Genomic DNA, 144,179 nt, shown 5'->3' on the forward strand with positions numbered 1-144,179 from the left:
ATGAAGTTCTTAAAATGCAGAGCTAGGTGCAGCTGAGGTGGTTTAGGCTGTTGACTATTAAAGTAATCTGGTTAGATAGCTGCACTCAAGGTCTATATACAAGCATTTATTAGGTTAGTAACCAGGTCTTAACTAGGTCCGCAATAATTAGTTAGGCATCTAACAAATTATGGCTAGCAGTAAGGTATGCATTGTGTTAATTAGCAACAGGTATACAACAAACTATGGCAAGTGGTACTTAATAACAGGTATACAATGAATTATAGCAAGTGGTACTGTATGCCTTGTGTTACTTCTTTTACAAAAGTAGTATGGAAGTGCTTTGTGAAACAAACACCTTAATGTGTTGCGTTGGCAATCAGTGTGTTAAGCTAAGGAAAAATTTCTAGTCATACAGTAAAATAAAATAAAATCAGTAGAAGCTGATTGAAACAAACCTTCCAGAGTTTTTGAAGGGGAGCTTACTGAGAAGAAACAGTAAGAGAAAGACAGAAAAAAAAAAATCATGTTAAAAGGTTTGTTTTCTTTTAAGTGTTTCAAGTTATGTTTCAGCTAAAGCATTATTTTTTAAGATAACCAGACTAATAAGTCAAGTCAGTCTAATGGCATGTTTTTAGACTTTTGCTCTTGAAAGCCTCATAAATCAGTTATTAAAAATCTATTAATAGATAGTCAAGCATTGTGATCTTGGTAAACAACGGATTTATGATTGCTTAAGCAATTGCAAACCACTGCATTTGTTTTATCCAAGTCTACTTGCATGGTCATGTGCTATTTCTGTTATGAGACAAAAGTCCTATTAAGCATTCAGAAAGAACAAAATTAATGTTGACAACTGTAAGTCTAACCTAAATAGGTTATAAGGATTTATAATAGTCGGGGGGGGGGGCTCAAATTGAGAGAGAGTGTATTAAAATTGTTACTGAAAAATGTTTAGGGCTTTAGACAGTAGTATTTTGATGAATGTTCTCACTTTTACTTCTAGAACACTTGTTTTAAAACTACTTTGTTCTCTAGCTTAAATACTTTTATTTTGACATAAGAACTGGCAAGAAATAAATGTATGTTTGAGAGCAGAAAGTTCTTACTGCTGGCAAAATGAGAAGTTGGGACAGCCTTACAGTCAGAATAATCACAGCAAAAGGTTGTTTTAATATGGAATTTGTTTATGCTGAAAAATATGATGGTAGTTACCAGCAATAGATAGGAATCAATTCATCAATCCTGTACCCTATGCTCTGAACAGAAGCAGAGTGCTTGATGTTATTTTAGTGGAGTATTGTGTTGCCCAGTTTATATCAGCCCAATTCTTAGTACATATGCTTGTGCCACATCTCAACAGATACACCAGATAGCACTGCAATACTGACCTCATGTCAGGATGGAGTGAACAGACAGGGATTAGCTGTCTGAGCTAACAATGCAAAAATGCTTAGATAAGGTATGTGATATGGATTTAGTGAGCAATTTCCTCTCGGTCTCTGTCAGTTTGATGTCCTCCATGAGCTTTAAAGATTTATTAAAAAACAGGTTTTGAGCATTTTATTTGTAAACAGGCATCAGACTCAAATCATTGATCGTTAAATGTGTTTCCTTTAGAAAGCATGCTTCCTCCAACGATTCTGAAGTGAGCTGCTGTGAGTTGGTCCTCTGTTTATCTCAGCACAGCTTAGAAAAGTCTGTGCTAGACAAAGGCAACTGCAGTATCCAAAGAGCTATAGACCAAAGAAGAATGAAGGGAGGCAAAAAAAAAAAAGTGCAGCATCAGCACTGCTCTGCTGCCTCATCGCTGGGCTGGAAGGAAAAGCTGAAAGTGATCCATTGTCACTCCCTGCTGCTGAAACTGTAGTTAAGGTGCTACTTGCGTAAAGCTGATGATAAATCTATGACACAAAATCACAGAATGATAGGGATTGGAAGGGACCTCTAGAGATCATCTAGTCCAACCCCCCTGCCAGAGCAGGTTCACCTAGAGCAGGTTGCACAGGAATGTGTCCAGGTGGGTTTTGATTCATCAACTAGAAACCCAAGGAGTGATCAGCAAGACTCACCCTTTAACAGCACTATATGGCTAGTGCGGAAGTGCCAGTAGTACTGGCAGCTAACAGTAGACTATTGTGGCCTGAATGAAGTCACACCACCACTGAGCGCTGCTGTGCCAGACATGCTAGAACTCCAATATGAACTGGAGTCCAAGGCAGACAAGTGGTATGCTACAACTGACATTGCTAATGCATTCTTCTCTATTCCTTTAGCAGCAGATGCAGGCCACAGTTTGCTTTCACCTGGAGAAGCATCCAGTACACCTGGAATGGACTGCCCCAGGGGTGGAAACACAGCCCCACCATTTGCCATGGACTGATCCAGCTTGCACTGGAGAAGGGTGGAGCTCCAGAACACCTGCAGTACATTGATGACATCATTGTGTGAGGTAATACAGCACAAGAAGTTTTCAAGTAAGGTAAGAAAATAAACGAGATTCTTCTGAAAGCAGGTTTTGCTGTAAAAAGAGGTAAGGTCAAGGGACCTGCAGGAGACATCCAGTTCTTGGGAATTAAGTGGCAAGATGGCTGTTGTCAGGTCCCAATGGATGTGATTAACAAAATAACAGCTATGTCCCCACCTACTAACAAAAAGGAACCACAAGCCTTCTCAGGCGTTGTGGGTTTCTGGAGAGTGCTTATTCCAGGTTATAGTCAGATTGTGAAACCTCTCTATGAAGTGACTCAAAAGAAAAATGAGTTTACGTGGGGTCCTGGGCAATAACAGACCTTTGAGCAAATGAAACAAGAGATTGTGCATGCAGTAGCCCTTGGACCAGTCCAAACAGGATGGGACATTAAAAATGTGCTCTACACTGCAGACGGGGACAATGGCCCTACCTGGAGCCTCTGGCAGAAAGCACCAGGGGAGACTCGAGGTCGACCCCTAGGATTCTGGAGTCGGGGATACAAAGGCTCCGAGGCCAACTATACTCCAACTGAGAAAGAAATCTTGGCAGCATATGAAGGAGTTAGAGCTGCTTCAGAGGTAATTGGTACTGAAGCACAGCTCCTCCTGGCACCCCAATTACCAGTGCTGGGCTGGATGTTCAAGGGTAAAGTTCCTTCTGCTCATCGTGCCACCGATGCTACCTGTAGTAAAAGTGGGTTGCCTTAATCACGCAGTGGGCTCAAATAGGAAACCCCAATAGTCCAGGGATCGTAGAAGTGATCACAAACTGGCCTGAAGGCAAAGACTTCACAATGCCACTAGAGGAGGTGGTGACACATGCTGAGGAAGGCCCACCATATAATGAACACTCAATGAGAAACAGTATGCCTTGTTCACTGATGGGTCTTGTCGTATTGTAGGGAAACATCGAAGGTGGAAAGCTGCTGTGTGGAGTCCTACACGATGAGTTGCAGAAGCTGCTGAAGGACAAGGTGAAATGAATGAATTTACAGAGGTAAAAGCCATCCAGCTGGCCTTAGACATTGCTGAACGGGAAAAGTGGCCAATACTCTATCTCTGTACTGACTCATGAATGGTGGCCAGTGCTCTGTGGTGATGGTTAAAGCAGTGGAAGCAGAGCAACTGGCAGTGCAGAGGTAAACTCATAACTCTCTTTATCTCTCTTCTTCCTCTCCTTAGAGCGAGACATGGGGGAGAGCATCTGTCATCTTGTTGTTGGCCAACCTGGCCCAAACTGCGACACTAAGAAATAATAGAAATATGAGAGATTATTTTAAAGCTTTTTAAATTGGAGCTATATTTCTTAGACGTTGTCGTGGTTTAGCCTCAGATGGCAACAAAGAACCACGTGCCGCTCGCTCGGGCCTTCCCAATACAGGAAGAATTAGAAGGAAAAAGGCAACTCTTGGGTTGAGACAAAGGCAGTTTAACAGAACAGCAAAGGGAACAAGAAAACAACAACAATAACACGGGCAGAGGAATATACAAACACGATTATGGAACTGCAGCTCCCTGCCACTCACCTACAGGACCCCAGGACCCCCCAGCCTGCTCCGAGCAGCGACTTCCTGCCCCCTCCCCCGGCAGCTCAGGGTGGGCACGGCTCACATGGCATGGAATACCAGGGAAAATTAACCCTATCCCGCTGGAACCAGGACAGACGCTTTTAGGTATTTTGTTAGTATATCATTTTGCTTGATCAAATATTACTGTTTTCTGATTATTGTTACTAAATGTTTTTTCCAGTTTATATATTCCTATCTTCTTACTTTCTGGAAGATTTTGTTTCCTTACTTTTAAAACAAATTAATTTGAGGAGAATTTAATCTCTCTAAAGACCAAAGTTTAGCCTACTTAAGCTCATTGAGTGCTTTGAGGCTCATTGAGTGCTTTGAGGTTCATTGAACAGGAGCTCTTTTGTTAAGTCCCTGTTTACTAGGAAGAATACATTTGCAGTGGAAAAATAGTTGTTCAAACAGAAATTGAAAACTTAGTCTTCAATATGTGCGTTGTACGTCGAAAAAAGTAAGAAAAATCTTTGTCTTTTATTAGCAGAATCAAATCTGTTAGTTACACCTATTAAATATAATGGATTTATAGTAAGTTTAATCAACTGTTTTAGTAGTCTATGAGAATGGATGAATGATATGATAATAAGATCTAACATGACTGAATTTCTGGACATCTGTGTACTCAAAATCAAGATTTCACACCATAGATCAACCCCTTGAGGTTGATCAACCCCTGATCAAATTGTAGAAATGTTTTCTGTTTATATCATAGTCAGCTCTTGAGATGACTAATGCTGGTCCATCATGTCCTTTCGGTATTTTGGTACTTTAAGCATATTGCACCTCTTTAAGTATCAACAAGTGCTGTTGCAGTCCTTGAATTCTGCTTTAATTTTCTGCACAAGATGCAGTAACAAATTTCTACTTCTTGAATATTATTACTTTTTATTTAACATAAACTTATTATAAATTTTTAGGATATTTGTGCCTTGATATATTTGCCTTATTTTCAATTTTTTAGATAGACTTGGCTGTATTATAAAAAATATCTATTTGAAACAAAAAAATGTGGAAAATTATTTTAATCCACACCATAAGAGACGAGCTAGGTAATTTTACTGCTCCCAAAAGGCTTCTTGGTTTTCTGATCTTTGCTAGGAACTGTGCTAAAATTTCTATATAAGATACCTGTGATACGAGGCAAGAAATTATGCCCCCCCCCTCCACGTGTGGAAGTCCCGGAAATCACATAATCTGGCTGCAAGTGAAGTCAGAATGGAAACTGTAAATGGGATACTAGCTTTATGTCAAAACATAGCAAGGCTGAGTTGTTCCGATAGGTTGATAAGGCTGGAGCTAGAAGATGCTGACTAAATCTATTTCTGTTGATTCTTTAGGCATGGTTTCCTGTCTCTCCCAAAGCATTTCAGGAGCTATTTGAGATTCGCAACTGTGTCAATGGATGCATTATTGTGGCAGGGGAGAACAGCAGATTAATTCTGTCCCACCCATCTTTCTGGTGACAGTCTATCTTATTGGATGTGTGCAATGTGGAAAAGAGGAATTAACCACATACAGTGTAGCTGAAGTAACTTCTTTGCATAACATGGAGGTCACAGGAACCTTGATTCTTGAAATTCTGTATCTGAATGTGTTTAAACTCTCAATCTAAATAGCTTCCTACTAGTGTAATAGTACATTGGATTTTCTTTCTTGGTTTTCTTGTTTTCTTTTTGTTTCTGGCATTTAAAAAACTGCAAAGGAAAATTGAGACAGAGTTGAAAAATCAAATCCAACAAAAACCCATGCTTGACACCCAGTGGACTTTTACACATAATCTTTTTCATATGCCTCTGTGTCTCATGGCATGGACTTCTGGTTTTGACAGCAATTTTATGTTTTATCCAATCCATAGGCAGGCACAAATGTGTGTGGTTTTTTTGTTGTGTTTTTTTTTTTTTTTTTCCACAAAATATCCTTTGGATACTTGACAGTTTGAAATTCAATGGAAAGTTAGACTGGGGGATGTTATCTAAGCAGCATTCAGAGCTGCACATACTAACAGTACCAGCATTGTCCTCTGCCTTAAACTGTGAGAGTCCTGTTTTAGCTCATTAAAGAGCATCTTTTACTGCATGAAAATATTTTTTATCAGCAAATGCACAACTTAAGAGTTTTATGTTTAAAAAGAACCATAATTTTTTTCAGACTTAGCAAAGCGGCTACATCTTGTGAAACATAGAATCATAGAATTGTCTAGGTTGGAAGGGACCTTTCATATCGAGTCCAATCCTCAACCTAACTCTGATAAAACCACCACTAAACCATGTCCCTAAGCACTATGTCTACCTGTCTTTTAAATACCTCCAAGGATGGTGCCTCAACCACTTCCCTGGATAGCCTGTTCCAATGCTTAATAACCCTTTCAGTGAAGAAATTTTTCCTAATATCCATCCTAAACCTCCCCTGGCACAACTTGAGGCCATTTCCTCTTGTCCTATCACTTGTTGCTTGGGAGAAGAGGCTGACCCCCACCTCTCTACAGCCTCCTTTCAGGTAGTTGTAGAGAGCAATAAGGTCTCCCCTCAGCCTTCTTTTCTCCAGGCTAAACAATCCCAGTTCCCTCAGCTGCTCCTCATAAGACTTGTTCTCTAGACCCCTCACCAGCTTTGTTGCCCTTCTCTGGACTTGCTTCAGAATCTCAATGTCTTTCTTGAAGTGAGGGCCCCAAAACTGGACACAGTACTCGAGGTGGGGCCTCACCAGTGCTGAGTACAGTAGGACAATCACTTCCCATGTCTTGCTTGCCACACTGTTCCTGATACAGGCCAGGATGCTATTGGCCTTCTTGGCCATGATGGCCTATGTTTGTGTGTCAAACATTTTGTGTTTGAGATCATGTCTCCTTCCTATGACTGGCCATAAATCCCAACAACTGGCAAAGACATCATATTCCAGGGAGCAACCTCTGTGGTTTAGTTCAGTATTATTTAATTGTCCAGATGCCTGAAATTCATGCAGCCATGGTTTGCTATGTCTCAGTTTCGTTCACACAGTTTGAGGTTTGCCCCAGCACTCAGCTGGTAGCAAATTGTGATCGCTTCCTGGACAAGCCTCAGAACAGATTTCATAGTTCCTCGTTACTGCTCGATACCATATCTTGCTCTCAATATGCATAATATAGTTACCTTACTTGTGGTGCTTATGGTGTCAAAATAGTCCTTGAGTATTGCTTTTAAGTAGGGGAAAAGGCAGATCTTTCTCTTCCCTGGTGATCTCTCAGGTGTACCTTGACGGCAAAGTAGCCCATCAGAATTTAATAACTAGCATATGACTACCTGAAAATACTGAAACTAGTACTAAATTACCTGATACCTTTTTTATTCATAGTCACTTAAGAGAAACAGGAAGATTTTCATGTAACTTTCTGGGAAGGGTTATAGTTCCCAAGCCCTTCCCTGAGGCTTATGAATCTTGGACAGCTGAGATTTTCCTATGTTGTTTCTTTTACAAAGGTTCATACAAACATCAAGTGTTACATTAAAGTTCTACCAGCAGCCTATGAATTTTTAGTTGCTTGAATAAAAGGCCAGAGTTAAATGGATGGCGTTTTATTGTTCGCTTAGCTCAAGTGGAAAATGACTTAACCATATTAATTAAGCATTTCAAACATATTTATCATGAGCCTGAGGTCAAATCTGGACAGTTTTAGCGCAGAAATATTTCTTGGACAAGTTCTGAGACATGATTTTAAAACGGAAACTCTCATACTTAATGGTAGTATTTAACAAGGATCTTAATTTCTGTATTTATTATAAAAATCTATGGCAAACTATATTCACTGAATATTCTAGTTAATTATGTTATCCTTTACTATCATACGAATATTTTCATTACACTATTCAGATACTTTTTCAGATTGAAACTCATTTACTTTAAAAATTAATTTTTTCTGTTTAATAGCAACAACAGACCATCAGGCAGCTTCATTTGAAATGGAAATGTCTCAAGCTGGTTTCAGTGCTCATTATTCTCAGGTAAACAAACTGTTTGAAAATAGAAGTTCTCTTATGAAGTAGATTTTTTTCTTGGTGATGGCATAAATTTGGAATGAGTACTTCAGAATTCTTTACACAGTCCTGTTTGCTGTTGGAGGTTTTGGAGTTTCCTGCAATCCAGTTAGCTTTTTGTAAAATGTATATAAAGAATGATTATAAACAATGAAAGCTTAAGAGAATAAATACCTTCTTCACACAAACTCTAAACTTAATGCTCCCATAGCATAAGAGAATATTCTATAATATTTTAAGAAAGATGGAGAAAGATTTTATATTTTTTAATTTTATTTTTTTTTTACCAGGGTCTGTAGTGACAGGACAAGGGACAATGGTTTTAAACTGAAAGAGGGTAGGTTTAGAATGGATATAAGGAAGAAATTTTTTATGATGAAGGTGATGAGACACTGGAACAGATTGCCCAGAGTAGTTGTGGATGCCCCAGCCCTGGAAGTGTTCAAAGTCAGGTTGGATGGGGCTTTGAGCAATCTGATCTAGTGCAAGATGTCCCTATCCATGGCAGGGGGGTTGGACTAGATGATCTTTGAAGGTCCCTTCCAACTCAAACTGTTCTGTGAACTATAAAACTGTTCTCTATAAATATATAAATTGATATTGTATTGGTGAAATTGAGATAGAAGATATATATAAAGGATATTTCTGTAATGGATATGATCTGCATTATTAGTTACACAACATATTCTTAGTTCTGTTAGTACATTGGATACCTCAGTTCTCAAGGGGTAAATATTTATTAAACTGGGATGCAAAAATCCCTGGGAATTTGTATTAGCAGAAAATCACTCCCCACATATTTTATTTATTTATTGAAAATCAGAAAGTATCCATTGTGATGATCTGCTCAGCATACACAAATAAAATTAAAATTTAACATGAGATCAAAAGAACTGGGAATAGATAAGCTTTAAAGATAAAAAAAAAAAAAAAGTAGTGACAGTGGAAAAGAACAAAATAGGAGAGTAATTGAACCGAGCAAACACTGAGCAATCCAAGACATACATAGGAAAACCTTCAACATGGCTTTGTATACAGCTCAGCATATCACTGGTAAAACCGAGAATAAAAGACCTTCAATATGATTTAATATAAATTCTTTATTACAGAAATATTCTCCATTCTTTTTTACCCTCTTCACTACATTATACACTATGCTTCAGATGGTGTATCATACCTTAGAAATTAGTATTATCCTGATAGGGAGCCTGAGGAATACTTATAAGATTATCTATTTGGTAGAGCATATTCTTGAAGTTCACAAAGAACTGACCTGCTGTCATCAGAACCTCTATTCAGAAGTGGGTCTTCAGTCCTTGATGCATTGACAAAATCTGGTGTCTGTCTTATCTGGAAGACTACGTTCTTGCCTTTAGGCAAGAAAGGTCAGCTGTGGGAAAGTAATGGAAGATCAGCGAGGAGGACTGTAAACACGCTCATGTCAAAAGTATTGCAAAACAGAGTGATATGTCTGTACATATTCTCTTCTTCAGTCTTAAATAACATGACTCAGGAAATATATTTATCTCTACCGATGTTTCTCAAGGAACTATACTTTTAGCAAAGGGTGATTGTTTGCTTTACAGAAGTCAGCTGTAGATAGTGGTTGTTTGAAATAACTAATACATGATTTCCTGTTTTGAGTTTGTGGTCAAAATGTAGTAACTGTGTGAGTTATTTAGTCTTCTGATAGTAACTCTTGTATTTTCTATTCTATGGGCAAAGATACAAAATTCATTGAAATTTTTTACATGTAGTGAACTTTGCCTGCAAACCTGCAGTTGCAATTTTAATGTTATCACTATGATGTTATTGTTATTACTATTATAGTTAAACTACTGTGATGTGCTGTTTTATACTGATTTAATCCCTGTTAATCTCTCTTCCAAAACTGGTTTTGGGACCCGAAAGAGAGTGATACCAACAATGAGCTCTCTCTGACCATCAAAGCTAGAGAAACACTTAGAATTTAAGCTTAGATTTTTAAGATGACAAAGATCAGCACATCTCTCCTTATGATAATCTCTTATAACAGGGATCCTTTAAAGATTGCCACTTTACTATAAAATGACTCATACTAAATAACTGGTGAGGCATATTTTGTGTGTAGAGCAGATAAAACTCATTCTGTCTAGGCACACAGGAAGGGAGGGAAAATGTGAGGGATGTTGTTTAACCCATGAGCAACTCTGGGAACCTCGGGCAGTAACTGCACAGTGCAACCAGGTTGTGATTTCTTCCACTGCTGCCATTTTTGGAGGATTGTCAGTAGCCCTAAGGTGTTTCTTAGCTGGGCTGTAGTTTATTCCTGGGATCACACCGTTGTCTCCATCCTTCCACTTCCAAGCTATGGGAGAAGGAGCTATCTACTCAGTTATTAGGGGTCTCTGGCCCTTTTCCTGCAGCTTCTGTAGTGGACGTTCTCACAGATGTCCACCTACAGCTCTTGATCAGATAGAAATCAGGTCCTTTATGAATGAGGAGTGGGTCCCCATGCCCTGAAAACTCATAATATTTAGGACCTTGTCCCCAGCCCATGCTACTGGATCCCCCCAAAAATGGCATGGATTGGCATACCCTTATTCCTAGGCATGCAAGTGCCCAAGGAAAGAAATTAATACCATAACCACAGCAAAGTGAAGTTTGTGTTGAGTGTCATGATTTATTAATGCAGTAATATCTTGCATGTTTGTATTTCTAAGTTTTCCTGTTTGGACAACTGTTCTGACTGTTTGGACTGAAATGTTTCTGGCATGATAATAAAATGACTCCAAAATTTAGGTTTTCTGATGCAGTAGATAATGTGATTTTTGTTCCAGTGTTTCAAACATTAAGTTGCAGATAGACACTAGAATACAAACAGTATTAGCAATTACAGTCAGTGTAATTTTAATGTACCTCAGCAAGCTGTTGATGTGTTTGCTGTGCCATAAACTTAATTTATGCCTTAAGGTAAAGGAGGATAGTGTACCTCTGAATCATATTTCTTGCCTTCCTTCAGCTAAAACATTCCCATTAGTAATGCTGCAACTTTTAAGCCAAACAGTGAATGAGTCATTAATCTCTGCCCACAATATTATAACACCTGTAAAGAGTGCAAGACAGGCTTTACACGTGTAGATGGGTACTGTAGGGAGACAGCTGGTTTTTTTTCTTGCATGTTACATTGTATTTTCTTCTGTCGAGGGAGTTAGCACAGATGAAGAGCCTTTTTCACTGGGATAAAAATTCTTCTTTAATTGCTTCTGTGATAATATTAATCTTTCTGTTAACAGGTGTTCTTCATAACTGCTGCGAAGCCTACAATGTTGGGGTCCTAGAAGCAAAAGTATTTTCTGGTTCATCAAGAGAACAGTTTGGATATATAGTTCAACAGTTTAAAATGAACAAGGCAAATGGTAAGCAGTTTGAACACTTTCTATATGTCCAGTTAAAAGGTTAAGGAAGAAATGTTGCAACTTGTTTTTATTTTACAATTCGAAATTTCATTTAAATGCATCCAGTTAATTCATTTTTATATTACAGTTATCTTTTTACTAGTAAATAGTGACTTTATTAAAACAGAAGTGAAAATATGCTAAAGATCTATGCATGTGAAGGTTCAGGGTTTTTCCCTTCACACAATGCGGTCTGAGGTCTATCTTTCTGTTAAACTTTTACTTTCATCTCCAATACACCAGTTTCCTCAGATTCACAATTTCTTGTAGAATTTTAATGCCGATTTCAGTCCCTCCTGTAGCAGTAGCATCTCTGTTATGCATTCCATACATGGGGGATATTTTTCCATTTTAACACTGCTGAGATTGAAACAAATGATTAGGGCTGGGAAGTTCTAATTATTAATATTAAAATTAAGTGAACTTAAATTGATATCATTTTGTATATGATATAGTAGGGACAAGGGACGGCATATTTGGATGTATATCATAACACAATTCTTGCAAAGGCTTTGTGTCTGCTGCATTTCTTCAGCCATAGTTTGATGTGAAATCCACTGTTGACACAACACTGGGCTTGATGAGTAATTAGTAAAATATTTTTTCTAGTAATGTTGATTTAAAAAAGAACTTTAAAATATTAACCCACAGTAAGCCCATTTAATGAAAAACACATTGTTTTCTCTTCTGCAGCCTCAGCAATCACAAAACTTAAGGTGTCTTTCATGGCAGGGACTATGTGTCTATAAATAGTTTAGTGATACTCAACTACTTCAGGTGGCTACTTGTGTATATATGGTTTTAAGTCAAGAGCGGAAAGTCACACAAGTTATATATTATCATAAGCTGAGACAATATTTTAGATGCATCATTCTCCATAGATTGAAACAGTGTCAGAACCAAAATAGCCACAAATTGGCATGTTTGTTTAAGTGATGATGGACAGATAGTAAGTAGCTGAATTTTTTCATTAAAAAGAAAGTAAGATGTCAAAATCTGAAATCCATGGAAATGCATATGAAAATGTATTTTACAGTTAAAGTTTGGAAAAGCCCATACAAAAAAATTGAGCTAGCTGAGACATTTATGCATAGCCACTGTGCAGTTGCAATTAGTTGCATATGCAAAGATGTAAGACTACCTAGATGCTGTGACCACCAGTGACCAGGAGGCAAAGTAAGAGGAGAGCACAGCTGTATTGTCTGAACTAAAAGCTCAGCATTTCCTCTCCCTCTGTTGGGTAGGCACTTCCCCCTGCTCCTCACCTGATGCTGTGGCAGCTTCTCACTGTGTTACTGCATGCTTTATATGTTTAGTCACCCATAGATCAGAGCTACCTTTTTTAAAATACTTCTGTGTAAAACTATTGAAGGAGAATAAGTCAATTGGCTGCTTTGGCTCATACATGGTATTGTCTAGAGAAATTGTCATGCATTTTATCCTTCTTGTAATTTTTTTCTGTAAGCTTACAACAGGAGCACTAGGATCTAGACTTATCCAAGCTATTTATGTTTTATATTTCCCTGTTTTATTATTACTTCTGATATTAAAAACTCCTCCACTACCACTTTCTTCAATAATATATGGTGGAGTTTGGGAAAGAAAGAAACTTTGGAACTTCCCATCTTCTCCCAATTATATGAATATTATGAATCTGGGAAACTTTTCTATAGATAAGAACTTCATAATTTGTTCATTCACTGCATGATGTCTGACCACAGCCCCAAAAGTCAGGGGAATTTTATCAACTCTAGTTTGAGTAACCATGACTTGATAGAGACTCTTCAGTGAAAAAAAGCTCTCTTCAGTCTTCCTCTCAAGAAATCATTAGACATGCTTTATAAAAAAAAAAAGGTCACTCATAGTTTACTCTCTTGTTCTCTTAAATTTTAGGCTATTTTCTTTTTCTTGGGACAGTAGCACTTTTTCTTGTGTGCGTTATTTAAAAACAAACACAACAAAAACACTCAAGTGTTCAGTAGAGTTGGTTTCTCCTCTAAGCGATGCAAAGGCTGCAGCCCGTGTGCAGAACACAGGATGACATGGCTGAATTAGGAGTGAGATACACAGGCTGAGCCTTGCATAAGGTCAGGATGCTGCTTTCTGTCAGAAGGGAGCATTTGTCACCGCATGCTTTTATGACGAGACCATCATTGTGCAGAAGTGGCCTTCTATAATGGAGTGACTATATCAGCAGACAAGGGAAGAGCTATGGATGTCCTCTCTCTGGACTTCTGCAAGGCCTTTGACATGGTCCCCCACAACATCCTTCCTTCTGAATTAGAGAGATGGATCTGACGGATGGACTTTTTGGTATATAAGGAATTGGCTGGATGGTCGTATCAAGAGAGTAGTGGTCAATGGCTCGATGTCTGGTTGGAGACCAGTGACAAGTGGTGTCCCTCAGAAGTCCCTATTAGGACCAGTACTGTTCAATATCTTCTTCAGTGACATAGACAGCAGGATCGAGTGCACCCTCATCAAGTTTCCAGATGACACCAAGCTGAGTGGTGCAGTTGACGCACCTGAGAGACGGGATGCCATCCAAAGGGACCTGGACAGGTTCAATTGGGCTCATGTGACCCTCATAAGGTTCAACAAGGCTGTCGTGGTTTGGGCCAGGTTGGCCAATGACAAGACAACAGATGCTCTCCCCCACCTCTCAATGGCAAGGGAGAGGAAGAAGAGAGATAGATTGATGAGTTCAGAAAAAACTAAACTACTTTAATGAAATATTAATAATAAAAAATGAAATAATGTAATAGATACAATATATACAAAACCATATCATGCTCCCAGGGAGATGTCACCAGAAGGCACTGAGGAAAGTTCCAGACTAGACTCAGTGACAAATGGGAACTGGATTCCAGAGCACACAGATGGGGATCAAAGGTAGACAAACTGACAAAGCTCTCCTCAGGCATCAGTCATTGAAGAAAGAGAGCCATTGAAGAACCCTGACATCTTGATCCCTCAGCTTTTATACTGAGTGGGGCAGATGGGATGGAATACCTTAGTGGTCAGTTTTGGATCACCTGACCTGTCTGCTCCTCCCCACAGGTGCAACCCCTCCATGGGGTAAACAACCAAGTCAGCTGACCCTGGTTGCCACAGCAAAAAGTATAAGCAAGAGCCTCTCTCACTGAACAGAAAGTTGGCTCTGCTCTACCCCAAACCAGGACAAAGGCCAAGTGCAGGGTCCTGCACCTGGGTCAGGGCAACCCCCACTATCAGTACAGGCTGGAGGATGAAGGGATTGAGAGCAGCTCTGCTGAGAAGGACTTGGGGGTTACTGGTGGATGAAAAGCTGGACATGAGCTGGCAATGTGCGCTTGTAGCACAGAAAGCCAACTGTATCCTGGGCTGCATTAAAAGAAGCGTGGCCAGCAGGTTGAGGGAGGTGATTCTGCCCCTCTGCTCTCGTGAGACCCCACCTGGAGTACTGCATCCAGCTCTGGAGTCTTCAGTACAGAAAAGATATGGACCTGTTGGAGTGGGTCCAGAGGAAGGCCACGAAGATGATGAGAGGGCTGGAGCACCTCTCCTATGAGGACAGGCTGAGAGAGTTGGGGTTATTCAGCCTGGAGAAGAGAAGGCTCCTGGGAGACCTTATTGCTACCTTTCAGTACTTAAAGGGGGCTTAAAAGAAAGATGACGACAGACTTTTTAGCAGGGCCTGTTGCGATAGGACGAGGGGTAATGGTTTTAAACTAAAAGAGTGTAGATTCAGACTAGATATAAAGATGATGGTGGTGAAACACTGGAACAGGTTGCCCAGAGAGGTGGTAGATGCCCCATCCCTGGAAACGTTCAAGGTCAGGTTGTATGGGGCTCTGAGCAACCTGATCTAGTTGAAGATGTTCCTGCTTACTGCAGGGAGGTTGGACTAGATGACCTTTAAAGGTCCCTTCCAACCCAAAGCATTCCATGATTCTATGACCTACAGTTTGTTTTTTTTTTTTTCCTTCTTGGAGAAGCAGCATTGGGTTCTGTCTTCTAGGCCTTTGAAGTTTGTCAGTCAAAACTCTCTTGCCATAGCTCGCTCTAATTTTTGAACTTTTGAGTCTTTTGTTCAAAGGATCAAAAGTTAGATGGTGAGAACTGTTTTAGAGTGTGCAGAGAAGCATCTATGAGAGTGGAGAGTTTTCTGGTCTTCGTATCTATTCTTTGCTTCCCCTAATATAGGGAAAAGGACTAGATGATTTTAAGAGGTCCTTTCTACTTTTATTTTCCTATTTCCTATTATCTATATTTGTTTAAAAATAAAGAGCAAAGATACACACTAAAGAGGAAATGCATGAAAAGAAAAAGAGAAAAAGAAAAAAAAAATGAAACCAGTAAATATAAAACATGCTGTACTGGTTCCGGTGGGGATAGGGTTAATTTTCCCCAGGCTCTGTCAGGGACACAGGTATTCCATCCCATGTGAGCTATTCCCAGTCTGTAGCCAGGATAGCTCACATGACTGGAATGCTGTCATGGATGACTACGTGCTTTTTAGGAAAAACAGGCCAGTGGGGTGTGGTGGTGGAGTTGCTCTCTACATGAGAGAGCAACTGGAATGTATTGAGCTCTGCCTAGGGGTGGATGAAGAATGTGTTCAGAACTTATGGGTAGGAATTAAGGGGCAGACTAATGTGGGAGACACTGTTGTGGGTTTTTACTACAGACCACCAGATCAGAAAGAAGGAGTCGATGAGGTCTTCTACAGACAGCTGGAAATAGCCTCATGATCACAGGCCCTGGTTCTCATAGGGGACTTCAACTACCCTGACATTTGCTGGAAAGACAACACAGCCAAGCATGCAGGAGAGGTGTGCTGCTGAACCTTGTGCTGACAAAGAAGGACTAGTTGGGGGTGTGAAGGTTGGGGGTAGCCTTGGCTGCAGTGACCATGAGATGGTGGAGTTCAGGATCCTGCATGGGAGAAGCAGGGCAAAATGTAGGATTACAACTGTGGACTTCAGGAGAGCTAAATTTGGCCTCCTCAAAGACCTACTTGGAGGAATCCCATGGGCTAAGGCTCTAGAAGGAAGGGAAAAACTCAGATGGAAGAAGGAAATTTACAGAATGTGGAAAAAGGGACTGGCCATTCAGGAGGAGTATAGGAACATTGTCAGAGTATGCAGAGATGCAATGAGGAAGGCTAGGGCCCGCTTGGAATTAAATCTGGCAAGGAATGTCAAGTACAATAAGAAGGGCTTCTTCAAGTACATCAGCAGTAAAAGGAAGACTAGGGAAAATGTGGGCCTGCTGCTGAATGAGGTGGGTGCCCTGGTGATGGAGGGTGCAGAGAAGGCAGAGTTACTGAATGCCTTCTTTGCTTCAATCTTTACTGCTAAGGCCACTCCTTAGGAATCCCAGACCCTGGAGGTAAGAGAGAGAGCCTGGAGTAAGGAAGACTCTCCTTCAATTGAGGACGATCAGGTTAAAGATCATTTAAGCAGACCTGAAACCCACAAATCCATGGGCCCTGATGGGATGCACCTGTGAGTGTTGAGGGAGCTGGCAGATGTTATTGTGAAACCGCTCTCCATCATCTCTGAAAGGTCCTGGAGAACAGGCGAGGTGCCTGAGGACTGGAGGAAAGCCAATGTCACTCCAGTCTTCAAAAAGGGCAAGAAGGAGGACCTGGGAAAACTGCAGCCCAGTCAGCCTCACCTCCATCCCTGGAAAGATGATGGAACAGCTCGTTCTGGATGTCATCTCTAAGCATGTGGAGGAAAAGAAGGTTATCAGGAGTGGTCAGCATGGATTCACCAAGGGGAAATCATGCTTGACCAATCTGATAGCCTTCTATGATGGAACGACTGGATGGGTGGATGAGGGGAGAGCAGTGGACATTGTCTACCTTGACTTCAGCAAGGCTTTTGAAAAAGTCTCCCACAGCATGCTCATAGGTAAGCTTAGGAAGAGTGGGTTAGATGAATGGACAGTAAGGTGGATAGATAACTGGCTGAATGGCAGACCTCAGAGGGTCATGATCAGTGGCACAGAGTCCAGTTGGAGGCCCGTAACTAGCGGTGTTCCACAGGGGTTAGTGCTCGGTCTGGTCTTGTTCAATATATTCATCAATGACCTGGAGGAAGGGATAGAGTGCACCCTCAGCAAGTTTACTGATGACACAAAACTGGGAGGAGTGGCTGACACACCAGAAGGCTGTGCTTCCACACAGCTAGACCTGGACAGGCTGGAGAGTTGGGCAGAGAGAAACCTTATGAAATTCAACAAGGGCAAGTGTAGGGTGCTGCACCTGGGGAGGAATAACCCCATGCACCAGTACAGGTTGGGGGCTGACCTGCTGGAGAGCAGCCCTGTGGAAAGAGACCTGGGAGTCCTGGTGGACAACAGGAAGACCATGAGGCAGGAATGTGCCCTTGTGGCCAAGAAGGCCAAGGGCATCCTGGGGTGCATCAAGAAGAGTGTGGCCAGCAGGTCAAGGGAGGTCATCCTCCCCCTCTACTCTGCCTTGGTGAGGCTGCATCTGGAGTACTGTGTCCAGTTCTGGGCTCCCCGGTTCAAGAAGGACAGGGAACTGCTGGAGAGGGTACAGCAAAGGGCTACCAAGATGATTAGGGGACTGGAATCTCTCTCTTATGAAGAAAGGCTGAGGGATTTGGGTCTTTTCAGTCTGGAAAAAAGACGGCTGAGGGGGGATCTTATCAATGCTTATAAATACTTAAAGGGTGGGTATCAGGAGGATGGGGCCAGGCTCTTTTCAGTGGTGCCTGGGGACAGGATGAGAGGTAATGGGCACAAACTTGAACAAAGGAAGTTCCACCTAAACATGAACTCCGGGGGGGGGTGGTGATAGCACCCCCGGCGGCAGATTTAAACGGGGCGTAAACACGCCAACGGTCACTCGCCGAGGAGACCAGCTCCAGTGCAGGTAAGTCTGTACTGGGGAAGGGAATCGCAGCAAAAAAGGCCGGCAAAGGGGCTCGTTTTTGAGGCTCTTTCAAACCAGGAAAAGTGGCCAGCCCGAGCCGGTACCCGGCACTTCCGGGGGGGTGGTGACAGCTGAGGAGGAGTGGGGCGGAGCCAGCACCCCCGGCGGCAGGTCTGAATGAGGAGGAGGGTGGGACCACTCCCCCCTCATAAAAGCAGCCCTTCGGGAGCGCAGCGACCAGGTCGTTGGGTACTGAGCAAACGAGCATCGAGTGGGCGTTCCCTGGGTGTTACCCGCGGAACCGCCCGGGAGCACCAGAGGAGGGTGTACGTGGTGAGGCGACATCAGCGGCGGGCAGCTACCGCAGAGTGCGGCGCGGGACGGGTGACTGTGAGGGGAGGAACAAGGGGAGAGCAGGCAGGCAGGCAGGCTAGGTCGACTGCAAAGAAAACATGGTCTCCACTAGGTCTGTAGCCAAAGCCAGAAGGAATAAAGCAACCCAAACGGACGTGACGGAGAGACATGCAGCTGTCCAGGCGACGGGCTGCATGGAATGTCTGTCACTCTGGCAGGAGGACAGCAAAGACAGCGCCTGCGTGCGCTGTGACCAGGTAAATGATCTGCTCAGCCTGGTGGCTGAGCTTAAGGAGGAAGTGGAAAGACTGAGGACCATTTGTGACTGTGAAAGGGAGACTGATTGGTGGAGCCACACCCTGCCATCCTTAGGGAAAAAGCAGCAGGCGGAGGCTCCTCGAGAGGTAGAGGATCCCCTGCCCTCTTGTCACCAGGCAGAAGGAGGGGAACTAGGAGAGGATGGGGGGAAATGAAAGCAGGTACCTGCTCAGGGCAGCAGGAGAGTCCCCTCCAGACCTCCCATGCCTCCCCGGGTGCCCGTACAGAACAGATATGGGCCTCTGGAGATAGATGATGAGAGAATTAAGGATGCTGATAAAGCCCCATCCAGGGAGTTGCCAAAGCAGCCAGCTCCACGCATTAAGACTGCTTCTGTGAAGAGCAGGAGGAGGGCAATAGTTATGGGGGGTTCCAGTCTGAGGGGAACTGAGGGTCCCATATGCAGGCCGGACCCTTCCCACAGGGAGGTCTGCTGCCTCCCTGGGGCCCATGTTAGGGATATAACCAGGAAGCTTCCTGGCCTGATACGGCCCTCAGATTATTACCCTCTTTTGATCTTACAGGCAGACATTGATGAGCTGGAGAAAAGAAGTCTGAGGGCAATGAAGAAAGATTTCAGGGCCTTGGGATGGCTTGTCAAGGGTTCGGGAGCACAAATTGTGTTCTCCTCTGCCCTTCCAGTTTTGGGGACTGATGAATGGGTTAACAAGAAAATCAGACAGATCAATACCTGGCTCCAAAACTGGTGCTACCAGCAGGGCTTTGGGTTCTATGATCATAGTTTGATCTACAGGACACCGGGCCTACTCACTAAGAATGGGAAAACCCTATCTTGAAAGGGGAAAAGGGTACTAGGCCAAGAGTTAGCAAGGCTCATGGACAGGGCTTTAAACTAGAAATGAAGGGGGAAGGGGATAAAACCAGGCCCACTAGTAATGAGCCTAGGGATAAAGGGCCAAGGATGGGGGTAGCCCAGCTCAAGTGCATCTACACGAATGCACGTAGCATGGGCAACAAATGGGATGAGCTGGAAGCCATTGTGCAGCAGGACAGCTATGATGTAGTCGCCATCACGGAGACGTGGTGGGATGACTGTTGTGACTGGAATGCTGCGATGAATGGCTATAAGCTCTTCAGAAGGGATAGGCAAGGAAGGAGAGGTGGGGGTGTGGCTCTGTACATTAGGGAGTGTTTTGATTGGATAGAGCTAGATTCCAGTGATGATAAAGTCGAGTGTTTATGGGTAAGGATGAAGGGGAAGGCAAATAAGGGAGATGATCTTGTGCTGGGAGTATGCTACAGACCACCTGGCCAGGATGAGGAGACAGATGGAGTATTCTATAAGTGGCTGGCTGAAGTCACAGAATCTTCAGAGTTGGAAGGGACCTCTAGAGATCATCTAGTCCAACTCCCCTGCTAAAGCAGGATTGCCTAGAGCACATTACTCAGGACTGCATCCAGGTGAGTCCTGAAAATCTCCAGAGAAGGGGACTCCACAACCTCCCTGGGCAGCCTGTTCCAGTGCTCTGTCACCCTCACTTGCTGAGGACACACTCTGTCCCATCATCCAGGTCATTAATGAATATACTGAACAAAATTGGACTGAGTATTGACCCCTGGGGGACACCACTGGTTACAGGCCTTCAACTAGACTCTATGCCGCTGATCACAACCCTCTGAGTTCTGTCACTCAGCCAGTTCTCGATCCACCTCACCGTCACCTCATCTAGCCCATACTTCCTCAGCTTCCTAATGAGGATGTTATGGGAGGCAGTGTCAAAAGCCTTGCTAAAGTCAAGGTAGATGACATCTACGGCTCTGCCCTCATCCAGCCAACCAGTTATAACATCATAGAAAGCTATCAGATTGGTCAAGCATGATTTACCCTTGGTAAATCCATGCTGACCACTTCCAATGACTTCCTGTTCCTCAACGTGTTTGGAGACGACATCCAGAATGAGTCGCTCCATTACCTTCCCAGGGACAGAGGTGAGACTAACCGGCCTGTAGTTCCCTGGCTCCTCCTCCTTGCCTTTTTTGAAGATTGGAGTGATGGCAGCCTTCCTCCAGTCCTCAGGCACCTCTCCTGTTCCCCATGACCTTTCAAAGACCATGGAGATTGGTCTAGCAATAACACCTGCCAGCTCTCTCAGCACTCGTGGGTGCATCCCGTCAGGGCCCATGGACTTGTGAATGTCCAGCTTGGCCAAGTGGTCTCTGACCTGGTCCTCCTCAACTGAGGGGAAAATCTTCCTCTCTCCAGACCTTTCCCCTTGCCTCCAGGGTATGGGATTCGTGAGGGACAGCTTTAGCAGTGAAGACTGAAGAAAAGAAGGCATTCAGTAACTCTGCCTTCTCTGTGTCTTCCACCACTAGGGCACCCGTCTCTCTCATCAGTGGGCCTACATTTTCCCTAGTCTTCCTTTTTCTATTGATATACTGATAGAAACTCTTCTTGTTGTCTTTAACTGCAGTGGCCAAGCTGAGTTCTGATTGAGCTTTGGCCCTTCTAATTTTCCCCCTACATAGCTTTGTTATATCTTGATAATCCTCATAAATTGCCAATCCCTTTTTCCAGAGAATGTAAGCTTTCCTTTTTTCCCCGAGGTCCAGCCAAAGCTCTCTATTTAGCCAGGCTGGTCTTCTTCCCCGTCGGCTCGTTTTTCAAAACATGGGGATGGCCTTCTCCTGTGTTTCTAAGAGCACCTGCTTGAAGTATGACCAGCCTTCCTGGGCACCTTTGGTCTTCAAAACTGCCTCCCAAGGGACACTCTCGACCATGCTCCTAAACAGGTTAAGGTCTGCCCTTCGGAAATCCAAGGTGTCAGTTCTGCTGACTCCCCGCCTTGCTTCACCAAGAATTGAAAATTCTACCATTTCATGGTCACTGTGCCCAAGACGACCTCCAACCTTTACATCCCCCACAAGACCTTCTCTGTTAACAAACAGTAGGTCCAGTAGGGCACTTCCCCTAGTTGGTTCCTTCACCAGCTGTGTTAGGAAGTTGTCTTCCACACACTCCAGGAACCTCCGGGACTGTTCCCTCTCCGCTGTGTTATATTTCCAGCAGACGTCTGGGAAGTTGAAGTCCCCCACAAGAACAAGGGCAAATGATCGTGAGACCTCTGCCAGCTGCTTATAGAATACTTCACCAGATTCTACATCCTGATTAGGGGATCTATAACAAACTCCCATCACGATGTCTGCCTTGTTGGCCTTCCCCTTAATTCTTATCCATACACACTCAACACTGTTATTCACACTGTAAAGTCTTGCAATCGCCAGCCCTTGTTCTGGTTGGGGACTTCAACCTGCTGGGTATCTGCTGGAAAAACAACACAGCAGAGAGCAGGCAGGCTAGGAGGTTCCTCAAGTGTGTGGAAGATAGATAACTTCCTGACACAACTGGTGGGTGAGCCTACCAGGGGAGGTGCCTCGCTAGACCTACTGTTCACAAACAGAGGACTAAACTAGCAAAACCTCCACCTTGGACTTCCAGAGGGCGGACTTTGGCTTGTTCAGAACATTGGTTGAGAGAGTCCCTTGGGAGACAGTCCTGAAGGGCAAAGGGGTCCAGGAAGGCTGGACGCTCTTCAAGAAGGAAATCTTAAAGGCCCAGGAGCAGGCCGTCCCCAAGTGTTGCAGGTCTAAAGGGCGGGGAAAATGGCCAGTCTGGATGAACAAGGACCATCTGATGGGACTTAGGAATAAAAGGAGGGTTTACCACCTTTGGAAGAAGGGACAGGCAACTCAGGAGGAGTACAGAGATCTCGTTAGGTTATCCAGAGAGAAAATTAGGAAGGCAAAAGCCCAGCTGGAGCTCAACTTGGCCACTAACATAAAGGACAACAAAAAAAGCTTTTATAAATACATCAACAAAAAGAGGGCCAGGGAGAATCTCCATCCCTTACTGGATGCTGGGGGGAAAGTTGCGACCAAGGACGAGGAGAAGGCTGAGATATTTAATGCCTTCTTTGCCTCCGTCTTCAATAGTCAGACCAGCTATCCCCAGGGTGTTCAGCCTCCTCAGCTGGAAGATAAGGATGGAGAGCAGAACAACCCACCCATAATCCAGGAGGAAGTAGTCAGTGATCTGCTTCTGCACCTAGACGCACATAAGTCTATGGGGCCGGATGGGATTCACCCAAGAGTACTCAGGGAGCTGGCGGGAGAGCTCACCAAGCCTCTCTCCATCATTTATCAACAATCCTGGTCAACAGGGGAGGTACCAGATGACTGGAGGGTGGCTAATGTGACGCCCATCTACAAGAAGGGTCGGAAGGAGGATCCGGGAAACTACAGGCCTGTCAGCCTGACCTCGGTACCAGGAAAGATCACGGAGAGGATCATCTTGAGTGAGCTCTCAGGGCAAGTGCAGGGCAGCCAAGGGATCAGGGCCAGCTGTCAACCAGGCTCCTGAAAAGACCAAAATCTGCCCTCTGGAAGTCCAAGGTGGCAGTTCTGCTGACCTCCCTCCTTGCCTCTCCAAGAATTGAAAATTCTACCATTTCATGGTCACTGTGCCCAAGACGACCTCCAACCTTTACATCCCCCACAAGACCTTCTCTGTTAACAAACAGTAGGTCCAGTAGGGCACTTCCCCTAGTTGGTTCCTTCACCAGCTGTGTTAGGAAGTTGTCTTCCACACACTCCAGGAACCTCCGGGACTGTTCCCTCTCCGCTGTGTTATATTTCCAGCAGACGTAAGATTCTGTGATTCTATGGAGCCTCCACCACCTCTCTGGGCAACCTGTTCCAGTGTCTCACCACCCTCATTGTAAAGAACTTCTTCCTAATGTCCAATCTAAACCTACTCTGCTCTAGTTTAAAACCATTGCCCCTTGTCCTATCGCTACATGCCCGAGGGTGCACGCGATCCCCTCATCCAGGTCGTTGATAAAGATATTAAACAGAACTGGCCCCAATACTGAGGCCTGGGGAACACCACTCATGACCAGCCGCCAACTAGATTGAACTCCATTCACCACCACTCTCTGGGCCCGACCCTCCAGAAAGTTTTTTACCCAGCATAGAGTACTCCCATCCAAGCCATGGGCAGTCAGTTTCTCCAGGAGGGTGCTGTGGGAAACCATATCAAAGGCTTTACTAAAATTCAGGTAAACAACATGCACAGCCTTTCCCTCATCCACCAAGAGGGTCGCCTTGTCATAGAAGGAGATCAGGTTAGTCAAGCAGGACCTGCCTTTCATGAACCCATGCTGGCTGGGCCTGATCACCTGGTTGTCCTTCATGTGTTGCATAGTAGCACTCAGGATGATCTGTTTCATGACCTTTCCAGACACTGAGGTCTAGCTGACAGGCCTGTAGTTCCCCAGATCCTCCTTCCAGCTGTTCTTGTGGATGGGCGTCACATTTGCTAGACACCAGTCAACTGGAACCTCCCCGGTTAGCCAGGACTGCTGATAAATGATGGAAAGTTTCTCAGTGAGCACTTCTGACAGCTTCCTCAGTACTCTCTGGTGAATCTCATCTGGCCCCATAGACTTGTGTGTCTCTAGGTGCTGCAGCAGGTCCCTCAAAATCTCCCTTTGGATTACAGGGACTTCATTCCGTTCCCTGCCCCTATCTGCTAGCTCAGGGTTACTCAGGGAACAACCAATTCTACTAAAGACTGAGGCAAAGAAGGCATTAAGTACCTCAGCCTTCACAGAATCACAGAATCACAGAATGGTAGGGGTTGGAAGGGACCTCTGGAGATCATCTAGTCCAACCCCCCTGCCAGAGCAGGGTCACCTAGACAGGTTGCACAGGAATGTGTCCAGGTGGGTTTTGAATGTCTCCAGAGATGGAGACTCCACCACCTCTCTGGGCAGCCTGTTCCACTGCTCTGCCACCCTCAAAGTAAAGACGTTCCTCCTCATGTTTAGCCGGAACTTCCTATGTTCAAGTTTATGCCCATTACCTCTTGTCCTGTCCCCAGGCACCACTGAAAAGAGCCTGGCCCCATCCTCCTGACACCCACCCTTTAAGTATTTATAAGCATTGATAAGATTCCCCCCTCAGTCGTCTTTTTTCCAGACTAAAAAGACCCAAGTCCCTCAGCCTTTCTTCATAAGAGAGAGATTCCAGTCCCCTAATCATCTTGGTAGCCCTTTGCTGTACCCACTCCAGCAGTTCCCTGTCCTTCTTGAACCGGGGAGCCCAGAACTGGACACAGTACTCCAGATGCAGCCTCACCAAGGCAGAGTAGAGGGGGAGGATGACCTCCCTTGACCTGCTGGCCACACTCTTCTCGATGCACCCCAGGATGCCATTGGCCTTCTTGGCCACAAGGGCACATTGCTGGCTCATGGTCATCCTGTTGTCCACCAGGACTCCCAGGTCTCTTTCCACAGGGCTGCTCTCCAGCAGGTCAGCCCCCAACCTGTACTGGTGCATGGGGTTATTCCTCCCCAGGTGCAGCACCCTACACTTGCCCTTATTGAATTTCATAAGGTTCCTCTTTGCCCAACTCTCCAGCCTGTCCAGGTCTCCCTGTATGGTGGCACAGACTTCCAGTGTGTCAGCCACCCCTCCCAGTTTTCTGTCATCAGCAAACTTGCTGAGGGTGCACTCTGTCCCTTCATCCAGGTCATTGATGAATATATTGAAGAGGACTGGACCCAGTACTGACCCCTGGGGAACACCACTCGTCACTGACCTCCAACTAGACTCTGTGCCCCTAATCACGACCCTCTGAGCTCTGTCTTCCAACCAGTTATCTATCCACCTTACTGTCCATTCATCTAGCCCACTCTTCCTAAGCTTCTCTATGAGGATGCAGTGGGAGACAGTGTCAAAAGCCTTTGCTGAAGTCAAGGTAGACCACATCCACTGCCTTCCCCTCATCTATCCGTCCAGTCATGCCATCATAGAAGGCTATCAGATTAGTCAGACATGATTTCCCCTTGGTGAATCCATGTTGAGTACTTCTGATAGCTTTCTTTTTCTCCACATGCCTTGAGATGATGCCCAGAACGAGCTATTCCATCATCTTTCCAGGGATGGAGGTGAGGTTTAGTTTCCTGGGTCTTTCTTCTTGACCTTTTTGAGGACTGGAGTGACATTCTCCTCATCCTTTGTCACCATGTTCCCATCTTCATCTAATAAAGGATGGAGATTCTCCTTAGTCCTCCTTTTATTACTAATACATTTATAGAAACTCTTTTTATTGTTCTTAACATCCAAAGCCAGGTTAAGTTCTAGTTGGGCTTTGGCCCTTCTAATTTTCTCCCTACATAGCCTCACAACATCTTTGTATCCTTCCCAAGTGGCCTGCCCCTTCTTCCAAAATCTGTAAACTCTCCTTTTTACCCTGAGTTGCAACTATATCTCTCTGTTTAGCCAGGCCGGTCTTTTTCCCCGATGGCTTGTTTTTCGGCACATGGGGATGGCCTGCTCCTGTGCCTTTTAAGACTTCCTTCTTGAAAAATGTCCAGCTTTCCTGGACTCCTTTGCCCTTCAGGATTGCCTCCTAAGGGACTCTGTCAACCAGGCTCCTGAAAAGACCAAAATCTGCCCTCTGGAAGTCCAAGGTGGCAGTTCTGCTGACCTCCCTCCTTGCTTCTCTAAGAATTGAAAAATCTATCATTTCATGATCACTAAGCCCAAGATGGCCTCCAACCATCACATCCCCCACAAGTCCTTCTCTGTTTGTGAAGAACAGGTCCAGCAGGGCTCCTTCCCTAGTTGGCTCCCTCACCAGCTGTGTCAGGACGTTATCCTCAACACACTCCAGGAACCTCCTGGACTGTTCCCTCTCAGCTGTACTGTATTCCCAGCAGATATCTGGTAGGTTGAAGTCTCCCACCAGGACAAGGGCTTGAGACTTCTCCCAGCTGCTTGTAGAATATTTCATCTGCCTCTGCATCCTGGTTGGGCGGTCTATAACAGATTCCCACCATGAGATCGGCCTTGTTGGCCCTCCCCCTGATTCTTACCCATAAACACTCAACCCTATTGTCACCATCATTAAGTTCTTGACATTCATAACACTCCCTAACATACAGAGCCACCCCACCTCCTCTCCTTCCTTGCCTGTCACTTCTGAAGAGTTTGTTGCCATCTAATGCAGCACTCCAGTCGTGCGATTCCTGTTGGTACATCCAAAACCACATGTAAGAAAATGAATTTACAAGGTAAGTTGTAATGCATAATGTTTTGCTACAATTTTTCAGTTTTTCCTCAGTTTTTCTTCGGTTTTATACCAGGCCAATATATCTAATAGAATAACAATCAGAAACTAGCAAGACCAATAACAAAAATAGGTGTCAGCAGAGTATGTGTGACTGTTGCTGCACTGGCATGCAGAAGAATTTCATTTTCATTGACAAGCTCAGCATTCCTTGGTCTTAGCCTCCTTGAAGAATAAAATATGGATCTTACTGTATATTATAAAGCTGTTTCTAGAGCAATATCTCTCTCGTCCTTTTCACTTGGTTGTTCCCGAGTTCTAAAATTAACTGTCGGCAAGCACTTACAGGTATTTTTACAGCTTCCCCTGTGATATTGATGTGAACTCTCTTTTTTGCCTCTCTCATTTATTTCACATATTCCTAAGGTGGATTTGATTTCTGACATCAGCTTATTGTACAACTGTATTATTATTATTACTGTTTGCTATATCATAGAATCATAGAATCATAGGGTTGGAAGGGACCTCTGGAGATCATCTAGTCCAACCCCCCTGCCAGAGCAGGGTCACCTAGAGCAGGTTACACAGGAACACGTCCAGGTGGGTTTTGAATGTCTCCAGAGTTGGAGACTCCACCACCTCTCTGGGCAGCCTGTTCCAGTGCTCTGCCACCCTCAGGGTAAAGAAGTTCCTCCTCATGTTTAGGTGGAACTTCCTATGTTCAAGTTTGTGCCCATTACCTCTTGTCCTGTCCCCGGGCACCGCTGAAAAGAGCCTGGCCCCATCCTCCTGACACCCACCCTTTAAGTATTTATAAGTGGTGATAAGGTCACCCCTCAGCCGTCTTTTTTCCAGACTGAAGAGACCCAAATCCCTCAGCCTTTCTTCATAAGAGAGGTGTTCCAGTCCCCTAATCATCTTGGTAGCTCTCTGCTGCACCCTCTCCAGCAGTTCCCTGTCCCTCTTGAACCGGGGAGCCCAGAACTGGACACAGTACTCCAGGTGCGGCCTCACCAAGGGAGAGTAGAGGGGGAGGATGACCTCCCTTGACCTGCTGGCCACACTCTTCTTGATGCACCCCAGGATGCCATTGGCCTTCTTAGCCACAAGGGCACATTGCTGACTCATGGTCATCCTGTTGTCCACCAGGACTCCCAGGTCTCTTTCCACAGAGCTGCTCTCCAGCAGGTCAGCACCCAACCTGTACTGGTGCATGGGGTTGTTCCTCCCCAGGTGCAGCACCCTACACTTGCCCTTGTTGAACTTCATAAGGTTTCTCTCTGCCCAGATCTCCAACCTGTCCAGGTCTCTCTGTATGGTGGCACAGCCTTCTGGTGTGTCAGCCACCCCACCCAGCTTGGTGTCATCAGCAAACTTGCTGAGGGTGCACTCTATCCCTTCATCCAGGTCATTGATGAATATATTGAACAGGACTGGACCCAGTACTGACCCCTGGGGAACACCACTCGTCACTGGTCTCCAACTAGACTCTGTGCCCCTAATCACAACCCTCTGAGCTCTGTCTTCCAACCAGTTTTCTATCCACCCCACTGTCCATTCATCTAACCCACACTTCCTAAGCTTCCCTATGAGGATGCTGTGGGAGACCGTGTCAAACGCCTTGCTTAAGTCAAGGTAGACCACATCCACTGCCCTCCCCTCATCTATCCATCTAGTCATGCCATCGTAGAAGGCTATCAGATTAGTCAGACATGATTTCCCCTTGGTGAATCCATGCTGAGTACTTCTGATAGCTTTCCTTTCCTCCACGTGCCTTGAGATGACACCCAGAACGAGCTGTTCCATCATCTTTCCAGGGATGGAGGTGAGGCTGACCGGCCTGTAGTTCCCCGGCTCTTCCTTTTTGCCTTTCTTGAAGACTGGAGTGACATTGGCTTTCCTCCAGTCCCCAGGCACCTCGCCTGTTCTCCAGGACTTTACAAAGATGATGGAGGACGGCCCAGCAATGACTTCTGCCAGCTCCCTCAGCACTCTCGGGTGCATCCCATCAGGGCCCATGGACTTGTGAATATCTAGATGATCTAATTGGTCCCTCACTCGCTCCTCCTCAACCCAAGGGAAGTCGTCTTCTTTCCCTGTTACTTTATTCAATGCCTGGGACTCCTGAGGGCTGGGCCGAGCAGAAAGGGCCGAGCAGAAAAGACCGAAGCAAAGAAGGCATTCAGTAACTCTGCCTTCTCCACATCCTCCGTCACCATGACTCCTGCCTCATTCAGCAGTGGGCCCACAACTTCTCTGGTCTTCCTTTTGCTTCCAATATACTTGTAGAAGCTCTTTTTGTTGTGCTTGATGTCCCTAGCCAGGTCTAATTCCAAGGCGGCCTTGGCTTTCCTTGTTTCATCCCTGCACGCTCTGGTGGCATTCTTGTAATCCTCCCAAGGGGTCAGTCCCTTCTTCCACTTATTATAAACTTCCTTCTTCCACTTGAGCTTTTTCTGAAGCTCCCTGCTCAACCATGCAGGTCTCCTGCGTCCCTTGGCCGATCTTTGCTATATCTTTTCTGGAAAACTTTTTGTTTTACCTTTATAAATTTTTTTATAGTCTTAGTCATTTGTATCAGCCCTATTAATAACATTATTAGTAGTAATATTTATAACATATTTATACTTGAGGGTTCTTGTAAGGGTATGTAGAAGAGGAGTGTCTGTTCCTTTAAGGGTATCTGGTCAAGGACCTTTTTCAGTGCAACAAGAAAAGGAGGAAGCCATAAATAAGAACATATGGGGACACAAAACTGACCAGCAAGTGATCAGGGAGGCAGTGATGAGAACCAAACCTGGTCAGTCACACTAATTGATGGGCTATCATGAAACTACAGGCACCTCTTCCAGGAAAATAAGCATGGAATATGCAACTGTTAAGACTGTAAACCAGGGGGATCCCGGACTGTGAGGGGTGCAGGAATTGATGGAGCTGTACAAATCCATGGGGGACGTGCAGGGGAAGGGGGAGCAGGGAGTAACAAAGAGAGGGGGATAGGCAGAAAAGGGTATTAAAAGGAGTTGGTTGCATGCAAAATGGGTCTGGTCAGGATGCTCGTTTGGCTGAGCCCTGTGTCTGATCATCACAGTCTGTTCTGTCTTCTTATTAAATCTTTTCTTAAACTATCTCCCTGCATAATTTCAGTCTCTGTCCCATGTGTATGCTGCAAGGACTAGGTGCCAGCTACTGGTGAGACCTCTGTGTGTGTGAGTGAAAATTGGTGCCAGCTACTGGAGTCGGGCTGGGGGTGTGGGTGCCCTAGCCTGTGGTGCTAGCTACTGGAACCGCTGGGGTCTCAGTGTCAGCTACTGGAGCCAGCGGGGTTCTTTATCTTCCAGCCACTGGGGTGGCAATGGTGTGTGTCCCAAAACCAGCTGCTGTGAGGGTAACAGGGTGAGTGAGGCAAGTGAGGGGCTCCACGTTGGTGGCTGGAGAGGGACTGCGTGTTACAGCCCAGGTGCTGGCTTCTGGGGCATGAATGCCTGTACTTCCCCAAACCATGTGTTCTTGTGTGTTTGTTCATTCGTTCATTCACTAGCAAACTTTAAGCTGGACCAGATGGCTTAGGGGGAGCCTTGGATCTGGGCAGAGGGGTCTGTGCTGGTACACCTGGGGGACTTGCAAATGTGGAGTGAATGAGGGACGAGTGTGTGAGTGCTGCCTGTTTGCAGTGAGCACCGAGCTGGACCAGCTGGCAAGTAGGGGACCCATGGGGTGGGTAAGGGGGCCTGGGATCCGGGCAGGGGTGCTGGTGGACAGAGAGGCCATGCCAGTACTCAGGGGATCCATGAATGTGCACATGCTTGTGAACCCAGATTGTCGTGTGTTTATGCCTGCACTAGTAACCTTCAGTCTCTGCCAGCCCAAGAGGAGCACACCCAGTACATGGATGCTGCTGAAGGCAATGCCTTGTCTGTGGCAGTCTGTGTGACTGCCTGTTTGAGTGTCCTCTGTGTGTGTGTGTGCGAGATGTGCGCTCAGCTTCACTACTGGTGCTGCATCCCTCAGTCTGGGCAGAGGCTCTGAGTCCCTGGGCACCAGGCTGGGCTCCAGCATCCGGGCAGAAGGTGGAGCAGCTGGCGGAGGCAGGCATGCTCTTAACATCACTTAATACTTGTTACATTCTCGTTTTGAATTGCATTTACTGAACATATATTATATGAAACCATTTCTGCCTCTGTGTGTTTGCAGACTAAGTATAAAATGGGATTCACTTTTGGATACAGTGAGAATACGGGACCGCAGAGTGTGCTGAGATGCCTACTTTATGTTTATTTGTGGTGCAGCACATTTCTGTCCTCCACCATTTCTTCCACATTTTTTTCTAAAGTGTGATGCTGGATGAGAGAAGTCTGGTGTCTTGAGGAATGTAACAGTAGCTGCTCAGCTGCAGCTACTCAGCCAGACAAAAATACTCAATGGCAAAGAAGACAATTTCTTCCTCTCTTTTGCCTTCACCTCACTTGAGGGAAGGTATTCTAAATGGCCATACTTAATTCATGTCTATAATTAATGGCAAGCAAATTTTTGACAAAGATTAGCTTTCGTTTCTTTTGTCTCAGAATTTTGTACAGCCATTTGGAAGAGACATCTTAGATTCTGAGAAATCAAGCTTTAGAAAAGGAATTCTAACTTACTAAATTGGTTCTACATTTTATTTACTGTTCTGTCATTATTTAATCTCTTTTTATTTCAGCTTTAGTAAATATTCCAAATGTGATCGAGATAAAGGAAGACATGAACCTTGGCTTGACTCTAATACAGAACTCAAAAACAGGAGGATTTTTGATACATATTGAGGACGTATTCAATAGACAGTCGAAGCTGAATGTATTTTATTATGCAGCATAGATTAGTACATATTTTGCATATTTTAAAACATTCCATCTCACTGTCATTACCTAGGGTCCAAAATCAGGAAAATTACAAATTGTGTCCTTCTGCATTTATCTAAAAATCCTATGGAAGAGCATATAATTAAATATTCTGTAATTTAAGTCAGAAAACATAGGCAAGAATATTTCCCACTATGGATATTTGTAAGGTAGTCTTAGATAGTTCTGGTTATGCTTTCAAAAGCTATTATGGGATCTTGCCTCCGCTGTAAGCACTTGCATAGTAACTGTTCTCCTGAGATGTCAAGGTTTCCAGTCCCATGGATCTGCCTTTTCCTTTAGCAATATGATTTATTTAGCTAGTGAGCTGGAGAAGGATGCGTTTTCTATGTGTATATTCTGCAAGCCACTCTCCTTTGAGCCTGCAAAACAGATTTCATCATTGAAAGGAAATTAATGCCCTTTTAATATGCTTTTTTACAATCTTAACCATAAGCATGAAAACTCTTGGAGTGTAGGTGTATTCCAGTTTATGATGCATACATTGTAAACGTGGAATAATTAAACGAAACAATAAACTAAAGGCAAATGAGCTTTGAGATTCACTTTAAGTGATGTATTTATCTGTTGTATCACAAAAGTATTCAAAAATTTATTATCTTCATTACCATATAGCCCAATTATTTGAAGTACTTAATGGGTCTAATTCTAAGCTTTCCAGCAGCTTTCTTGCACTTAGTGTATTAGGTTTCCGTGGCAAGGTTTTGGTAGTGTGAGGGCTACAGGGGTGGCTCCTGTGAGAAGATGCCAGAAGCTTCCCCTATGTCCAATAAAGCCAATACCAGCCGGCTCCAAGACTGAACCGCAGCTGGCCAAGGCTGAGCCAATCAGCGATGGTGCTAGCACCTCTGTGATAACATATTTAAGAAGGGAAAAAAACTGCTGCACAACAGCAGCCAGAAGAGAGGAGTGAGAATATGTGAGAGAAACAACTCTGCAGACACCAAGGTCAGTGAAGAAGGAGGGGGAGGAGGTGCTCCAGGCGCTGGAGCAGAGATTCCCCTGACCATGGTCACCATGGTCACCTGACCATGGTGAGGCAGGCTGTCCCCCTGCAGGCCATGGAGGACCCCATGCTGGAGCAGGTGGATGCACCCAAAGGAGGCTGTGACCCCATGAAGAGCCCATGCTGAAGCAGGCTCCTGGCAGGACCCGTGGACCCGTGGAGAGAGGAGCCCATGGCGGAGCAGGTTTGCTGGCAGGACTTGTGACCCCGTGGGGGACCCACGCTGGAGCAGTCTGTTCCTGAAGGACTGCACCCTGTGGGAAGGGCCCATGCTGGAGCAGTTTGTGAAGAACTGCATCCCGTGGGAAGGACTCACATTGGAGAAGTTCATGGAGGACTGTCTCCCATGGGAGGAACCCCACGCTGGAGCAGGGGAAGAGTGTGAGGAGGAAGGAGTGGCAAAGACAATGTGTGATGAACTGACTGCAACCCCCATTCCCTGTCCCCCTGTGCCACTTGAGGGAAGGAGGTAGAGAAAATCAGGAGTGAAGTTGAGCCTGGGAAGAAGGGAGGGGTGGGGGGAAAGTGTTCTAAGATTTGGTTTTAGTTCTCATTACCCTACTCTGATTTTGATCAGTAATAAATTAAATTAATTTCCCTGAGTTGAGTCTGGTTTGCCCATGACAGTAATTGGTGAGCGATCTCTCCCTGTACTTATCTTGACCCACAAGCCTTTTGTTATATTTTCTCTCCCCTGTCCAGCTGAGGAGGGGCGTGATAGAGCAGCTTTGGTGGGCACCTGGCATCCAGACAGGGTCAACTCGCCAAGATTAATCATAACTTCAAAATACAGCAACAGTGCTCTTCTTTATTGTTTGTTTGAGAAGATACTTATTAAAAAAATCTTATTCTATCTCTTTGATAATACCTTTTAATTACTGTTAATACTGTTCCATGCATACCCAGTTTAATCAGTATCTGTAGTTGCAGTAATTTAAAACATCTCATGCAGAAAAATTTGCATTTTCTAATAATATTTGAACTTCTCTCAAACGTAAATATTTTCCCGATCCATATGGTATTGATTGACTCTACCTAAATTGCATAAAGTAACAAAAAAAAAAGATGAACAGTAAGATGTGAACAGTTAGCCACTTCATTGGTAAAGGGAGTTCTTTTTGACAGAAGGAGAATGGGGTATTGGAGACAGATGCTTATTTGTGACTCGGCCTCAACAAATAGCAAAAGCCCTGTGACTTAGATGTGTCTAGAATTGGATAATGTGGAGATTGCCTTTGCTCATAATTGCAAGCTGCTGCCAGCTAGGAGTTCACTCCAAGACACTGTCTCTGGCAGCTGGCCTCTGTGATGGACTCTTTGGGTTATATTCAGGGCTTCTTTGTCCTGACTCACTGTGGTCCTTCCTCCCGCAGCTGCTTCTCTCTCAGCTTCCATCCACTTGTACCAGTCTTTGGTGCATCCAGGGAGGTGTCCTGGGCTGCTTGGCTGGAATGTGACCCAGCCTAACGTGTCTATGACGTAGCTTGTGGGTCGTGCTGGTTCATCTGTTTGATGCCATATGATTGCTTCCCACAGGTATCCTAAGTACAGGGCAGTCATTTTCACATGCTCATTACATTTTTCTGAGTCATGCTTAGTCCTGTTGGAAAGGTGCTTAAGAATTTCACTGATTGTTAACAACTTTTTTCCAGATTTCTGACATCAGTTTCTATCAGTTTGTTCTTTGCATAGTGCTGTGCCTTTAGCTAAAAGGAACAGCTCCCATCTCCCTACATGTAAAATCTCCCTTCTATATTTAACACCCCACAATCATTCTCCTTTGTCCTTCAGTTTTCTAGACAAACACAGAGTTTTTTGGCTGAAATGTACTTTTTAAAATATACTCCTCTTGAACATGAATGACCAGATCTATGCTGTATTCTACATGAGTCTTTCCAGGGCACTATATATTGTATTTGGTATTTCCCTGTCTCAACTAGAAGTGCTTCTTGTCACATATCTTCAGGCCATATTTGCTTTGCATGTTGGCTGCATGCTTATGGTCACCCTGTAATCAGCCAGTGCCTGATCCATCTGCTCCTCTCTATTCCACTCAGTGAGCTCCCAGTTTATGTCCACATTTCTTAAGATTAGTCCTTAAAGGCAAGTCTGTGCCCTTTTCTAATATTCTACTTTTCAAGTTTATCAGTTTTTAATATGTGATCTCCCAGTTTTCCCCTACATTAATGATGCATCTTAAATTTCTGACTGTAACAAAGCTAGAACATTAAAGAATTTCCTTTTTTTTTACCATTAATACAGAAGAAAACTAGAAAACAGGCAAATGAGATTGATCTAAAAAGAACTTTAAATTAAAACTAACTTTAAATTAAAGATTCTCTTCCAGCTTCATAGTTACTGGTATAGATGATTTCTTTTGTACCTCTCACCTCTGTAAATATCCATCTTTTCCAGTAAAACTAATCATGCCCCATGTGGCAGCTAAAAAGAGCACTTATCTCAAGATCAGATAATGTAGATATACTTCCTTTCTCTTGTCTAGAAAATCTGCCATCTTGTCAAATATGTTAGGATAGTTTGGTGTGGTCTGCCACTGGTAAACCAGTGTGTGATTTATCTCATTTTCCATTTATTTCTGCCTTTAATTACCTTTTTTCAATATTCTTGAGAAAAGGGTAATAATGCTGTTCACTCTCTCTTCTCTTCCTAAATAGAGATGGTGCATTTTCTGTTTTCCAGGCTCTCCTGACTGGATAAGGCAATCAGAAAGTATATGTAATGAAGCTATCATTTCTTTCAGAACTATTGGACAGAGGTTATGTTTTGTCCTTGAATTCCTAACATGATTTTCTTTTAAAAAGAACCCCCCTCCAATATCCTCATGACAAAATATTTTCTCAGTATCTGTATTTTTTATCTAGATAGATACTTTTGTAAAAATCCTTCTAATATCAGAAGTGTGGATGTCATGCAACCAGCTGGTTGATCTATCTGAAAATGTTTATTTTTACAGAGATCATTTTCAGCAAAGAAGCAAGATTATTTTCCCTGGAAGGCAATGAAACATGTAGCCGAGTGGTATGTGAGGCCAGAGACAAACTTGTCCTTTTAGCTGCATGTTTGCAGCGACGTGCATGTTCATGGCTCTGATGCGGCCTCCTGGTTAGTGGAAGTACTTCTCTGCACGTTTATAAACGATGTGCAAATACCAGCCCTAGTTTTAAAACATCCATTTGTAGAGCAGGTGGCTTAAAGCAGCACAGATTCCTTGCAAACCAAGTCACACTCCCTAGAAGTTATAGCTATGCATAGTCTGGAGGTGCCAGCTTGCAGGAGGTGGCACTAAGATGATCACAAATAGAGAATCCTTTTTATGAGAAAGTCTATAAAGGGGTTACCTGACACTGTCACAGTGATAGCAAGAGATTTGGCCTGATAATCCAAGAGGATCCTATATTCCTGCAGTCCCTCTTATTGTGCTTTTGTATATAGATATGGTGAGACAAGTATTTGTTATTTTTATAGTTTCTCTTTTTTGTTGTTTTTAAAGACGTGGTCCCTTGTGGGCACAGCAGTATGGAAGCCAATACTATGCAACAGGAATCTGTTCTGAAATCAGTTCAAGTTTCCAGATACTAAGAAGCTTTTCTCATGCTGTTCAAAGTAAGGCAACATGTGCAAAACAGATTCAATTAAAACAGATCAAACAAAATCAAGATACGTTTTGTCAGGGACATTTAATTTGTGATTTTTTAAAAACATGTATGTGCAAAAAGTAAAGCCCTGTGATTCACATGTAAGGACTGACAGATTCTGATCTAATGCTGATATGAATCTGGACTCACGCCTCTGAATTCAGTGGCATTGCACCAGAGCAGTGAAAATGAAGACAGGCTCAAAACCTGCATGTGCTTCTATTGAGTCTTCATTCAGGCAAAACCTTCCTGATCTGAAATATTGCCTGTGTGAGACCTAACTATGCACTTCTGGATTTAGCCAAAGAGTTGTAAGCACACTGAGACCAAAAGTGCATTTAATGTCCATTTTTGTTTTTGTTTGAGCATGTTCCTCTGTCAGCGTTGCTGTGGTGGTTTGTGATGAGTCAAACAGCATTTATCCCTGGGATGCAGTGTGAGCATTTCTGAAAAAAATTGTACAAGGCTTAGATATAGGCCTTCACAAAATCCAGGTAAGTCAAAGACATCTTTGAGAAAGACAAAAAAATGTTTTATTAGCATAACTACAGTACCTCCCCCAAGGCCAGAGATAATGCAGCTATCCTTTATCTTTCAATACTTGGGATTTTACCTGACAGCTAACCTATTCCAAAAGGGTTAGCAATTTGATTCTGTCACCATTTGGGCTGGGCTGGCCAATGACAAGACAACAGATGCTCTCCCCCATCTCTCGCTCTAAGGAAAGGAAGAAGAGAGATAAAGAGATTTATGAGTTTCAAAAAAAAAATAAACTACTTTAATAAAATATTAACAATAAAATAAAAAAGGATTTAATGAAATAGATATAATATAAATAAATATATACAAAACCAGATCAAGTTCCTGGGAAGATGTCACTGGCAGGCACTGGGAAAGTTCCAGACTGGACTCAGTAACAAATGGGAACTGAAACAGGGCCACCAACAGGGCCACCAACAGGGCCACCAACAGGGCCACCAACAGGGCCACCAACAGGGCCACCAACAGGGCCACCAACAGGGCCACCAACAGGGCCACCAACAGGGCCACCAACAGGGCCACCAACAGGGCCACCAACAGCAAAAGACAGCCACTAAAAAGACAAACCATTAGACAAAAAACCCACCTAATCCTTTTGATCCCTCAGCTTTTATACTGAGCATGGCAGATGGGATGGAATACCCGATTGGTCAGTTTGGGTCACCTGACCTGTCCACAGGTGTAACCCTTCCACAGGGTAAACAACCAAGTCAGCTGACCCTGGTTGCCACAGTAATGAGTATAAGCAAGAGCCTCTCTTACTGAACAGAAAGTTGGTTCTGCTTTGCCCTAAACCAGGTCAGATTCAAAACATAGACCAACTAAAATAGAAGTCTAGGTTATATCTAGTGGAGTCAGATCTCTTTCATGTATTATATGTAAGAATAATTAAAATGCAGTCTGTGGGGATGTGGTAAAAGTAGAACAGTTCCTTTTATGGGCTTTTCATATGGCTCTTACTTTTCAACTGCTGCATCTTTAAAATGCCTTTTTAAAAGAAAATTTCTGTCTTTGCAGTTGTCCATTTTCCATAAACAGTCATGGGAACAAAGACTGGGGCGCTGGCAATCCCTCTCCCTAAGGCTTCCTTCTTTCTTGGGCTACTTTGGAAGCGAGGTGCTTAAAAGCTAGGCTTCCTGCTTAGTCCTTTCTGAACCTAACCTTTAGCATCTTCTCCTCTATTTTTTTTTTTCCTTTCATACTAAATGTACATCTTCGCATATTTCTTTAGCATTCACCTGTATTAAAAATAAATAGGATTTGCAGCGCTGTGAAGTAACTAACCTTTAGGATTTCCTTAGAAGAGATCAGAATGAGGTGCTGTCAGCTTGTAGAATTTTTTGCTATTTCCTCATTTTTTCACAGTGCTCTTCCAAAAGTAACCAAGCAAACATTTAATGCCTACTGTTTCAGATTGTTTGCATTAACACATTGTAGTCCATAATAAATGACATAAGATGCAAGAGCATTTAGCTTTCTTTGCTTTCCAAATGTGTTAATATTAATTGGTTCTATATGCGTTGAAAGAAAATGATAACCCCATATACATCTGCAGATCTTTTACTCCAGCCTCACAAATAATTAAGCATCATGATGCTATGTAACTCATTGCAATGTGTGATAATCTAACATAATTCCTTTATTGCATAGGTGGGTTTAATTCAGTATGCTAATGATCCCCGTGTAGTGTTCAACTCAAATACATATCAAACAAAGGATGAGGTTGTTAAAGCAATGGAGGGAACATATTAGAAGGGAAGAGATTTGACTAATACTTTCAAAGCCATTCACAATGCAAGGTAAAATATATCGATGATTACTGCACTACTGTTGTAACTTATCTGTCGTGGTTTAACCCCAGCCGACAACTAGGACCACGAAGCCGCTCACTCACTCCCCCTAGTTGGGATGGGGGAGAGAATCAGAAGAGTAAAAGTGAGAAAATTCATGGGTTGAGATAAAGACCATTTAATAGGGAAAACAAAAGCTGCATGCACAAGCAAAGCAAAACGAGGAATCCATTCACTACTTCCCATCATCAGGCAGGTGTTCAGCCATCTCCAGGAAAGCAGGGCTCCATCATGTGTAACAGTTACTTGGGAAGACAAACACCATAACGCCAACCGTGTCCCCCCACTTCCTCCTTCTTCTCCCAGCTTTATATGCTGAGCATGACGTCATATGGTATGGAATAACCATTTGGTCAGTTGGGGTCAGCTGTCCTGGCTGTGTCTCCTCCCAATGTTTTGTGCACTTGCAGCCTATTTGCTGGCAGGGTGATATGAGGAGCAGAAAAGGCCTTCACTGCTTAGCAACAACCAAAAAAGAGAAGAGGTGCCATACTGGACCTTGTTCTCACTAACAAGGAGGGGCTGATGGGGAATGTGAAGCTCAAGGGCAGCCATGGCTGTAGTGACCATGAGATGGTGGAGTTCAAGATCCTTAGCGCAGCAAGGAGGGCGCACAGTAAGCTCGCTACCCTGGACTTCAGGAGAGCAGACTTTGGCCTCTTGAGGGATCTGCTTGGCAGAGTACCACGGGATAAAGCCCTGGAGGCAAGAGGGGCCCAAGAAAGCTGGCTAATATTCAAGGATCACCTCCTCCAGGCTCAGGAGCGATGCATCCCAAAAAAGAGGAAGTCAGGCAAAAACGCCAGGAGGCCTGCATGGATGAACAAGGAGCTCCTGGACAATCTCAAACATAAAAAGGAAGCCTACAGAGGGTAGAAGCAAGGACAAGTAGCCTGGGAGGAATACAGAGAAATTGTCCAAGCACCCAGGGATCAGGTTAGGAAAGCTACAGCCCTGATAGACTTAAATCTGTCCAGGGACATCAAGGGCAACAAGAAAAGCTTCTACAAGTATGTCGGTGATAAAAGGAAGACTAGGGAAAACGTGGGTATTCTCCGAAATAGAAACGAGAGACCAGGTCACCGGGACATAGACAGGGCTGAGGTGCTCGATGACTTTTTTTTGCCTTGGTCTTCACCGGTAAGGGCTCTAGCCACACTGCCCAAGTCGCAGAAGGCAAAGGCAGGGACCAAGAAAATGAGGAACTGCTCACTGTAGGAGACGAGCAGGTTCAAGACCATCTAAGGAACCTGAAGGTGCACAAGTCCATGGGACCGGATGAGATACATCTGCGAATCCTGAGGGAACTGGCAGATGAAGTTGCCAAGCCACTATCCCTCATATTTGAGAAGTCGTAGCAGTCCAGTGAAGTTCCCACTGACTGGAAAAGGGGAAACATCACACCCATTTTTCAAAAAGGGAAAAAAGGAAGACCCAGGGAACTACAGGCCAGTCAGTCTCACCTCTGTGCCCAGCAAGATCGTGGAACAGATCCTCCTGGAATCTCTGCTAAGGCACATGGAAAATAAGGAGGTGATTGTTGACAGCCAACATGGCTTCATTAAGGGCAAATCGTGCCTGACAACTGTGGTGGCCTTCTACAATTGCGTTACAGCGTCGGTGCATAAGGGAAGAGCAACTGATGTCATTTACCTGGACTTGTGCAAAGCATTTGACACTGTCCTGCATGACATCCTGGTCTCTAAATTGAGAAGGCATGGACTTAAGGCTCTACAGAGGGACCTGGACAGGCTGGATCGATGGGCCAAGGCCAACTGTATGAGGTTTAATAAGGCCAAGTGCCGGGTCCTGCATTTTGGTCCCAACAACCCCAAGCAACGCTACAGGCTTGGGGAAGAGTGGCTGGAGAGCTGCCCAGCAGAAAAGGACCTGGGGGTGCTGGTGGACGGCCAGCTTAACATGAGCCAGCAGTGTGCCCAGGTGGCCAAGAAGGCCAACAGCATTCTGGCTTGTATCGGGAATAGCGTGGCCAGCAGGAGTAGGGAAGCGATCGTGCCTCTGTACTCGGCACTGGTGAGGCCTCTCCTCGAGTACTGTGTTCAGTTCTGGGCCCCTCTGTACAAGAGGGACATTGAGGTGCTGGAGCGTGTCCAGAGGAGAGCTACCAGGCTGGTGAGGGGTCTGGAGACCAGGTCATATGAGGAGAGGCTGAGGGAGCTGGGCAGGTTTAGCTTGGAGAAGAGGAGGCTGAGGGGAGACCTCATTGCCCTCTACAACTCCCTGAAAGGAGGTTGGAGAGAGGTGGGTGTTGGCCTCTTCTCCCAGGTGAATAATGACAGGACCAGAGGAAATGATCTGAAGCTGCAGCAGGGGAGGTTTAGGTTAGATATTAGGAAGAATTCCTTTACTGAAAGAGTGGTCAGGCACTGGAACAGCCTGCCCAGGGAGGTGGTTGAGTCACCATCCCTAGAGGTATTTAAGAAACGTCTAGATTTGGCACTTCAGGGCATGCTCTAGTGGCAGAGATTGTAGGTTGTTGGTTTGTGGTCATTTGTGGTTTGGGGGTATTTTTTGTTTGTTTTTTTTTTTCTGTGTGTGTGTGTATGATTGGACTTGATGATCTCAAAGGTCCTTTCCAACCATGAAGATTCTATGGTTCTATGATTTGATGGATGGACCACTCGGTGAATAAGGATGGCCGCACTCAAAGAGTTGGGGTCAAAGGCTCGAAGTCCAAGTGGAGACCAGTGACGAGTGGCGTTCCTCAGGGGTCCATAATGGGACCAGCGCTGTTTCACATCTTTGTTTGCGAGATGGACAGTGGGATTGAGTGAACCCTCAGCAAGTTTGACGATGACACCAAGCCGTGTGGTGCAGTCGAAACGCTGGAGGAAAGGGATTCCATACAGAGGGACCTGGGCAGGATTGAGAGGTGGGCCTGTGCAAACCTCAAGAAGTTCAATAAGTCCAAGTGCAAGGTCCTGCATGTGGGTTGGGGAAATCCCAAGCACAAATACAGGCTGGGGGATGAAGGGATTGAGAGCAGCCCTGAGAAGATGGAATTGGGGGTGTTGGTTGAGGAGAAGCTCAACATGACCCAGCAATGCATGCTCGCAGCCCAGAAAGCCAATCACATCCTGGACTCCATCAAAAGAAGCATGGCCAGCAGGTCAAGGGAGGTGATTCTGCCCCTCTACTCTTCTCTGCTCTCATGAGACCCCACCTGGAGTAGTGCGTCCAGGTCTGGAGCCCTCAACAGAACAAGGACATGGACCTGTTGGAACGGGTCCAAAGGAGGGCCACAAGGATGATCAGAGGGCTGGAGCACCTACGCTATGAGGACAGGCTGAGAGAGTTGGGGTTGTTCAGCCTGGAGAAGAGAAGGCTCCGAGGACACCTTATAGCGGCCTTCCAGTACCTAAAGGGGGCCTACAGGAAGGATGGGGAGGGACTCTTTATCAGGGACTGTAGTGATAGGACACGGGGCAGTGATTTCAAGCTGAAAGAGGGTAGATTTAGATTGGATATCAGGAAGAAATTCTTTATTGTAAGGGTGGTGAGACACTGGAACAGGTTTCCCAGAGGTGGTGGATGCCCCATCCCTGGAAGTGTTCAAGGCCAGGTTGTATGGGGCTTTGAGCAGCCTTGTCTAGTGGGAGGTGTCCCTGCCCAGGGCAGGGGGGTTGGAACTAGATGATCTTTAAGGTCCCTTCCAATCCAAACCATTCTATGGTTCTATAACATTTTGGTTAAGAAACCAACCATCTGGTGCTTACTCCCTGTTGCGTGGAAGGAGCAAAGCGGTTTTGGCAGAAAATAAACCCCCTTGCGTTCTAACGCTCCTCACTGAGGTGGGAGGCTAGGTGCAGCTAGGTTTAAATTCTGAGTGATGCCCAATTCACCACTATCAGTCCAATCGCGCTTAATATGTATTAAACTATTACGATTTGGATACACTACTAGTGGACTGCACCTTCAGTCTAGTCATGCTCACGAACTAGCACGGCCACTCTCGAGTCTTTGGTCGTGTTCAGTGAGAAACCGAAACAACTAGCTACTTAAACAGTGCAGTTTATTTAAACAACAGATAGATAGGTTCTTAGGATTGCCGGTGATAAATACACTGTCTGCAAAGCACGTGCAAATAAAAGTACTGTTAAATATACAAAACACGCGACAAAGTTATAAACAATACAGCCTGGTTATAAATGCAGGAAAGAGAGTCTCTAGAGAAATTTCTAAGTTTCCTGAGGAAGCACTCGGTATAATCGAAGTCTTACCCAAAGGCGTCCCTTTGGGGGGGGGGGGGGGGGGAGGGGTAAAGAAAGGCTCAGCCCGTCGACTGATCCCAGAAGTCAGTGATGGAGTTCTCCTCGACTTGTTCGCGATGGTGTCTTCCCTGATATCCGCCCTCTCTCGGGCTATTTTTATACTATTTTTTTTTATCTTCAAGGTGGAGTTTGAGTGACTTTAGTCATACATACTTTTATTATGATTGGTGTACTCAAGGAGGAGTGGTCGCACCTTGGAGGCAGGTAGCCTTCTGGATGGAGGTGTGTTTTGGTACATTATAACGAACAAAGTTCGCACAAAGGACAGCATTTCATCAAAATTTGACAAAATGTTGGCTCAAGGTAACAAGTAGGCAGCTTATCGGTTCCATAGTACCATCTCATTCCCATATCTGCTATTCGTCACGAGGCAAGGCCACAGAATGATCACATTCCGTCCCGTGCCTCATGTAGCTTTGCAAGCAATCTTGTACAGGGAATCGCAGATGTTGCATTCTTCATATGCCAGCTGCGGCTGTATTCTACCTTAGAAGCCTTTTGATTTTATAACTTTCCTTAATGTGTGAACAATACTGTATTTTTGGCCATTTTAGTAATTATTCCACACTCCCACCACTGTAAGCACATAGTGCTTCCCCTGGTGGGTTTGAGGGAGTGTGATATAATCAATTTGCCAGGCCTCCCCATAGTTCTATTGAAATCATCGTCCTCCATACTACAAAGGTTTCAACCATTTGGTTTGCTTGATTTCAGCGCATGTTTCACAATCATGGATAACCTGTGCAATAGCGTCCATAGCTAAATCCACCCCTCGGTCACGGGAACATTTATATGTTGCATCTCTTCCTTGATGACCTGAAGTGTCATGGGCCCACCGAGCTAAAAATAGTTCACCGTTATGTTCCCAGTCCAAATCTGTCTGGAAAATCTTAGCAGCCTTATCCACTTGCTGATTGCTTTGATGTTCCTCAGTGGCTCGACTCACGGGTACGTGGACATCTACATGGCAAACCTTCACGACTAGTTTCCCTATCTGGTCAGCAATATCTTGCCATAATTCAGCAGTCCAGATGGGTTTACCTTTGTGCTGCCAGTTGCTCTGCTTCCACTGCTTTAACCACCCCCACAGAGCATTTGCCACCATCCATGAGTCAGCACAGAGATAGAGTATTGGCCACTTTTCCCATTCAGCAATGTCTAAAGCAGGTGGATGACTTTTACCTCTGCAAATTTACTTGATTCATCTTGTCCCTAAGCAGCTTTCGTGACTCATCATGTAGGACTCCACGCAGCAGCTTTCCACCTTTGATGTTTTCCTACAATATGACAAGATCCATCAGTGAAGAAGGCATACTGTTTCTCGTTATCTGAGAGTTCATTATATGGTGGGGCTTCTTCTGCATGTGTCACCACCTCCTCAGGTGGCATTCTGAAGTCTTTGCCTTCGGGCCAGTTTGTGATCACTTCTACAGTTCCTGGATGATTTGGGTTTCCTATTCGAGCCCGCTGCATGATTAAAGCAACCCACTTAATCCAGGTAGCATCGGTGGCATGATGAGCAGAAGGAACTTCACCCTTGAACATCCAGCCCAGCACTGGTAATCGGGGCGCCAGGAGGAGCTGTGCTTCAGTACCAATTACCTCTGAAGCAGCTCTAACTCCTTCATATGCTGCCAAGATTTCTTTCTCAGTTGGAGTATAGTTGGCCTCGGAGCCTTTGTATCCCTGACTCCAGAATCCTAGGGGTTGACCTCGAGTCTCCCCTGGTGCTTTCTGCCAGAGGCTCCAGGTAGGGCCATTGTCCCCAGCTGAAGTGTAGAGCACATTTTTAAAGTCCCATCCTGTTCGGACTGGTCCAAGTGCTACTGCATGCACAATCTCTTGTTTCATTTGCTCAAAGGCTTGTTGTTGCACAGGGCCCCACGTAAACTCATTTTTCTTTCGAGCCACTTCATAGAGAGGTTTCACAATCTGACTATAACCTGGAATATGCAGTCTCCAGAAACCCACAATGCCTAAGAAGGCTTGTGGTTCCTTTTTGTTAGTAGGTGGGGACATAGCTGTTATTTTGTTAATCACATCCATTGGGACCTGACAACAGCCATCTTGCCATTTAATTCCCAAGAACTGGATGTCTCCTGCAGGTCCCTTGACCTTACCTGTTTTTACAGCAAAACTTGCTTTCAGAAGAATCTTGATTATTTTCTTACCTTTCTTGAAAACTTCTGCTGCTGTATTACCTCACACAATGATGTCATCAATGTATTGCATGTGTTCTGGAGCCCCACCCTTCTCCAGTGCAAGCTGAATCAGTCCATGGCAAATAGTAGGGCTGTGTTTCCACCCCTGGGGCAGTCCATTCCAGGTGTACTGGATGCTTCTCCAGGTGAAAGCAAACTGTGGCCTGCACTCTGCTGCTAAAGGAATAGAGAAAAAGGCATTAGCAATGTCAATTGTAGCATACCATTTGGCTGCTTTTGACTCCAGTTCATATTGGAGTTCTAGCATGTCTGGCACAGTAGCACTCAGTGGTGGTGTGACTTCATTCAGGCAATGGTAGTCTACTGTTAGCCTCCAGTCTCCATCAGACTTTTGCACTGGCCATATAGTGCTGTTAAAGGGTGAGCGAGTCTCGCTGATCACTCCTTGGGTCTCTAGATGACGAATCAGGTTCTGGATGGGAATTAGGGAGTCTCGGTGCAATATTGTTGTCAATGCACTGTGGCAGCAGCCACTGGCACCTGCTGTTCTTTAACCTTCAGCAGTCCCACCACAGAAGGGTCATCTGAAAGACCAGGCAAGGTAGACAGCTGTGTAATGTCCTCAGTCTCTACAGGTGCTATACCAAAAGCTCACCGATACCCTTTCGGGTCTTTGAAATACCCTTTCTTGAGGTATTCTTTGCCAAAGATGCAAGGAGTATCTGGGCCAGTCACAATGGGGTACTTCTCCCATATATTCCCCATTAGGCTCACTTCGTTCTGCAATGCAGACAGTTCTTGAGACTCCCCTGTCACGCCAGAAACAGCGATGGATTCTGCTCTTGTAGGCCTGAGGTAGGTTGTCCGTCCCAGTTACTCACGCCCTCTCCATAGTCACAGCAGCAAATCCACAGTATATCTTGGAGCAGGTTCTGTTTCTCTTGAGTCAGTCTTGTAGGAAGACATCTTCTCCTAATGGCTGCGACGTGGGTCTGTGCAGGGTAAGAGTGGGATCTTTCCTACATCCTTGACAGTTTATCATACAGTTTCTCATTTTTCTCAGTAATTTTCTTGTTTTGCTCAGCCATTTACTTGGTCATTTTCTCGGTTTTCTTAGCCAGTTTTTCCACAGCTGCCACAGTGAGCGGATAAGAAAGACTGTCTTCATATTGTCGTACTCTCTTAGCCACTTCATTTACAGTTGGTGCATCAGCATCAGATCCTCCCCAGACCATTGTTTACAATGTGTGGGCACACATTGATTGTGCACTCTGCACAAACTTCCTCAACATAGGTTGTTTGCATGGCATTTCATCGGGGTCTACATTCACTTGCCAGTCACCATAAATCACCTCTCGCACAACCAGTTGTCTCAGGTACATAATACATTTTTCCATGCTGGTCCATTTGCTCCATTCGCTTGGACGGTATTCAATATCATCCTCAAAGGGATACCTGCCCTTTATGGCTGACACCAATCACCTCCAAAAAGTGAGAGTGTTTGACCTTTTCCCAATTGCTTTATCAATACCTCCATCTCTGGCTAGGTTTCCCTGCTGCCTGGCTTCTTTACTGTCTAAGTCTATGGTATCAGCCCCATTATCCCAACCAGAAGATAAGTGCCTCACCTTCACAACTGCTGAAGTCCTTTCTCATATTTTGCAAGTCCTTCATAGAGAAGGATTTAATGATTATTTCTGCATCTGAGTCCTCCTCCTGCGTTGACGCTGCCTGTGAAGGAACCTCTCCCTGATCTACTTGAGAAAGACCCTCTCCTTGATCTTCATCATAAGAATTCTTTCCCATGCTATATGGCTTCTACTGGTCTTTGTTGTAAGGGGCAGGGGAACGAACTGACCTCCTTTTCTGCTTCCTGGTCGCTGGGGCAACTTGTACCAGTTCTGATGGAGTTTGAGTAGCAGTGGTACTCATTGCCAAAGCAGCTGGAGTACTGACAGTGCTTGCTGTCGAGGCTGGAATAGCTCGTGCAGGTGCAGGCTGCCGAGTGGCTTGTGCCAGTACAGGCACAGGAGCGGCTTGTGGGGTTTCAGTGACAGCAGCATATGTCATATAATACCTACTACTGAACCAATTCTTAATAAGAAACCACCCCTGCAACACATTCAGGGAAGCTGACAACAAAATCATGATTTTAAGAAAGTAACATTCATTTCTGAAACAGTCCAAAAGGTTTCCATCCCCTAGCTCTGATGGTGTCAATTTGGCATAAGCAGGAAAGGGTGTCCTGGTTCCGGCGGGGATAGGGTTAATTTTTCCTGGTATTCCATGCCATGTGAGCCATGCCCACCCTGAGCTGCCGGGGGAGGGGGCAGGAAGTCGCTGCTTGGAGCAGGCTGGGGCGTCTGGGGTCTGTTCAGTGAGCAGGGGGCGGGGGGGAGCATCGGTTCCGTAATCGCGTTTGTATATTCCTCTGTCCGTGTGATTGTTGTTGTTTTTCCTTGTTCCCTTTGCTGTTCTGTTAAACTGCCTTTGTCTCAACCCAAGAGTCTTGCCTTTTTCTTCCTATTCTTCCTGTATTGGGAAGGCCCGAGCGAGCGGCACTTGGTTCTTTGTTGCCGTCTGAGGCTAAACCACGACAAAGGGCGAAGTAAAATTTCCCCAGGTAAAATTGAAAGTGTAATTATTAATAGAATCCATTACGTGATGCCTGAGATATGCAGGTAAAACCATTATCCAAGTAACCATATTATACATCTGAAGCCCAAACCACAGCAGAATATCACGTTGTCATGGTTTGGCATATTTCTTCTCATTTTTCTGGCAGTTTATTATATGGTGGGGCCTCTTCCACACGTATCACCTCCTCCTCTGGTGACATTCCAAAATCCTTGCCCTCTGGCCAGTCCATGATCACTTCCAGAATTCCTGGGCGACTGGGGTTTCCCATTCGAGTTCACTGTGTGATCAGTGCAATCCACTTACTCCATGTGGCATCAGTTGCATGATGTGTGGTGGGGACCCTCCCTTTGAACATCCAGCCCAGCACCAGCAGTCGAGGTGCTAAGAGGAGCTGTGCTTCTGTACCAACCACTTCCGAAGCAGCTCGAACCCCTTCATATGCTGCCAATATCTCTTTTTCTGTTGGAGTGTAGTGGGCTTCGGATCCCCTGTATCCCCGACTCCAAAGCCCTAGGGGTCGACCTCAAGTCTCCCCTGGTGCTTTCTGCCAGAGGCTCCAGGTAGGGCCGTTCTCCCCGGCTGCGGTGTAGAGCACATTCTTAACATCTTGTCCTGCCCGGACTGGCCCCAGGGCCACTGCATGGACTATTTCCTGTTTGATTTGTTCAAAAGCTTGTCGTTGCTCAGGACCCCATTTAAAATCATTCTTCTTCCGGGTTACTTGATACAGAGGGCTCACAATTAGACTGTAATCTGGGATATGCATCCTCCAAAAACCCACAATGCCTAAGAAAGCTTGTGTTTCCTTTTTACTAGTTGGTGGAGACATAGCTGCTATTTTGTTGATCACATCCATTGGGATCTGACGGCATCCATCTTGCCATTTTACTCCTAAAAACTGGATCTCCTGCGCAGGTCCCTTGACCTTGCTTCGTATTATGGCAAAACCAGCATTCAGAAGGATTCGGACTATTTTACTCCCTTTCTCAAAAACAATTTCTGCTGTGTTTCCCCATACAATGATGTCATCAATGTATTGCAGATGTTCTGGAGCTTCACCCTGTTCCAGTGCAGTCTGGATCGGTCCATGGCAAATGGTGGGGCTGTGTTTCCACCCCTGGGGCAGTCGATTCCAGGTGTACTGGACGCCCCTCCAAGTGAAAGCAAACTGTGGCCTGCACTCTGCTGCCAAAGGGATTGAGAAGAATGCATTCGCTATATCAATCGTGGCATACCACTTGGCTGCCTTGGACTCCAGTTCGTACTGGAGTTCTAGCATGTCCGGCACGGCAGCACTCAGTGGTGGCGTGACTTCATTGAGGCCACGATAGTCCACTGTTAGCCTCCACTCTCCATTAGATTTTCGCACCGGCCATATGGGACTGTTAAAGGGTGAGTGAGTCTTGCTCATTACTCCTTGAACCTCTAGTTGACAAATCAGCTTATGGATGGGAATCAGAGAGTCTCGGTTAGTGCGATATTACTGCCGATGCACCGTTGTGGTAGCAACTGGCACCTGTTGTTCTTCGATCCTCAACAACCCCACAACAGAAGAATCCTCTGAGAGACCAGGCAAGGTAGACAACTGTTTAACTTCCTCCGTCTCCAAAGCAGCTCTGCTAAAGGCCCAACAGTACCCTTTTGGGTCCTTAAAATACCCTCTCCTGAGGTAATCTATGCCAAGGATGCATGGAGCCTCTGGGCCAGTGTAATGGGTTCTTTTTTAAAGAGATTCCAATGTACAAACCAGAGCCCACACAAAGAGAAAAAAGGTTAACTCTGCTTTATTGTGAAGCCTTGCTAGAAAGAAAGAAAAAGGAGTGAATTCAGCTTTATTGCTAAGCCTTGCTAAGCGGTTCCCAAATGTCCCGAAAGTTACTTCAGAGAGTCTTACCAACCCATAGATCATAGTAGCACCGACGAGCAGCAGTATAACGAGGAGCCAGCTCGGTATGGCAGAGCAAAGGCAGGCACAGTGCTTCTTCAGGGCATCCCCTGTATCTTCAAAGTGTGCTCATGTCTCTCTCCCTCTCCCCGGCCCGAGACAGCCCACTTATATCCTGCACCAGATTGAGTGGAAAAGTACAGGCTAACGTCGCTGCATGCATGGCCAGCGCATGCAGCAAGCCTCACCAGACTCATGATCCAGCTTTGCTAACAGCGGCTGTCTGATACGCGACCACATCATTGCACTCCCTTCTTGTTATTTTCTTCTTTGAAGGTCAGATTCTCATGGATACGTACATAGTTTTTGCAGCAACAGTATTGAGGTCCTTTTTCTCGGCACGTATACTGGGTTTGGTTCAACTAGTAATTTTCCATCGTGTCTCACTCAGGCCATTATCCCTAACACAGACAGTCACAATGGGATGCTTCTGCCACTCATCCCCAGTTAGGCTCACTTCCGCCTCCAGTACAGTCAACTCTTGGGATCCCCCTGTCACCCCAGAAATACAAATGGGTTCTGACGCTCTATAGCTTGATGGTATTAGGGTACACTGTGCACCCATGTCCACTAGAGCCTTATACTCCTGTGGGTCTGATGTGCCAGGCCATCAAATCCACACCGTCCAATAAACCCGGTTGTCCCTTTCCTCCACCTGGCCGGAGGCAGGGCCCCTCTAATCCTGGTCATAGTATCCGTTACTCACTTCTTGCAGAAATGACTTGGAAGTTCCTTCAAGAGGATCAGAAGCAAGATCAGGCCTTCTGCTCTGTCTGGGGAACTGCCCGCTGGAAACTGGGGCAGCACTTTTCCTGGAGGGATACCCTTTTGTGGTTGTCCTTCCTTGCAGCTCCTGTACCCGTGTCTTCAGGATCCAAGTAGGTTGTCCATCCCACTTCCTCATGTCCTCCCCATGGTCACACAGGTAGAACCACAGGGTGCCTCGTGGTGTGTACCCTCTGTGTACTCTCTCTTTTGAGTGGGGAAATGGCTGCTCCTAATAGCTGAGATGCTGGCCTGTACAGATGGGGAGTAGAACATATTCTCTTCAAGTTGCTGGACCTTCCGGGACAGTTTCTCCACAGCTGAGACAAGGGGGGAAGAGAGACTTCCTTCATATCACTGGAGCCAGCCAGCTACCTCATCCACCGTTGGTCCCTCTTCACCTTTCCATTCCATTACTGCCAGTGAGTTGGCATATGACAATGGTGCGCTCCGTACAAACTTCTGCCACATGGGCCTTGTGCATCGCACCTCATCAGGGTCTGTGGGTAAGTCTGCATTGTCAAAGTCATAATAAATCATCTCCCGCACGGCTAATTCTCTCAGGTACTGGATGCCTCTTTCCATGGTGGTCCACTTGCTTGGCTGACATACAACATCCTCACTGAAGGGGTACCTCTCCCTCACGCCTAACAGGAGTCGTTTCCAGAGGCTGAGGGCTTGGGTCTTTTTCCCAATTGCCTTGTCAATGCCGCCTTCCCTAGACAGGGATCCCAGCTGCCTGGCCTCCCTACCCTCTAATTCCAGGCTACTGGCCCCATTATCCCAGCACCGGAGCAGCCAGGTGACAATGTGCTCGCCTGAAAGTCGGCTAAAATCTTTTCGCATATCCCGCAGCTCACTCAAGGATAGGGATCGAGTAATTATCTCTGGTTCTGCCTCTTCCTCCTGGTCTCATGATGGCCCTGGTTCATCATCATCCCTTACTAAGCGAACTGATTTCTTCGTGTACTTCTTCTTCTGTATGGGGGCAACTGATACTGGCACGGGTTGGTTCCCTGGTTCAGCAGCAGTGGCTGCCACCGGGGCTGGAGAACTGCAGCGACTGCCACCGGGGCTGGAGTAGCTGCAGTGACTGTTACAGGAGTTGCAGAAGCTGCAGTGGTGGCTGCTTCAGGGGTTGCAGTAGGCACAGTGTCTGTCGGTCTGGTCTCCATCTCTTCCCCCTGAGGGTGCTGCATAATTCTGAGCAGTGCCTGGTAGATACTGGCCAGGGCCCAGAACAGTGTAGTGAGTTGTGCCTCTCTAGAATAGCCACAGCATTTTCCCTTCAAATATTCTACCATTTTATCAGGGTCCTGTAATTGTTCAGGGGTGAAGTCCCAGACCATTGGAGGTGAGAAGTTCTCTAGGTACCTGCCCATGTTCTCCCACATGCCATGCCACCCATGACTATCCAGCCTCGGGGCAGATCTCTGGGTGGTAGTCTTAAATAGTCATTTAACCCTGAACAGGACCTAGAACATATTCAGGAGACATAACAATAGGACCAGGCTGGTTTGAATATCCCAAGGATATTCAAAATTCTCAAAAGCTGCCATACCTGACCCGAAGGAGAAAAGGGAGGCAAAAGAGCTGGGGAAAGTATCCTCCCCCGTTTCTCCCACAGACTGGGTGTAATTATTAATAAATTCTGAGAGACGGTGCCCAAGGTACGGACAGGACAGCAATACCACATAAACGCCCCAAAGCAACTGTCTGAACAGTGATGTTATCATATCATAAGCCGATATTGCACAGGACAGCAGAATGATAATCGTGATCCCTCTTCCAGAGATGATATACAGCATTGCAGGGAGTACATAAACCATATAGGAATTCACATAACACAGCCATGAGAACAAACCAAGCAACATGGTGAGCAGCGACTATTTACCCAATACAATAAATGCACACAACAAATTCGTTTTAACAACCCCTAGTTGGATTCTGTCGTTATCTCAACCCTTCGAGCCCCACGTTGGGTGCCAAAAGAGGACTGTCGTGGTTTGGCCTCAGACGGCAACAAAGAATCACGTGCCGCTCGCTCGGGCCTTCCCAATATAGGAAGCATTGGAAGAAAAAAAGGCAAAACTCTTGGGTTGAGACAAAGGCAGTTTAACAGCAAAGGGAACAAGAAAACAACGACAAATAACACGGACAGAGGAATATACAAACACGGTTATGGAACCGCTGCTCACCGACCAGACCTGGGACGCCCCAGCCCGCTCCAAGCCGCAACTCCCTGGCAGCTCTGAGTGGGCATGGCTCACATGGGATGGAATACCTGTGTCCCTGCCTGAACCTGCGGAAAACTAACCCTATCCCTGCTGGAACCAGGATACATGTTTAAACCACTGCATACAAACACAAAGAGCAAATAAACCATACAACACATTTGGCAGGTTAAGCAGTGTTGCATCAATTAACTTTAAACAAAACTCTCTAAAGGCATGATAAAATGAGCTGCATAAAAAGAAGTGTGGCCAGCAGGTCGAGGGAGGTGATTCTGCCCCTCTACTCTGCTCTCATGAGACCCCACCTGGAGTACTGTGACCAGCTCCGGAACCCTCAGCACAAGAAGGACATGGACCTGTTGGAATGGGTCCAGAGGAGGGCCACAAAGATGATCAGAGGGCTGGAACACCTCTCCTATGAAGACAGGCTGAGAGAGTTGGGGTTGTTCAGCCTGGAGAAGAGAAGGCTCCGGGGAGACCTTATAGCAGCCTTCCAGTAATTAAAGGGGGCCTACAGGAAGGATGGGGAGGGACTCTTTATCAGCGAGTGTAGTGATAGGATGAGGGGTAACAGTTTTAAACTGAAAGAGGGGAAATTTAGATTGGATGTTAGGAAGAAATTCTTTATTGTAAGGGTGGTGAGACACTGGAACAGGTTGCCCAGGGAAGTTGTCAATGCCCTATCCCTGGAAGTGTTCAAGACCAAGCTGGATGAGGCTTTGAGCAGCCTGGTCTAGTGGGAGGTGGGAGATGATCTTTAAGGTCCCTTCCAATCAAACCATTCTAGGATTCTAGGATTCTAGGATTCTACAATTCTATAACATTTTGCTTAACAACAACATGATGTGAGCTGTCTGTTTTAATTTCCAGCACCTTAAGACTCTCAGAGAAAAAATCCAATACTCTCTCAGCTGAGCAAGCTGGAATTCAAACTATTCCTGCAATCTATCAGAGCCCTGGTTGAGCCCTGGTCATGCCCCAAGTTGGGTGCCAATAAATCTGTCGTGGTTTGGGCCAGACTGGCCACTGAAACAAATGACAGATGCTCTCCCCCACCTCTCTCTCCAAGGAAAGGAAGGAGGGAGAGAAAGAGACTTATGAGTTGTCGTGGTTTAGCCTCAGATAGCAACAAAGAACCACGTGCCGCTCGCACGTGCCTTCCTAATACAGGAAGGATCGTAAGAAAAGGCAAGACTCTTGGGTTGGGACAAAGGCAGTTTAACAGAACAGCAAAGGGAACAGGCAAACGACAACGACAACGACAACGACAACGACAACGACACGGATAGGGGAATATACAAACGCGATTACGGAACCGCCGCTCCCCGCCGCTCGCCGACCGGCCGGACCCGGGACGCCCCAGCTCACTTTTAAGCAGCAACTTCCTGCCCCCTCCCCCGGCAGCTCAGGGTGGGCATGGCTCACATGGCATGGAATACCAGGAAAAGTTAACCCTATCCCCACCGGAACCAGGACATGAGTTTAGAAGGAACTAAACTACTTTAGTGAGAATATTAATAAAATAGTAAAAATAAAATGATGAAATATATACAATATATACAAAACTGCATCAAGCTCCCAGGATGACGATCATGACACCAGCAGGCACTGGTAAAGTTCCAGACTGGATTCAGCGGTGGATGGGAACTGGATTACAGATCTGGATTCAGGAATGTACGGATCAGGTTCATAGGCAGATGAACATACAGGGTCCTCCTTGGACGCCGGACATTGAAGAAAGAGGGCTGACCCTTTGATCTTTATGATCTTTAAGGTCCCTTCCAACCCGAACCATTCTGTGTGATTCTGTGATCTCTCAGCTTTTATACTGATCATGAGGCAGATGGGATGGAATACCCTGTTGGTCAATTTTGGGTCACCTGTCCTGTCCTCTCCTCCCTGCACGTGCAACCCCTCTATGCTCTTCCACTTCCGACTCTCCAACGGGGCAAATAACAAAGTTAGCTGACCTTGGTTGTTACAGCAATAAATATAAGCAAGAACCTCTCTGCATACCATTCCTTGGCATAAATTATAAACAATCAGGTCTTGGCACTCTGGGAGCGGACTACATTAATAGCTAAATCAATAGCTAAAATAGCCGTTAATTTCAGAGAGTTCAGTTAGTTAGAAGAGGCCTAGCTAAGAAGTAAAATTACTGAACAGAAAGTTGGTTCTGTTTTACCTCAAACAAGGACATGTATTCAGCCAAAGCACTGGACTGTGGTTTGGTGAACTGTGGGGAAAATGCACTACAAGCTTTGTAGAAGCTAGTTGTTCTTCCCTGGTTTGAAGGCTGGCCCAAATGTTGATTTCATGTTTATCTTTATTTCTTCATTCCAAGGATATTCTTTGCACTCTTTTTCCTATCTCTTTCACAACCATAACATTTTTGTCATCTGTCTTTTACTGAATAGGCTAGACTATTGATCTGCATGTCATTGTTCTCTCTAGAAGACTATTGCAAGTTTGATGTGACAACTTTGTTTCCTGTCTGGAAGCATCATTCTCTGCCACTAACATGACAGGTTGACTCATCCTCTGTGCCTTTACAGATAACCAACTGACAACTTGTAGTTAATGGTCTCTCACACATGTTAAATGTTGGCTTCTCTCCCCAGGTTATTCTGTTGCTGTTCTCTTAACGCAGAGCTTCGTCTATTCTGTTGCTGGAGCACCAATATCCAGCTACGCTGTCAGAGTAATGGTTTCTGGTGTTGACAGCCGTAGTAATATCGCAATTGTGCAGGCCCAGAGAGGCAAGCAGGCAAGTATATTTTGGTCATGAATGCAGATTTTGCAGGCATCTGTTTTTATTGACACAGCAGTAAATTGCAATGCATTTGTTTTGAAAATTCCTCTTTCTTGCAATGCACTTCAAATACCACTTGCAATTTTCTCTGCCACTAGACTATTTCAATGAGGTTAACTTCAGCTCTTAAACAGTATTTTAGGTAGTCACTCAATTAGTGGTAAAAGATAATCTCCAAATCCACTTAATGAATCATGCTGTCAACACTTCTAATTGGGAGAGACTCAGTGAGATCCACTCTGCCTGAGAAGTCGTGAAGATAATATCAAAAGAGAGATTTGGAAGCTCGTTCTCTTTTTCTCCATTTGGGAAAGAGCAGAAAGTTTAGAGGGTTTTGGTTTTGGTTTGGCTTGTTTTTAAGACAAATCTGAGAGTAAATCAGAGATTGGGTAGTTTCATGTGCACAGTTTAACATTTAAAAAATATACCTCCCATAGCTTATTCTCTGTTTGCATTCTTGTTGTCAAGTAGCAGTAGCTACTGGGTGGAAACAGTGGACACATAGTAAGGATATGATACTTCAAACACTGGAGTATATTATATAGTAATTTACTTCCAATGGGCAATTTCATTCATTAGTATTGGACTATTTATGGGTGTAAGAGTTTTCTGAGTCAGGTGCTAAAACTTTATGCTTTACAAAATCCACATACAAACACAACTCTTACTACTGATTTCAGATTGGCTCCTATTTTGGCGGTGTGGTGTGTTCAACGGACATTAACAGGGATTCTATGACAGATATGCTCCTTGTGGGTGCACCAATGTTTATGAATAACAAACAGAGAATAAGCTATGGGAGGTATATTTTTTAAATGTTAAACTGCACATGAAACTACCCAATCTCTGATTTACTCTCAGTAAATAACCCAGATTTGGGAAAACAGTGCCATTCTTACCTCTGTGATGGAAAACATGTATACTCTCCCTTCCTCTTTCTTCATGTCATTCATAAACAAATGGTTCTTTACTTGGTGTGCAAGCCAATAACACACAGAGCAGAGGTATTTCCAAGTTTATTCCATTAATGCACAGAAATTGGGTGCCCGTTCCAAGGGAGCACACCCTAGTTTCAAAAATTTCCCTTTTTATACACTGATTATTACATATTCTAACGATTAATTCATATTCAATGTTATTCTCTGTAATGATTGGTCAAGGTTTCTTCGCTTCCTATGTAAATTAATGCACAGTCTCTGTCTTCTTCATCCATTGTTCTCTTTTAAGTAGGTGGTATCATTTGGGTAGATGGTCAACGAGTTGGTGGTCGCGATCTCCCCCTGCCGAAATTACCTTTTACCTACTTCTCCTCTAATCTTGCCAGTTCCAGGTGGTTTTCTCGGTTTGCTGACCAGGCCTACAGTTCATCATTCTCTTGACAGAAATATCCTGCTTATTAACAAAGCTACATTGTCTAGTAGTTAGTTGCTTAATTTAATCTTAGATTAATCATGTCTAGCTACTATTTCTCTATAATTAATGAAATACAGTTGGGGCTGTATAGATAACTTTTAGCAGCAGCGGCAGGTTCCCTTGGTTGCTTCAATTACATGTTACATTTCATTTTTCTAGTTAATATCAATTTTACTACAACAGCACTGTAGCAAAGCTGTAATTTGCTTTCTACCCATCCATGATAAGTGGTGATATTTTCATTTGCAGATGGAGGGATTTGCTGTCGTTCCCTGGACTACAGTTTTACCAAGGAAAAAGCAATCCAAACTGCAATAGTACTTAGTGGCAATGTCTGTTCTGTTAAATCAGAGTGATCAGAAGAGCGATCCCTGGCCCCATGGCCAACTGGTGCAGACTCACTCAAGCAGGCATTGCTTCAGGCTAGCTTCTGGCCACATGCATGCTAAAAAGCCTTTGGCCCTGGATCTCTTCAGAACCCCTAAGTCACTATTTAGTGTATCTTTTTCCAAGTGTTTGAAATACTGGGAGTGGTGTTTTTGTAATGAGAAACAGAGCATGTGCTTTGCCTAGGGTGTGGCATAAGCACAGGGGTAAATGGTGTCAAGCCTACCTGGTTTAGAGGACTGCAGATGGAGCCCTGCCCAGTGCGATCTTACCCATTCTGCTTTTCAGGAGCAGCTGCAAACTTTCCCCAGAACCGCTTGTGCATGTAATCTGGGAATAAGACAGCTGGAACAGACCAAAACAGAGCCAATAAGCAAGTTAATTGCTAAGCACTATTAGTGACCAGGGGCCTGCTGCTCTAGGTGGCTCCCTGGTCCTGGTTTTAGGCACTGTACACAAATATAACACAAGGTTGACCATTTCTCTGAAAAACTTAGCTTGAGGCTTTTGCTAATTAATTGTTTGCCATTTGATTTTGAAAAATCTGTTCAACACCTAACAGTATTCCCAAAACAGTTCTAATAAATGCTCTTCTGCCAGTTTTCTGCATTGTTTTGTAGACTTTCACACTGGATGGTTGCTATTACTCATGTTGTTGTCTTTGTCAACAAAACCATCTTATTTGTCTGATGCTAGACTGTGTTTTTTATTCAGACCTGTGGTAGGTGTTTTCAGAATATCTGTATTAACAGTCCTGAAGCCTCTGGCACTTTTGAACAGCCTCACAATCAATCGTGGATGTCTGGATATACAAAGTAAATTAATACCTGCCATCCATCAGAGAAAACAGAACATGGCCTTTTTACTAGGTAAATTGTAATCAAATAAATAGAGAGGAAGGACCATCCTCTTCAACAGTAGCTCACAGTCAGATCATCCTGCAGCAACAGGAAACTGTACACTAAGGCAATTTCAAGGTAGATGGAGGTGCTGGAAGTGGTACTGCTGGCAACTGACATTGGTCTTTGTGGAATTAGACATAAAATATGGAAGAAAAGAAAAATGGATTATTTTTTTTCATGTTTTGAAAACTGAATAAATTGGAAGACTATCCTTACAGCTTTTACTTTGTCAAATGTTAAGTTTAAAATTATTTAAAGTTAAGCAATATATTAAGAATAATGAAAGAATGATTTTTATTTTTTTAAAAAGAACCTTGATTTGTGCAACTTGTCTGTGTTGTGCAAATTATACTTTTCTAGCCATTTTTAATAAATAACTTGGCTGGTATTTCTAAAATTTTAAGCACAGCATGATAACTGAGGTTCAAGATGAGAATGATATTTGCCAGAGAGTTGAATTTAAGCTAGTGTAAATGTGATTATTATAACTATATATTATAAAGATCTCCAATCTTTCTTGGAGGTCAGGAGTTTAGCATTTGGACACATGTTTTTTGCATTAGTTTAGTTAGGAAATTGCATTTCTGTTTTAAAGAATTATGTCCAGTTACATAATTTCCATTCCCTCTGCATAAAAACTGGTAATTCAAAACTGGAACTGTATTTTTCAATGTATTGTGAAACTTTCAGAACAGTCAGATGAGGACAGTGAGAGCATTTAAGCTTCATACATATGGTTATATTTGCTGTTAGTGCTTTGCACAGCATGCTTTAATTTTGCTGTGTAATGCTTGCCAGCACTCTGAGACATAATGCAAACTGAATGGGCAATACAATGGGGAAGGAATTCAGGGTTGAATAGTCCAAGGGGAATGTATTGGAAAACAAAACCATAAAACAATGCACATAGATACTGCTCCTATGTCTATGTCTAATCTGATGCAATAATAGTTGTGGGTTTTCTTTTTCTTTTATTTTTTCCTCCTTTTTTAAAGGGATTTTTGGATCAACAAGAACTCTTAGAAGGTCCACAGGGGTCAGAAAATGCTCACTTTGGATCAGTTATTGCAACGCTTGCAGACATTGATTTGGATGGCTTTAATGATGTTGTAATAGGTGCACCACTGGAAAAACAGAACTCTGGAGCAATTTACATTTACAATGGATTTCAAAAGACTATAATTACCAAATATTCTCAGGTAAATAACTTTGTTGCATAATGTTGTACTCAGTGCCTTTAGATCTGCTAGAGGAAAGCAGAAGGTTTTTCTATCTATTGGCTACTATTTCATCCTCTTAAAGGAATAATGTTATTCTCATGGCTTATTTCAAGTTTCGTGCCCAAACCATGACACTTCTTACTTCAGCTGTCAGCATGTCTTGGATAATGTTGTGGTGCTTATAGCCGAAGTGTACAGAGGAAAAGGACTTGGAGGATGCTCTACCTGAGCCTCTTATAATTTTTGGTGCCTGTATATGAAGTCAGCTGATTTCCTATACATTTTTTGACACCCATTATTCAGGTTTTTAGGGCTGATATCCAACAATGAAGACTGGATAAATCCCAGCTCTGTAAATTATAAATATGTAGTATTAAAGGAAAATATTTTCAACAGTCTTCATTATCCCATATGCTAATATAATGGTAATTTTAATGTCACTTTCCATGTAGACTTTCTGGTTGCAGGAAGTATTTGTTAGAAGTCCTGTTAAGCTTCCTATTCTTTGAGTTGCTCAATGTGAGATGGAAAAAGTTTCCAGTAAGTACTAGCTGGCATACAGCAGTCAGTTAACTGATCTACTCCCAAGATAGAAAAATCTAGTCCATTGTCTGCTCCAACAGGGAAGGAAGAAGTGCTTAAAAGCATCTGAGAAAACATCCACAAAAGCATTTTGTTTAAACAATGCATTGTGTATACAGGGAATATCACTGAAAATCCATTGCTTAGGCTGCTATCTACAGACTTAAGCACCCTTGTGGCAAACTCAGTAATCAAACTCTCTTTCACAGAAAATTTTCCGATCAGATTCTGCTTTTGGACAACAGCTCAAATTCTTTGGAAGATCAGTAGATGGCCATAGAGACTAAGATGACAATGACATCAGTTGGTGCTGATGGAAATGTGGTTCTGCTATAGTTGGTAAACTCTTTTAGAAAGGAAGCACTTAATGATTCTGATGCAAGTCGAGCATTTAGTTTATTAAACAGCAAAACAAACAAACCAAAAAGCTCTTTCAATCTATGTTCAGAGCCTTCATCGCTGCTATCATAGCTAGCTGAAAAACAGCATTAGACTAAACCTCTTTTAAGTATGTATCATCAATCTATCAAAAGCCAAGCCAGCCTGGGGGGGCAGAGCTAGGGGCATGGGGGGGGGGGAAGCCGGTGGCAGATGCTGCTGGGAGGGACCTGGGCAGGGACGGGGAGGGCCAGGAGACACCCCTGCCCACTGCCACTGTATACAGGCACATGGTCCAGAGGGAAGGGGCAGCAGCGGGGAGTGGGGCTTGCTTGAGAGTATTTATAACAGTAGGTTGTACTCCAATCGCCAAAGTATAATTTTGATAGCTGAGCCTGAGACAGACGAAACCACTTCCCACATAACCTGCATGACCTTTACTAACTGGTAGGCTGATCTTGAGGAGAGACTTGTCCTGCAGGATAAAGACAGAGTAGTGAAAGAGAGTTGGCACCTATTTATGGTAAGAAAGAAACCCATCTTTTCTGGCATGCGGCCTTTGCCAGAGCAATCTGAGTGCTTTCACAAAACAAAGAAGAAAGGCTTCACAAGAATACAAATCTCATGACTCCCTAAGTACTGTATATTTTCCACTATTTCCTTGAGGAGCTAAATTAAAAAGCATCTTGCTTTCCTATCTGTCTCCTGTCTTCTCACCTGAGGCTCCCCATTGTAACAAGAAAAACATCACTGAATTGCTACTTATTTCATAACAAGATTATTAAAAGTGAATGGTCAGTTTGGACCATTGACCCACAATAGAACTGTTGCTGGTGCTGATGGGAGTTACATTAAAAAAAATTATGCGTGGAGTACCAGCATTTATTTAGATTTGATTAATGAAGATGCTCATTTTTCTTTCACTACATCATTTGGTCTGATTAATGAGTTTCACTTTTTATTAAAGTGTTTGTTTTTACATGCAGGGTTCCTTTGAAACTGTTCTTCAAAATCTTAATTAATTACATGAAAGTTGTTTTTCTGAAAAATAAGAGTATTAATTAAAATGAAGATAATTCTGCCTTCTTTGCCTTCCCAGAGGAGCTCAGTAACTTCTCTAAAGGAGCAGATACAGCTTACTTATTGGGAAAACAGGACAAGGGCTTCATTCTCTGTTATCTTAAGGGAAGGTTTAGAGCATTAATTTGACATGATAAATTATTTATTGTTATTACTGAAAGTTACTGTATCAACAAATTCAGTTACGTGCAAAGAAAAATAATTTTACCAGTACCATAAAAAATGTTTGCATCGGGAAGCAAAAAAAATCAATGTTACATTTACAGATAGTAATAGAAAACAGCTTCTAAGTTACCCAGTGCTCTTGAAAATCACACGTAACCTTTTAAAAATATTTTTCAGGTCACAAAACATTGCAAATGTGTCCATAATTGCCTCATTTAAACCTGAGAAAATCAGTCTACTGAACAAGGACACAGAAATAACTGTCAAAATATGTTTTCAGGCTACATTTAGACCTGCTAAGATAAATAATCAGGTGGATAAGAGTACTTCAATGGCTTGTTTTATATTAGTTTCTTCAAAAGTCCATTATTCAGATGAGTAATGGAAATTCTAAAGAAATATTGGAATGAACGTCAAGAAAGGCAATATCAGTATAAAACTTAAGTGCTTGAGAAAGTGGTTTTAAGACCTACTTTCATCATTGGCTCCATAATCTTTGAAAAGTGAGGAATTAACAACATAAGAGAGAGCTGTATTCTCACTTTTCAGCAACTCCCAGAAAATGTCATTAGTGAGAAGCTGATTTTTTTCAACCTTTGCTCGCCAAGTTCTGTTGTTTTCCTTCAGCTGATATCACTCAGATACAGCAAGAGACTTTAGGAAGGGTAACTGGCTATCTCTGGAGGATGCTACTCATGGGGACAGAGACTTTGTGAGCTGCTGGATTCAACAGCAGACTGGAGACTTTTCTCTTGAGAAAAAAAAGTAGGCTCAGTGCAGATGTCAGTGGGGAGAAGCTCTTAATTTCAGAGGACAGGAGGGCACCAAATATTTCTGAGACCAGCACTGGCCTCTCATGAAGCTATTTAAATGTACATGTCATGGATAAAACCAGTCGGACTACTTCAGTGCTATGTATAGTGCCTTTAGGAACTCATGTTCGCTATAAATTAACAGCGAACTTCCACGGTGTATTCGTCGTAACATGAAGATAAGACAGCAATTATTATGTGATTGAAGAGAAGATGCAGGTCCTTTATAGTCTCCTCAGAGTTCAGGGATATGGTTGCAAGGCCCCTATATCTAGCGTAATCCTGGCCCTGCTGACTGGCTTCTTGCCTGAGCTGCAGGCTCAGACATCTGCAGTGGAGACTGGGTTGATTGCCATTTAATGTACTCCGTGTGGATGAGAACTTATGTCAGGATTTAAACCTGTTTGACTGCTTTGGAAAACACAAAAAAAAATTATCATTTTGAGAATGCTCTGTGTTTAACAAGCTACCAAAAAAAGTAAAATATTTAGTGTGGTTTGAAAAATCTTATCATTCTGTAATGTTGAGTGTAGTAATGAGATCATGTGCAGTCAGACTCAGCAAAAAATGTACTGTTATTCTTCTTGTAGCTATAAAGTATAATGCAACATTGGATGCAGGTCTCCAGTCCTCTAGAGTGAGTTCTAGAGGATTGTTCAAAGAAAATAATGAAAGGTACATGCAGAGGGATCTTGTGGTATGTCATGAGGAGAACTGGGTTCATGACGTCTTCAGTGTACAGGTAAGTGCAATTGCAAGCAGCCTTATGTAACAAAAATGATCAGAGGAAGACATTGATGAATTTTATGTCTATAAGATTAATTTCATGCATGGTGTAATCAATGATTTACATTTTTCAAATCCCCCACAACTGGAAAATACTGAGTAAGATTCTGATTTCAAAGACACTAATAACTGTCTTATTCAGCACAGCTTTTTAGGACAGAAGAGGCTGTTCTTAATTATGTACTTCAGCTCTGACATAACACAGAGACCATAGTCCATAGTTTCAATAGATTTTAATTTCCCTCTGAGTAGATTCTTCTGTAAGAACGAAGACTTATGTGGCAAATGTTTTATCTCAAACTAACAACATTTCAGGCAGACTTTTGGTGCATGCTAGCCCTAGGTATACACAAGTCGTGTTGGAAAAGTTAAAAATAAAGTCTCCATCTTTCTCTAGAACCAAATACCGAACACAGCCCTGAGAGCTGCCATATGCCCTCTGCATGATGCTAGGTCAGATAGTTAGAAAGTCAGAGGACTTTGATTTGTGCTTTGCTTTGCAATTCAAATATCTTTGATTTGTTGATCACATTTAGTGCCATTGTGGAGCCATGAGCTATAGGGCTAGAAGAGTATCCATACAGTACAAAGAAACAGAGGAGACATGAAGTATAGTGTGTTTTAGTGTTGCTCAGGTCCAGCTGCTCTCTGTGATGGTGAGGCAGAGTGGAATAGGAATTTGACTTCTGCAGCTAGGTGAGAACAAAAGTCACCTGCTGGTGGTTTTTGAGGACCAGCTTCTGCAGCTGCAGAGAATCTGCATGTTCCTTAGCCCTAGAAATGACTGTGATGAATGGAGTCTCCAGGAATCCTAGGAAAAGGACTTTTATAATGGAAATGGCACTAAAAGCTGTTTAGCAAGAGGAGCCCACACTAGGCAATCTCACAAAATTATTTTGGTAAAGAAATGAAGCTTTGCATTGTTACTACTTGTTCAGAGCAAGTATGAATTTACTATGCATTATCAATTTACAATAGAATTACCAATTTTACCCTATTTGGTGTGCTGGCAGCTATCATCTGAACATGTGTTTTACAAGAACCTTCCGATGTAGTGAATTCCTTTAGTCTGCACATTGACAATAGCCTTGAAAATCCTGGCTCCAGCCCTGTCCTTGATATATATTCTCCTGCATCTGTGGCCTATAGTGTAAGTATACAGACTTACTATTGTAAAACACCTGGCTATACACACGTGCGTAGCATGTGGCCCCCACAAACACCAAAGAGGTACATGCAAGTGAAAACTCATGTTCTAGTTAAGTCATCGGTCTGAAAGCAGGCACCTGGGGGGGTGGGTGTTGCCTGGTTCCTTTTATACCTTTGTCTGTATTTCATGGGCTTGCTTTCATACACATACACACGTGCACCAGCCACCATGGCATAACAAGCATGTTGGTTGAGCCATGTCACTGTTCATGTGAACTTCTAGCTGGCAACTAAGCACCACACAGCCGCTTGCTCACTCCCCCTGTGGCGGGATGGGGAAGAGAATCAGAAGAGTAAAAGTGAGAAAACTTGTGGGTTGAGATAAAGACAGTTTAATAAGTAAAGCAAAAGCTGTGCATGCAAGCAAATCAAAACAAGGAATTCATTCACTACTTCCAATTGGTTCAGCCATCTCCAGGAAAGCAGGGCTCCATCATGCATAACGGTTACTTGGGAAGACAAAATGCCATAACTCCAACTGTCTCCCCCTTCCTTCTTCTTCCCCCAGCTTTATATGCCGAGCATGACATCACATGGTATGGAATATCCCCTGTCCCAGCTTCTTAGACGCCCCCTGTCCTCTTGTTGGCAGGCCAGTATGAGAAGCTGAAAGGTCCTTGACTGCTTAGCAACAACTAAAATATTAGTGTGTGATCAACATTGTTCTCATCCTAAATCCAAAACATAGCACTATAACAGCTGCTAGTAAGAAAATTAACTCTATCCCAGCCAAAACCAGGACAATGGCAAAGATTAAGTAATTTAGGTTAGTTTAGCCTACAACAGAAGAGTAAATAAAAGAGATGGATCCTCTTAGATCGTATTTGTTGTGGGTTAACAATACCCTGCCTGTACCATTCTTATGGATCAGTTGACATATAGTAAGATATACTCAGTGTTGACTTGTTCACGTGTCAAAGTTTTTAATGCCCTTCGGAGAGATTTTCTTATCTGCAAAAGAAGAACATGCTTCCCCTCAAAGTGTTTAATGCTACTGTCTGTAGATAATTTTAAAGCTGAACACTGTCATTCAGGAAATGTTTTTGGTTTTCATAGACTCCTTTTATTAAGGACTGTGGTGAAGATGAACTTTGTATCTGTGATCTTTTTCTGAATGTTCAGCAGAAGGCAGATGATGGGTAAGTGAAATTGCTGGGGTTGGGTGTTAGTTTTCATCAGTTGGTTTAGAATCATAGCGTCATAGAATCGCCTAGGTTGGAAGGGACCTTTGAGATCATCTAGTCCAACCATCAACCTAACTGACAAAAAGCAGAGGCTTTGTTTGTAGGCTCTGGATTAAAAACCAGAGGCAGAGTTTGTAGGCTCTGGATTAATTTCTAGATAAGAATGTCTTTCTAGTTCAACATCTAATTAGAAAAAGTGGAGGGGGGGGGGGCGGGAATCAATAGCACTACTGTCTAGTTATTTAACCAGTCAAGGAAAAAGAGGTATAATAGGAACACAGATATGGAAGTAGGACTCTCTTCAGCTTAGACAGACTCAAGTTTTGGTGCCTTAGGGATGAGGACATGGTGAACATTCAGAAGAATCATGCCTGGCTGGCTGCCGACGGGTAAGGGAGTGTGCTGGGAGAGCAACAAAGGCTGCAGCAGCCATCTTGGTCCCTCCCTCAGGAAGCAGTGAGGATCCTGCAGCAGGCTGTGCCACTGGGAAGCAGAATTCAGCTGTTCAGGCAGCACATATTCCAAGTCCATATGTAGATATACGCATGCGTGCATAGTACACAGAGAGACAGGGCTGCCTTTTCCTGGAGCTGCCATCCCAGTCTGCCGTCTGCTCTCTGCCCACATTCCCACCAGTGTGGAGCCCTTGAAAATTCAGCAAAATGACTCTGACAGTACATAATCAAGGCCTTGCACTTTAAGAAGACACTAATTCCATTCGGTTCTAAGAAACATCATCACAAAGCTTTTCATGTCAAAGGGTTTAGAAAGCAGAGGGTTTAAAAGCGTAGAACATAGGAAATGTCTTGCTGTACTTGTTATTTGTTGTTGGCTAGAGGCAACATTTTCATGATCCACAGCTGGTCTAGTACCTCTGTTTACAACAATGGACTTTATTTTCCAACAGCAAACAGCAGTTTGTCATCAGCAGCAAAAACAGAAGAATAACGTTCAATGTGAAATTGAGAAATAAAAAGGAAAATGCATATAATACCAGAATCCAGGCTACATTTTCAGACAACTCGGTTTTTGCTTCATCGTCTTTATCGGTATGTGGTACCCATCCTCACTGTTTCTGTTATTGCCACTGATTTTCCAGCTTTTCAGAGAATTTATTTATATTTTTCCTGGTAGTGCCTATCCCAGGAAAGGAGAATGTGTGTGCAAACCTCTCTCTGAATTTATTTTCTTGGATACTAGAATCATTCCCTTCGGCATATCAGTTTAGGTCAAGGAGAGACACTGCCAACTCAGCATAAAAGTTGGCAACCTGTCGAGTTTGACTTCACCTCAGTATTTCAGTCATCTTTTTCTCACTTTAGACCCTGTCACCTGCATCTGCTTGACTCCCAACATGCCTGAATGCAGCTGTTGTGCCACAGGGAATTCATATTTGATAAATCAAGCATGCAGTATCGATGCGGCCTTAAAGCACAGATTTTGGATCTAGAAATAGTTTTACTGCCAAGGCCATGTATTCTACCTAGACAGTTAATTAGATTGAAATGATTGCTACACCAGAAGCTCTTCTAATGAATTTTACCTTAGAAAAGGGAAAAGAAAGGAATTATACAGACTATTTTGGGGAGCGCAGTAAATCTATAATCTCAACTGTTGCTACCAAACAATTAATGTAGGATGAAATTCAGACTTCAGTGCTTGGCCTATGCAGTCAGGCTGCTACTGCAGAGGTGTGTGATAATCCCAGGGGTGAAATCCAGAGCAATCCCTATACTGAAGGGAGAGGAGGGATAGGAGCATTCATCACTGCCCAAGAACAGCATTTTCTTGAACAATGAACTGGCAGAAGTACTCCACACAGAGAGCTGAGGGTGCCTCTTTACCTCCCCATCCTGCTGCACAACAAAATTGCTCATTCCACTTATGCCAAAAGACCATGTGAGAAATAAGTTCCGGTCCGAATGAAATAGGCTCAGGCAGAATCCTCTGTGAAGCACATTTTTATTCACGTTCTTGCAAGAGCGGGTGACCTAGCAAGTAGGCACACTTTCAGTTCTTGAAACACACCTTTTTATTTCCTAATCCCAGCCAAATTTTTCCCTCCCCTGTTTCCCATTGGTTAGGTACTCCAGGGTTCACAGTCTGTCCGAGGCACCTAAAATTCTTCCCGGATGTCTTGCCTCTGTTTACTTCTCTTTATGCTACACTGAAAGGGATTATCTGACTAGTTTATTTCTTTCCTTTTTGGTAAAAAAATTGCTCAATGTCATTAGCCCTGGTTAAATGTTTGACTACCCTTCTAGACACTAATCCAGTATGAATCACTTTGTCCTTTTGTCTGTGTGGATAAGAGATGTTCTACAAGCCTTTGCTGGAGCCTCTTTGTCTTAGTCATTCCCTTATCATGTCACCTCTGATGGAAACGGCTTTTCTCCTCTGCAAAAGCAATACCTGCCTTTCTTACAACTTCCCCCTTTCCTTTTTCATAATCTTATTGTCTTTTGCATTTCTAGGGCATGGTTCCATATGAGGCCTCTAGAGCCGACAGCATGATGTTACATTCTTCTTCTTCTTCTCGAGAGTTTTTATTGTCTTCTAGATGAAGCATTTTCCCAGGGTATGGGGGAGGGTCTATTTCCATTCGTTTTGTTAGGGCAGTTTCAATTAATCGTTGAACTAATCCTCACACACAGGGAATGATACAGCATCCTACAGCCACTAACATTCCCGCTACCATTATAAGAGAAGTCAGTATTGATACCACCATACCTTTCCATTTCCCAAACCAGGAATCTAGCCAACCTATCAGTGAGGTGTCTATTCCGGAGTTCTCAGCTAACTCATCAGCTAGAGTGGTGAGCCCTTGAAGGGCTTTAGTTATAGTACCATCTGGAGCTGTATCGTTTGGGATGAAGGTACAGCACCGATTCCCTAACATTACACACACGCCTCCCTTCTCTGCTAAGATCATGTCCAGGGACATCCTATTTTCCCATGCCATTCGGCTGGTTGCATCCAATTGTTCAGCTATTTCTTTTAATGCGTCCCTGGTATAATTAATAAACCTCTGTTGGTTATAGTAAATATAATTTATCCAATCTCCTTTTTTGTTTATAGTTACCCACCAGAAAAGGACAGATTCGAATCCTGCTCCTATCTGATTCCTTGCTTTGTGTTCATCTGGGACTCCTCTAGGGACTCCAATGGGATCTATATATATATCCGTTCATCAAAGGATACACCCAAACTTCTTTTTACTCTATTGCCTGAGCTCAGGGTTCCTGTTCCTTTGTCAAATGCTAGGGTGAATGGTATTGCCAATTGTACTATTCCACATGTACCTTTCCAGTTAGCCGGCAACACAGATCGCAAGGTCTTCCCTCCACAATACCACCAGAGATCCGCCCGAGGCACTCGTAACGCTGAGTAGTTTCCTTTTACATCCTTGGTCCCATTCAGAGTTTCAGTGCACAGGGTAAATCCCCCACAGGTTTGGTAGCATTCACACCCTGCACGCTGGATGGTTACCAATTGCTGTGGAAAATACTGGTGGCACTTTAACATCTCTTGGCTCCAAGGCAGGAAACAGTAAGGAAAGTGAATGAAGGGGGCCCGTGGACATCCTGGGGAGGGTCCCAGGGGTGTCCTAGGGGGTCCTGTGTCTGTCTTAGAGGATCCCAGGGGTGTCCTGGGGGGTACTCCTGGGGACATCCCTGGGGGTCCCGTGTCCGTCACGGGAGATCTTCGGGGTATCCCAGGGGGGACATGTTTGCATTTGAATTTGTTTGGACCAAAGAACCCATAAGACTTCCTAGTGTATTTTGGCCCAAATTTGTATCTGATGAAGACTGGGTCTGTCAAACTTTAAACATGTATGTGAACAATAAGGAATAATAAGGAATTCGAAGAAGGTGAATATGCTTTTGGATGGGTCAAGATGAATAGATTCAGGATTCGAGGACGCCCAAATCCAGTTTATATGTTCCCAGCCCAGACTGTCGGTGATTTTTCAATCAGCAAAGAAGTTGAATCCCCGAAGTGGGACCCCTTAGACTGTTACTTGGGGGCGAGGAAGACCACTCCTACCAGCAGCTCAAGGTTCACCAGTAGGGTGTTATCATTGTGGGATTTACAGAATCCCTTAATTTGTTTGGGCAAGTGTTAGAACAAGTGTTTAGCAAGCATGGTTTTTAAAGTATGATGCATATGCTCCACAATTGCTTGCCCAGCCGGGGAATGAGGAATACTGGTGACATGTTTAATACCCCATGTCTGTAAAAAAAAAAAAAGACCTGTACTTTAGCGGACATATAAGCTGGTTCATTATCAGTTTTTATAGTTTTCGGTACTCCCATGACTGCAATGCATTGCAACCAATGTCGAATAACATCACAAGCCTTCTCTCCTGTATGAGCAGTAGCTACAACAAAGTGAGAAAACAAATCAACTGAAACATGTCCAAATTCCATAATGTGAGTAACATCAGATTGCCAAAGTTCATCAGGTGTAAGCCCTCGTGGGTTAACCCCCACAAATGATGGCAGAGGAGCCAGCTGCTGACAATCGGCACAAATTCACACAATATCATGTGCTTGTTGTTGTGTTAAAGAAAATTGCTTCCTCAATGCCTTTGCATTGTGATGAAAAAAAAATCATGCGACATTTCAGCTTGCTGCATAATGTTCAGAGTTGTTACCGACAGAGTGTGATAATCTGCAACTGTGTTTCCCTCAATTAAAGGACCAAGTAAACAGCTATGAGAGCGTATGTGGACAATAAAATAAGGAAACTGTCTTTTTCATAAAAGCAACATTAATTGCATTAAATACCAATTGGTTGTCTACTTGTTTTATAAATGCTCCTTCAAGTCTTTGAACAATACCAGTAACATATTGAGAGTCTGACACTATATTTAACAGTTCCTGTTGAAATAAGTCAAAAGCATTTACTGTGTCCCTGAACCATCTACAAACACTGAACAGGTGCCAGCAAGAGGCTTTGGTGCTAGCAGGATGCGTGGCTGTAAAGGAATTTGTGAAAGTGACTGTAATAGTCTGTGCCAGGGCAAAGAATAATTTATTTGCCCAATATAATCTCCTAAGGCAATTTGTAGGTTAAGACTGTGATAACCAAGGGTCAAGGTCGTCCTTTTTGATGGGGACATGTATGTGGCTTGGATCCATTCCAGAAAGCTGCTGACAGCACAAGCGACCCTGGAAAAACAATCGTGGTAACATTTCAATCATCATAGTTACTGGTTTTGAAAAGGTATGTGGCAAAAATACCCACTCTAATGCAGTCAGGCTCTTTGCGAGTGCATCATCCCACTGTCCTATCAGGGCATAAAGTTGAAATTCTTGTAGGAAGGTGTTCAATGCATCTTGCAGCAGTAGTAGACTATATCTTATCTGCAACATGCGTGCTGTAATGCCTCCTGAGCTGTTGGGGTTAATGAACATAGAACTTATGGGGGGGGTGGGCGGGGGGCAGACACAGTGCTTCAGGGCATCCCCTGTATCTTCAAGGTGCACTCATGTCTCTCTCCCCCTCTCTGACCCGAGACAGCCCCCTTATATCCTGCACTGGATTGAGTGGAGAAGTACAGGCTAGAGTCGCTGCACGCATGGCCAGCGTATGCAGCGAGTCCCACCAGACTCATGATCCAGCTTTGCTAACAGCGTCTGTCTGATACATGACTACATTGTTGTAATCCCTTCTTGTTATCTTCTTCTGTGAAGGTCAGGTTCTCATGGATACACACATAGTTTTTAGAGCAACATATTCTGCAACTCGTACAAGGGTACGATGCAAAGCGGCATCTACAGCTGATCGTATAATGCTTATTAAACACGGCAAACAGCATACTCAACATAACAGACAAATTCCTTCCACACAGGCGATGAGTATAATTTGCTTCAACCAACCCCACCCCCAAGTCCATCCAGCAAAAAGATTTTCAAAAGTGGTCTCCACAAGTTGCCGGTTCGGTCGGTGCAGTTCCTGCAACTGGGCATGGATGGATTTGGAGTGGTCACTTAGATTCATACCATACAGTCCTTTAAAATCTTGACAACCATGTCTGTGAGCTGAAAGCAAAAAATCAGTAGCAGTTCTGTTTTGCAACATCGCATATCGAATACTATCTACATCTAGCAATAACTCAGAAATAGCAGTACTAGTAGCATTGTTAAACTTATCCTTGGCAGCAAGAGAGTCCTTGTTATCACGAATCCTTGGCAGCAAAAGAGTCCTTGTTAGCAAGAGCGCATGTGGACTCCCTGTTCTTGCTGGTGCTGTGCTTTGATCTTCTTCCACAACAGGCCAAGATTCTCAAGCAGCTAGATAAGGTGTCTGTGAGTCCATTACAGGCTTATGTCATCCAAATGTTTTTCTTACAAACACCCGAGACTGAATAACAATTGGTGTGATATATGTGTTTTCCAGCACCCAGGTGTGAGTCCCTTGAGTGTATCTACGGCCCATCCTGGTCTATCTACCTGGGACGTGCTCGCCTTACGTCTAAACATTGTGTATATACAAACTTCTTCACTTGATGGAGTGTCAGCCCTAGTTGCATACGAGAACAGCACCACACCGGGCAGAACACCTGCTCAAGTGGAGTCACCTAACGACACTGCACACAACAGAAAACAAACAGTAGCACAGATGCTGATCAGCAGGTATAAGCTGGCGCCCACACACACTTACACAGCAGACATACAAAAACAGCACTTCTATCTCAGGGAGACGACTGGGGAGGGGAGGGGCTGAGGCGGGCAGTGGCAGGAGCAAAGCATCTCCGTCTCCGTCCTTCTCTGCTGACATTCTGACAATACACCGCAATACCCCGATTCCGGCTGCGCACGTATAAGCGGTTGATAAGGAGGAACAGATGCAGTACCTGGCGCAAATGGAGAAGGATTAAGAACGGAGGAGCGCGATAACGACTTTCATCGCTGTTGCTGTAAAATCTCCTCCGCAGTTGGAGCAGATGCAGGCATAGCTTTAACTGGGGTTAAAGGTGGATATAAATCAGGTTCAGTCTCTGGATTTATTGGACCAGGATCATCCTCAGGGCTATTACAGAATAGGGTAGAGTGAACTTGAGTGCCTCCTTTCCCTTCGGCTTGTTCTGATCTTGGCGAAACCGGGGGGCAATCGTCTGCTTTAAAATTAGGAGGTGCGGTGGTTGCCCCAGACAGAGCAGCATCGTTATTGCTCGCAGCTTGTCTGATATCCTCCTATTTCTGTATCATCTCTAGAATTTGCCACCAATCAGTTTGATAAGAGATAGATCCCACTCGGTTGCAAGCTTCTATCATATCTATTAAGCCTGGATTCTTTGAGGCTTGTAATATACGCCTACAATCGACATTAGCATTCTCCACCGCAAGCTTTAACATCAGTGCTTCCTTGGCTTCTATGTTCTCCACTTGTTTATGAATAGCTTCCTGCAGGTGGTCAATAAATGCCATGTAGGGTTCATTAGGACTCTGCTTGACAGTTGTGAAAGATTGAGTTGACTTTTCCATGTCAGGAACCTTTACGATAGCTTGTAAAGCAATGTCTGCTGACTGTCTTAGTATCTCTGGAATTAATCTCACCTGCAGCTGTGGGGTATCAACAGGTGCTTCCCCTAACAATTGAGGGATGCTCGCTCCCTGTAATGGATCGCCGTCCCCTCTTGACAAATTATCTACTGTGGCGATGCTGCACGCATCTCTCCAGTGAGCCATAAAAAGAACTCGCTGTGTTGGGGTAGAAATAACTTTGGCTAGCTGCTTGATATTGAATGGAGTTAGTATGTGTCCTTTCATAATGTTATTTAATAGTCCTTGTGCATAAGGGGAGGTTAGTCCATGCTGCATAATTGTTTTCTGCATTTCTCTAACCAGCTCCCACCTTATTGGTTCCCAGGTGTTCGGTCCGTTTTGATTGAGCAGTACTGGACAGGTGATGGCAGTAGCGGCTTCCATATCGCTGTCCTGTAATGCCTGTTTATGTAAATTCTGCCAGTGTTGACAGGATAGTAAGTTGCAGTGGCCGCCAGACTTGGTGCCAGACTTGGCAAGGACTTGCCCCAACCCAGTAACACAGGAGACCGCGGCAATGTCAACGTCGCATCTAGCAGGGGTGCTAATGGCGCAGCCAGACAGCTCGGGGGTTCAGGTTTCCCCCCCTCTGTCTGAGTGGTAATCGGGCTGTCCGGTGCCATAGCTGCAACAGCGGCTGCTGTGGCATTTTGTTTGGATTTTACCTGCTGTAAAGTATCTTTAATCAACCTCCAGGTTGTCAAAACCTTTGTGGCAGTCACATCCCCTTTTGTTGCAGCCTCAAATAAAGTTTTGCCCGCTTGCTCCCAACTTGATAATTGGAAAGCCATTGTAGAATCAGTGGGAAGACCCTTGCTTTTTAGCCACGCCAGTAAAAGCTGAAGAGTTCCTTCATTATATTTAATACCCCTTCTACTTAAAAACTTTTCTAATATACATACAGTTGCCTTTTCCTCTGAGGACGTTTTCGATCCCATTTTCACACGTCCCCAGCTGCTCACCTTTTCCTAGTGATTATTCGTCCGGACTGCAGCTCTCCTTCCTGCTGCTTTTTTTTCGTTCAGCCAGGCTGCTCCACCGGTTGTACATTCCTACGATTTAAGTCCCTGTTCAGGCGCCATTTGTGGAGCATGGATTCACAGACCCTGGCGGGGTACAGACCAGAGACCTTTATTGCAACAATCCGACAGGCTTTATAGCTTTACACACTCTCCACGTGCAAGTTGTATCCTGCTGATAGGTTGAAGGTCGACTGTCACGTGCTTCTCCACTTCCGATTGGTTTCTGCTGTCTGTTCACGAGGAGCAGCAACTTCACTCTCCCACAGCAACTTCACTCTCACATCCTGTTTCTTCCTGATACTCCCTGATACTTCTTTATCCGTTCTCTCGAATCCTCTCTCAAGGACGCAGCCTTGTCTCATCAAGGTCGAACAAACCTCCTATGCTGCTCTCTATCTCCACGCCCATCTGCATCTCTAGGAGTTACTGCCATAACACCTATTTGTACTGCTCCTTAGTGTAATACAAGTCCTGTTGAAGATACAGACTAGGAATTTCCTCTCTGTTTTATTCAAAACCTGATATTAAGATGACTTTTATGTCTGTTTCCTCTGCAGAGCAATGGGACTGAAGTCTCCTGTCAGACAGGTTGTCACCTCCCACTCTCAGTAAAGAGGGAGGGTAAGTGACCTCAGATTCGTAAATTCTCAATGGCCCGGACTAAGGTGAGATAAATCTCAAGGTCCATATAGAAACATTTATTAGCTTACCAAAATGGTTAGTATAGGTCTTAACAAGTCCACAATAATTGGTTAGATATATAACAAATTATGGCAAGTGGTGGGGTATACATACTGTTAGTTAACAACAGTTATAGGACAACTTATGGCAAGTGGTACTTAAGGTCGTACTTAAGGTTGTTACTTAACAACTCTAACTGTTACTTAACAATTCTAAGAGAAAAGAGAAACTGAGGGATAGAGAAAGGAAAAGACAGAGAAAAAGACAGAGAGAAAGAGATCACCGGTCCTGGTTCCAGCGTCTATTTTCAGGGAATCTTCCCAGGCATAATCTTCTTCTTTCTTGGAAAAATCTTCCCAGGCACGGTCTTCTTTCTTGGGAAGAATCTTCCCAGGCACAGTCTTCTTTTGTTTCTTCTTTGTTCCCCCCTCTAGGGGCACTTATTTTCCCCTTTTATGTTTGCTGAATTGGCACGGTCCACCCCCCTTGCTGAGGACAGCCTCATCTCAGGCTTCTCCCTTCTTCCAGGTGATGTGTAGCATGATTTGGGTGGAGAGATGAGTGCCAAAGTCATACATGTTTAGCATGATCTCTATAATCTTCATTAGCATATGCAGGGATGTGCGCTTTCATATGCATTTCGTGGATAATGAAGCAAAGGTCACTCATCTGACACAATGGCCTTGAGAACTGAGAACTAGCAAGCTCATCACATGAGTGGCAGAACTATCCTGTCTTCACAAGACAGTTCTCCCACACTTTCAGGTGCCAGAAGTGTTAGCCTTATCAGTTCTTTGAAGGCCAGGCCTGCATTATTTATTTCCTTGTGAGTGTTTGAGGCATTCCATTGAAGGCTTGGAGGGCCTTCTGCCCCTCGTCAGGGAATTTACAGTCTGTCCCTTACACAGGTGTATGGGATCACCTGGCTAATCAGGTTTCAGAGCACAAAGGCGAAATGCAGGGAGTTGTAATAGCTGTGGAAACGGCTCAGCCCTAGGTTGCCTGAACGCTGCATCATACTAAGAACTGAAACCTGAATGGAGCTTTGAAAAATCCCTTAATAAACAAAATGCCTTGAGTCCCATTCCACCACTATTCAGTAACTTTGTGTACTAGACATCACAAAATTAGCAGTACAGACTAAGGGGCCATCACACCACCAGAGATAAACATTCCAGATAATATAATCCACTCAGGCATAATCCTACCCACCCATCAAATCAGGAAATAAAACCCATAAGGTTTGGGTAGAAAATGGGAGAGTCTTTTCCAATGATACAGCTGGCCTGTAGGAGATTCTTTCCCCCTTGTCCGGGATGCCATACAAGGTAATTTCCCAGGGATTAGGAGGCTTTACCTGAGAGAGAGGGTAAGGGATTAAGAAACATACGTATAATATTTGGCATGCTTTAAGATTGTGATTAATGCACTCTTTTAAGGTATTAATATCTAGCATGCTTGTGGTTTGTGTTAGTACATTCCAATGTTGTCCCAAAGCGGGGTCGTTTACCCAGTGTGCAAGAAACCAATGTACACACAGAGTATGTACATAGGAAGTGTGGGTTAGATGAGTGGACAGTGAGGTGGATTGAAAACTGGCTGAATGGCAGAGCTCAAAGGGTTGTGATCAGTGGTGCAGAGTCTAGTTGGAGGCCTGTAACTAGCAGTGTTCCCCAGGGGTCAGTACTGGGTCCAGTCCTCTTCAATATATTCATCAATGACCTGGATGAAGGGACAGAGTGCACCCTCAGCAAGTTTGCTGATGACACAAAACTGGGAGGGGTGGCTGACACACCGGAAGGCTGTGCTGCCATACAGAGAGACCTGGACAGGCTGGAGAGTTGGGCGGAGAGGAACCTTATGAGATTCAACAAGGGCAAGGGTAGGGTGCTGCACCTGGGGAGGAATAACCCCATGCACCAGTACAGGTTGGGGGCTGACCTGCTGGAGAGCAGCTCTGTGGAAAGAGACCTGGGAGTCCTGGTGGACAACAGGATGACCATGAGGCAGCAATGTGCCCTTGTGGCCAAGAAGGCCAATGGCATCCCGGGGTGCATTAAAAGGAGTATGGCCAGCAGGTCAAGGGAGGTCATCCTCCCCCTCTACTCTGCCCTGGTGAGGCTGCATCTGGAGTACTGTGTCCAGTTCTGGGCTCCCCAGTTCAAGAAGGACCGGGAACTGCTGGAGAGAGTCCAGTGGAGGGCTACAAAGATGATCAAGGGAATGGAGCACCTCTCTCATGAGGAAAGGCTGAGAGACCTGGGTCTGTTTAGCCTGGAGAAGAGTGAGGGGGATCTCATCAATGGTTATAAATATCTAAAGGCGGGTGTCAAGAGGATGGGGCCAGACTCTTCTCAGTGGTGCCCGGTGACTGGAAAAGGGGCAACAGACACAAGCTAGAGCACAGGAAGTTCCATCTGAACATGAGGATAAACTTCTTTATTTTGAGGGTGGCAGAGCACTGGAACAGGCTTCCCAGGGAGGTTGTGGAGTCTCCTTCTCTGGAGATATTCAAAACCTGCCTGAATGTGTTCCTGTCCAGCCTGTTCTAGGTGAACCTGCTTTGGCAGGGGAGTTGGACTAGATGATCTCCAAAGGTCCCTCCTAACCCCTACCATTCTGTGATCCTGTGATTTGTCACTAGCCATGGCTTTCAAATGCTACTGTAGCTTTGTAACTCTTGGAGCGTGAGCGCTGGGGGCAGAAGCAGAGAGCAACATGTGTAGCCTCCCGGGAACTGAGCAAAATTCACATCAAACCCCTCCTGCTGCCTGAACCAGGGGTAGCTCCCTCTCCTGCTCTGTGAATCGCATCACTCCAAGAAAGCAGCATTGCTTTGAGAGCAAAGGGGTGGCCCACAAAGCGCTAGGATAGATCATATATCCTTTTTCTCATATATACCATAAATCCTGGGATATCCATGGTTTTATGGAAGTTAATCTATTATGCATCTGGGTCAGAACAAAAATAGGCTTTCAGACTCTAACACAGTCAACTGGAGCAATAAGAAACTTGCCAGAGAGAATAAAAACATAATGGGGGGAGGGAGTGGGGGGGGAGGGAAGAAGCAAACCCAAAAAACCTAATTACATATAAAAAGTTAAGTTTGTACTGAATTTTTAATGGCATTGGTCAAAGTGGACCTGTTGGAATTAATAGAAGAAAAGAGTGAATACAAAGCTTGTGTCAGTGCTAGTGCATAAAAGCATGTAATTGAAGCAAAGCTGAACACCTTTTGTTGCAGCTTGTAGCTAGATATACACCATTTAAAAATGCAAATAGCTAATGTTTATGCAACAATGTCAATTTGTAGGTGAAAGAGAGGACAAAGCAATTCTATAGTATGAAGAATTACTAAAATGCACAGAAGTAGGTGTTCAGATACAGAGGGCAATTCTAGATGTTTGCACATATGAATAATTATGTTGTTATTGAGAAATGCTTTGAATGTTGTACCATGTGTTCCTTGTCTCTTCCATAGGTATCTTTTGATATTAGTTTTGATTTTAACCTGAAAAATCTTCAGAATATGGCAGTTCTAAGTTTTTGTGCATTGAGGTAAAGTATATAATCATATGAAAGCAAGTTAGGTATTAATGCCTTATTCATATAAAATAATATTATAACATCCAACTTAAACATGTTTTGATGAACAGTGAAAGTAAGGAAGAGAAATAACTGGACAACCAGGTCAGCTTATCAATTCTTTTGTGGTATGATGCAGAAATTCACTTCACAAGGTATGCTGAATAATGTAAAGAGTTGCTGCCATTTTTCAAAGGCATTTGAATATAGTAACAGTCTTGAAAGGCCACTGAAAAGATAGTGAAACTTTGTTTTCATTTTGGAAGTAATTAAAAATTCCCACTTCATCAACAATAGCAGAACCTTATGTTCTTCCAATAATCTTACACACAAAAAAATATGGAATGTGTTGTAAGAAATTGTGGATCCATGTTTACCTCCACACAATTGTTACAGGGGATCAGATGCTCGTCTGAATGGAAGCAGTATAAAAACCAAACAGTGCTTGTGGGTTTGATAATATAATTAGAATATACTGTATAATAAGAGTAGTCCTCTGGGCTCAAACGTAGTGATGTTGGATCAAACCTGGAGTTACTGATCAAAACTGAACAAAACAGCAACGAAAAAAAGAAACAAAAATGCCCCAGTTCAAACTCTCGTCAAAGAAATTAAAAAATACATTTTTTTATGGACATATCTGCTGAACCTGAACCAAAAATATAAATGCTTGTTAGCAGTTTGAGATAATGATTTGAACTAAAACCTGAGGTTATAGGGTTATATCGTGCGGAATTTTTCAGATTATTTTAATTGCTGAAAAGCACTTGAGTCAGTGAAGCGAGTTGTTTCAACTCTCTGAAAATGTCGCATGAGACTTCAGGAGAAGCAGAGTGTTTGTTACTAAAGCTGTCAACCTCACAGAGGTTACAGGAGCATCTGACCAGGTGGCTAGCACAGTAACTTAAGCAGCCTCCTAGGAAATGGTACAAACTTGAATCAGCAAATTTAGTTAGCTGAGAAATACAAAAAGAAACTCAGTGCTTCAGAAAAGGCCAGGCACGGAGTCTATAAAAGAGTTACTTGAGGAAAAACAGGGTTTCAAATTCAGGTGCATCTCCCGAGTATGAGAAAATGCAATTTCATATGCAAGTCAAGGCATGAAAGAATCCCTACAGCCAGAAAAGGTTTAGTTATTCTTGAAGATGAATCAATTTAAAAGAACTAAAGGAAGTACACATTATGCTAAGGCACAGTTTTAAATGCTTCCCTTGGAGTTAGCTCATTTTTACACTCTCTTCCACTTAGGAAATATCTATCTGGAGATAGTTCCTTCTTGAGGCAGGTAATTTAGCCAAGAAGCAACCTCTTAAAATACAAGGGTTGAGGAAAAAAGTGTCGTCTTGCTGAAGTGAGGCTTTCCTAGGGAAAGTCTCCTAATCTGAGTTTCCAGGAGAAGAGGTGGGAATCAGTCTTACTAGTGACTCCTGCAAGGACTCCAGAAGGACTGGAGATTTGAGCATTAAGGAAGCAGAAAATGCTTCACGCAGGTTTTCCTAGGAGTCCTTCTGAGGATGCCCTTCAAGGAAAGGGCCCACGGGAGTAAGTATAGAGGATTGAAAAGGATCCACAATGCAATATGGAGGAGCACAACTCATCAGGAAGCACCTCTGTGAGACTGCACGTGTTAATTTGGGATTGTATGCACAGATGTTACCCAGATTAAATGGGGAGAGCGGCACTGCTAAAGAGGAAAGATTTGTATCTTGTGCTAGAGGTAGAGCTGATGTAGGGAATCACGATAGCCCCTTCTTCTTGTTAACTCACTCCCCAGCTTGGTTTTTGACTGCTCAAATTAGCCTCCTCGAGGATGAAGACCAGAAACAGTTCTGGGATGCTTCAGAGGAGGAGCTACTCACAGTAGCACATGGATGTGATATACCACATAGGGATGCTTTTGTTGTCTTTGAGCATGGTCCCAGCTGGCTGAGCCCCTCAAGCATCCACAGGCTCTCATACCGCATCCTTCCATCACACACCTGTAATTTCATGCTACGGTTAGCTGTAACCACCCTCATGTTACTTTGGAAATTTTTAATGAAAAAAAACAACATAAATAATAAAGAAAGTAGCCAAGAGGAAACAGAGGGCTATGGGATATGTACCATGCACACAAGCAGGGTGCCGTGTGTGTTTCTACACCCAGGCAGCGCGGAAACAAGCCTGCCTGTGGTCTATGGCATTAGAGCCCAGGATCTCCATTGGGATCTGTTGGCATTTGCTGTTATAGATGTACCAAGGGGTATCAGGGGGCCTTTTCTGAGGATGGAGACCACTGCAAGGCTGAAAGTTGCAATTTGTGCCTGGGAGAGGAGCTTGCAGCATGGCACTGAAACACCACAGGGTGCAGGAGGCTGAGCAGAGCCTGCATTTCATGCAGCCCTTGTGTTTTACCTTCACATGCTTGCTCCAGCTTTGGGCTTCAGTACACCATGTATTTGATGCAGTGAAATGCCAAAGTTAAGACTCAATAGCCTTGGTGACTATTAAGCAGGTATTCTTTATTGCAGCACCGGGTGCACAGGGGATTGCTCCACCTAATGTGCGCACCAACTGATTTAGACGTACAGTTTAAATACATACTATGTATGCATATTCACTAGTTTTCCAAGAAATGACTACCTATTCATTAACTCATTATTACAGGTTACTGCCCACTCCCGCATGCGCACTAGAGTCTCTCGGTGGTCTTCAGAGACATCTGGTGGTCGTTTACTTCCTCCACTCCTCTTCATCATTGTGACCTTCTGGGTGAACTGCAGGCCTCTGCTCTCCTTCTTTATTCTTGCTGGCACATCAAAAGTGTTAGCTTTGACTAGTCTCTGCATTCCTCAGTAATCCTGGGCCCCTTGTTTCGAGAGATAAGCTTCTACTGCAAGGTTATATTGTCCTAAAGCATTCTTTCTTAAAAAATAGGAGATAAGTTCTGACATTTAGTACTACAACTGTTGCATTTGCTCTTTGTACAGTCTTAAGGCGCCCAGTCTCCTAAATTAAGCTCCTACTTTAATTTACAGTTCTAATATATTAAGCACCTACTTCAGTTAGTTTACAACTTTAATATATCAAACCCTACTTCATATTTTCTTAACCAACATATTAACCAACCTTTGCATGCTGTTGCCTCTCCTTGCTGTTTTCCCTGGAAGAACTGTAAGAATGCAAAGTGCAGTACCGTTGCATGCAAACTGGAAGACCTCATGCTGAAGGGAGAGTATTTTGTGAATGTGTCCACGCGGATCTGGAACGGAACCTTTGCTGCTGTGAGTATCAGCTGTGTCTTCACGAAGGAACCAATACTCAAATATTTCCTAGTTCCTGATATTTTTCAAACTTTGGTAAAGAGACCTTCCAATCTAGAAAGACCTTCCTTTCCTTTACTTTACACTGTTGTGTGTGTTTCTCCAGATTGAAAACTTGAATCTAAAAGTTACATTTAAGTAAGTAGTGAAGCTGCATAATGGAGCTGATAACCTTCAGTCCAGCACAAAACCTAAGAAAGTGCTGTGATAATGAACATCTTCACAACTGTAAAAAAAACATTTTTCTGTGTCTGTTAAATTCATTCAAGAGGAACTACAATTTCCACAAAACTCAAAATAGGACAGCAGAGTACAGTATTGTCATAGCTTTTAGATTTTGAACATAATGATCATTTTAAGTCACACCAAAATATCAAAAGCCTATTAGTACTGCCAGTTATATTTGTTAGAGAAGGTATGGAATTTTTTTTTTAATTCATTTTTTGTTTTTATTAGAGTTGGTGTCAAAGAAACATCCTTGCTTAAAAAAACTACAGGATTGCGGTGGGTTGACCCTGTCTGGATGCCAGGTGCCCACCAAAGCTGCTCTATCACTCCCCTCCTCAGCTGGACAGGAGAGAGAAAAAAAAATAATGAAAGAAAGGCACATGGGTCAAGATAAGGACAGGGAGAGATCACTCAGCAATTATCGTCACGGGCAAAACAGACTCAACTCGGGGAAATTAATTTAATTTATTACCAATTAGAAGTAGAGTAGGGTAATGAGAAATAAAAATCAAATCTTAAAACACTTTCCCCCCACCCGTCTCTTCTTCCTGGGCTCAACTTTACTCACAATTCCTCTACCTCTCCCCTGAGCAGCATAGGGGTACAGGGAATGGGGGCTGCAGTCAGTTTATCACACGTTGTCTCTGCCGCTCCTTCCTCCTCAGGCAGAGGACTCCTCACACTCTTCCCCTGCTCCAGCGTGGGGTTCCTCCCACGAGAGACAGTCCTCCAAAAACTTCTTCAACGTGAGTCCTTCCCATGGGATGCAGTTCTTCATGAACTGCTCCAGTGTGGGTCCTTTCCACAGGGTCTCAAGTCCTGACAGCAAACCTGCTCCACCATGGGCTCCTCTCTCTCCACAGGGCCACAGATCCTGCCAGGAGCCTGCTCCAGCGTGGGCTTCCCACGCGGTCACAGCCTCCTTCAGGCATCCACCTGCTCCAATGTGGGGTCCTCCACAGACTACATGTGGATATCTGCTCCACTGTGGACCTCCATGGGCTGCAGGGGGACAGCCTGCCTCGCTAATGTCTTCACCACAGGCTGCAGGGGAATTTCTGCTCCGGCGCCTGGAACACCTCCTCCCCCTCCTTTTTCACTGACCTTGGTGTCTGCAGAGTTGTTTCTCTCACATATTCTCACTCCTCTCTCCGGCTCCAGTTGCTGTCATGCGGTTTTTTCCCCTTCTTAAATATGTTATCACAGAGGCACTACCACCATTGCTGATTGGCTCGTCCTTGGCCAGCGGCAGGTCTGTCTTGGTGCCAGCTGGCACCGGCAGCCGGCTCCGGCAACATATGGTGTTAAGCACAGCAGGACCCTGACTGGGATATCTGGGTACTATTACAAAACAAAAAATTAATCATGCCAATAATACCAAGTATTTTTAAAAAAGCAACAAAACTTTTGGTCAGATTTTTGTGTTTGCAGCATAGGAATGTAAGAAGTACATGTCTTTTCTCATGGTCTCACGCACAGACTGTCCTAATTTTGGTACTTGGGCTAAATTAAAAAACACATGGTAGCAAAGACTGACTTATTTGGGGTGAGGGCTACTCTTGTACAGTATTTATGTAGATTACTTAGTGCACAGGAGCTCTAAGGAACTTCCAGGCATTGCCCCAGTACAAATGTGCTACCACTGGCTCAGACACCCATAAAACGAGAAAGGTCAAGTCTCGCCCTCAGGCCTTGCACTCTTCTGCACCAGACATGGAAGTGGGTGCTGAGCTGTGGGAAAGAGTAGCACTCTGCAAGCCTGCCACAGGCAGCAACGTGCCTTCCTATCTGCCTGAACAGGACTTATATTTATCAACATCCACAGGTACACTAGAGCTAAAACAGAGGGAGAAGGCTGCCTTTGGTGCAAACCCCTCATTTTCTGAGTTTGGATGGGATGAGAAAAATAGGCGTGGTGGGTCGACCCTGGCTAGATGCCAGGTGCTCTATCATTCAACTAGACAGGAGAGAGAAAATATAGCGAAAGGCTCGTGGGTCGAGATAAGGAAAGGAAGAGATCACTCAGCAATTACTGTCACGGGCAAAACAGACTCAACTTGGAGAAAATTAATTTGATTTATTACCAATCAAATCAGAGGAGGATAATGAGAAATAAAAACTAAATCTTAAAACACCTTCCCCGCACCCCTCCCTTCTTCCCAGGCTTAATTTCACTCCCGAGTTGTCTACTTCCTTTCCCCTGAGCAATGCTGGGGGATGGGAAATGGGGGTTGCAGTCAGTTCATCACATGTTGTATCTGCCACTCCTTCCTCCTCAACGAGAGGACTCCTCACACACTTCCCCTGCTCCAGCATGGGGTCCCACCCATGGGAGACAGTCCTCCATGAACTTCTTCAGCATGGGTCCCTCCCACGGGATGCAGTTCTTCACGAACTACTCCAGCGTGGGCCCTTCCCACAGGGTGCAGTCCTTCAGGAACAGACTGCTCCAGCGTGGGTCCCCCACGGGGTCACAAGTCCTGCCAGCAAACCTGCTATAGTGTGGGCTCCTCTTTCCACGGGTCCACGGGTCCTGCCAGGAGCCTGCTTCAGCATGGGCTCTTCATGGGGTCACAGCCTCCTTTGGACATCCACCTGCTCCGGCGTGGGGTACTCCATGGGCTGCATGTGGATATGTTAACATTCCATGGGCTGCAGGGGGACAGCCTGCCTCACCATGGTGTTCACCACAGGCTGCAGGGGAATCTCTGCTCTGGTGCCTAGACCACTTCCTCCCCCTCCTTCTTCACTGACCTTGGTGTCTGCAGAGTTGTTTCTCTCATATATTCTCACTCCTCTCTCCAGCTCCAGTTGCTGTCATGCAGTTTTTTTCCCCCTTCTTAAATATGTTATCACAGAGGCACTACCACCATTGCTGATTGATTGGCTCGTCCTTGGCCAGCAGCGAGTCCGTCTTGGAGCTGGCTGGCATTGGCTCTATCGGACATGGGGGAAGCTTCTGGCATCTTCTCACAGGAGCCACCCCTGTAGCCCCCCTGCTACCAGAACCTTGCCACACTAACTCAATACAAGGATGCTTAATAATATCCATCCATAATATCATGACTTTCCCATTTTATATCACCATGTGTCCTCCAGGATATAAGTCATCATGAATTACCATACTTTTGAAATTAGACCATGTTTGCTTCTCAGCTGGGCAACCACCAAGCTGTGTTGGAGTCCTGGGTATGCCTAGAGCATTAGGAACATGATGCGGTCTTCTTAGTCTGTCTGGCAAGTCTTATGGCAGATATTGACATTTAACAGCAGGCTCCTTGCCAGATTCAGCAGTCAGCTCTTAAAAGGAAAAGGTCAGGTTGATAATGTAATATACTTATGCAAGTCTGTGAAGGAAAGCCTCTGTCTGTCTTTGTAAAAGTTTGTATTTTTCAAATCAGCTGGGTCAAGACCACTTGTTAGTGCTGTCAGTTATGCAGAAGTTGGAGACCTGAATAAAAGGTTGCTACCCTCACAAGGAAGTGAGTGGAAATAATTTGTTTACCACTGGGAGATGGGAAGGGAAGGTTGCATATCACAGTTTTCCTCTCATCTCCCATTTTGTTATTTTTTATGTGATTGTTAATGTTCAATGCAAAAAATCTTGCAAGCACTCAAAAATGACACATAATCAGCCTTTTTATTTCGTGGCAATCAGTCATTGTCCAAGAAGAGGACAGCAGGCTTCCTGGTATCTGCTAAGCAAAGCAAGGAAAGATGTGTTTAGGAATTAACAAGGTGCCTTGAATAGTGTTCAGGCATGTTTCTAAACATTTAGGAGTGCAGGACAGACCACTTGGGCAGATGGCCACAGTGCAGGCGTGCTATAACTGTACACTGCAGGGACAGTCAATTCAGTGCATGTTGGCTGCTGTGGACCCATGGTAGCTCACATTCCCTGTGTCAAGCCCACAGTACCCGGCCCTGCTGGGGGCTCTAAGCTTGTTAGAACCATCTGCAGATAAATGGTTGAGGAGGCAAAAGGACAGAGCACTGGTACGGCTGGTGAGTGTTCCCATGCTCCCATGAACCTGAGGCCATTCTCATGCATGGGGAGAACAGTGATGAGCTGGTAGTGTCTGCACAGCGGTGCTCCTCTGCCTCTAGACACATGCGCAGAAGGAAGTGGTATCTGGCACAAGGTCCCTTTTCAAATAGGAATTGGGTTAAGATTTTTGTTGTCATCTTTGTTTAAGCTGAGGGAGTGATGTCAGAATTTGATCAGTGGAGAAGAACAGATAGTGATAGGAAAAAATAAGTGGGGAAAACCAGAAGCATTGGATAGAAGCGAGGGGGGAAAGAAGGGAAAGAACATCCAGTTTCCATTTCTTTCAAAGGCCAGACATATGTCCCCATCTGTCTTTTGTTGCTGAGCTATTTCTTCTTTTCTTGCTGTTATTTTTTTTCTCCACTTCTTCCTTGCTAGTAGCAGTGACAGCTTTGAAATAACTATGAAAATGGATACATAATCAAATTCTTCTGTTTTGCTTGAACTATATGTTAAAGAAGAAAAGCCAGTTCTTCAGTTTCATTGCCAATAAGTAAAACCAGCAAAATTAGGCCTGGATTACTGATACATTATTACTTTCATAGACACAATATATTGGGACAAATAAAAAAATAATAATTTAATTCTCTTAATAATTTTTCTTAACTCTGAAAGACCTCCTGTTAATGGAAAGGCAGAAAGCTGGCAGGAAGAGATTGCTTCTCTGCCTGTTGTGTATGGCCAAGAGTGATGAGGGCCCCTAATCCTTAACTGGCACTGCCATGTGCCATGGTGATGCAACCAGGTACCTGTGGACACCAGTGAAAGGGCTATAATTGCCTGGTGTGTTCCAGCCATCGATCCTGGAATGTGTGCAGTCCAGCTGTTCTTGATTAGTGAAGTATTTGGTTTACAAATCCTACTTTATATGCAGTTAACATTAACCCCTAACGCACAATATCTCTGCTTTCAGATCCCAGTTATAATAATGAAACTGGATGAGAAAGCAGAGATACCAGGTGGTGTTCTGATTGGCAGTATATTGGCTGGACTACTCTTGCTGTAAGTATTGGTTGCAGTTTTGTGGAAAGTAAGTAGGTGTTTATATTCTTAAAAAGAAAAGCAGAAAGGGATAAATACATTTGGGCTATTCCCTTTGGAATGTCTCTTCTCTGGTGCTGCACATGCAGTTTGGTGGTAAGAATAATACTGCATTGGCATTACACCCTTGATGAGAGCATTTAGAAGGGCTTTAAAAATCAAAATTCTAAAATGGGTCCCAATAGAAACTGGCAACATGAAGATGATAAATGAGCAGCCAATGGTGCAAAACAGGGGCAGAGGCACCTTTTTTTTTCTTTTGACACTGCCTGCCTCCTTCCACAACTCCCCAGCTGGGCTCTGAACCCCCATGATATTCCCAGTGGGCAAAGATGGGGAATAGAAGCAAAGACATAGGATATACACTGAACAGACAAAAAGAGAACAGAGAAAGGTGAGGGCAAAAAGTCATTTACCAAGGATACCTAGATTAAGGGGAAGGAAAAGTTTTTCTGTGTGCGAGGGCATTGGTGCCTGAAGGCTTCCTTGGCACATTAAAGCAGCCTGGAGATTCCTGTATCTTGGCAGGGAGACAACTGGCTACTCAGCACTGCTGTTCTGGCATTTAGTTGCACCAGACAGGTGCAACTGGATGGATAGATGAGGGGAGGGCAGTAGATGCGGTCCACCTTGACTTAAGCAAGGCGTTCGACATGGTCTCCCACAGCATCCTCATAGGGAAGCTTAGGAAGAGTGGGTTAGCTGAATGGACAGTAAGGTGGATAGATAACTGGTTGAAAGACAGAGCTCAGAGGGTCCTGATTAGAGGCACAGAGTCTAGTTGGAGGTCAGTGACGAGTGGTGTTCCCCAGGGGTCAGTACTGGGTCCAGTCCTCTTCAATATATTCATCAATGACCTGGATGAGGGGACAGAGTGCACCCTCAGCAAGTTTGCTGATGACACAAAGCTGGGAGGGGTGGCTGACACACTGGAAGGCTGTGCCACCATACAGAGAGACCTGGACAGGCTGGAGAGTTGGGCAAAGAGGAATCTTATGAAATTCAATAAGGGCAAATGTAGGGTGCTGCACCTAGGGAGGAATAACCCCATGCACCAGTACAGGTTGGGGGCTGACCTGCTGGAGAGCAGCTCTGTGGAAAGAGACCTGGGAGTCCTGGTGGACACCAGGATGACCATGAGCCAGCAATGTGCCCTTGTGGCCAAGAAGGCCAAGGGCATCCTGGGGTGCATCGAGAAGAGTGTGGCCAGCAGGTCGAGGGAGGTCATCCTCCCCCTCTACTCTGCCCTGGTGAGGCTGCATCTGGAGTACTGTGTCCAGTTCTGGGCTCCCCGGTTCAAGAGGGACAGGGAACTGCTGGAGAGGGTGCAGCAGAGAGCTACCAAGATGATTAGGGGACTGGAACACCTCTCTTATGAAGAAAGGCTGAGGGATTTGGGTCTCTTCAGTCTGGAAAAAAGATGGCTGAGCAGGGACCTTATCACCACTTATAATTACTTAAAGGATGGGTGTCAGGAGGATGGGGCCAGGCTCTTTTCAGTGGCGCCCAGTGACAGGACAAGAGGTAATGGGCATAAACTTGAACATAGGAAGTTCCACCTAAACATGAGGAGGATCTTCTTTACTTTGAGGGTGGCAGAGCACTGGAACAGGCTGCCCAGAGAGGTGGTGGAGTCTCCATCTCTGGAGACATTCAAAACTCACCTGGATGCGTTCCTGTGCAACCTGCTCTAAGGTGACCCTGCTCTGGCAGGGGGGTTGGACTAGATGATCTCCAGAGGTCCCTTCCAACCCCTACCATTCTGTGAGTCTGTGACCTAGTTAAGACCTATACTAATCACTGTGTGAATCTAATAAATGTTTGTATACGGACCTTGAGAGTTGTCTCACCTTAGTCTGTGCCATTGGGGATTTGCGAATCTGAGTCATTTGCCCCCTGTCTTTTCTGAGTGGGGTGTGACATGAGTTTATTGCATTTTTAAGTTGGCACAGCTGCAAATAATGCTGGAAATATGTATATTTTGTATTATGCACAAGGGCTTTTTTTATTTGTTTTAGTTTTTTAAAACAGCATGTTACAGGTGAAATAATATTCTGAAATGTTGCAGCAAGAGAAGTCAGGAATACCTTCAGCAAACTCAAGTTATATATGTTTCTGGTCTTAAATCTAGCTGCTGACTTCTTGAAGTACTAGAATCAAGTCCAAACGCAAAGTTAGTTTCATATGAGCCTATGTGTAGGTTTGGGATGTGCAAGAGAGTTTATAATCAAACTGACTTCTGAAAGCTAGCATGTAAGCTCTATGGGAGCAGGGACTGTATCTCTGTGGTGCCTACCTGAGGGCCTAACAGCATTACTACACTAAAAACAAGAATACTGCTGAACATGGCATTTATTTTTAAACAGTACCCTAAAGAGAAGAAATGCTATTGAAAAAGCACTATATAAAACGGGGCCAAATATGTCTTTGTTCCAGTAGCACTGTGAAAACCCTAAGGTGATGACTCTACTGGATATACAAAGAAGCTGCACTTAAAATCTTGTAGGTTATAGTTATGAGTAGAACACTACCAGTAAGCTATTGTTGGAAACTGAAGTTTTGCTTAGCATAAGTAGCTAGATTGGTGAAGCCTTCCTTCAGCCACGAGCTGTAACCTAGCAACATAGTGAATTAAGGCTGAACTCCTCCTTAGTCCAAGAAGAATGGCTGGTGGTCTTGTATGACTTTGATACCTCGTAACTTAACTAACATAATGAAACTGTATAAGTAATATTAATGAAGATTCTATGCTTGAGCAATATGAATTAGAGTAACCAAAGGAAAGGGAACTATAATTCTTGGAAATGAAGAAAGGGACCATTCTACCTGGAGTCAGCAGAATATGGATAAGATCCAGGAGATGTATGAGATCCAGGTGCAGATGGGACAAAGAGATCATGAAACTGTGTAAGAAGGTAAAAGAGCCTGCACCAAAACTCCAATCATCAAAGAGGACACATAACTATTGAAAAATTTGATTGGACAAAAGACACATGCTTGTTGTATGAACAGCTTATGTCATAGATTGTGAGGCTTTTAAAGCACAGTAAAATAACTGAGGGGGACCCTCTTCTTAGAGGCACATAGCTCGAGCTATATTAAACTGACTCTGTGACAGAACCTAGGGTCCAAACTCTTGTCTCCAGTTGGAGGCTAAGATTGGATCCAGCCACACCTAGATTCCATTCTGAACCTCGTGACTCAGCAGGAGGGTCTTCCTGGACTCTTCTTCAACAGCTATATTGTAGTATAAGTCAGTTCACATTAGTGAAAAATATCTATTTGGATAGCTCTGAGTACAGCTATGTTGGTTTTAAAACCTTACCATGGTCAGGCCTTCCTATAAACATGAGGTTATCTTCACTGCCATTTAAAATGACACCATATTCTGCCAGCCCCATGCCCTGCACTTTATACTATGTACAGAACTGGTTGGCAGTAGCATCTCCTGACACCAGCTCTGGCTATTCCTTACCATGCATTGGAAAACCAAATGCAACACTTCAGCAGGAGTACGGTAGGGGAGGAAGAAGGGGAGGAACTTGGCTGTGAATAGGAAGACAGTCATGGCAGGAACTGTCTCCTGAAAACTAGCCACTTTCACCGAGCTTCCTCTTTTTTTCTTTTTTTTTTTCTCTTCTCTCCTTTCAACTTCTCCATATTTTAACAGTGGTGCATAATGTTTCAGACTACCAACTTTAACACTTCTATAATACAGAATCAGATGACCATAATCTTAAGGCACAAAACTCCATCTTTCACCAAGTCTCAGTGTTCTGCAGAATTGAAAGACAGATTCATTATATACTGACTTGTGTGTGACTTGTGTGTATTATATCCAAAACTGAGGTGCAATAAAATTTGCATATTAAAAACTAAAGAAAATGAAGGTATGAAAATGCATCTCAAAATCCATAGCTAATTGCCTCAAGTTTTTATTGCCTTTAAAGGCAATAAAGTGTACATAATTTTCACAGCCTCAGAAAAGTTGAGTTCTATCTTTTAAATCAACCTTTCTGCCCTCATTTATGATCAATTATTCATAGACAATCACCAGCTTTGTTGTGCTAGCAGTTTTTAAAATGTATTTGCCTCTTTCTCTTAAAGCAGTAGAAATGGAATGTTTAAAACAGAACTACTATAAAGATACATCAGGATGCTAATTTTTTGAACACTTGATAAGGTCAAATGGCATGGTTTGTTTGGTTTTAAAAAAACAGGCCTAAGGTGTTTTAAAAAAACAGGCCTAAGGTATTTTAAAAAACTCAAAAAACCTGCCGATTTAGTCATCAGCCTTAACTCTCTCTCATTCTTAACTCTCTTCAAGTACCTCCAAAGGACACTTAATGGAAGAGCTCAAGATTGAGTTTTTGGAGCTTTGGGGGGTGGTTAGCATTGTCTGCTTTCATTACATTTCATTAATAATTAGTTTTAGCAGTTTCCTCTTTCTAATGTTTTTGATGGAGCAAATGAATGCGTTAGTCTATAAAACTAAAAATTCTTTGAACAGCTACAGGAAAAGTGAGCTGAGAGAACCCCAAAAAAATCTAGTTTAAAGTTGAGCAATGTAAAATCTTCATTCCTGAATGCAAACGTAGCAGTTTCATGAGTGACAGCCGAAGCCAGCACCTGTACTTCCCAGCACAGCCGGACACACAGACGTCTCTCTGCTGCCATCGCCTGGGTAGGCTCCTTATAACACAACCCCCCCGCTAGTTTATCTTCCATCAGTTACTGTTTTCATAGTATTCATCAGGCTGAGCTTCTCTTGAGAATAGAACAAATCACAGAATCACAGAATCACAGAATCTTCATGGTTGGAAAGGACCCTTAAGATCATCGAGTCCAACCAAACAAGCTACAATCTCTGCCACTAGAGCATCCCCTGAAGTGCAAATGAAAGATTTTGAACCAGAAAACTCTTAAGCAATGCTGATATATGGACATTCTGACAGACAAAGGGATTAGTGTATTCAAATATTGCCAGCCAAAACCAAGACATCTTTTCAGAAGGAGAAATTCTTGCTCTGAAGACATGTGATTCCTTCCCACAAACACCACTCATCTGGCAGATCTCAAGTCACGTGTTTACCATCTGGTCTGCAGCATCTGTTCCTAGGAACATCTCTCTGTACCTGGAGCCACCATCTCTGCAGCATGCTGTGACACGGCTAGAAGAGCCACAGAGGGGTGGGATTAACCTCCCAAGGTTAATAGCCAAGGCAACAACTGGACTTGTCCTAGAAAGCTAGGACTACATTGTATATTGATCTGCAGCTGCCTATCATCCCACTCATGGACCTCACCAGAACACAACGTAGTCCTCATTCAGCAGCCTAGTCCTGTGTGTGTAGAAACCAGGACGTGTGCAGCTACATTGTTCCTTGACATGCAGTCAGATGCAGCTGGGATTCATCCCCTGGCCTGGAAATTTGGAAGTGCTTCTAGACATAGCCTTAGGCAGCTATCTTAGAATAGAGTAATTTGTCCTCTTAAGATAACATCTCCCTAGCAGAGAGGGTAGCCCCACAGAGGGAGCTGGAACACTGAATTTGGAGTATGGACTTAAATTTCAGTGAGATACATTTTACCTCTAATTATGCACATCATCCCTTTTAGGGGCTTTTCCATTTTGCTTTTAGATGCCAGCTGAAGTACCCAAAGTTACACAAGAGTGATACATCATTGTTCCAGAACAAAGCAGTACTTGCCTTATGCTCAGCTAGGGACACAAAATGACGTTTCATTGTTTTGACCATGGCAGCGTACACACATTGTAACACTCAGCTGTGACTCAGTACATCATCTCTTCCATTCATTGTTCCTGGTCACTGTGGGGAAGTACAAAATTATTCTTTCTCTTCTTTTCTGCATCTTCCTTCCCAGCTGCATTGCTAATGGGGAAGGTGCACTTAAGGTCACTCTGAAGAAACCTTCCAGGAGATTGCAGCATTAGAGAGGCACTAATGCAACACAGTGAATCCACAGGAATTGCCCCTGATTGTAGGGCACCAAACACAATTTAACTGTTCTAAATACCACTAGTTTTCTGTACCAAAGCACAGCACCAGTATGCAAGCACTGCATAAGTTTTACTTAATTCATAAACCATCCACCACAAGGCAACTCAGGCGTTTATTTTTGTGAAATTAATATGTTAATTAGTTGCATGGTAACAGCAAACATGAACATGAAAAAATGAACGCCAAAAATGGGAAACAGTTTTCTTTTTTTTTTTTCTCTAAAAAAAAATATAATTATTTGACAGAGGAAGTGATCTGTACTCAGGATTCTGTACAATTCCCAGTAAAAATAACATTCAAATAATAGAGGGCTTCTCTCCAACCTCCAAAGCAAAAGAAAATTCAACCTTGAACTTTCTCAGTTCTGCCTAGAGAACAGGGCCCACATGGTTTGGAGGCTGCATATGTGTATGCACACAAGGAGCAGCTGCTGTCCTACAGAGCAAGGACTTGCTCACTTCCATTGAGGAAAGTGCATCAGTAAGCTAATAAGCACAGTTTAACCATGCTTCTGCTTGAAGTTATGTGTTTCACTGGGTTTCACTTAAGCGGGATACAGTAACCATCACGAAGTATTAGAACTGATTGAGATCACTGGGAAAAGAAGATCATTGCCTAATTTTCTGGTTTTATTTTGTTCAGCTAGCAGCTGTTTGTAGATTTTTTTACTGCAGACACAATGAAATGGATTATACAGCTGAGGCTTAAGTATTGTGTGAGGTAATGATATATAAGCTTGAGCAAGTCATTTTACTTTACCTCATTTCCCTTCCTTTATATCTATCTTGTCTACACTGATAATGAGCACTAGCTAAAATTACCTCTCAGCATGAGTAAAAATGCCATACACAATGGGACTTTGAACTTTTAGCACCTAAACACTATCATAGCACAGAACAATAATATAAATAAAATTATCTTACTCAGATGATTAGCCCATTGTTTCCAGTGGAAGCACAGGCATACTATGTCAGTCTTTTTTCTTTTTAACTAGGTTTCAAAACAGTAACAAGAGAAAAACTGTATTAAAATCATAGATGTGAATATAAATACATACATAAACTGCAAAAAGTTTAATAGATGCACTTTCCTTTGGAAAAAATAATCCATTTTGATGACTGAATCCTAACTTGTCTAAAGTCAAACTACTAAAACTAATTAAACTTATTCTTATAGTTGCCTTTTTGTAATAATAGCTGTCTTTTTTTCCCCTGCAGCACCATACAATTACACAGCCAAAAAATCTCCTTCAATGTTAATCATGTCTAGACATCATTAAGTAGTTACAGGTTTGTGTGTTATTGCTAATCCAAGTTTGTTGCTGGTAGAGTATTAGATCTAACTTTGAATCAAGGTCTATCCATATTTTTTTAATGTAATAACTTGTAATATCAGCTGCACAGTAAAAATGTTTCTGTGAGACACAGCTACTGGAAAGTAACCACTAATAAAAAGTTAATAACTCTGGCATATAGTTTATATTTTCTTCTCTGTCTGTACCAAAATGTTTAATCTACTTCGAGTAGCTTTCACGTTACAAGAATGTCAAAATAGCATAAAGCTTGCAAACTAATTCTGCATTTATATAAAATTAAACTCAGGATTTTAAGATTTTTAAAAAAATCCAATTGTCCTGTTGTGACCTCCCATGCAGACAGTGAACACAGACTACCAATATAAAGGCATTAAAGCAGTATATATCACAGAGGACTAAATACCTTGCAACCAAGAATTTTAGGGAAGATTGTCTTAAAAACTAACTCCATGTTAAAAAGCACAAAGAAATTATTTCAAAGGAGATTCAAGAACACTTAAAAACCTACTTATTACTCGTTAATTTCATTCAGTCCTAATTAAATTGTTCAGATTGAAATGTCTCACAACTGCTTAAAAACATATAGATTCTCTGTAAAAACAACTCAAAGCTAAACCACTATGCTCATTAGGAACAATAACACTTTATTTTAAAAAGAGCACGGTTATTTTTCTGAATTTGCCCCAAAGCATTCCTTGTTTTCTTTCCAAGAATATTTGTCCTGGAATCTCCTGGAAATATAAACAAAGAATGGGAAATATTGTGGCCACAAACCAGGCCAAACAACTCAACAGCCATCCTGCTATTATTTACTGAACACAACAGGACTACACAACACTTAGCTGGCAAACAGAAAAGAGGACAGCATCCTTAGAACATACTGACTTACATATGGGCAGATCCTGAACCTTGGGCTGAACCCCATTAAATTTAGAAGGGCCCATCTATGCCGAAGTCACTTCAGGAAAGAGATCTAGAAGAAATGATGTAAAAGCTGTAGAGTACACAGCACTCGTGTCTGAAACACTGCTCTTTTTACATGTTGCTGTGTTAACCTACTGTATCATCATACTTAGGAATGAGAGTAAAAATTACAATACCAAAAATACAGTAAGTATTACATCTTCAGGACAGAATGGACTACCCAGCAGCAGTCCAGTCCTAAGCAGCAAATTCAGCAGGGCTCTGAGCCCCTGATTATTCTTTCTGAGACCACAGAACTCCAGTCTCCTGAAAGAGGTATCAGAAAAGTGGAGCAATGCAGAGAACATCACTGTTACCACATGCCAAGTTTTGCCTGGGAGAGGAGGCAGAGGTAATGCTCATTACTTGCATGCAACACTGCTGTTATGCAATGAGACTATTTCTAGACCTGGGCTTGTCTCTCCACACATTGTTGTGTGCCCATACTAGATTTGGGATCTCTGCACATCCCTTCATTGTGTGCTGTTGCTTAATGCTTTGTGCTTTCTCAAGGCCATCAGGATGAGGGGAAAACAGAAAGACAAGAAATGCCACTTTTACTTGCAAACCGCAATGCTATCCAGAGCAGAGCTGACTCAAGGCCTATGCAGAACACAAGCCTACGCAGAAATGAATTTTTGCCACCCAAAAGAGGAGAGCTCAGGGCTCCTTCACTTTGACCCCAGGATGGAGTTAAGAGGAAAAGGAGCTGGATAGTACAGGCAAGGGAGGGCCTCCCAGGTGCCCTACCTGCCACAGATGGGCCTGGCTGCATTAGAGGAAACTGACTGGTGCTAGACATTGTCATCCTGTCAGGAGCAACTGCTGCCCGTTATGCTTCAGCTCCTTCCCTTAAGAGCAGCAGCAGCCTCCAGCCCAGCTATCTAAGACTCCGGAACAGGCCTAGAACTAACTTTGTCCCAAACATACCTTTTTTCATATTGGGAGGGATGCTTTTAAGGTGTTGATGCAGTACATTACAGCTTCAAGGGATTCTGCTCTGTGTGGAGAAGACTACAATAATTACACTTGCTTCAGTTATTGGAACCACACTAGGGAGAGAAGAGGAACAACAGCAGCTTTAGCTAACACTTAACATCAAGAGCACCCAAAAGTCATGGTCATGTCATGTCAGTATTTTGGCCACACGCTCTCCTGACTACTTCATACTGAGCAAGTGTCAAGCCATGTCCAAAAGATTATACACTTTTTAAAAGAAAGAAAACCACAACCAAAATCAGTACCAGATGTGAGAATTCCATGGTTTAGAATAAATAAACCCACCAGTCATAGGCTTTTTTCTTCTGTTTTTCTTTTTTTATATAAAGTCTATGAAATTAAGAGGAGAAAATTGCTAACTTGAAACAATGCATAGGAAAATCACTGGAAGCTGTCTTAATAATGAACAATAACAAGTCAGGAACAGCCAGTTCTTATCTGAAAACCTGAGAAGTCATCTCAGTTTGCACAAGAATTTGTGAAAGAAGAAATTAAGTGCTTCAAACTATGCAGATTTTGCAATGAAACTTAAATTTTGACAAATTCTGATTTCAAATTATGAAGCTTTTCCTGTTTGGTGTGTGTTTTTTTCCCAAAGTTAGTTAATAGAAGTAGCACAAGGGTTTTTTTTTGCTCCTCACAAGGGTAGTATTCCCAAAATCTGCCTTCCAACCCTCCCTCTATAGTAAGACTCCTCTGTCAAACAGCTCAGAGGAAAAAAACTAAGCTTAAATGCTTTGCGCTGCCCTTGAGAGAATCGTGCTCTCTGTTTACTATAGAGGAAATCTAAGGAAACTACCCCTCAGAGGCTAATATTACCCTTTGCGACCTCCTAAGATCCTTCTGTTGAGACAAAAGGAAACAAGCATTTGCAACACACACTGCAAATCCTGCTAGTTTCAGCAAGAAATCTGATGAACAGTGAAGGGTCAAGAGTATGTCAGACACTAGTATTCCATGTTTTAAACCCACCAGAAAATGCTTATCCAAGACTCAAGGAACAACAGAAGGTTGTCCTACAAGCATGGCTAGCAATTACCATGCCTCTCTCCCTCTCCACAGTCTAAGCTTTCAGGTTCCCTATGGCGTAATTTGACTTAAATATGACAATAAGAAACCAACATTCTGTGGCACCTCAACAGAAGAAAGAAGAAAAAATAAAGTGGTGTGAACTTCATGTCTTTAAAAAAAGCAAAAAACCAACAGCATCCCCTTCCCAGCAACGAGATCTCAATCCCTTCTCCACACTTTCAAACCATCACACCAGTATCAACATTCCTGCAGTCTAAATATGGATTCCAGCAAACACTACCAAAGCACACATTTTGAAAAAGACTATTTCTGAAACATCTGTGCAGTGAGAGCTTGATCCTGCAGCCAGCTTTACTGCATTACAGTTTATATAGACTCCTGCACATCCTGCAACTATGTAAGCACAACCATGCACCAGACAAGAATTAATATTCCACTTGCAGAAGGATGTGGTCTGGCCATACATACCCAAGTCTATGGTGCACTGCAATATGTTTGACTGATAGCCATTTCTAATATCTCTGCAGATTTTCTTTATTTCGGTCTCTGCCATTGAAATATACACTTCATACTCTAAGTGAATCACTTTTTTCCCTTCAAAATTATTTCTCGTAGTACCTAAACACAAATAAGTTATCAAACAAAACCACCAATGAATTCTGAGTAAAACCCAATATGGCCAAAGTCAGCACTGTGCAAACATAAATGACCTCCCCTAATCATGGCTGTGTAAAGAGTTTCTTTGAACAAGAAAAATCTATAATATACAAGGAAGAATTTAGTCTACAGATTATACAAGTCTGCAATCTGTAATGCCCAAGGCTGGGACATCTTCTGTGGTAACTGCTAAGGTGCTATTGCAACTGTTTAATAGCTGCCATGGTCTTGTTCTAAATAATTCAGAATGCATTTTCTAAACATCCCAGGTTCAGTCCAGGAATTTATTTATTTGAGAAGCAGGAGTTTGGGGTGTGAATAATCTAGATTCCATTTATTAGACTATAAACACAATCAGAGATCCATCTCAGAAACATTAAACTCGCCAATGAACAGAGACACTGCCCCACAGTATGGTGAAATGACCAGCTCTGACACTTCATCTACAGAGAGCTTTTCAGACTTGAGCTGGATAAAATCTTTTAGCACATCTTTGCTTACACCCATAACTCACTAGAAAGGCTAAAACCAAACAGACTCTTGGTTTTGGAGGTACTAGCATTTGCCAACTGCCTTTTATTCAGTGCTGGATGCCCCAATTTATTCAGAAAACACACATTATCTACTTACTTACCCCAAGGGACCAGTCTCCATGGCAAATTCACTTCTCACCAGACTTGCTGAGAGAATATTAACTGCAAATATCAGTTGATGACCTGGTTTTTAATGCATACGGGTTCCTTCCTGGTAGGAAAGTTTGCTCCAGTAGGATGAAACTAGAACTAGTTCAAGGCCCCAGTTTAACAGTACAATCAACCAGCGTGGGCCACTGTGCTAGTAATCTGTGGTAAAATTGTCAGCCCCTCCTCCCTATCTTATCCTGAAATCAAACACAGTTTAAAACAGAGATTTCTGATAAACACAGATTAGGGTTCTAATCCTAAAGTTTAATTTGCTCTCCAGGACATTCAGGTCCTCACACTATTGGTCTGTTTCAGTGACACAGGAGACACTTCTAATTTCTCTGAGTAGAAACCAGTCATCAGTTCATCTAAGAATGAGGAGGAAAAGAAGTATTTTGAGCAGCAGCAATAGAACAAGCTTCAGTAAATACATGCACTGGCACTTGAAAGCATGTAAAGAAATGAAGCTATTCTAAGGACACCTGTTCCTTTGACAGCAACAAAAAAAAATATTTTTTTTAAAAGCAGCAGTCAATTCTTTTTCTGTATCATCGTTTCTGTTAAAAAGCGGCAGGAGGTTTTTCATTATTATCTTATTTAGGCAAGCTGGATATCTACTGACAGCCAGAAACAACTACTAAAGAATAAAAAGACCTAAAACCCAAATTCAAAACAATGCCTGACCTCTGTGGCAATTTTCTTCCATTTACTACATAATCATTTATTGGTCCACCAGCTTATAGTTTTTGGTCAGCAGGAAACACAAGTTATGCTCTCTCAAAAGAGTACTGGGGGTGGAGGGAAAGAATTGCAATCACATCTCTGAACCTAAACAAAAAAAAATATTATAGGAAGATTATACAGAATCCATGAGATATTTTAGCACAGGATGACACTCCATAGGAAACTAAGCGAGAAGTGATGCCTACCTAACAGAGCTTGGACAGATTCAGCCTCCATTAATTGGTGGGATGGAAGTGTTCAAGACCAGGCTGGATGGGGCTTTGAGCAACCTAGTCTAGTGGGAGGTGTCCCTGCCAATGGCAGGGGGGTTGGAACTAGATGATCTTTAAGGTCCCTTCCAACCTAAACCATTCTATGATTCTATGATGGCAACCCTTGTCTCTGGGCTGCAGGACCAGGAGCTGATTCTCCAAGCAGCACATACTCCTGACAAATAGCAAAAACCACTTGATCCCAGATGACAAGTCTGAGGGGAATTGGCAGGAGCACAAATAGGTTAAATGCAAACACTCTATTTAGAAACCACGAGATTTCATTAAACAACAAACTGGTGCATAGTCTAGGGCAGCTGAGGTAAATACCACTGAGACTTATGCAACTCTGCTTCCAATATACTTTCAAAAATATGACAAACACCCACCTCCTACTATTGGATTTTCTTGTTGCAGCTAAGGAGAAAACACCTCAGTATAATTTTCATAAGTCAGGAATTGGATTTGTCATAGGCCTTTAAAAACTACATCAGAACCAACCAATGTATACCAGACCCACTTTAAAAGCTTCTAACAAAGTAGGTAACTCAAGGGGATACCAACTATCCAATTTGAGATTAGAAGGAAATGTTCCGCTGATTCAGTCTGGCTGGACTAGACAGCAATTTTCTTACACAGTAAGAAGTGTTGTGGGATGCTGTTCATGAGATCTCATAAAGATTTGGTGGTCAAAGGGTTGCTCTTCTTGTGTAACCTCATGGTTTATGAGGCTTTGGGTCTTTTGTACTTAATAGGTCTGAAATTTGCTATTGATAAGGAGTGGTAACAGAGCTAAGAGAGCAGATATGGTGTTCTGGCAGACCTTCTATATATTTTTTGTTCTTCACATCTGAGATGATGTTGTGAGAGTCCACAGCTCTGGATACCTGTGATGGTGTGCTCCACACCCCTGCCCAGGGACAAACCTGATCTTTATCTCCTGTAACCCTGCCCAAGCAATAACCACCTATGGTGGTCATAATGGGTGCATCTAGTCATGATGGCAGTATCTGGGGCCCAAAGGCAGTTTCAGGGAGACAGATAACACAATAGACAAGGGCTAACTTGAGCAATACCGGTACTGCGGTCAATATGCAAATATGACTATAGGTCAATCATCTTACCCCCATAAATAGTGAACAGCCCAAGAGCCCTTTGAGCTCTCCTGCACAGCCAGGATCTTCCCTTGAGTAGGGACGCCGCTCAAGGTTACTTTTCGAGATTCAGAGATTCCTTGCCACAACAGATCCTTGGTAAGTGACTAATAGCATGCCAAACTTTGAAATCTTAGCTAAGTGATATAAAGGACTGATTGCGCATAAATAATCCTTTAGACATAAACTGTTGACCAAGTCTGGGACTAGGATTGGATCCACACCTAGACTCCTCTCTGAGGAGTAGTTTAGAAAGCAAGGGGGTCCTTTCTAAACCTTGTGACTCAACAGGAGGGTCTCCCTGACAGCTCTGTCTGACCCTGTCCTCTGTGCAGTAAATAACCAAGTGTGCCTTGCCATCTCGAATCTTGTTTAAACACTGTTGCATTTACCATCAAACTTTGTTAAATCCCTGTTTTATATCAATAAATGTATTGCTGCTTCTCTCTACGAGGGAAGTGCATCACTTCCATCTGTGACAATACCACAAGGCAGGGAGTCACTTTCATGACTAGTTGCAATCACATAGTGAGTATGAGGGCAACATCAGTAAGACAGCAGAAAAAGAATGTCAACATTTTACTTCAAAAGATGCAGGCATGATAACTGTTATTGTTTGAGACTACAAAATCTGGCAGATACAGTGGAGAGCTGTATTGCCTAGAAACAAGCAAGCACGCCAAAAGGGTACAAGTAAAAAACATCTTATTTCCTACCAGCCAGATAGACAAAAGCAGGCAAGGCACAGGCTGAGCAAAACACAGCAGGGCTGACTCAGAGGGGAAACTGAAGGAAGGAACTGTATGAAAGTAAAGCAAGCAACTGAGGAAATGAGTGAAACTATGGAACTGAAGTGCCCGTTAGAAGGATGGTTTCTAATTAGTGTCACTTGCAAGTTAATTCATTGGGGGAAATGGGTGGAACAGAAGAGCATTGTCAAGTACGCTCAAGCTGCACTTTGAATATCTATTAGCAATGTGAATAGAAGTCTGTGGTCAGTGCCCTACAATGATGTTGAGTTTTTCCAGAAAAGCTAGGAACAGAAGCATTTTCCAAGGTGGCTGCTGTGAAGTAACTGCACATACAACATGTACTGCTCCAAGTCATCATTCATAAAAGGACAAAGTTGACAAACTATGGCAAAGTAACCAAAGGTGCTGCTGCTTCTGACACCAAGTAATAGACTGCAAAGCAAAATGCACTCATTCCTTACTGCCTCCTTCCCCAAAACACACTTCTGTGTGAGGAAAAGGCTCCCAGTCTAACATTTGGTTAGACCTTCTCATTTGGAAACAGCTACCATTGCTAAATAGTTGTTTTTTCTCATAGCCCTTGAGAGTAGATGTAATAAAGAAGGGTGGTGCCTAAAGGAAGACTTTGGCACCAAAGTCCAAACTCCAGTGCGTTCAGCACTAAATCCTGAGGACCTCAATCTCTGTTATGCCTTACTTTTTTTTCTTTTTCTTTTTTTCCAAATGGTGTTGTACCTTTGTCCATCAGATTAATTCTTGACAGGACTGAGCACGTTCCCTCACCTGAGGGGGACCTCCTGCTGACACTCCCAAAGAGCGCCAGTGCTGCAGGGGTCCTTACAGCACATACCTAGCACACTCTCAGGACCACACTCCCTATAAAATGCAACTAACAATGCTTTTTTTGAAAGCAGAGGAGGTTGAAAGTGGCTGAGCCTATTTCCTATGTAAGGGTTGGGCGGCTGGAAGCCCATGGCGGGGCTCCAGTTCCCTTCTTGACCTGCCTTCCAGAGGGTGCCATAAGCTCAGACTAGCAGCTAACAATATAGTTAAAGATAAATGATAAAAAACACCTGCACGTTATCATGGATTTCTTATTTATTGCCCTGTCTGTGCTAGATCCCTTCTTGAGACATCTCATGTTCTCCACAGGTACTAACACAGTTCTGTTTTCACATGCAATGGAGTTACCACACTGTGGCCCTCCTGGACAATGGGCCACGTGTCTCAAACTACCCCCATGCCTAACTTTTGGGTATGTTTATTTGACCTAGTCTTTCCTAGTGTATCTATAAAGCTATAGCATTTGCAATTGGCCAAAACACAAAAATGCTCACTGCAGGTTACAAGAACAAGGTAACTTCACTGTTTTTATGCTACCAAAGTACCAATACATGTTCTAGCTCAACTATAGACATTGAATTTGTATTTCTTTACAAAAAAAAAAGTACCCCATGTTAAACTTTGTGCACCTCAGCAGTAACTTTCCCAAATACCTTTGATGAATCTTAATAATATCCTCCCAGAGCTGCAGAGAAGTGATCTGCTCTGTCACCGAGAAGGTCTCAGAGTGCAGCCCTGCCAGCTCCATGCTCCTGGCAAAATACCGCACAGCGACCTGCTCAAGGAACAAATGCCATTCAGGGGAGCAGGGACCTACTGAAGAAAAACCACTATTGCACATTAGGTTCTTCAAAAAATAACAAAACAAACAAAACCAAACCAGTGTGAGGAAAAGCTTTCCCTAGCTTGTAGCATATGTATGTAGCTATGTAGGCATAGCTGAGCCTCTCAGCCCAAAAGACAGTGATCTCTCAAAGATTTATTCCTACATTTAGTGTTGAATTTAGAGTTAGGTCCACTATGGAATAGGGAGAGAAGAGTTACTGCCAGCGAGTTTTTTGATTTTCTTTATTTGAGCTCCAACTAATGACTCACCTAAGCCAATTCTTGAGTATTTTTCAAAGGATGGGTCAGTCTTCAGCCTTGTGTTGTGTGACTTAGTTAAAGGCAGAATTTGGGCCTAGAAGGCACAGGAATAGAGTAGGATTTGTGACTGATAATCAAGTAACTGTGTTCTAGAACCGATAAAAAGAGGTTAAAAGTTCTTAAGAAACCAAAGCAGAAATTAAGATGAGGTGTAATTTGAATGTCCAACACAAATATTCTCCCTAAATACTTCTTAATTCTGGAGGTCTTTTTTCCCAGGAACACCAGCCTCAGAAACAGAGCTGTGACTACTATGCTGCTTGGTTTGCAAGAATGAGTTTTCTTCAGGTTGCTATTTTATTGTTTGGCTTGTTTTGTGGATTTTTTGGGAGAGTACAGGTACCTACGTAAAATGAAATGAGATGTTCCTACAGCTCTGGAGAAGGTATGTTAGCTCTGTAGAGACTGGAATTTCAAAACCATCTCTTCTCTATGATTCCTATGGGCTAGCTGCACATGATTTTCCCTTAACATTTGGTTCGGATCCTTCTTTCAGGTGCCATTTTCTTCTTGCAGCTTTTGGTTTGGAGTGTAATTGTCAGTAGCTGCAACATATAATGTCTAGTTCTAAGTGTTATTTATTGGGTCTAATATTTTTAATTAAATCTTTTCCTAAGCCATGGCCTTTCCTTTAGTTAATGAGTGTGTATGCATCCTCCCACATCCACATGTATAATAGCCTCTTAGATGATATTTCTTTTGGAGGTCTTTAATTGTAAAAGCTGTGATGAAGCCCTCCAAAGCAGATATTTCCTATTCCACTTTCCAACCTTTCTTTGTTTTAATAATGTTTAATACTGAAAAAGTGCAAATCTTACTGTACAGAATTCCCTTACACCACCAAAATAGAATGTGGCTTAAAGGAAATTCAATTCTAATAATATCAAGGAGAGGCAAATGGTGAGGAGTTGTTATTCCTATTAATTTTTCTTACCTGCCAGCAGCATACTTCTTTGAACTTGAAGATCTAGCTTGAGTATACCCAGGCACTAAGCTTACAGTCTAAGGCACTGATTCTGCAGTGTGCTGTTGAATGAAGAGAACCACAGCAAAGTCAATGAAATGTAAGTAGGTACACTAGTCTGCTAGTCCTAAGCTATTTTTGTAATAACTTATTACAAGAATTGGTACAAAACATGACTGCATGCACTGTGAAAACCAGAGGAATGAACTGGAGACATATTATTAATCTTTATTTCTTTTTACCAGCACTGCAGAAAAAGTGACACTTCAGGACTGCACAAGTTTGTGATTGTCTAATCTCGAGTAGATTTTGTTTCCTTCTGTTTTCACTTCAGACCTCATGAGTTACTGCTTTGAAGTTCAGATATATATTTAGGAAGCCTCAAGAGTACTTCTTTTACTCCAGTTTTACTGTTGTGATGAATTTAGTTATGTTGGTGTTATACCTGAGTGCATCTGTGTTATACACCAGAGATGTAGATATTGATGCATAACACTATATTTAGAAGAACGGACACAATTCCTTTAATTCAAGCTTCCTGAAATAACCAGAAAAAAAAAAAAAGTCATGATCTGGAATAACCCTTCATTACCTGTTGCATTCTTCATTTGTCTTGGGTGACCAGCCAGATCTAAAGTCAATTTAGCATTAACCTGCTGCTACTGAGTTCATTTAAAAGAAAACAAAGTTTGGAATAACCTACAAGGATCCAAAAGTGGGGCAGGTATAAGAGATATGTCACCATGAATTCCAGTCATTCTACTGAATTCAGGTCTGAATTTGGCCTTATGCATGTCAATGCTGGTAATAATCTTGAAAACATTTCCTTCCTGTTTTGGGAGGAGAGCGCGCTGTTCCTTCAGTTTCCATGGTGAAAGAATGGGGAGAAAAAAGTGAAAATATGAATCTGTCTGAGGCACTATGACCTCTAGGATTCCTGTGTGTGAGGTATATGTGGCTATTTGACCAGTGTCTTTAACATTCCCCTTGGCACTCTTTGAAATTGTCTATCACAAAACAGATGATGCAGTAGTTACTTTTTGAATGTCTAGAAGAGCATGATTGCATCTGGGATTAATTTTTAGGTCCCTAAACCAATAGATCACCCAGTTTTAAGAGTGCCATCCAATATAAATGCATTGCACAATTAAAGAGTAAGAATAAACAGCTTTAAGGCAGAGTATAAGCAGTCGGGAACTATAATTCAAAGGCACAAAACTCTTTCTGTTCAACTGTCTCATTTACGGGCAAGTCTTTTCTACAAGAATTTCTTTTTATTTTCATTGAGCAACAGCAGTAAGTGAAATATGTAACTTCTTAAATGAGATTTTAAAAATCCATAAATTTTCTTTTTTTTATAAAGTATTTTCCTTTTCTGTTGATGGACACAGTATTCCTAAAGAGATGACCTCTTTCATTTTCATACTGTCCTTTGCCCCAAAGGAGAGCTAAAAATTATATTAAACCAGCATGCACACAACATTGTCCAAATAAAGCTAGCTATGGAGTTTTTGGATGATCATTAAGCAGTATAACACATGCTCTGAAGAATGATGGGAAAGGGCATTAGGGCATTCAGTGATGATGCTAAGGTAAAAACTGTTTCTGCAGTCTTTGATACCAAGGCAAAGCACAAGCTTTATCCCAAAGAACCTCATATTTCAAAGTGCCTGGTACTGAACTACCTGGCTAATATTTGATCTGGATAATCTAAACACTTAAAATATCAAATATTATGGAAAAAAAATGTAATGTCAATAATGCATTACTTCCTGCAAAGACCTCAAATTCTTTTAACAAAGTAGTTGTAAGGGCAAAGAATTTTGAATGCTATCAAATCTACAAGTCATATCTCTGATATTATGTTTAAAAAGATACAATCATGATAGGATATCCTGCAAATGCCAATGTAGTTTAGTTTTAGATTCTGATTGTATCGCATGGTTAATTCTTTCAATATCAGTGAAAATATTTCAAGGTTTTTTTGCCTTCAATTTTTTCTTTACGCTTTAGATGTAAAGGTTATATAGTTGATTCTGTAGAATGCTGGGCTTGTATTTAAACATCCTGATTAATTCTACACCTAAAGTTTGCTGGTTTTGAATAATAGGGTCAAAAGTGCATAATATAAAATATATTTTATCAAAATATAAAACTGAATCAGTACTCTTATTGGAAGTGCTGTATGCTTTTCACTTGTCTGTTTTGCACATTTCATAAAAACATGGCTAGATCCTGACTGATAATGTCTTCCACTGAGGCTGATCAAACTGTAATTATTTCCACCAGCTTATGTGCACTGTGCATATTCAACTCTTCTCTGTGCTGGTTGACAACTGAAATGCTTTCTTTGTAAATAAGAAATGCATTTTTTCAAGAAAGATTATATTCTGTTGAAATTTTTCCAAACCCTGGAAAAAAGTTGTGTGATTAGTTCTGAAAGCCAGTCACTTGATAACTTTTACTTTTTAATATGAATCAATAGTTTTTGTGAGGGAGATAGATTGTGGCTGTGCAGTTAAGAATGAGTTGAGTTTTGTACTTCAAATTTACACTAAGAGCCATGCTATATCCTGACATCTAACCAGGGAATTCTGCTTATACCTAAGTAATATGTGATTGCTTGCACTGCAAGCAAATAATGAAAGCTTATCTTAAATAAAATGTCCAAATTTTGTATGCAGAATCAAGATGCTAAAGTTCCTATGGCTTTCTTCCTACTAAAAGTTACATTTTCTGTTATATATAAAAGCACACTGTCGTGGTTTAGCCTCAGCCGGCAACAAAGAACCACACAGCTGCTCACTCAACATCTCCACAGCTGGGGGATGGGGGGGAGAATTGGAACAAGAAGGGAAAACTCGTGGGTTGAGACAAAGGCAGTTTAACAGAACAGCAAAGGAAAGAGGAAAACAACAACAACAATACTGACAGTGTGTTGTGGTTTGAGGTAAAACGGAATCAATTTTCTGTTCAGTAATTTTACATTTTATCTAAGTCCCTTCTAACTAACTAAACTTTTGGAAATTAACAGCATATTGCACAGAAACTGTTTGCTCTCGGAACGATAAGACCTGATTATACCAAGGGATGGTATGCACAGAGGCTCTTGCTTATACTTATTGCTGTAACAGCCGAGGTCAGCTAACTTTGTTATTTGCCCTGCTGGAGGGTCGGAAACGGAAAAGCGTAGAGGGGTCCCACCTGCGAGGAGGAGGGGACAGGACAGGTGACCCAAAAATGACCGACAGGGTATTCCATCCCATCTGCATCATGCTCAGTATAAAAACTGAGGGATCAAAGGGTCAGCCCTTTTTCTTCAATGGCCAACATCCAAGGAGGATTCTGTCTGTTTGTCTCCCTTTGATCCTGATCTGAGCATTCCTGACTCCAGATCCGGAATCCAGCTCCCGTCCATTGCTGACTCCAGTCTGGGACGTTCCCAGTGCCTACTGGTGATGCGATCGTCATCCTGGGAGCTTGATATGGTTTTGTATATCTTGTATCTTTTTCATTATTTCCCTTTTTATTTTATTATTAATATTTCATTAAAGTACTTTAGTTCCTTCTATAGTCATAAATCTCTTTATCTTTCCTCCTCCTCTCCTTGGATCGAGAGGTGGGGGAGAGCATCTGTTGTCTCATCTTTGGTCAATCCAGCCCAAACCACGACAGGTATTATTAGTAAAGATATTAGGGCAAAGTGCAGTTACAGCATTTTTTTTCCAACTGCCAGGTAAAGCCAAACATTTGCTTGTATAAATGATATTTGAGTAGAATTATGATGCTGCTTTTTTTTTTTTTTTTTAAATTCAAGACACCTACCAATTGTTTTTCCTCAGTGTCATGGTTTAGGCCGGGCTGGCCATTAAATGAACTACAGATGCTCTCTTTAACCTCTCTCCCTTCAGAGTTCAGGGCAAGGATTAGGGTTAGGGTTAGGTTTCAGAGAAGGGAGAGAGAATGAGAGAGAGAGAACTTATAGTTGGAAAAAGAAACTAAACTAATGAATATTAATAATAAAATAATAAAAAGAAAGATAATAATATTAATAAGAAAATAATGAAATACATGCAATATGTACAAAGCCAGTATCGAGCTTCCAGGATGACAATCACTTCTTCGGCAGGAACTTGGAAAGTCCCAGACTGGACTTAGCAAAGGATGGGAGCTGGATTCTGGACCTGGATTCAGGAATGCACGGATCGGGATCAAAGGCAGACGAAACAGACAGAATCCTCCTTGGACGCTGGCCATTGAAGAAAGAGACCAACACCTTTGATCTCTCAGATTTTACACTGAGCATGATGCAGATGGGATGTCCTGTTGGTCAGTTTTGGGTCACCTGTCCTGTCTGCTTTTCCCCACAGGTGTGACCCCTCTACACTATTCTGCTTCCAAACCTCCAACTTGGCACACAATAAAGTTAGCTGACCTTGGTTGTTATAGCAATAAATATAAGAAAGAGTCTCTCTGCATACCATTCCTTGGTATTAACAATAAATATCACTCTGGAAGTAGACACTGTCTGAAGAATATGCTGTTAATTTCAGAGGCTGGGGGATGATGTGATAGAAAGCAGCCCTGTGGAAAAGGACTTGGGGGTACTGGTGTGTCCTGGTTTGAGGTAAAACAGAACCAATTTTCCGATTTGTAAATTTACTTTTTAGCTGGGCCTCTTCTAACTGACTAAAGTCTGAAATTAACAGCATATTGTTCAGAAGCTGTTCACCCTCAGAGTGATAAGACCTGATTATACCAAGGAATGGTATGCACAGAGGCTCTTGCTTAGACTTATTGCTATAACAACCAAGGTCAGGTAACTTCGCTGTTTTGCCCCGTTAGAGGGTCTGAAGCGGAGAAGCGTAGAGGGGTCCCACCTGCAGGGAGGAGCAGACAGGACAGGTGACCCAAAACTGACCAACAGGGTATTCCATCCCATATGCATCATGCTCAGTATAAAAGCTGAGGGATCAAAGGGGCAAAGGGGGCTCTGGCTCGTTTTTTCTTCAATGGCCGACATCTGAGGAGGACCCTGTCTATTCGTCTGCCTTTGATCCCGATCCGAGCACTCCTGACTCTAGTTCTGGAATTCAGCTCCTGTCCGTCGCTGACTCCAGTCTGGGAGTTTTCCTGTGTCTGCTGGTGATGCGATCGTCATCCTGGGAGCTGGATATGATTTTGTATATATTGTATACTTTTTTTCTTTAATTTTTATTATTCTATTATTATTTACTATTTTCTTATTTATTATTATTTTCATTAAAGTAGTTTAGTTCTTTTTCTAAACTCGTAAATCTCCTTATCTCTTCCTCTCCTCTCTGAGGAGAGATGGGGGGAAGGGCCATCTGTCGTTCTGATTGGCCAATCCAGCCAAAACCACGACAGATTTATTGGCGCCCAATGTGGGGCAGGATTGTGGCCCACCTGTGGTACTACCAGAGTTCTGATAGATGGTCTGAATAGTTTGAATTCCAGTTTACTCAGAGATTGATACAGACAGCTCACATCATGTCGTTGCTAAACAGATTATTGTATCGTCTCTTTGTAGCAATTACTTTAAAGTTAATTGATACACCAATGCTTAGTTTGCCTTATGTGCTGTATTGCTTGCTTGCTTGCTCTTTCTATCTGTATGCGGTGGTTCAAACATGCTATTTTGCTGCTGTTTCTAATTGTGATCCAGGCTGTGATTGAATGTATAGCTTCTTTACCTTCATACCTTGGGCATTACGTAATGGATTCTGTTACTACTTACACTAATTATACTTTGAATTTTACCATGGATATGTTTACTTCACCCTTTACTTCCTATGTCAAATTGTCACCATCACAGCCAGGAAAGGGATCTCCTTTGGGTATCGTGAATGACAGTTACGTTCCTAAAATCATGGTTTTGGTGTCACTTTTCATGCATGGGGTGCAGGGGTGGTTTTCCTTTAAATCTTGGTGCAGGAGTAGGTGTTGTACAATATGCACTACTCAAACTCCATCAGCACCGGTACAAGTTGCCCCGGTGACCAGAAGGAAAAAGAGGAGGTCAGTAAGTTCCTCTGTCCCTTGTGATAAAGACCAAGTAAGGCCAGATAGCAGGGGGGAGGACTCTTCTGATGAAGATCGAGGAAAGAGTTCTTCTAAAGACGATAGGGGAGAGGCTCCTGTGTCAGCCCAGGAGGAGGAAACAGATACAGAGGTGATCATTAAATCCTTCTCTATGAAGGATCTGCGAAATATGAGAAAGGATTTTACCCGGAATGATGGTGAGACACTTCTGGTTGCTCCGATGCTGGGATAATGGGGCTGATAGCATGGAGTTAGATGGTAGCGAAGCTAGGCAGTTGGGAAACCTGGCCAGAGAGGGCGGTATAGATAAAGCTCTTGGGAAAAGGTCACAGACTCTCAGTCTCTGGAGGCGACTCATATCAGCCGTAAAAGGCAGATATCCTTTTAAGGATGATATTGAATGCTGCCCGAGTAAATGGACCAGCATAGAGAAAGGTATTAAGTACCTGAGAGAAATGGCTGTGAAAGAGGTGATTTATGGTGACTGGGAAGTGAATGTAGATCCTGATGAAATGCCATGTAGACGACCTATGTTGCGAAAGTTTGTACAGAGTGTATCACCAATATATTCCCATACTTTGTCAATGCTGATTTGGGGAGGAGTTGATGATGATTCACTAACTGTAAATGAAGTGGCTAGCAGATTGCGACAGTATGAAGACAGTGTCTCTCGTCCCCTCACTGTAGCAGCTGTGGAAAGATTGACTGATAAAACTGAGAAAATGATTGATAAACTGTCTAGGATGGAGGAGAGATCTTATTCTTCCCCTGCACAGACCTGTGTTGCAGCCATTAGGAGAAGACCCCCTCCTATGAGACCAACTCAGAGGAAACAGAACACACTACGAAATATCCTGTGGTTTTGCCTTTGTGACTATGGAGAGGACATGAATAAGTGGGATAAAAGACCTACCTCGGCCCTACAGGCACGAGTAAGTGAGTTGCAAGGTAACACAGATAGAAGAACAAATTCTTCCAGGAGGACTGCTGCTCCAGTCTGCAGGGGCCGGTTCTCTGGTCCAGGTAGAAACTCATCTACTAATTATAGACATTAGAGGTGCCCTGTCTCCAGCCAGGAGGAGGAGAGGGATCACAGAGTTTATTGGACTGTGTGGATTCGATGGCCTGGCACATTAGAGCCACAAAAATATACAGCCCTTGTGGACACTGGTGCACAGCGCACCCCATTGCCATCAAGTCATAAAGGGACAGAATCTGTGACTATTTCTGGAGTGACAGGTGGGTCTCAAGAACTGACTGTACTGCAGGTCAAAGTGAGCCTAACTGGTAATAAATGGGAGAAGCATCCCATTATCACTGGTCCAGATGCTCCATACATCCTTGGCATATGGAAAAGAAAGTGGCATTTCATCCATGCCACCACCTGTGGGGGTGGTTAAAGCAGTGGAAGCAGAGCAACTGGCAGCGCAGAGGTAAACCCATCTGGGCTGCTGAAGTATGTCGAGATATTGCTGACCGGCTAGGGAAACTAGGGCCAGTGAGGAATGTCGAAACAATGAGCAAGTGGATCAGGCTGCTAAGATTTTCCAGACAGATTTGGACTGGGAACATAAGGGTGAACTATTTTTAGCTCAGTGGGCCCATGTGCTGAAATCAAGCAAGATAAACTGTTAAAACTTTTGTTGTATGGGGGACAACGGCTAAAATATAAGTACGGGGAGGCCTGGCAAATTGACTATATCACACTCCCTCAAACCCGCCAGGGGAAGCACTATGTGCTTAAGGTGATGGAAGGAAGCCTTGAATGGTTGGAAACCTATGCTTTGGCCCATGCCACTGCCCAAAATACCATCCTGGGCCTTGAAAAGCAAGTCTGGTGGTGACATGGTACTCCAGAAAGTATTCAGTCAGACAATGGGACTCATTTCAAAAACAATCTTATAAGTAATTCGGCAAAAGAATGTGGCATTGAGTGGGTATATCATATCCCCTATCATGCACCAGCTTCTGGGAAAGTTGAGTAATACAATGGATTTGAGTAGCAGCTCTTGCTTATACTTGTTGCTGTGGCAATCAGGGTCAGATCAATTTAAAACTGGTCCTGTACAGTTTTAGCCTCTTTATAACTAAGATTGAATTATGCATACACTTATCCACGTATAAGTTAATATGTTTAGTGGGATCCTGTAACTCAGAAGCGTATAGTAGATATGAACTTTTTCTTTGGATCTTTCCCTTGAATTTGAACGGAGAATGGAGCTATTTGTGACTTCTTTTTTAAAAAGTTGTTGTTCAGTGTAGTCATGCTTTTTCTCTCTAGTAAGAAGAGTAGGCGTTGACATGTTCACCCATCTTTGATGCAGCTGTATAGTTAGTTTTACAATCCAGCTTATGTGTGAGAAAGGATACAGTGTAAGTGAGGGACTGTGGTTTGGGAATCATTTCTACTGTCTTGTCCTTTTTTCATGCTCTCGGTATGTGACAATCCTGGGTTTGTAGACTCTCTTGGGATTTCAGAAATTGTGAAACTGAAGGTGACAGGGCCAGAATGCACTTCAAGTAATTACTGATAAGTTTCAATACCATTTATACCTCCTGTGTACCTGTTTTAGTTTTTCACAATTCTCTTTGACCCAGCAGAAATAGAGAAAATGTACTGCTTGATGCAAATTGTATTTGATGCAAATTACATCACTTTAGCTATACATGCAAACTATGAAGACTTTCCACCTTGGCATTGCCTTTGTATGTTACTGAACAAATTACAGCACATTGTTTTTGGCAACTCTGAAAGAAAATTTATGTTCTCGCATTCCAAGACCAATATCCGAAAGGACTGTATATAGGTATGTCACATATTCCCAGCACACAAATGAGATAGAGCAACACTTTCAAGGAGTAGGACCTGTAATGGAAAAGCAGAATATCTTTCCTTCAAAGACTTTGCATTACCACTGTTTCTACATATTTGTCTTGAAACGTCTCCAGTTCTTGGTGGAGGACATTAAGGTTGGGGGCACCCTAGGCTGTAGTGATCATGAGAAGACAGAGTTCAGGATCATGGGCAGTATTCACAAAACAACAAGAAGTAAAATCGCAACCTTGGACTTCAGGAGGGCTAACTTTGACCTCTTCAAGAAACTGCTTGGAGAGATCCCATGGGCTAGGGCTCTGGAAGGCAAGGGGGCTCAAGAGAGCTGGTTGGTATTCAAAGACCACTTCCTCCAACCTCAGGATCGGTGCATCCCTAAGAGCAAGAAATCAGGCAAGGGAAGCAGGAGACCTGCATGGTTGAGCAGGGAGCTTCTGAAAAAGCTCAAGTGGAAGAAGGAAGTTTATAATAAGTGGAAGAATGGACTGACCCCTTGGGAGGATTACAAGAATGCTGCCCCAGAGCGTGCAGGGATGAAACAAGGAAAGCCAAGGCCTCCTTGGAATGAAACCTGGCAAGGGATGTCAAGGTCAACAGGAAGGGCTTCTACAAGTATATTGGAAGGAAAAGGAAGACCAGAGAAGTTGTGGGCCCTCTGTTGAATGAAACAGGAGCCATGGTGACGGAGGATGCCGAGAAGGCGGAGTTACTGAATGCTGCCTTTGCTTTGGGCAGTCACAGACTTTGGAGAAAGTAACAGGGAAAGTCTGGACAGAGGAAGACTTCCCCTGGGTTGAGGAGGATCAAGTGAGAGATCAATTAGGTCAATTAGATATCCACAAGTCCATGGGTCCTGATGGGATGCACCTGAGAGTGCTGAGGGAGCTGGTGGTCATTGCTGGGCCGCTCTCCATCACCTTTGAAAGGTCCTGGAGAACAGGTGAGGTGCCTGAGGACTGGAGGAAAGCCAATGTCACTCCAGTCTTCAAAAAGGGCAAGAAGGAGGACCCAGGAAACTACAGGCCGGTCAGCCTCACCTGCATCCCTGGAAAGATGATGGAACAGCTCGTTCTGGGCGTCATCTCAAGGCATGTGGAGGAAAAGAAGGCTATCAGTAAAGTACTCAGCATGGACTCACCAAGGGGAAATCATGTCTGACTAATCTGATAGCCTTCTACGATGGCTTGCATGATTGGATGGATAGATGAGGGGAGGGCAGTAGATGTTGTCTACCTTGACTTCAGCAAGGCTTTTGACACCGTCTCCCATAACATCCTCATAGGGAAGCTTAGGAAGAGTGGGCTAGATGAATGGACAGTAAGGTGGATAGATAACTGGTTGGAAGACAGAGCTCAGAGGGTCCTGATTAGAGGCACAGAGTCTAGTTGAAGGTCAGTGACGAGTGGTGTTCCCCAGGGGTCAGTACTGGGTCCAGTGCTGTTCAATATATTCATCAATGACCTGGATGAAGGGACAGAGTGCACCCTCAGCAAGTTTGCTGATGACACAAAGCTGGGAGGGGTGGCTGACACACCAGAAGGCTGTGCCGCCATACAGAGAGACCTAGACAGGCTGGAGATTTGGGCAAAGAGGAACCTTATGAGATTCAACAAGGACAAGTGTAGGGTGCTGCACCTGGGGAGGAATAACCCCATGCACCAGTACAGGTTGGGGGCTGACCTGCTGGAGAGCAGCCCTGTGGAAAGAGATCTGGGAGTCCTGGTGGACACCAGGATGACCATGAGCCAGCAATGTGCCCTTGTGGCCAAGAAGGCCAAGGGCATCCTGGGGTGCATCAAGAAGAGGGTGGCCAGCAGGTCGAGGGAGGTCATCCTCCCCCTCTACTCTGCCCTGGTGAGGCTGCATCTGGAGTACTGTGTCCAGTTCTGGGCTCCCCGGTTCAAGGACAGGGAACTGCTGGAGAGGGTGCAGCAAAGGGCTACCAAGATGATTAGGGGACTGGAACACCTCTCTTATGAAGAAAGGCTGAGGGATTTGGGTCTTTTCAGTCTGGAAAAAAAGATGACTGAGGGGGGGACCTTATCACCACTTATAAATACTTAAAGGGTGGGTGTCAGGAGGATGGGGCCAGGCTCTTTTCAGTGGTGCCTGGGGACAGGACAAGAGGTAATGGGCATAAACTTGAGCATAGGAAGTTCCGGCTAAACATGAGGAGGAACTTCTTTACTTTGAGGGTGGCAGAGCACTGGAACAGGCTTCCCAGAGAGGTGGTGGAGTCTCCATCTCTGTAGACATTCAAAACCCGCCTGAACGCATTCCTGTGCTACCTGCTCTAAGGTGACCCTGCTCTGGCAGTGGGGTTGGACTAGATGATCTCCAGAGGTCCCTTCCAACCCCTACCATTCTGTGATTCTGTGGTTCTGTGATTCTATATTGACCACGGTGAAAGATGTTTTATTGTTAAAGTCAGACTACTGGGCCTTCGGAGTGATTGCTACAGTTTACTAAATGCAGAGGAAGGTATCTCAACTTTAACTATTAGAATATAAAGGCAAAAAATGTAAATTATCAAGAACATATTTTACTTCATTCTGTAGGAATGGAAGTATTTCAAATACAGTAAAAATCTTTTAAACTAAATATTTCCAAGCATATGAGTTTTCACAATATTTCTGCAATACTGGAATAGAATTCCTCTGGTGAGACAGTGAGATTTGCAGGGTATATGACCGGAAAATAGTAGTTATTGATAATATGCAACTATACATATTACAACTTCTGCAACTATTTCAAGTTCAGTACCATTTCTTGGTAAAATTTGCAACTGGGTCATTCTCATACCACTTGCCTTTAACTGTTGGCATGTATCAACAGTGTTGTCCATTACATTACTGTTACATTTAGTCATGGGGAAAGAACAGGATAGTTGTTGTAAACAGTCTTGGGAAACAGGGATCAATGGTAAAACTGATTTAAACTCACCCTGAAAATCAAGTGGTCTCATCACAAGGCTCTGCATCCATGGCCTGTTAAAATAATCATTTATTTTCCTTGCTGGTTTTGAGACACTGAAACTTTGTCAGCCTTGAAACAGAATGAACTGCCAGGAATGTAGTTGTTTTGAGAAAATTTTCCCAGAATTTCAATGCACCATGGATGGCAATGATGTCTCTTTTGATGTTTGTTGTCCTAATTCCAACACGCAGTGCTGAGTGTAGAACAAAATTGCAGGTTACTCTGCAACAGATTTATGCAAAGAAAACAAAAATCTTAGTAGCTCTGTTACCTGCCCCTTTTATTTTAATTTTGCTCTGGCATCTCCAGAATTTCCAGTTATACCAGTTTCTGAAGAGGCTGCTCTTCAAAGAAGGGGGTAAAATGAAGAATAAAAATTCCACAACATGCATTTTTAAAGTTTCCAGAAAAAAAAAACTTTTTTCATCTCTTCCAGAAAAGGCTTAAGCTGGACTTGATTTATTTTTTTTTATTTGGGGAGCAAGCACTGGACAGAGGAAGCAAAAAGCACCTTCTCTTACTCTGGAAATTACCCCTTGAAGATGCTAAGGAAAATATTTTCACAACGGGATTGATCAAGCACTAGAACAGGTTGCTCAGAAACGATGTGGAATCTCCATCCTCGGAGGGATTCAAAACTCAACTGAGCAAGGCACTGAGCAGCTTGACCTGATGTTGGAGGTAGTTCTGCTCTAAGTATGTGCTCAGACTTGGGAGAAGAGGCCAATGCCCATCTCTCTACAACCTCCTCTACAGCTACCTGAGAGGAGGTTGGAGAGAGGTGGGCATTAGCCTCTTCTCCCAGGTGAATAATGACAGGACCAGAGGAAATAGTCTGAAGCTGCAGCAGGGGAGGTTTAGATTAGACATTAGGAAGAATTACTTTACTGAAAGAGCGGCCAGGCACTGGAACGGCCTGCCCAGGGAGGTGGTTGAGTCACCATCCCTAGAGGTATTTAAGAAACGTCTAGATGTGGCACTTCAGGGCATGCTCTGAAGGGCAGAGATTGTAGGGGGGTTTCTTGTGTGTGTATGGTTGGACTCGATGATCTCAAAGGTCCTTTCCAACCATGAAGATTCTATGATTCTATGTCCCACGCTCCCTTCCAGTGTAAATTCTTCTATGAGTCTATTGTGTTGAAGACTTCCACAGAAAATGCTAATTTATTCAACTCTTACACTTCAGTTCTCAATGGATCCCCATGCTCAGGACCACACATTTATTGCTTGCTCAAACTTGGTAGCCCATAAATGGGCCCTTATTAAGCAGTAAAAAAATAACTGACTACGGAGGAGAAAATGAGAGAGCCAGAGGATTTTTACAAATTAAATAGGCATTTAAAAGATGGGACACCTTTCTCAGGAACTAGGTAAGAACTGAATAATCTTGGTCACCAATAATATAATAATCCACAGCTGGAACTAACCCAATGTTCAGGGCTCTTCCTACTTGGATTTTTTCTCAGCCCATTAGGTTGCAAACTGTTTGCTTGCAGAAAAATGTCATTATTTGTATGTCTTCCTCAGAGAGTAGGAGACCCAGTTCCACTATTTGTCCCATTTTTGTGGCTTTCTTTCAGACCTCTCAACATTTATTTCTTGCTGTCTGAGTCTCTGGGGATGTAAGAAACAAAGACCAGCATGTTTTTTGCCTGTAGCACTGAGCAGTGCTGTGGCTTCTCTGGTTACCATATGTCCCAACACGCAAATGCATGGTGCCAGCTCATGCAACATGTGCTATGCTACTGGCTGAATAACAGTGTCCACAGGATTCAGCTGCATCACTTTCTTGCCTGCAGATCTACAATTTTTCCTCTCATTCTTCTTCAGTTTTATGCATGTAGAATTAAGGCTTGTGGGACGTGAGCTGAATGCAAAGGTCTGATTCACCCAGTTTAATTGAGGGACTTAAATTAGGAGCATATTTGCTCTAGGCTACTTTAATAGTCTGTTAAGAGAGACATTTTTGGGGGGGATTTAGGGGCGAAGTGAATGATGCTCTGGAAAGATTTTCCCTTTTCTCTTTCAAGAGGGAGCTAACAATGAATACATTCCCAATTAAGGTATCTGACCAGCTGCCTAGAGTTAGGTGAGATGAAACCAGCCAGAGCATAAATCCTAACAAGGCCAACCCTAATCAACAGTCCAAGCAACAACCTTATTTTCCTAGCAGCCCCTCAGACCTGGCCTGTTTAACCTTTCTTCTGTCCTTAAATTATCATATGCCAATGGCACTATCATTACTAGCAATGCGCAGGCTTCTACCCCGCAATAACTCATCCTTCCTTTATAGAGGAGTTTGCAACAGCAAGCTACCTGTCATGTCCCAAGATCCAAGCCTGCCCGCAGGCAGATGCTGTAGACCAGAGAGGATCCAAGCAGAGGCATGGAGTAAGCTTGGGAGGCAGAACAGCAGTTAGCAGAGGGGAGAGAAGATGAGGTGCTGAGCTGAGGAGGTGGAAGACAGGAAGATGAAGAGAAGAAGGTGAGGGGATGGTAGGAAGTCCTGGGTTAGGAGAATATGCATCTGGGCTTTTGGGAGGAATGTAGAACCCCTAAATCCTAGCAGGGATCCTAGCAGGGACCTGAGCTGTGTGAGGTCTGCCTCTGTGTGAACACATGCACTGCACATCGCCTTGTGCTCCAGCCCTTCCACCCTGTTACAGAACAGAGTCCAGCAGTAGTTCAAAAATGATCCATGATTTGGATTTGACCCCGCTGTGTCCCAATGCTGAGAGATAAACTCTTTTGGAAGTACGGAAAAGGTGAAATATGAAGAAGCTAAAAAGAAGGAAGAAATGCAAAGCTGACTAAAAATGAAAGGGGAATTACAGCTGATGTGCCCTGGATTCTGTAGGAATTACTTTTTCCTTTCTTGGTTAAGTATTTCCAGATCATATACCTAGCTGTCATTTTGTCAATATTTAATAATTGTCCACTAGTCAATACTAGGTGCATCTCACTAGCCTCCCACACTTCTGAGGTCAAAGAGAGCTTCCTATAGCTCCTGGCAGCTTTATTAGGTGTTGTCCACGTTTTTTCTAGGAAAAGACTTCAATCTGCTGCAAAGCAATTCCTGCAGTGGTTTGGGACTCTCTGTCCCACTGAAGCTTTTGTGCGTGAATAAGTGCAGTGGATCTGGTGCACTCCTTTTAACTGCTGAGCCCACATTTGGGGCCATCATGTATCTCATTAGAGATAGACAGCATCTTTTAGCATTTTAAATTTCAGTGTTTTCTAGAAGATATTTTGCTTCATCCATAAAATGCCATGAAATTAATATCCTGACTTTATATGCCAGACTGGCTAATAGAAGAGGGAATGGGATAGTGTTTAGGTTTTTGTCTCAGAGGTTTCCTAGTTAGTCTCTGATCATCTATTTTTGTCTATGATTATTCCACTATTAACCTTGTTGTGATACCAGATTAATTTTATAAGCATGCAACTACAGGTGGGCCCAGTCCAGTCTGAACATTTGTGTGTACACTTGTGTGTTTATCTTTGCCTCTGTGCGTGAGGCTCATTTCCAAAGAATCCAAACCTGGATCCAAATCCAAAGTCCTCAGATGGTCCCTGTCACTGCATAAGGCTAAACCAAAACAGCTGAGCACAGCTTTGAAGACATTTAGATTCTAAATCCTGATCCAAATGACTTGAATTCCTTTCCTTCTCCCATCCCTTTAATCTAGATTAAAGATAAAATCTTGGGAGCTGTTGCGTGAAAAGGGGCAAAGTGGTTTTGGCAGAAAATAAACCCCCTTGCGTTCTAACACTCCTCACTGAGGTGGGAGACTAGGCGTGGCTAGGTTTAAATTCTGAGTGATGCCCAATTCACCACTATCAGTCCAATCGCACTTAATATATATTAAACTATTACGATTTGTATACACTAATAGTGGACTGCACCTTCAGTCTAGTCGTGCTCATGAACTAGCACGGCCACTCTCGAGTCTTTGGTCGTGTTCAGTGAGAAACCAAAACGACTAGCTACTTAAACAGTGCAGTTTATTTAAACAACAGATAGATAGGTTCTTAGGATTGCTGGTGATAAATACACTGTCTGCAAAGCATGTGCAAATAAAGATATTGTTACATATACAAAACACACGACCAAGTTATAAACGATACAGCCTGGCTCTAAATGTAGGAAAGAGAGTCTCTAGAGAAATTTCTAAGTTCCCCAAGTTCCCCGAGGAAACCCTTGGTATAATCGAAGTCTTACCCAAAGGCGTCCCTATGGCGGGGGGGAGGGGGGAAGAAAGGCTCAGCCCGTCGACTGATCCTGGAAATCAGTGATGGAATTCTTTATGATGGTGTCTTCCCTGGGTATCCCCCCTCTCTTGGGCTATTTTTATACTATTTGTTATCTTCCAGGTGGAGTTTGAGTGACTTCAGTCATAAATACTTTTATCATGATTGGTGTAAAATTCTCTCGCTTCACAATTAAAGGTATAGTTTACGAGAAATTCAGGGCGCAGACTCAAGAAGGAGTGGTCGCACCTTGGAGGCGGGTAGCCTTCGGGATGGAGGTGTGTTTTGGTATTATAATGACATTATAATGAGCAAAGTTCACACAAAGGACAGCATTTCATCAAAATTTGACAAAATGTTGGCTCCGAGTATCGAGCGGGCAGCTAATTGGCAGCTTATCTGTTTCATGGTATCATCCCATTCCTGTATCCGCTATACATCATAAGGTAAAGCCACGGAATAATTGCATCCCATCCCGTCCCTCATGTAGCTTCACAAGCATCCTTATCAGGGAACCACAGGTGTTGTATTCTTCATGCCAGCTGCGGCTATTTTTTACCTCAGAAGCCTCTTGATTTTATACTTTTCCTTAATGTGTGAATGATGCGGTACTTTTGTATTTTTAGCCAATTTAGTAATTATTCCACAGGAGCACAGGAAAAAGAAAAGAGAATATCAACAGTTTATATTAATTGTCCTCTATCAATTCCTGAAGAGTTCTCAAAATATTTATACAATATGATGTAACAACATTAATAAACTAAATGTGAGAAAGAAAACAGTCAGTAATTACAGGAAAGTTTAAACATCACATCAGATAAGTAAAAAAGACCTCTAAATATAAGAGATAGAAGAGATAAAACAGAAAGCATAGTAAAGAGAAAAAATCAAAATCAAAGCACTGTCCTCAATGCCATAGGGGTCACATGAATTAAATAATTCTAATGCCTTTCCAAAAAGAAAACATCATTAAAAGCCTGGAAGAATTGAGTTCTGAATTAATTCTTCATTGACATTCAAAGCACTTCCCCTTCCCTTCCATCCCAGCTTTTTTCCTAAGGCATCTTGCTTGACCCATTAAAAACATGTAATTGTCATAAACAAAATATAAATTTCTTATCATTAACAGAAGATTAAAACTTTGTAAGAAGTAGTGTGGAGTAATCAAACTTTAAGCCAAGAATACATTCAAGGTCTGAAAGAGGCTCTATAAATATGAATATATGGCATTTATTGATTTTATTATTACCATTATATATCCCAGTCAGTGCAATTTGCAAAAGCTTATGGTGGGTTAGCTTAACCCAACTTTTTAGACAATAAAGTGAGTCATACATGATTCTTCTTTAACTGGACTTGAATGGACAGATGTCTTAAACCCACCTTTATTCCCTGCATACAAGGCATTGGGGCAGGCAGCTGTCCAGCATCCTCTGCCCAGCACTCCCTTCTCCCGCTGGAACCTCATCACCTTCCTTACTGCTTTACATCTGCTGATTTTCTTCTCTTTCATCAGTAAATTTCTAACAAAGTGAAACAGTGGGGTTTAATATAATTCACTCTAGAGTAAATTTTTTTCTGTGTTTTTGCTTGCATCTTCTTATAAGAAGTTACATTTCAATGCAGCTCTACAATATTTCCATTAAGATGAAATACTGGGGGCATTTCCATTGAGATGAAGGATACGTCACAATTTTAAGACTGTTTCTCATGTGGTTCTTCAGTGACATATATTTTTTCCTGTAAAAAAACCCCAACAAACACAATAAAGGGAATTGGCCTGGGGAAAATGCCACTGAGATACTGTTAAGAAATCTGACTTAAAGCCAAGTAGCATTTGCAGAGTGAATGCTCAGTCAATCCATTGTGCTTACAGCCACGGGGGGCTGAAAATAATACTCTATTAGATTTTAATAAAAGTATGTATTTCTGTGTTAACACTGCATTAGTATGCATTTGAAGAAGAGCTGTGCAACCTGCCACTTAGCATACACCAACATTAACAACTTTAACCCAGATACAACTCCTATTCCAATACAGGTGATGAGCTACTGATAAGGAGTTGGCAGTTGCAGAGGTTATGGCCATGGTGCATTTACCTACTAGTACTTTGCCCAAAAAGCAGCCTATGAAGAGATATTTCAGTCTAGTGTAATTTTGAGCAATTTTGGGACTGATTTAAGTTGGACTAAGGAAAAGATCACTTTCAGGCATAGGCCAGAATTAGGAAGATAAAGAGAAGAATCACCTTTGTTCAGTTTTGATTCCCCTGTGCCCAGAACAGTGTGATTTACCAAAGAATCTGATTCATCTTTGACAGTTTTTATTTTCCTTTCAGTTAAAATAAGGATAATAATTTAGGACCATCTGATAGCTTGGAAGTGTAGAAGTGAAAAGTGAAGAGGGGACAGCATGCTGTGCCAGACAGTCTCCCAGGAAACACACCCTTTAAGGGGAAGAGAACTGGTGTAATCACTACCTCCTCACATCGTCACCGTAGCCAAAGCAGAAGGTGGTTCCTGAAATCACAAGTATAGCTCTGGTCTTTTCTGGTGGCAATGCACTGCCTTTTGCTTAGGGCTTGGAACAAATCCGCCATTCAGCCTTAAGGAAAGGAAAGTTTGTTAGCTGGAATATTAGTTACAACCTTCAAAAAAAATATATTCTTACTATATTGACACAGAATGACTGTAGATTTATGAGGCCTTGGGAATACAATAAATTAATCAAAGTAGTACTTGTTCCTTCTTTAAAATGAGCTATTTTGGAATACATCTAGGAAGCCAGCAGCTGGTAGAATGTGATTAGGATTTCAGGAGTCACAGTCGCAAGTCTTATCAAAAATTGTTCAGATACTAAGTTTGATCTTCATTGTATTTATTCTTTAGCTGAAACAGTCTTCCATAAATTTTACAAAAACTACTTGGTACAATGTATAGCATTACAAAGAACTAGCTAGAAAAAAAAACACAACAGGATTATTAAAGGTAATATGCACTGACTTTCCAGTAAAATAAATGGAAATAACAAATGGTTTTATTTTATCACTTAAAATAATGAATAATTGAATAGAAGCTGTTTAAGAAGACTCAGATGTTTTTTATTAGCACTGCTAAAAAGCTTAACAAACTGTTTTTGAATTTGCCAAATTACATCCATCTGCATAAACTAATAAAATAAAAATGATCATTTCCAGCAGTTCTGAAGAGATATTAATTCAAAAGTTGATATATTAAGCATTCTTCACAATCTAATTCAGTTCTTATCCTTCATCTCACTGTACATTAGAAAACACAGTGTTTTACACCTAACGCACACTGAAACTGCAGATGTCCCTACATTCTATCAGCAATGCTAGCCTGAACTCCTGGAGACTTCCATGCTATCTGCATGCTACATTGCCTCTTGAAGGAGTCTGTTTTCTCAATTGATGATATTACACAGCTTTTATTTTTGGCAAGGCTTTTTCAGTAGAGGGACATGATGTGAAATAGAATAACCTGATGAAATACAATAAGTTAATAGTGTTGTACACAGAGCACCTTTCATCATGACAGATCACAAAGAGTTTCACGAACTGTACATATAAAAAAAATCATTCTTCACCCACCACTGAAATGCAGTTACTTCTGGAGAAGAATAGGGTAACCATACCATGCCAGGAATAACAGCTATTTTGAGGAAGGGAAGTTAAGAAAAATCTCTTCATATGAAACAATAATGGGAATGTTTAGGGAGGCTGGATCTAATTATTAGCATTTGCATTTGGTCAATGTGTTTAAAGGATTTCTTGTAAATACATGAATCAATAATAGGGATATGAGTATCCATAAATATTTCGTTTGCCACAAGTTCTTATGACTTCATTTTGCCTTTTCTCAGAAACAGCACTTTAAGCAGCAGCAAGAAAATAAAAATATATCTATTTAAGGCTTGTTTCAAAATTTACTCAAAGGAGAAAATGCCATTTAGTCACTAAAAGCTGTCTTCAAAATGCTTACATTCTCTCCCAAAGTACTGGACAATTCTAACTCTGCCATCTGGTGTAATTCAAACAAAAAGGCAATTTACATATGTTCAGGTACAAAGCTGTCACATCAGAGTCTGAATCAGGGTGTCATTCAGTGCAGTACAGTGCTGGCAGTGGCAAAACTGATGTTAAATTTGCTCTCAATGGTTTGTGATACATATGCATGCACTGATAGTGGGAATGTCAAAGCCAATGGAATATAAGCATTTACAGTATAGATTTATCACCCTTGATTTCATAAATGCAATTAAGTTGCCATAAGTCATCCAAATCATGGTACTTGACTGTGTATGTTCTCCCAGCCTTTACTAGTTGCAAAGTCATTTAAAAGAACTTAAACTTTTTCCTTTACAGGTTAAGTCTATTTGCTGTATGCTAATGGCACTCCCTATCAGTGGGCTATTGCTGCAAAGAATTACTGAAAAATAAAAGTGATCATATGAAGATAGTTAGGGAGAGAGAGAGGGATCATAGCATCCTTTGTTTATTGATACTTACTGCAGCATGGAAATCATCAGTGATTTGTATGATACCATATATAAGAGAGGAATTTGTTCATTGCTTCTTGAAAACTTGGAAAATTAATGTAAATTGACTTGGAAGTGAATAAGCACATGATTAGAGCATTCACAACCTGAGGAGTTATCAATTAAAAGTAATAATTAATGACAATAGGTCAAGCTGGTGGTGAATTATCCATACAGTGTCATAGGGATTAGTCTCATTGCATGTCAATATTGATTCAATGGAAGAGGATAGTAAAACTATAGTAATTAAGTTTGCAGATGATAGAAAACAGGGAAGTGAAGTAAACATGGAGGCCAGGAGTTATAATAAAGTCCACATTGAGAGGTAAGGAATATGGGTTGGAAGTATTAAACTGTGATTCAGCCTGAAAAAATGCAACCTAATATAACTAAAGAATCTAGAATTTCTGGAAATTAGCAAAACTGAAAGTTAGTAACAATGGACAGTAGTTTAGATATGTATAATGTGATCTAGTGCCTAAATAAAAAGTACGTTTCAGGGCTACAGACTCAGAGGAGAACAACAAAAGCCAGTAAGGGGCAGCAGGGGCTGAGTTACAAGTCAGGTTGAAAAACTAAATATATCTGCAGCTCTGACAAGCTGCAGGAAGGATAGAGGGAGATAGAAATGCAGTAAGAGTAAATTTAAGTGCTCAACAGATGATTAAATGGCAACAACAGAAGAAGAAAGTATCTATAAATCCCTTTTGTCCTTATTATGCACAGAATAATTTATAAATATGAACTTAATTTTTTTAATGAAAGGAAATGCTGGAATATAAATACCTGCAGCCAGAAGACAGGTTCCAGTATGCCAAAACCAAGCTCTGGTATGCTGTGTCAGATGGTTCAGTCACAAAACTAGATCTGGGTTAACACAAATGTTAATGCATCTGAGCACACCTTATAGTTTTTAGACTTATAAAGGAAAGTTAATTACATTCAATTAAAGATAGTTATGAAAAATTATATCCTGGAGGGCAAGACATAACTAATACTGAGATTTTATCCTACACTTATCTATGGCAACAACACAGAGTTAAAAAAAAAAAAAAATCAAGTAAATGAGATACTTTATGAAACCATGGAAAAATTAGTCTCGGTTCACATATCCTCTGGAAAATTTATCGCTGTGATGGTTCAGGATTAATTAGAGAATCATAGAATTGCTGAGGTTGGAAGGGACCTTTAAGATCATCAAGTCCAACCTTTAACCTACCCTGACAAAAGCCACTTCTAAACCATGTCCCTAAGTGCCCCATCTACCCTTTTTTTAAACACCTCCAGGGATGGTGAATCCACCACCTCCCTGGGCAGCCTATTCCAATGTTTAATAACCCTTTCAGTGAAAAAATGTTTCCTAATATCCAATCTAAATCTCCCCTGACATAACTTGAACCCGTTTCCTCTCGTCCAATCACTTGTCACCAGGGAGAAGAGGTCAGCCCCCATCTCTCTACAACTTCCTTTCAGGTAGTTGTAGAGGGTGATAAGGTCTCCCCTCAGCCTCCTCTTCTCCAGGCTAAACAACCCCAGCTCCCTCAGTCGTTCTTCAGGGATGGTCTTTTTCCCTGACAGCTTGTCTTCTGGCACATGGGGACAGCCTGCTCCTGCGCCTTTAAGACTTCCTTCTTGAAAATCATCCAGGCTTCCTGGGCTCCTTTGCCCTGGAGGACTGCCTCCCAGGGGACTTTGTCAACCAGGCTCCTGAAAAGCCCAAAGTCCGCCCTCCGGAAGTCCAAGGTAGCAGTTCTGCTGACCCCCCTCCTTGCTTCTCGCAGAATCGAAAACTCTATCATTTCATGGTCACTGTTCCTGAGACAGCCTCCAACCTTCACATCCCCCACAAGACCTTCCCTGTTTACAAACAACAGATCCAGCAGGGCACCTTCCCTAGTTGGCTCTCTCACCAGCTGTGTCAGGAAGTTATCCCCAGTACATTCCAGGAACCTTCTAGACTGTTCCCTCCCTGCTGTATTGTATTCCCAGCAGATGTCCGGCAAATTGAAGTCCCCCACGAGGACAAGAGCTCGCGATCTTGAGACTTCTCCCAGCCGTTTATAGAATATTTCATCTGCCTCCTCATCCTGATTGGGCGGTCTATAACAGACTCCTACTACGATATCCGCCTTGTTGGCCCTGCCCCTGATTCTTACCCATAAACACTCAACCCCATTATCACCATCATTTAGTTCAAAGCATTCAAAACACTCCCTGACATACAGGGCCACACCCCCACCTCTCCTTGCTTGCCTATCCTTCCTGAAGAGCCTATAGGCATCCATGGCAGCACTATAGCTATGTGAGTCATCCCACCACGTTTCTGTGATGGCGACTACATCATAATTATCCTGCTGCACAATGGCTTCCAGCTCCTCCTGTTTGTTGCCCATGCTACGTGCATTAGTGTATAAGCACTTCAGCTGGGCTATAGGTCTTTTCTCCTTTTTACTGGCGGGAGACGAAATTCTGCCACCCCCAGACTTATTCCTAAGGAGCCTGGTTACACCCCCTATCTTTTCCAAGTCTAGTGCCAGCATGCCACCTTCAGGCTTTTTGCTAGCAAGCTTGGATCTATCCCCATCCCCCTTCAAATCTAGTTTAAAGCCCTGTCAATGAGCCCCGCCAACTCCTGCCCTAAAACCCTTTTCCCCCTCTGAGACAGGCTTTTGCCGTCTGTTGCCAGCAGGCCTGGCGTCCTGAAAAGCAGCTCATAATCAAAGAACCCAAAGTCCTGCCGATGACACCAGTCTCTGAGCCAGGCATTGAACAGCTGGCATTTCCTATTAATCTTCTCATCAATCCTCGCAACTGTTGGGATAGAAGCAAACACTACTTGTGCTCCTGATCCCCTAACCAGCCGTCCCAGGGCCCTGAAGTCTTTCTTCATTGCCCTCAGGCTTCTTCCTGAAATTTCATCATTGCCTAACTGAAAAATCAATAAAGGGTAGTAGTCAGTAGGCCTAACTAGGGTAGGGAGTTTCCTCTGGACATCCTTAACTTTGGCCCCAGGGAGACAGCAGACTTCCCTACAGATTGGGTCTGGTCTACATATGGGACCTTCCACTCCCTTCAGAATCGAGTCCCCTACTACAAGGGCCCATCTTTCTTTCATAACCGAGGATGTTGTTATACGACATCAAGGCGTAATCCATCTTGGCCTCGGTGACAACTCCAAGTTCAGCAAGCTGTTGTCCTTCTCATCCTCCGGTTCCCTTTGCAGAACATCATATCTGTTCTGCAAGGGCACCTGGGATGGTGTGGGGGTTACCTGGGTGGCATGCCTGCCACGCCGGACGGGGACTTGTTGCCACTGGCCCCTGTCCTCTGAATCTCCACATTCAGCTGTGCTGCTAGAGGGTGGGGAGTGCTCTGTATGTGGAGCTCTGTCTGCCTGAGGTGCTTCTTTCAGGGAAGGCAGGATGCGACTCCAGTTGTCTATCTCCTGTTCACAATCCCTTATAGTTCTCAAACAACTTACCTCCTCAGGGAGCTCCATCACTAGGTGAAGGAGTTCCTCTACCTGGGCACACCTCCCACAGGCCTGCTCACCACTACCATTCAACACCGGCGCAAGAGCAGGGCATACCCTGCAGCCTGACACCTGGGTGGCAGCATGTTCCCATGCAAGCTCTGTCTGAGTGGCCACATCGGAGCTGCTCGGTGCAGAGCTCAGGGATAGCATGGCCTTCTGCCGAGTTCTTACCATGACGTCCTGGTCAGGTCGAGAGGTTTCCAGTGACTTACTGTTCAAGGAGCTGCGTCCTGTACGCCCACTCTCGCCGCGGTGACACCCACCAGCTGCCTGCGTGCTGGCTCCGGGACAGTCCGTTTAGAACTGCCGCGTGTCATTGTCTCCGCCCCCGCTGCGTCAGGAGCCCACCCCCGAGCTGCCGGTTCCGGCACGAGGTAGCCGCTTTTCCCAGCCACGAAAGCCCTCAAAAGAGCCTTTTTGCCGGCCTTATCCGCCGCGATCCCCTTCCCCAGTGAGGCCTTACCTGCACTGGAGCTGGTCTCCTCGGCAACTCAGAGTCAAAAGCAGAGTTCTGACTCTGCTTTTAAGATAGTGTATTGGACTTGCATGGCAGGGTTTTGGTAGCAGGGGGCTACAGGGGTGGCTCCTGTGAGAAGATGCCAGAAGCTTCCCCCATGTCCGATAGAGCCAATGCCAGCCAGCTCCAAGACAGACCCGCTGCTGGCCAAGGCCGAGCTAATCAGTGATGGTGGTAGCACCTCTGTGATAACATATTTAAGAAGGGGGAAAAAAAAAAATCAGCTGGCCAATTGCAGCCGGAGAGAGGAGTGAGAATATATGAGAGAAACAACTCTGCAGACACCAAGGTCAGTGAAGAAGGAGGGGGAGGAAGTGGTCTAGGCACCAGAGCAGAGATTCCCCTGCAGCCTGTGGTGAACACCATGGTGAGGCAGGCTGTCCCCCTGCAGCCCATGGAATGTTAACATATCCACATGCAGCCCATGGAGTACCCCACGCTGGAGCAGGTGGATGTCCAAAGGAGGCTGTGGCCCCATGAAGAGCCCATGCTGAAGCAGGCTCCTGGCAGGACCCGTGGACCCGTGGAAAGAGGAGCCCACACTATAGCAGGTTTGCTGGCAGGACTTGTGACCCCGTGGGGGACCCACGCTGGAGCAGTCTGTTCCTGAAGGACTGCACCCTGTGGGAAGGGCCCACGCTGGAGTAGTTCGTGAAGAACTGCATCCCGTGGGAGGGACCCATGCTGAAGAAGTTCATGGAGGACTGTCTCCCATGGGTGGGACCCCATGCTGGAGCAGGGGAAGTGTGTGAGGAGTCCTCTCGTTGAGGAGGAAGGAGTGGCAGATACAACATGTGATGAACTGACTGCAACCCCCATTTCCCATCCCCCAGCATTGCTCAGGGGAAAGGAAGTAGACAACTCGGGAGTGAAATTAAGCCTGGGAAGAAGGGAGGGGTGCGGGGAAGGTGTTTTAAGATTTAGTTTTTATTTCTCATTATCCTCCTCTGATTTGATTGGTAATAAATCAAATTAATTTTCTCCAAGTTGAGTCTGTTTTGCCCGTGACAGTAATTGCTGAGTGATCTCTTCCTTTCCTTATCTCGACCCACGAGCCTTTCGCTATATTTTCTCTCTCCTGTCTAGTTGAATGATAGAGCGGGTTTGATGAGCACCTGGCATCTAGCCAGGGTCGACCCACCACGCCTATTTTTCTCATCCCATCCAAACTCAGAAAATGAGGGGTTTGCACCAAAGGCAGCCTTCTCCCTCTGTTTTAGCTCTAGTGTACCTGTGGATGTTGATAAATATAAGTCCTGTTCAGGCAGATAGGAAGGCACGTTGCTGCCTGTGGCAGGCTTGCAGAGTGCTACTCTTTCCCACAGCTCAGCACCCACTTCCATGTCTGGTGCAGAAGAGTGCAAGGCCTGAGGGCGAGACTTGACCTTTCTCGTTTTATGGGTGTCTGAGCCAGTGGTAGCACATTTGTACTGGGGCAATGCCTGGAAGTTCCTTAGAGCTCCTGTGCACTAAGTAATCTACATAAATACTGTACAAGAGTAGCCCTCACCCCAAATAAGTCAGTCTTTGCTACCATGTGTTTTTTAATTTAGCCCAAGTACCAAAATTAGGACAGTCTGTGCGTGAGACCATGAGAAAAGACATGTACTTCTTACATTCCTATGCTGCAAACACAAAAATCTGACCAAAAGTTTTGTTGCTTTTTTAAAAATACTTGGTATTATTGGCATGATTAATTTTTTGTTTTGTAATAGTACCCAGATATCCCAGTCAGGGTCCTGCTGTGCTTAACACCATATGTTGCAGATGGAAGTGATGCACTTCCCTCGTAGAGAGAAGCAGCAATACATTTATTGATATAAAACAGGGATTTAACAAAGTTTGATGGTAAATGCAACAGTGTTTAAACAAGATTCGAGATGGCAAGGCACACTTGGTTATTTACTGCACAGAGGACAGGGTCAGACAGAGCTGTCAGGGAGACCCTCCTGTTGAGTCACAAGGTTCAGAAAGGACCCCCTTGCTTTCTAAACTCCTTCTCAGAGAGGAGTCTAGGATGGACTGGATCCAATCCTAGTCCCAGACTTGGTCAACAGTTTATGTCTAAAGGATTATTTATGCGCAATCAGTCCTTTATATCACTTAGCTAAGATTTCAAAGTTTGGCATGCTATTAGTCACTTACCAAGGATCTGTTGTGGCAAGGAATCTCTGAATCTCGAGAAGTAACCTTGAGCGGCGTCCCTACTCAAGGGGAGATCCTGGTGTGCAGCCCGCTGCCGTGCAGGAGAGCTCAAAGGGCTCTTGGGCTGTTCACTATTTATGGAGTAAGATAATTGACCTATAGTCATATTTGCATATTGACCGCAGTACCGGTGTTGCTCAAGTTAGCCCTTGTCTATTGTGTTATCTGTCTCCCCGAAACTGCCTTTGAGCCCTGGATGCCACCATCATGACTAGATGCACCCATTATGACCATCACAGGTGGTTATTGCTTGGGCAGTGTTACAGGAGATAAAGATCAAGTTGGCACCTGGGGAGGGGGAGCACACTGCCACACCATACAAGCATATGAGAAGATACAGGTTTTGCTCTGCAGAACTTAAAATTTAATTTAGGAAGCAAACGTAGGAATGTAAACAAGGTGAAATGGTCATCAGGGTGACTGGTTGCTGTAGACTGCCACTGCTTGACAAAGAACATCACTAAATCATGCACCAGGACTTCTATGCATTGGTCAGTGTCCCACTGTGGCTCTGTCATCAGCCATTAGCTGGTGTCAGTCTCTTGCATGCTTTGCCCGAGGGGCACGTCCTGAAGCAAAACTCGAAGTTGATAAGATGAATTTGTTAGACAAAGCCATGCAGACTGAAGGGGAGGCATATATCTTGGTTAGTTTTTTTTTTTTTCTTTTTTGCCCTAATGGAGGGACAGGAAATTCCTGTCAAGTTAATGTTGATAGGCTTGGGGAACACAAGCTGTTGAAAAGTATTAAAAGAGAGAAGAAATGGTGTGGCAATGAAGGGGGAAATATCAGTTCAGACAGTAGATGTTCAGCTCTCGGTGAGGGCCTGGTGTAATAAAGATTAGGACTGAAAGAATGAAGGAGGGGAAAGGGATTTTAAAAGGTTTGATGTTTTTATTTAATCAAATAATAATTCCCCTTTGGATCTGAAACACCTAATTTCCTGTTTTCTACTAATGAAATACTTAGTACTGTACCAAATTTATTATTTTATGAGTAAAACCATGTTTTTCTAACAGGCCACATAAGTAATTTCTGGGAATACTGGTCATTTTGCCTAGGGTATAGGGGAAACGTGCTTTTCATTTAATCGACCATTTGGTGGCAGTACACGTTAGCAGTAATCCCTCACTTTTACGATATGTTATTCATTATGGTTGTATCTCAACTTTGTTCCTCTCAAATGTATCAAATGTCTTCAATGCTAAGGGATGAATGCCTACTCTTAAAGCCCACTAAGAAAAACAGGCAAATGAGCTGTTCATTATCAATTCATAGTACTTCTTTAAACTATAATGAAAACAGTTCATTTTTGCTTCTTACCATTGTTCCTTCTAAGGGACCGTGACATATTTTCATAGGAATTATGCTTATCATGAAGTATCAACAGTATGCCTGCATTGCTTTTTTCTTTACATGCAAAAATAAAATGAAGGCAAATTAAATAAAATTAATGGCATGCACGCAAAGAAGAAAGTCCAGGTAAATGGAAAAACCACAGCCAGGATTTCTCCAGGGACTCTCTGCTGTCCTTGGTAACAGGCGTGTGTTACCACACTCTTGCAACACAAAGTACATTATATTCTGAGTGAACAATTTTATCTGGTACAGTTTAGAGAGATGCACAATATCCTGTTTTTAATGCAGCATAGGTGTTGGCAGATTGAGTTACCAAGTCTCATTAAATCATATATATAGTCATTAAATCAATTTTCTATTTCTTATATTTGTGAGCTAGATAAAAATGTTAAAGCTAAGATGAGGGAAGTGAAAACGGGCCAGTTATACTGCTCATAGAGGTTAATACTTGCTAATCTCTGTTTTGATTCAAGCTATGTTTCATTTGACTGTTTATTTTCATTTAGATGCTTTTTGAACTTATCTATTGAGCTATGGTACTTCTTGGGAAGTGTTTCTGTCTGTGGACAAATGCCATCTGCACTAAAGTAAACTTGTGTATAAAAAAGCTCATAAGTACAAACTAAAACAAGGAAAGGATTCTAGAAAGGGCCTGAGGAGGAAACCTATGAGTAATGGCAGGATGGAAGGGCAGAAGGACACTGAGCTTCAGGACTTTTTAACAGCCCATCTTCAAACTAAACAACATTTAGTCAGCTTGTATTAATGTTACTGTGTGGTTTGAAGCAGGCTTCAGCCACCTGCAAATCATTCCTGGAAGTAAGAGAATGCCTAAAATACAGACATGGAGGAGCAGGACACACAAATTATATATCGCATATATATCTAAATATATATGCATGGTAATACATATCTATATAAAAAGGAGAATATAAGCTCTGCATTTTCAAGTCTCTTTGTCTGAATTTTAGAAATGTAATTCAATATACAAGCACCCAAGTTAACAGTCTCAGCTTTGGAAGTCCCTCAGTTTTCACCAAGAGCTACAGTTGCGCACTAGTTTCCAGTAGTTGTTGGTGTAGCTAAATGCTTGAATAGAGAACAGGCTGTTTAGTTTGATCTTCCCTGCTTTGACAGTCCAGCTTCCTATATTTTATAGTGTTTACATTTTCTCAGTGCAGAACATTCATAAAATCTCACAACAGCTCTCTGCAGTAGACAAGTGTTACTACTCCTGGATTTTGGGTTCTGGATGTGAAAGAACAAAACCATTAAAAATATTGCAATGCCATACAATGGCCAGAAATACAGAAACAGCCACAGTCTGGGAGTGGGATTTTACAGTCTCTGAGTCATATCATCAATATTTTTCTTGCTTTTGCATCCAATGAATATATTGTACTGAGAACACCATCTGATTCCATTCAGAATTTAGAAATTAATTTGAAGCATAGCTTTTTCCAGTAACAACCCAATTCAAACTAAAAGGTACTGGATATCCTTGAAAGTTGGCCAGTATTTTCTTAAGAGATTTTGACATATTTAACTTTATTAGCAGTACTTGCAGTGTTTGAGTACTACCTGCAAATGCTTATTCCTACCATTGGGAATATTCAAGTTACTGTAAATCAGAGAAGGCTGGTAATTTTTACTGAAAATCTCAACAACAAAAGAGGAGGAGCTGCCACCTTCTCCTCACCTTCAGCAGTTGTAAAGGAGCTCACCTTTATCTCCTAAAATAAAAGGATTTCACTGGCTAAGGAAAGTTTATTATATATTACAATTTAATTACACCTAAAAGGAAGATAAGCAATATTGCAAGCACTGATTTAATGAGACATTGTTTGTAATAGATGGTGTCTGATTTCTTAATGAGTGTGTACTTCATTCAAAAGAGTGATTTGTAAACAGGGAGATCACCCCAAAGACAACTACACCTGTTGCACCTTTATGTGGTTGTTTTGGCCTCATTAGGAAAGAGGTGAGTTCCCAGAGCTTGCCCATGCCGGGACTTTGTCACATGAACTTGTTACCACAGAGCCATGCATTAACTTGTCCACTCTGTACTTATTCTTCACACACCTTACTCTCCAGTAAGTACAAACATACTCCTGCTGCCATTAAGGAGTGAATTTCCCGACCAGAAGAGTTAACAGGAGTAGTTATCCCACACTGTACCCACACTGTGCTTTCGGTGACTAGCTCATGTGCCAAGAACCAGAGACTGAAGAATAAACATAGTAAAATTCTGCTGAAGACAACCCATCTTCTATTTCTAATGTGAGGTGGCTTACTGTATTGGGTTTGCATGTAAAGGTTTTGTTAGCGGCAGGGCTACAGGGGTGGCTTCTGTTAGAAATTGCTAGAAGTTTCCCCATGTACAATAGAGGCAATACCAGCTGGCTCCAAGATGGAACCACCACCAGACAAGGCTGAGCCAATCAGCGACAGTGGTAGCACCTCTGTGATAACATATTTAACAAGGGGAAAAAAACAACTGCGCAACAGCAATTGCAGCCGGAGTGAAGAGTGAGAATATGTGAAACAACTCTGCAGACACCAAGGTCAGTGAAGAAAGAGGAGGAGGTGGTCCAGGCGCTGGAACAGAGATTCCCCTGCAGCCCAGCCTGTGGTAAAGACACCATGGTGAGGCAGGCTGTTCCCCTGCAGCCCATTGAGGTCCATGGCGGAGCAGTGAACCTGAAGGACCTGTTCCTGAAGGAATGCACCCTGTGGAAAGAACACACGCTGGAACAGTTTGTGAAGAACTGCAGCCCGTGGGAAGGACTCACATTGGAGAAGTTCATGGAGAATTGTCTCCCGTGGGAGGGACCCCACGCTGAAGCAGGGGAAGAGTGTGAGGAGTCCTCCCACTGAGGAGGAAAGAGCAGCAGAGAAAACGTGATGAACTGACCACAACCACCATTTCCCGTCCCTCTGCACCGCTCAGGGGCAGGAGGTAGAGAAAATCAGGAGTCAAGTTGAGCCCAGGAAGAAGGGAGGGATGGGGGGAAGGTGTTTTAAGATTTAGTTTTTATTTCTCGTTATCCTCCTCTGATTTGACTGGTAATAAATTAAAGTCATTTTCCCCAAGTCGAGTCTGTTTTGTCCATGACGATAATTGCTGAGTGATCTCTCCCTGTCCTTATCTTGACCCACAATCTTTTCATTCTATTTTCTCTCCCCTGTCCAGCTGAGGAGGGGGAATGATCAAGCGGCTTTGGTGGAAACCTGGCATCTAGCCAGAATCAACCCGACACACGTATCCATAGCCTTAGATTTTCCTGCTATCTGCACAACCTACCAAAACGTGTGAAACCTATAAGGTTCCTTGTCTTCACTAAGATTTTGTATTGTGGTAGTCATAATGTTTTGGTTAAGAACAAATCATTTTTCCTGATAAAGAAGAACCCTATATCTGTTTTCCACCTTTGCGGTGGTATAAAACAGACTTTCCCTACAGTTTTTTGTCCTTTTCATACTGCTGCAATAGTGGAAATGATCATAGTGGTGTTTTTTTTTTTTTAAAAAGGCAGGGCCAAACCCCTGATTTTTCAAATCAGTGAGTCTGTCCATGAGAACAGAAATTCCAGCATGTGCCTACTATTTGCTGAGTAAGTAACATAATTCTTGGACAATGGATAGAGAAGCTACAAACTTTTACCTTGGAGGAATCACGGTGTGCAAAAATATTTATGTTCTCAGGAAATCCATGTCTTCTCACATGTGGTGGGGCCATCTGGGCCCACATTGCTTGTCCTATGCTCTTGCTCATGGTTAAAAGATTCATAGAATCATAGAATCGTTTTGGTTGGAAGAGACCTTTAAGATCATCAAGTCCAACCGTTAACCTAGCACTGCCAAGTTACCACTAAACCATGTCCCTCAGCACTACATCTACACGTCTTTTAAATACCTCCAGGGATGGTGACTCAACCACTTCCCTGGGCAGCCTGTTCCAATGCTTGATAACCCTTTCAGTGAAGAAATTTTTCCTAATATCCAATCTAAACCTCCCCTGGCACAACTTGAGGCCTTTTCCTCTTGTCCTATCACCTGTTACTTGGGAGAAGAGGCTGACACCCATCTTGCTACAACCTCCTTTCAGGTAGTCGTAGAGAGCGATAAGGTCTCCCCTCAGCCTCCTTTTCTCCCTCAGCCGCTCCTCATAAGACTTGTTCTCTAGACCCCTCACCAGCTTTGTTGCCCTTCTCTGGACCCGCTCCAGCACCTCAATGTCTTTCTTGCAGTGAGGGGCCCAAAACTGGACACAGTACTCGAGGTGTGTCCTTACCAGTGCTGAGCACGGAGGTACAGTCACTTCCCTAGTCCTGCTGGACACACTATTTCTACTACAAGCCAGGATGCTATTGGCCTTCTTGGCCACCTGGGCACACTGCTGGCTCATATTCAGCCAGCAGTTGACCAACACCCCCAGGTCCTTTTCTGCCAGGCAGCTTTCCAGCCATACTTCCCCAAGCTTGTAGCACTGCATTGGGTTGTTGTGACCCAAGTGCAGGTCCTGGCACTTGGCCTTGTTGAATCTCATACCATTGGCCTCAGCCCATCAATCCAGCCTGTCCAGATCCCTCTGTATAGCCTTCCTACCCCCAAGCAGTTCAACAGTCCCGCCCAACTTGGTGTCGCCTGCAAACTTACTGAGGGTATACTTGATCGCCTCGTCCAGATCGTTGATAAAGATATTGAAGAGAACAAGCCCCAATACTGAGCCCTGGGGAACACCACTTGTGAACGGCTGCCAACTGGATTTAACTCCATTCACCACAACTCTTCGGGCCCGGCCATCCAGCCAGTTTTTAACTCAGAGAAACATACGCCCTTCCAAGCCATGAGCAGCCAGTTTCTCGAGGAGAATGCTGTGGGAAATGGTGTCAAAGGCCTTACTAAAGTCTAGGTAAGCAACATCCACAGTTTTTCCCTCGTCCACTAAGTGGGTCACCTCGCCATAGAAGGAGATCAGGTTAGTCAAGCAGGACCTGCCTTTCATAGACCCATGCTGACTGGGCCTGATCACCTGGTTGTCCTTCATGTGCCGTGTGATGGCACTCAAGATGATCTGCTCCATAACCTTCCCCGGCACCGAGGTCAGACTGACAGGACTGTAATTACCTGGATCCTCCTTCCAGCCCTTCTTGTGGATGGGCATCCCATTTTCTAACCTCCAGTCAACTGGAACCTCCCCGGTTAGCCAGGACTGCTGATAAATGATGGAAAGTGGCTCGGTGAGCACTTCCGCCAGCTCCCTCAGTACCCTTGGGTGGATCCCATCCGGCCCCATAGACTTGTGTGTGTCTAAGTGGTGTAGCAGGTTGCTAACCATTTCCCCTTGGATTATGAGGGGTTCATTCTGCTCCCCATCCCTGTCTTCCAGCTCAGGGGGCTGGGAACCCAGAGAACAACTGGTCTTACTACTAGAGACTGAGGCAAAGAAGGCATTAAGTACCTCAGCCTTTTCCTCATCCTTGGTCACTATGTTTCCCCTCCCTCCGTCTAATAAAGGATGGAGATTCTCCTTAGTCCTCCTTTTGTTGTTAATGTATTTATATAAACATTTTTTATTGTCTTTAACAGCAGAAGACAGATTAAGTTCTAGTTGGTCTTTGGCCCTTCTAATTTTCTCCCTGCATAGTCTCGCAACATCTTTGTAGCCTTCCTGAGTGGCCTGCCCTTTCTTCCATAGGCCATAAACTTTCCTTTTCTTCCTGAGTTGCGACCATAGCGCTCAGTCTTCTTCCCCACCAGCTCCTCTTACGGCACATGGGGACAACCAGCTCCTGCGCCTTAAAGATTTCCTTCTTGAAGAATGCCCAGCCTTCCTGGACTCCTTTGACCTTCAGGACTGCCTCCCAAGGGACTCTGTCAAACAGGCCCCTAAACAGGTCAAAGTCTGCTCTCCAAAAGACCAAGGTAGCAGTTCTAATGCTGCCCCCTTACTTCTCCAAGAATCAAAAACTCTATCATTTCATGATCACTATGCTCAAGACGGCCTCCAACTGTCACATCCCCCACAAGTCTTTCTCTGTTCACAAACATAAGGTCTAGCAGGGCGCCTTCCCTAGTTGGCTCACTCACCAGCTGTGTCAGGAAGTTATCCTCAACACACTCCAGGAATCCCCTAGACTTTTTCCTCTCTGCTCTATTGTATTTCTAGCAGACATCTGATAAGTTGAAGTTCCCCACAAGGACAAGGCTACCGATCGTGAAACTTGTTATCTTTCTCTTCATCCTGGTTGGGTGGTTTATAACAGACTCCCACCATGATATCTGTCTTGTTTGCCTTCCCCCTGATTCTTACCCATAAACACTCAACCGTATTGTCACTATCATTAAGTTCTAGACCTTCATAACACTCCCTAACATACAGGGCCACCCCACCACCTCTCCTTCCTGGCCTATCCCTTCTGAAGAGTTTATAGCCATCCAATGCAGCACTCTAGTCTTGCAAGTCATCCCATCACGTTTCCGTGATGGCAACTACATCATAGTTTTCCTGCTGCACAATGGCTTCCAGCTCCTCCTGTTTGTTTCCCATGCTGTGTGCATTGGTGTAGATGCACTTCAGTTGGGCTATTGATCCTGTCACCTTTTTGGGGGTAGAAGCCCTAATTCCTACCTGACCATTCACAGGCACAGACGTAGTTTCTAACCCATCAATAACCCTTGCATCTTTGCTGTCACATGGATCTCCATCCCCTACCTTCACTGAGACAGCAGACTGAAGGACCTCACTAGCATACCGTCCCTCAAACGTTAGCATGCCACCCCCAGGCTTACCTCTGAAGAGCCTGGTTTCATCCCCTTCCCCTTTCAAATCTAGTTTAAAGCCCTTTGATGATTCCTGATAACTCCTGTGTAAAAATCTTTTTCCCATTTTGAGGTGTATCCCATCCTGGGAAGGTGGGGTTGTTGCTGAGGAGATGCACCTGATGCACTGGTCAAGAACTTGTCACCGTTGCCCCCTATCCTTCAGGTTACTAGGTTCAGTCAGGTGACTACCACTGTCCCAGCAGTGAAACCATGTGTTGGCTACTGCTATTTCTGCTTTAAACCATCCCCATCACATTGCTTTGATATGTGGCTACATTGCTGTGATGAAAGACATTTTCTGATCAAATATTTGTGGGGTTTACCCTCTTCACCAGTTATTGCTTCCTGGTAGTACGGTGTCAGCAGTATATTTCATGAGCACAATATATCCCATATGGCTACAAGGAAGGGGCAATACAAATGAGTATCATCTTCTCATTCAGTAGGAAATTGCCTGCCTGCATGTAATTTTATACAGCATCCAAAGAGATCCAAATGCAAAATCCATCACTCTGGGACACTGCATTGTTTTGTTACTCCAATGCACTTTGTGTCCAAAAATTGCCAAATTAATTATAGTCAGCCCTCTGCATTATTTTCAACTGTGAAAGATACAGCATGGCTTTTATTGTGTTATGGTAAGGTGATAAATAAGAATAATTTTACTCCAAACTCATCTTTGAAAATGACAAGTTCAGCTTTGTAAAACTTTGCCTGCAGCCACCACCCTGAACTTTGTCCTTGTGCAGGATTTGGCCAGTCAGGGACAGGGCAAGAAGCTTCCACAGAAAAGGCCAGGGTGCGGGTCACTTTTCCTCTGAGTACATGGTGAGACATGTCTCCTTTTTGGTACTCCAGGAGATGTGCTTTAGGTAGGAACACCAAATTAGAGGGAAACTCAAGTGCTGTGATGATGGGCAGCCTCTATGTGCGTAAGATCATTCTATGTGGAAAAAATGGAACCTTTTGGACCTGATACTGGTCATCGTCTGACTATGGAGCTCTCTGTCTCTTCTTAGTTCCTAAAGACAACATCAGTGACTGCAATTAATGATCAATGACAGAATCAAGGCAAATCAGACATCCACAGATAGCAGCACTGTCCTGTGAGCAGTCCATAAAGGTACCTACCAAAACTGGTGTAAGAGCAGGAAGTATAAAGAGCTCATAACTACAGTCATGGTGTTACATTTGGGGTTTTTATTTCAGGAAAACCAAAGCTGTGAAGAAAACTTATTCTAAGCATTGAAGACCTGTTACATCTTGCCTAAAGTAATGACTCCATTGCACAAGAACAGCATACACGTAAAGGCGTGGAGTTAAGCTCCTATATTCTCTCCTTGGAGAGGGACTCACTGTTCTTGCATACAGTAGGAGGGAAAAAGACCACCATGTGCCCCATTTTCAGCCTAAGCAAGCAGTTATGTCCATTCATGAGTGGGAGTACTGTAATGCCACACCCTTTATTTTTACATGGGAAAAGAAACTGAGGCACTAGGGTCTTTGCTTCTGCTACTGGCTTGTTTTTCTGTAAAGTAGGATATTGGGCCTCAGTTCAGGGATGATACCACAGAGTAGAGCCACGAAGTGCTCTGTACGGCCCCCATTTTATAATCAGTAATTAATTAGTCATGGCACTCTCTCTTACTGACCCTTTACTTGGCTAATACTGCCTTGACACCAAATAGAAAAGTGTGTTGTAATCTGATCTCTCTGTGTGTATGTTTTAACCAGTTTCATTTCTGTATAGGACATTGAGTCCATCTGCTTATCTACCCCTTGCTTATCTACCCCTTTACCCGCTCAACCAGCTGGGAGTGAAGGACTTTTCTGCGGTGACTCTTGGCCACCAGAACCCATCTGGGAGCATTGCTGCTGCTTTCCCAACTCCAGAGCAAGGGTGAACACAGCAAATTCATCTTTGTGAATTTTTAACATAACAAAGCCTCTGGCTCTGCAAGCGCCCGATGAGGCCTGGACATGCCTCCTCTGGCTGATGTTATAGTGTAAACATTGTGTTTTACCCAATGGGAAGCGGGGTGGGGGTGGGGGTGGTGGTGTAAATGCAAATGAGGAGAGGAGACAATCTCAGCTGCCCTCCCTGGGAGAAAAGGAGGGGAGAGATTAATATGAAAATGAAGGAAAAAATAATGGGGCAGAGAACAAGGAACTTGTCCTGGAGCCACGGTCTTGCCTACATTCTCCCTCTCACTGGCACCTGGTGGGACAGGAGCAGGAAAAGCTGGAGAGACAGAGAAAGGAGAAAAATTTTAGTACTCCCATACTGTAGGCTTGATCCATTTTAAATACCTAGCCTGGATTTTCAAAACCTTTCAGACATCTGGTACCCCAGCATGAAAACCATAACTCCAAATTAGTTGTCTATAAATTGTCCGTGAAAATTTAGGCATCTTAGAATGACAGCAAAAACCTAAAACTAAGCTAAGCCAGGAGCTACCTTATGTCAGTCAGCATACAGCTGCCAGGAGCCAGATAAAAAAGAAACCCGAAGGATATTGTGTGTCTTAGATCTTGCCCTTTACTCAGGGCTGCAAGAAATTGCTTTAATGTACTTGATATGCACAGCCAGGACCCTCACTGGAAGGTATATGTCTCTAAAGAACTAGGCAGAGCTCATTTGTTTCTTTTTAAATGTAGCCAGAACTTGTGCTGTGCCCTTCAAAAGTAGTGAGAGCACTCAGGGGAAACAGATTCAGTTCTTTCCTCATCTCAAAGTGCTTTAATCCCTCTTTTCCTGCTTTCCAGAAGATGGAGATTACCAGGAGGTTACCTAATCCTGATAGGCTGATGCAGGAGGTAGAAAAGGATTCCTCTCACCCCCTTGGGAAAATTGGGCTGCTGTGCAGAAAATACTATAGACTGACTGAGAGAGGCAGAGCATGACCGTATAGTCTAGTGGTTAGGCTTACAGTTAGGGAGCACAGTTCTGGTGCCTGTTTCCATGATTGTTCCTGTATTTTATCTATTTCATCTAAAATGGAAACACTGTCTTGGAGCAAAAAGCAGAACTCGGATCTTTTCATACTGAGCTGAGCTGCTTAATCACTAAACTACTGAATCATGTTTGGCCCCATAAACCTTGAGGTCTTGTCAGGGCAGTGGCGTAGTGGTGGACTGTGTTCTGCCTAGAACAGTTTATAGTCTGGTGTCAGGGCATTTATCTTTAAGGGAGGAGGTATAACGCTGAATCCATGTCAAGATGGGTCAATATAGATACACAAACTGAGCAACTTTGGAGGAAAATTTAAATTGAAAAAAGTCAACTGCCTATTAACCCAAGGTGTCTTCAGGGTTAGGCAGGTATTTTCAGTTACATGTTTTGGATTTAAGCTCCTGAATTCCACCTAGATCCCAAATAAAGTGCTTAAGTCCTCTTTTGGAGCTGGCCCAAAGTCATGGTTAGATTTGAACACAGTATTTACATTAAAAGTCACTGCTTTCTCACCTTAGTTTTGGGTGCAAAGTTCACTGAGTTAATGAACGTAAGCCAACGAACATGAAAGTTTGGCAAACACAAGCTAAAGTGGTTCAGAGATCTGGGAAACTGGTAGTCCTACAACGCTAGATTTCTACAGTTCATACATCCTCAAAGCAAGAGAGATTATATTTACCACCCCAAACACCAGCCTGAGCAGAACTCTGTGCAGACAGCTGGGAGGAAAGCGAACTGGTAACAGTGTGACCGTAAATGCTGTGACATTCAAGATCCCTCTGCTAGCACCGCCTAAACCACTGTGTGCACAGGGAGCCGCACTTCAACAAACCTGTGAGATGTTTGTGAGCACAGTATGTAATATCCTGGCACTGCAGCTGATTGCTTGTATGTGGTAAACAAAACCCTAATATCCACGTCAAAAACACCTTTGCATATTAGCCATTAAGTCACACAGTGCAGACAGGTGACAAAAATGCACCTGCAGCTCTTACTAACATGTCTCTGTGCATTTACAAGGAAGCCACAAGGGACAATGATAGAAACAGCAGTTGGAAGGGCTTTCTAGA

At 43.4% G+C, this 144,179-nt stretch overlaps 2 pseudogenes; one reads left to right on the top strand and one right to left on the bottom strand.

Moving 5' to 3' along the window:
- The first annotated feature begins 27,062 nt into the window (after positions 1-27,062).
- On the top strand, positions 27,063-76,299 carry LOC141735670 (integrin alpha-2-like; annotated as a pseudogene).
- A 14,577-nt stretch (positions 76,300-90,876) lies between these two features.
- Positions 90,877-99,002, bottom strand: LOC141735671 (molybdopterin synthase catalytic subunit-like; annotated as a pseudogene).
- Between the last annotated feature and the right edge of the window lie 45,177 nt (positions 99,003-144,179).

This window comes from Larus michahellis, chromosome W (assembly GCF_964199755.1).
Source record: "Larus michahellis chromosome W, bLarMic1.1, whole genome shotgun sequence".
NCBI classification, from domain to species: domain Eukaryota; kingdom Metazoa; phylum Chordata; class Aves; order Charadriiformes; family Laridae; genus Larus; species Larus michahellis.